Source organism: Vulpes lagopus, chromosome 5, assembly GCF_018345385.1.
Source record: "Vulpes lagopus strain Blue_001 chromosome 5, ASM1834538v1, whole genome shotgun sequence".
Lineage (NCBI taxonomy): Eukaryota > Metazoa > Chordata > Mammalia > Carnivora > Canidae > Vulpes > Vulpes lagopus.
In genome coordinates this window covers 78,582,968-78,727,146 of record NC_054828.1, presented here as the reverse complement: position 1 = coordinate 78,727,146, position 144,179 = coordinate 78,582,968, and the positions used below count along the sequence as shown (strand labels likewise).

Below are 144,179 nucleotides of genomic sequence, written 5' to 3'. Positions count from 1 at the left end.
TGAATAAGTTTTGGTATAAAATATGTGATGAACCAAAAATAATTTTATATAGTTCAAATATTTATAATGCCTAAATCTGATTTCCTAATTTTTGAGCCAATCCTAATTAGACCCCTGCTAGCTTGACTGGATCTTATCAGGAAATTAGCTAGTAATATATAAAGCTCATTTGTGAGGATAAGCCTTAGAGGAGAAAGTTCAGAAAAGACACAGCCCCACTGAAGGAGGCCTGAAAACAGAGAGGGGGAACATGATACAAGTCTGTGGCCTGGACATAGACCAGGGTCTTTGCTGGTTGGTGTAATATACATCCTATATGGATTATGCCCTGACTCAACCCTACTTCCCTAATTCTCTTGGGATGGACATTTGGGGACCCTGCAGCTCATTCACTTCTAGGAGGAGCCATTAGTATAAATCTGCTATGAGCCCAGTTCATCTGGAGGGAAAGAATGCCCAAACTTTGAAAGCATTCTGCCCTCGCACTGTGGGAAAAGAAATGAGAGTAACAAGGAGTGTGTAAGTTCCTTCTCTTAGATCAATACCACTCAACAAATAAGTATGTTACCTCCCATTTTAGAGCATGTGGCCTAAAGAACGTTTAATTCATTTGAAACTTGTTGAGTAGGCCAAAGGATATCTGGCTAAGCTAGTCCAGTTGTTCTTTTGAAACCCCATATTAAGGAGTTTGGACTTTATCCTTAGGGCATGGGGCAGGGAACACTGAATGATTTTAAGAAGGGAATTGACATAATCCTATATGAGCTTTAGAAAAATCAACTCTGGTTGCTATGTGAAGACTTAGAATTGTAGTGTTCAAGGCTATGATAGTTGTCTGAAAACAGTCATATCATTTTTAATAGATTTTGCTCCCCTTGTAAATGATCATATTGATAAACCAAGAACTAAAATTTGTTAAAGAGTAACCTGCATGAAACTTTTTAAAAATATCAGGCAAGCTAATGGTCTATGGTAGAAGATTGTCCATTTTTAAGAAGTATAATAGATTATACCTTTGTTTCATAGAGTCAGATTCAAACCTGTGGAGTTAATTAAGCTAATTGGCAAGAAACAAAGCCCACCAATTACTACAAATTTTGAGTAGCATTAGTGGAAAAATATGTTCTGATTATTTAATACTTTAAGCAAGTAACCTATATAAAGAAATGTTAGTGGGTTAAGGCAATGACCCAAGAACTTCAGAGCTAAGAAAAAGAGCCTCTTGGGCAGAGAACTGTATCTACATTTCTTGACTTCTTTCAACCAGAACCATGTCTCAGATCAGGACTCTAAATATATTCTCACTACTGGTTACAAAATCAGGCCTGTAATCTCTTGCAAGTGTTTGTCACACCCAGGTATTCTGGCGACAATAAGTTTATAATAAGATTTATATTTGACCAGTTCTCGGGTCACAGAGGAGGAGTGCTCTCCCCTGATCTCTACACATCAGCTCATCCAAGTAGACTTCTGGCTTTCCTTTCAGCTTCCTAATGTTCTGGTCAAATCAGGACCTGGGAGATTAATACACACTTGCTTAAGAATGAAACAGGCAAGACTGGACCCAGTTTATCAACAGATCTTTTGTAAGAGGAAAAAGATGACTCTTCTGAGGAGAGAGTGAAAATCAAATGACTAAGCAGTGGGTGTAGAGTGCAGACTGGGGGGTCCAGGGTGGGGGGATGGATTGGGTGGGTGATGGGTATTGAGGAGGGCACTTGTGATGAGCACTTGGTGTTGTGTGTAGGTGATGAGTCACTGAATTCTACTCCTGAAACTAGTATTACCCTGTATGTTGACTAGCTGAAATTTAAATACAAACTTGAAACAAACAAATAAAAATGATTAAGCAGTGGGGAAGACCATGGTATACACTAAAAATATTGGAAAATATTATAAAGATAGTATATGTGTAGCAAACTTTTAGGCCTTAAGGAAACTGCTTTTCCAGTGACACCCAAGCCAGCTGCTGTGGTGGAGAGAGCAACCTCATTACATTCTTTGTATGCCAACCCCTCTTGGGTTGAGGTCTTGGTCCCAATTAAGTCAGTTCTGAGCTTTTCAAAGGTTTCTAAATCAAGTCCTTCAGAAACTTGCAGTAAAATTTTGTTCTTCTTGCTCTTGTCTCAAAGTGATGGTAGCTTAGGCATTTCCAGACCTTCCTGTTCAGCTGAGTCCTCTAGAGGAGACTTGTACAATTCGTCCTTTTGTTTCCTTCTATTTGCAAAAAGTTCTTGCTTCCTCCAGGACATCTGTGTCTCCTCCCTACTTGAGGAGAAAACTCTTGCCCTCCACCCACACTCAGGGCTGCAAGGGATAGGTTCACAGCAGGACAACTGGTTTAGTCATGCAATTCAAAATTACTAGGTACTCAAATTAAACTTAGACCAGTGAAATACAAAATGTGCTCTTGTGTTTGGCATTATATAAACTTGTATTCTCATAGAATTTTGATACTTGTAGAGTGCCATAAGCCACAAGGAAGTGAAGAACTAAAATCCAAGACCAACTTGGCCTGTCTGAGGTGATCATGTGACACTAATAAAGCCCACCAGTCCAGCAGGTTTCTGCAGAGATGAGCTCATACATGGTCTCACCTAGTGGCATGCATGCAAATGCTGTTCACACTGATGCTGAACTTGGCATATATTTATTTCAAAACCGAAAGCCCTCAAATAGACTATCCACATGGCAAGCCTGTGATTTCCGATCCTGGAGTATGGAGATGGCTTCTTTTCAAATATTTATGAGAACATAAATTTTCAGTTTGCTTTCCCAAGTGAATCATAACAATTCTTGATGGGAGAATTTATCCAAAGAAATGAAAATATCACAAGTCACCATTAATTAAAAGGAAATGTACTGAGACATATATCACTTTGACTAGAAAGAAAGAACATTCCAAGTCTGAAATATAACAGCCTGCCAACTCTCATTGGAAAAGGGGATTAATTTGAGCCAGAAAGGCCCTATCCGAGAAGTATCTAGCAGTTCTGAGCTTTGTCAGACTTCAAAGAAATTGGTGAGGAACAGCAAGATTTAAGATGATAATGTTCTCAGAAAGGTTTCCTGAGACTAGCCCTATCATGAAGACAGTGAGACTCATCTCCACAAGAGAATTCAAGAATATGGAGGATTGACAGACCCCTGAGACTTAGCAAACGGGCACAGTAAGGAAGCACTAAGAGATCAACACAATATTTGGGTCAATTCGTATCAAGGAATGTTGGATGATATGTGCTATATTCTGTCAACAAACAGCAGGCTAAACTAAGGACTGAGGCAAACATATGCTAACTCAAATCCTCTCCAGAAGTTGGAAGCAACTGAAGTATTCATAGACTGATGAATGGATAAGCAAAATGTGCTATATATGTACAATGGAATATTATTCAGCCTTAAAAAGGAAGGAAATTCTGACACACGTTATAAGATGAAGCTTGAGGACATGGTGCTGAGTGAAATAAGCCAATCAAAAAATGACAGTCTATGATTTCACTTATATGAGGTATCTGGAGTAGTCAAACTCATAGAAGCCAAAAGTAGAATAGTGGTTACCAGGGGTTATGAGGTAACAGAATGTTACAATAAATGTATCCCAACAAAATTTATCTGTTGAAATCCTAACCCCCAATGTGATGGTATTAAGAGGTAGGGGCTTTGGGAGGTGATTAGGTCATGAGAGTGGAGCCCCCATGAATGGGATTAGTGTCCTTAAAAAAGAGACCTCAGATCTTTCTCCCCTCCCACTATGTGAAGATACAATGACAATATAGCTATCTATAAATCAGAAAGCAGGCTCTCATCAAGCACTGAATCCATTGGCTTGGACTTCCGAGCCTTCCAAGACTGTGAAAAATAAGTTTTTTGTTTAATCCAACGTACCCAGTCTATGGTATTTTTGTATGGCAAGCTTGAATGGATTAAGACATGGCAGCTATTCTTTGATGGGTACAGAGTTTCAGTTTTGGAAGATGAAAAGAGTTGTGGAGATTGGTTGCATAACAATGTGAATATACATAATACTACCAATGGTATACGTGAAAATGGTTAAAATGGTAAATTTGTGTTATGTGTATTTTACCACAATTAAAACATTTTAAGACATATATATATATGTATATATATATATATATATATGACATACAAAGTTCATATATTATGTAGGTGAAGTTTATTGTATATCAGTCATACCTCAATAAAACTGTCTTTAAAAAACAAAGAATAAAACAAAACAAAACAAAAAAAAAAACAAAAACAAAGAATAAGGGGCATCTGAGTGGCTCAGTCGGTTGTGTCTGCCTTCAGCTCAGGTCATGATCTCAGGGTCCTGGGATCAAGCCCTACATTGGACTCCCTGCTCAGAGGCAAGTCTGCTTTTCCCTCTTCCTTTCCCTCTGTGATCTCTCTCACTCTCGCTCTCTCTCAAATATATAAATCTTAAAAAAAAAAAAAAAAGAAAAAGAAAAATAATAACTCCAGATGAGGTTGGCAGGCAAGAGCCCATTTTGTCTGCATGGTCAGAGAAGACTGTAGTCCACATGGGGTACCTATACTAGATGTGTGGAACTGGACTAAGGAAGTTAACTCTGTCAAGTATTTAATACCAATATTCTGCTAAATACATGATAACATAAAGAGATGTCATAAGGGATTTCCTACATGATAGACATACTGTTTCTTATCTCTGTTGAGGAATATTCATCCAATTTCCCCTTGGTATTCAGGATCAGTCATCCCAACCCACACTGTTTGTTGATTCAACGTCATGAGAAGCCCAAAGTGGACAGGTGGCAGTCTTAATTTTCAGTTCAATGGAATCATGATTGTGTCTACTGGTGGAAGCATTCTTCCTTCTGGAACTAAGAACTCTGGGCCAGCAGAGCAGAAAGCTGCAGGAACAGAAGAAAGATATTTTGGTATTATTAGGAATAAGAGTGAGTGGTGCCACCTTCATTTCCACCCCTCGATTCCTGGAGCCATGAATCCTGGCTCTCTGAGAAACAGCACCAAATATTGAGTGCTTAGTTTATATAGCCTACTGGAGAACCTTGCCCCAGCCCTGCAAGGTATTGCCACCATGCTGGTACCATAACTAAGTCTTCAAACGTCCATTCCACTGTTCTATCAAGGGAGTTGTTTTATGGTAGTGAGGAACATGGGAAGACCAGTAAATTCCATGAACATGGACCCATTACTGTACTTCCTTCATTATGAAGTGAGTTCCTTGATCAGAAACAACACTGTACGAAATACCATGACAGTGGATAAGACATTCTGCAAGTTCATGGATGATACGTTTTGCAGAAGCATTGTGTATAGAGAAGACAAACCTGTATCCAGAATAAATGTATATTTCAAGAAAGACAAAACACTACAGCTTCCAGGTTAGCAGCAATCCAATGTAATCAGTCTACCACCAGGTAATTGGCTGATCATCCAGGAAGAATGCCATTCTGAGGGCTTGGTGTTGGTTTCTGCTGTTTGTGGATTAGGAAGGGGTGACCATAGCCAGATTGACCTTGGTGAGTGGATACCCATGTTGCTGGCCCAGGTAAATGTTCATCTCTGCCACTATAGTCATTTTGTTCATAAGCACACTAGGGAATAACAAGAGGTAGAAGGGGAAAGAGGCTGACTGCTATCCACAAAATATTGTTCTATACACTTACTAAAATCCTCCTCTGGGGGCACCTAAGTGGCTCAGTCGGTTAGGCGTCTGCCTTCAGCTCAGGCCATGGCCACAGGTTCCCGGGATTGAGCCTCAGATCAGGCTCCCTGCTCAGCAGGGAGTCCGCTTCTCTCTGTCTCCCTCTGCTCCTCTAACTGCTTATTCTTTCTCTTGCTCCCTCTCTGTCTCTCTCTCTCAAATAAAATCTAAAAAAAAAAAAAAAATCCTCCTCTGCTGAGGCTATCTTTTGGTAAGCATTCACATGGAATACAAATATCTTCACGTTTTTTGCTCATTCAGAGAGATCTATTCACATACCTCTTCCCCAATTATGTTGCCAAATTTCCATTATGTAACTTCTAAGACCCTGAACACCAGCCAAACCATTTTCTACAGCTCATGAATCAGTATATATTTGCATGTCTTATCATTTCTCTTTCTGAGCAAAGTAAATAACCAAGTACATTGCTTGATGTTCTGCCCACTGGGAAGATTTCCCTTCACCGTTGTACTTAAGGGATGTCCCAGAGAGGGGCATCTACAGCTGTAGTTCTACAGCTGTTCACTTTTGGGTGGTGCCTGTACATGGTGCAGAAGTATCTGCAAACCAGGCTTAAGTCTTCTCTTACTCTGTGAGCTGATTGTGGGGAACTTCTCATGAAGCAATATGTACAGGCTGGGAGGGAAAAGGTAGGGTAGCAGTAGTAGGTAAAATGTGCATTTGAGCCACTTCTTCATGTACTTCTTTATGCTTTCAGGATCTGATCAGGACTGATCATGTATATATCACTTCCATTTGATGATGGCTTATTGTGCATGCCTAACTTTATGGCTTGGTGAGTTAGATAACAATCAGTTCATGATGGGTAGCTCAGGTCACATAGTAACTTGGCGGCCCATGGTTAAGTGTTCAATCTCTACTAAGGCCCTGTAGCAGGCCAAGAGCTGATTCTCAGAAGAAAAGTAATTATTCATCGAGGATCTTACAGCCTTTCTCCAAAATCCCAAAGGGATTATAAGGGCCTACCAAAGGTTCCAAACAGCATTCCTATCTGCCACTGACATTTCAAGTACCATTGGATTTGTTGGAGCGTATGGCCCAACTGGCTGAGCAGCTTACACAGCAGCCTGAACCAGTTGTAAAGCATTTTCTGGTTCTGGACCCCATTCAAAACTAGAAGCTTTTCAGGTTACATGATAAGTGGCCTGAAGTAATACACTCAAATGAATAATATGTTGCCCTCAAAAGAAGCCCACTAGTATTGTGCCTCTTTCTTGGTTGTAGGAGAGGCCATATATAGCAACTTACCCTTTACTTTAGAAGGGATATTTCAACATGACACATATCACTGGACCCCTAAAAATTTCACTGAGGTAGAAGGCCCCTAAATTCTAGTAAGATTTATTTTCCACACTCTGACACACAAATGTCTTACCAATTAATCTGAAGTTACTACTTCTCACTCACTAGGTCTAATCAGCATTATGTCATGTGATGACATGGGAAAGCAGCTGTTTCTTTGAGATAATAATTTTATTTCCATTTAATGTATACCCAGAAGTGGGATTGCTGGATCATATGACAGTTCTATTTTTAATTTTTTAAGGAATCTTCATGTTGTTTTCCGTAATGGCTATGTGAATTTACATTCCCAACAGTGTACAAGGTTTCCCTTTTCTCTACATCCTTGCCAGAGTTTGTTATCTCTTGACATTTTTTTTCTCTGTAAACTGTAGTCTTTATGAAAATGTATATTTAATTAACTTATAGAAATACTATATTATTTATAACATTAATAATAATAACAATAATAAATGTTCCCATTCAAGATGCTGAGCTTGGTTGATTTATATACATTACTCTTGTACAATAATCTTTCTTTTTTAAAAATATTTTATTTATTTATTTGAGAGAGAGAGAAAGAACGAGTCGTGGGGAGGGGCAGAGGGAGGGAGGAAGAAGCAGACTCCCTACTGAGCCTGATGAAGGGCTTAATCTCAGAACCTGGAGATCATAACTTGAGCCAAAGGCAGGTGCTTAACTGGCAAAGACACTCATCTCTTGACTTTTTTAATAATGGCCATCCCAGGGATCCCTGGGTGGTGCAGTGGTTTAGCACCTGCCTTTGGCCCAGGGCGCGATCCTGGAGACCCGAGATCGAATCCCACGTCAGGCTCCCGGTGCATGGAGCCTGCTTCTCCCTCTGCCTGTGTCTCTGCCTCTCTCTCTCTCTCTGACTATCATAAATAAATAAAAAAATTAAAAAAAAAAATAGTCATCCTAACGAATATGAGCTGGCATTTCATTGTGGTTTTGATTTGCATTTCCCTGATGATTAATGGTGTTGGCCATTTGTATGTTTTCTTTGGACAAAATGTCTGTTCAGGTCCTTTGCCTATTTTGTAATTTGGTTAATCAGATTTTTGCTATTGACTTGGAAGTGTTCCTTATATATTTTGGATATTAACTCTTTAAACATACATTTGGAGTTATATGTGTATATATATATATATATATATATATATATATATATATATCCACAGAGTGGATACATGGTTTGCTAATATTATCTTGCATTCTGCAGGTTGCTTTTCATTCTTTTTTGGGTGTTTGCCGTACAGAAACTTTCTAGTTTGACTTAGTCCCGCTTGTTTATTTTTGTTTTTCTTTCTTGTGCTTTTGGTGTTGGTTCTAAAAAATCATCATCAAGACCAACATCATGGAGTGTCTTCCATGGGGCTTTTCCAAAACTTTAGGAGTTTCACAGTATCAGTTCTTCCATTTAAGTCATTAATTCCTTTTGAGTTGATTTTTAAGTATGGTGTAAGAGATAAAGCAAATATATAAAAGAACCAGTGATGAAATATTTTTAAGATTTATTTATTTATTTTAGATAAAGTGGGAGAGAGGTAGAGAAAGAGGGAGAAATTCAAGCAGACTCCATGCTGAGTGTGGAGCCTGTCATGGGGCTCAATGTCATGACCCTGAAATCATTCCTGAGCTGAAACCAAGAGTCAGATGCTTAACCAAATTTGGTACCCAAGCACCCTGAAACATTGATGAAATTTAAAGATGATATTGATAAATCTGTCATCAAAGTAGATTTTAACACATTTCTCTCAAATTTTATAAATAATACATGCCAAAAGAACATAGTAGTATAGATGATTTGAATATAATTAATGAACTTGATCTAATATATAGACCATATGTAAACTTGGCTTCTTAAGGCCAGAAAATCACCTTCTTCTCAACATTCACAGAAACATTCGTGTTAAGTTGCAATAAATTTAAAATTGGTACATAAAAACTACATTCTCTGACAAGGGTACAATTAGGAGTTAATAAAAAGAGTCAAGAGCAAAAAGATGAAAAATTCTTATATATTTGAAAATTTAAAAACACTTCTTAATAATTAGTCAAATAACAAATCATACTGGATATTAAATTGCTTAGCTCTGAATAATAATAATAATAATAATATAATAAATATCAAAACTTGTGGCATGCATTTAAAGTGGAATTTGGAGGATAATTTATACCTTTAAAGGTTTATCTTGGAAAGGATGAAGCCTAAAATGTAATAAGATTAGGAGTTTTGAGAAAGGACAACAGAATAAATACAAAGAAAGGAAAGGGAAAATGAAGATAAGAGTAAAAATCAATGAAATAGGAAACAAAGATATACCAGAGAGTGTCAGAAAGCCAAAAGTTAAATATTTGAAAAGGCCAATAAAATTACTAAACCTGTGTCAACACTGATAAGGAAGAAAAAAGAAATGTACGATTAAACAATATTACATTAAATTAATGTAATATTAATTCCACATATTAATATTAGATTAATATGGCAGTGATTAAAAGGAAATATTATAATCAAACTTATGCCAGTAAATTTGAAATGTAGATAAAATTGACAAATTCCTAGTCAAAAATCTGACTCTAGAAGAAACAGAAAGTCTTAATAGTCCTATCCTTATAACATAATTGAAGTAGTATTTAAAACTCTTCAAAAAATAACACAGCATAGCTTACCGATGTACATGTGAATTCTACCAAATTTTTAAGGGACAGGTACAGATCATTCCAATCTTATCAAAGCTCCTCTATAAAGTAGAAGAAAAAGAAAAATCAATCCCCACGTCAGCCAATAAATCTTATGAGGCCAGAATATTCACAATGCCAACACTAGTCAAGGATGGTAAAAGAAGTAAAATAACAGGAAGAAAAGTACTCATGAATTTATGCATAAAAATCTTAAATAAAATATTAGCAAACTAAATTCATCAATTAAAAAAAAGAATATAGGCGAATGACTATAAAGTGGCATGAAAGAATTTGTAGGGTGACAGAAATGATCTTACATATTGACTATAGTAGTGGTTACATGATTGCATGTATTTGTTAAAATTCATGGAACCATATCCTCCAAAAGGCGAATTTTATTGAATATAAATTATACCTTAACCTTTTTCTAAAAAAATGACATTTTATACAATTCCAAACTTATTTCATGATAGAAAATCTTAGTAAATCACATTAATAAAGGAAAAATTCTTTTTTTAAAAGATTTTATTTATTATTTATTCATGAGAGACAGAAAGAGAGAGACAGAGACAGAGACACAGGCAGAGGGAGAAGCAGGCTCCATGCAGGGAGCCTGATGCGGGACTCATTTTCAGGACTCCAGGACCACGCCCTGGGCTGAAGGCAGGTGCTAAACCACTGAGCCACCCAGGCATCCCCGAGGAAACATTCTTACTCTGATAAAGACTACCACAAACTTACATAAAAAATCACATCATTCTTACAAAGGAATGTTAGAAGCATTACCTTCAAAATTAGAAAGATGTCCACCATTATGACTTCTATTCAACATTGCACTGGAAATTTCAGCCAGCATGATAAGACGACAAAAGTACTGAGAAACATAAAAATTGGGGGGGGGGGGGGAGAAACAAAATAGATTTCTCCAGATAATATATTTGTCTACACTGAACATCCCAAACAATAGAATTAGATAACAGAAGTTAGCTACACAGCTGGCTAAGTGAGCAAGCTAAAAGATAAACATATTTTTTATGCCAACAAGAAACAAAACAATTTTAAAAAGGAAAGCATTTGTAGTAACAATAAAAAGGAGATACTTAAGAATGAATCTAGGGACGCCTGGGTGGCTTGGCCGTTGAGCATCTGCCTTTGGCCCTGGGTGTGATCCTGGAGTCCCGGGATTGAGTCCCACATCAGGCCCCCTAAATGGAGCCTGCTTCTCCCTCTGCCTATGTCTCTGCCTCTCTGTGTGTGTCTCTCATGAATACATAAATAAAATATTTTAAAAATAATGAATGAATCTAACAAAAGATTTTTTTCTAGAAATTTAGAAATTTTTATTTGGAAAAAGGAGACTTAAGTAAATGGAGAGCTTTTTTTGTCCATGAATAGAAAGATACAATATCATAAATATATCAAGTATCTCTAAATTGATTGATTCCAGGCAGTTTCAATCACACTTGCAACTGGTTTGGAATTCAACAAGGTTAGGGATGAGAAAGAAGAGTATGTTGGGATTCTTGCCATACTACTTACCAAGACTTATTATAAAGTTACAGGAATAGACAAATAGATAAATTTATTACTATTACTAAAAAGAGAAATAAGCTTACATGTATATGGAACTTTGACATATGATATAGGTGGCATGACAAACCAGGGGGGGAGAAAGGACTATTCAACAAATGGTACTCGGAAAGTTGATTATTCATATAAAAAAAGTTAAATTGGATCCTTAACCCACTCCTCACATAAAATCAATTCTAGATGTATGAAACAAAATTTCAAAGGCAAAGCTTTTAAAATGTAAAATAAAGTTTAGAGATCATCTTTCTGATCTTGGGGTAAGAAAGACAATCTTAAGCAAGATGAAACATACTAACTAAAAATTTTCTCTTCAACAAAAAACAACATAATAAATACAGTAAAAACAAACCACACACTGTGGGAGTGGAGAATGATATAAATATTTTGAAAAATCATTTGACTCTTATTAGCTGAACATTTTTTTATCCTGTGGTCTAGCAATCCCATCCTTGCTTTTGTACTTAGGAGACAAGTGTAAGAATATTCAGAGCGGCACTACTTATAACAGCAAAAACCTGACAACCACCTGTATGTCATGTTTTAGTTATCCTTTGCTGTGTAACAAACAACCTCAAAGTTTAGTGGCTTAAAATGACAACAATATGAGCCTGCAATTTTAGCAGAGCTTAGAGGGGATAGCTAGTCTCTCTCCACCAAGAGTCAGCCTACTCTGGGGAAGACGGGCAGAAATTGTGTGAAGGAGCACTCACTCACATATCTGGTGGTTGATGCTGGCTGTCTGCTGACATTATATTTACTGCTGCTCCATTACAACTAGAGAGACTTTTCCAGGGAGAAGTTTACTGCCTTGTCACATAGTGGTTGGGTTCCAAATAGGGGAGAGGGAGGTAGGGAGTGAAGGAGATAAAAAGAGAGGGGAAAGGAAGAAAGAGAAATGGGAAAGGTGAAAGGGTGAAAGAAGAGAAGAAGAGAGGGAGAGAGAAGTGGGAAAATTACATAATAAACAAATTTTAACCTAGCTTCAGAAATCATACAGCATCACTTTTCCTGCATTTGTCAAAGGCAAGTTACTAATGTCAGCCCCTGTGCAAAAAGGAATAATTACCTTTTGATAGGAGTGTTTAAAATTCTGCAGACATGTTTTTAAAACTACTACAAAAGGATAGATAAATAAAATATTATAACAATTAAATATTATATATGACAGTGGATATGAATGAAGAGCTACATGCCACAATGTGGATGATTTTTTTTTTTTAAGTAGCCTCCACACTGTGCTTGAACAATGTAGGGCTTGAACTCATGACTCTGAGATCAAGACCTGAGCTGAGATCAAGAGTTGGATGCTTAACCAACTGAGCCACCCAGGTGTCCACTGGTTCATTTTTATAACTAATTGCCTCATTGGTGGGTAAGGGGTTGTTTGAAGGATGGAGTTTGAAGTGAGCCCCTTCTGATTTAAAGGAATTGACACAACATTAAGAGTGGGTGAAGTTCTGGGGCCACGTGGCAGGCAGCCACAATATCAGTGAAAGAGGTGGAATTCCAGCCATAGTACCTAGCCAAGACTCACAGGGACTGAAACTAGAGTGTGATTCTGAGGGCCTTCATATTCCAGGAGTTTGCACACCCTTTCTCAAGTTCAGGGCCTATTAGCCCTCTTGGTGTGCCATTTCTATTTCTGTCCACTTACCTTCTGCTCCCTCCATAGAATGCCATTCTCCATTGCTTCTGTGTCCTTCCTTATAACTGGAGGAACTCTTGCTGCTATTCTATGATTTCTCTGGGCTTAAGATCCTATGGCTCATTGCCAGATCTCTTTTTAGTTCTCCATTAAAATGAGGATGAATTCTTTAAATATAATTTGAGTGAGGAAAAAGCAGTCCCAGAAGATTTCATTATTTGTGTAAGATTATTTTCAGAAAGCTCAAAGTCAAATAAAAATAAATAATATATTGCCTAAACACATATTTATATTAATGATAAAACTATTTTTTAATTCAGAATAGTCCTTTATCTAAGTGGGGAGAAGAAGGAGGCAAGAGGATGAAATGGGAAGAGTAAATAGGAAGTCTTAAGATACTGGAAAGTTCTGGATTTTATACTGGTTTGTGGGTTTCCAGGTGCTCATTATATTACACATTATTGTATGTATTATATAATTATGGTTTATATAATCACATATTTTATATGTTTGTAGTTTACATATTTGTGATACTCTTTTGAATGTGGCAAGTATTATATTAAGCACAACGGGGAGGAAGCATTTAAAAAATGAAGAAAGAAACAAAAGGCTGAGATGGGCTAGATAGAGCAAGTATATAGCCAACTTATATGAGCTAAATTTCCAGGTCAGATGAGTTCTGTCCCAGAATGTTAAAGAAATTTGCAGATGTGGTTGTTAAAATTCTTTAGGAAATCGTGAATGGGAGACATGATAGTAAAGTGAAGTTGGTTAAATAAATATCCTGATTTTTTTAGAAGCTAGGAAAGGTAGATTTAAAAAAAAATAATGCAGTCAACTTAATATTGATTCCTGTCACAAAGTTCTAACAGAGGATATGTTAGCATTTAGAAAAGAATCATGTGCCTACCAGGAGCTTCATGGTTACTGGCAAGTGTAATTTCCTTTCATTATTGGGTGATTGGACTTGTATCATGATTAGGTAGACATATACATAGTGTAACATGATCTTAGCAAGACTTTTGATAAAATAACTCCTCTGTTCTTGCTGACAAGGTAGTGAGCTATGGATTAAAAGTAATAGAAATGTATGGATTTGTTGCTGATTGAGCAATCCAAAGGCTCAATATCAGCCGAAGGTTCAGTATCAGCCTGAATGGAGGTATGAGTGAGCTCTGTCTCTGGCCACTTTACCGTTCTTGAGCGGACTCTAAATGTGCAGGGAAAGCTAACACGTTGAGTGCCAGAACTAAGATTGCGAGAGATGTGGACAAGACAGACTAGACATAGATGAAAAACAAAGCTCTCAGTTTAGTTTGAAAATGTACTTGGAAAAACATGTTGGGAGGAAGAGCTGAATTAACAGCCACTTGTCTGAAAAAGGGATGGTGAAAGGGAGAGACTAGAAGAAGAAATATGTGTTCCAAGCTCAACAAGGGAAATGTCCTGTTAGGGTTGCTAGAAGAACTGTAAGATCCACACTCTATTTTGCAAATGGTCAGAATGCATCTGGAGCTTGGGCCCAATTATGCACTCCTACTTTTTGAGGGACATTGACTAACTAGAGAGGATCTTGTGGAGGGCAGGTTAGCTGTGAATGAGTCACACCAAAGAGAGTTAAGGATTTTAGAATTTTTTGATTAGAGAGGAAAAGGCTTCCTCAGGGATGGCTATTTTAAAATATTTAACCTACTATGATGTGGGGGATGGATTAGACTTATTTAGGCTCCAGAGGATCTAACTTGGTTTGGTAAAAGAAACCTTTAGGAAGGGAGATTTTTCTTTCAGAAAACGAAAGAGATAACTCTCTAACACAACCATCCAAAGACTGAATATCTGTCTCTTACAGAAATAAGCTCCCATTACTAGAAGTGATCAACCAGTTTGGGTGTTTTAGGGAGAGTTCCATCACTGGGTGGAAGATTTTGCTAGATGACCATCAAGATCATTACCAGAGGTTAAAGTTCAGGGATTCTATACCTGCTCCTTAACAAAAACTCTCAACTCTGCTACTGAAAGGATATTAGGAAAACACCATTTAGCTATCAGTTGGCTCCAGGAATTGATCTTAAAAGTATAGCTGCTTCTGAGTATAGGAAGCTTTCAGCAATTAGCATATAACCTTAACCTATTTTTTTCAATCAAAGACTGGCAATAGATTGGACTCAAAAATCTGGAGGGAAAGAGAAAGAAATAAAAAAATATATTACTTTTATTAACAAAACATGATTATCGTAACAGTAAAGGAATTTTTATGGCAGGAAAAGAAATCACCCTTGCCCTGTTGTCTTAAAACTTTGACATTTCCTGCATTTGTCCTTTTACATGCTTTTTTTTTTTAATGTTATACTTTTTTTTAACTTTTTTATACTTTTTAGGGGTAGTTAGAAATATTTTGATGGGAGTAGGTTGGGGAAATAGATTTAGAGGCAAGAGTTAGCAGCCTGGCTCAGAGCAGAAGAGCTTTAAAAGCCTAGAAGTGAATGAAGGAGTGGGGGGGTGAAGGAGGAAAGGAACTGGATGGTTAAGGAGCAGAATAGTGCAAAGTACCTGCTTTTGGGTGATTCTCTACCTGCTGGGCCCTGCCCCAATCAGATGGAATGGCTGGTCTCTCCTTAGGCAAAACCCACATTCCCCTGCCCACTCCCACTGCCTCTAGTATCCTTGTACCCTCTCTGCTGTTCTGCCTCCTAGGCCTCTTCCTGCAGGGAAGCCCAGCCAAGTGAGCCTCCTTTTATTGCAGTGTGACCAGACACACTCCCAGTTCCAGATGTTGCTGGCATCAGTTGAACAAACCTCATGAAAACCATAAAGCCAAGCACAAACCCCAGATTAACTGTTTTAGATGTTTTCTTTTTCTGAGAACTGGGACAGGGGTCTCAATCTTCTTTATGCCTCTCTTAAGTTAAAGCTATATGGAGGCAAATAAAAGTTACAATTTTCAACCAGTTGCTAATCATGACTGTGTAAGAATAGCATAGGACCCAGTAGAGCCTAGTGAACATTACTAAGAGTTGCAAACATGGTATGGGGTTGGGGGTGGTATCTGGTTTCAGTTCCATACTATGGGGTGATGGTCTAATTTGGCTTAGAGGTTATGGAGAGTCTAGAAAGGGGACAAAAAAGGAATTTTGAGACTTGTTTCCTTACCTTAAGATAATAAAACTCATCAGAAAAATATAGAAAACTATTCCTCAAATGATGGAAGGGTCAATCCCTGCCAGGGTAAGGTGGATACACAGCCTATGTCAAGAGCATTAGAAGGAGGAAGGAATCTTGCCATGGTGATACAACACCAGGAATCTGCTTTCCCAGAGTCTTGTCTGAGTTCCCATGGTGGGGAAGCTGTCACCTGTAATGCTAAGCTTCTTGTAGAACCTGGAGCCTTGTGCACTACATCTGCAGGGCAGTCCCCATAAGTACGTGGGGTATATCTGCAGGCTCCATAAGTCAAGGAAGATAGAAATATTCTTTTTTTTTTTTCAAATTTTTAACTTTCTCCTATGCCTATGGGTCAGTGTATGTTTCTCTTCTTGCCTAGAACTCCATCTTCCTAGATCCCTTTGCCAGGCTCCTACGTATCCTTTAAAACCTTGGTGTTACTCCTCTGGAAAGTCTTCTTGAACCATCACTCCCAAGTTCCTACAGCACCTGGTGCTCTATGACTGTTACACAGCTTTGTCTTTCTCCCATTTAGCTCCCAGTCTTCTCTGAAGTCAGGATGGTGTCTTATCTATTCTGTTCACACAGAAATGCTCAGTACTGTTCTCTGAATGAACAAATAAAGGAATGGCATCCTGGGATTCTGAGGAGCTTCAGCAGAGTACCAGAGAGGTCCTAACGATGGACTGTCAGCAGAACAAAGCAGTGAGGCTTCTCCCAGGGATCCCAAAATCAACAGTTCCCATCAAGGTCAAGGATGGGGAAGTGAGTGTGGGTTCAGGGGTGTCTTGGTGAGCCTGATGCTATTAGAACCAAATATGCAGAGTGTGTAGAAGTTCTGAGGCAACTTCCAGAGCAATGATGATGAAGGCCTGTTTTAAGTTATGGTGTGGCCTCAACACAGCAATTGGGAGAGGCCCCCTGAGACATCTGAATATTACAGTGTCTCAGAGATGTTTCCAGAGCAGGACCAATAGGAGCCCCACTCGATCTATGTTCTGTTGCCAGATACATAACAGTATCATGACAACCCTGGGGACAGTCATGATGGTGGGGGGCCTGGACATGAAAAAGCAATGGGTGGGATCTGGCGCTATTGTGAGTCGGTCAAGTTGTCATGCATGATGTAAAACACATAATTCTTGCCAGAGTAAGCCCCATATATAGAAGAATACTAGTAGTAATAAAATCATTATTAATATTATCAAGCCAAAAATTAAAATGACCCCAACACTAAACAGCCAATTATCTGTGGGTGGAGGGGGTGATTTCATGGGTCAAGTAGTTTCATCATGAGGAGAAAGGAATAGAAGGCAAGTGGAAGATCAGAACCGACTAGGCTTGGTCATCAAAGAGCTGTGGGATCTTGGAGTTTGCCAGTCAATATGTCTCGCTTGGACAAAAGTTGCACAAAATTGTATTAATGGAGAACTGTTCAGCTTCCATTGCTACTTCTTTTGTTCTTGTCCCTGTGGCACTAAAAGGCTCTCACTGAGAGGAGTGGTGAAGAAAGTGAAAGGCTTTGTCATAGGGAGCTGTTGCCCTGCTTGTCAGCAGAGGAGAGTCCCACCTCCACTCCCTCTCCTAAGCAGGAGTACCCTGGTCACCATGGGGGTGAATATGCTGCTCCACAGGGGCAAGGGGATTGTTCCTCCTTTTGTTACCAACTTACTGTTGTATAGGACTCACTAATGTCTTTCAAAGGCTCAGCAACTTCTGAAGAAAAGACCCAGAAACCACTTCTACCTAGCAGAAACAACTGAGGAACTTATTCAAACAAGGCTTCAGACTCAGCAGAGAATATTCTGGACCAGAAGCTGACAAATTTTTTCTGTGAATAGCCAGAGAGTGAATATTTTAGGCTCTTTGCAGACCATGACCATGACATTCATTTCCTAACTTCTCACCTTTGCCCTGTTAGCATGAAAGTAGCCATAGACACCATGTGAATATATGAGTGTGGCTGTATTTCAATAAAATTTCACTTATAAAATGGTGGGCTGGATTTGACCTGGGGGCCATGGTTTGCTGACCGCGGAGTTAGATCAACAAAAAGTTGTCATTACCAAAATGGTTCTTCCACATTGCAGTAGGTTACTGCTGTGTTCTGTGTTCCTCTGGGGAATGAAGCTTAAGGATGGATATGATCTGGAGGGCAGAAGGTCAATAGCAGGTCATTAGCCCTGCCCTGGCTGCTGTTCTCAAGGCCATTCTGCTGAATAGAGCAGAAGAAAGACTGCTCAAGGGCATGAGGGACAGGGAGAGAAGAAAAGTTAGAATGTATGGTGAGAAAGGGGACTCTGGGTGGGACAAAAAAGGGGATCATGGATGGAGAAGCTGGGGATGGAGAAGAGTAAAATAGGTGGAAGGATGGGTATATCTGTTTTAGCCAACTCCCTTTCCCTGGGTCTGGGGCTAGAAAACACTTGCTCTGGGTCACAGATGACTTCTTCCAGCTTCTCCTGGACAAAGCCTCCAGCACCTCTGGCTGGGCCCTCAGGTAGTCTGAGGTCTTGGTGGGGAAACACCTGTTAGTCATTCTTTCTACCATCTCAGATCTTGGACACCTCTCACTTCACAAAACTCACTACAACAGATTTCAACTAAACTCAAATAGATGATGTGTTTAGAAGTGCTGTAGGGCAGATCCCCTTTGTTTTAGGCCTGCTCCTGCTCTCCATTGTCAGAGAGCTAATCTTTAAAAGTATGGAGTCCCCAGGATTGCTGTCTTCCCTGTAGGGTGGGAGGACATAATCAGTGATTTCTTCTTTCTTGGGCTTCTGCTTCTCAGAATACTGAGGATTCTGCACTATTTGCTGTTGACGGCTCCCATATGGTCAGATCATGGAATGATGTCAGCTCAGTAACAACGAGCAAGTCCTTCCAAGGATGCTTGCATCATGCAGAGTCTACACTGTGCCTACATGTGAAGTTGGGGTGGAGTGAGGCAGGGGGCATGAGGCTCCATATTTAGACATTCTGAGCAAATACTGCACTGGAAGGAAACATCCTGGTGGCTGAGTGGCCTTCCAGGAGCCTTCTCTTCCCTCTCCTAGTCAAGGTTTTTACATAAAAGGAGAGACTGGCAGAGTGCTTAAGAAGGTGCACCTGGGTGGCTCCGTGGTTGAGCGTCTGCCTTTGGGTCAGGTTGTGATCCTGGTGTCCTGCTTCTCCTTATGCCTATGTCTCAGCCTCTGTCTCTCTGTTTTTCATGAATAAATACATAAAATCTTTTTTTTTTTTTTTAAAGAAGGTGGGCTTTAGAGTCTGATGACCTGCGCCCTAAATTCCTGCCCTGACACATTCTGGCTGTCAGTGACTTCAGGCAAATCATTTTACCCCTCTGAGGGGGGATTTCCCTCATCTTTAAAATAAGCATGCTATATTTAACTTAGAGAGATGACATGAGGATTAATTGAAATAAGCAGTATGAAGGCTTAGGCTACTGAGAGTTTCTTTTTCTTCTTTTCTTTCCTATTGTTACATGGACAGGAGTCAAAGGATGTAGCGAAAGTACCATAAAAACCCCGGACCTCCCGCTCTGAGCCTATTCTAGCTGCCTGAATTCTCTTCTGAAGATTCCTTCAGAAGAAATGCACATCTGTCTGAAGATAAAACAGTTATTTATATATTATATAAAACACTGTCAGTCATTTATATCTCAGGGAGAGTTAGTATGCTTCTCGACATGCATTTTTCTTCACTTTAACAGAATGCTTTTGCATACATTATATGTTCAGAACTCATATAGTCCTGGAAAAGTAAGGCTAGGAAGGGATTGTTCTCTTCATTTCACAAAGGGAAAAATGAGTCACAGAATCTAAGTCATTCTGAGCAAGCCTGGACAGAAACCAAATGCTTATTGCTAAAGCAATGTTTCTCAAAGTGTGTCCAAGGATGCCCCTGGTCCAGAAGCATTGTGGGTTTGCTGAAAAAGCACCTTCCTAGGTCCATCCATGTGTATTATTTAGATTCACAAGAGGCAGGCCTGGGAATCTGTATTCTTTACACCTTCCTCATGTAATTATGATACATGTTACAGCTTTGAAATAATTGCTCTTAAGACTACACCAGTGGTTCGCAATCCCAGCTAACCATCTAGATAAACTGTGGGGGATTTACTTAACAAAACATACTCAAGCCATACCCACTCAAGTACTGGCCCCATACTCCAGAATTCTGACTCAGTAGGTTCAGGGTGGATCTCTGGCATCCACAGGGATTCTTATTCCCAGCTGCAGTTGAAAGTTTGCTGCAATTAAAATGACCTGCACAGACTGCACCCCAAGCCATTAAGTCAGAATATCTGGAAATAGGACCATTCATTTGTCAAATGTCTCTCCCAGGTGTTCCTGATAAGCAGTCACAGCTAAGAACCAGTGGTTTAGGCTATGGGTCAGCAACTTTTTCTGTAAGGGTCCAGGTAATAAGTATTGTTGGCTTTGTGGGCCATATGGTCTCTGTTACAACTACAGACAGTCCTTGACTTATAGTGGTTCAACTTACAATTGATATACATTCAGTAGAGACCATACTTCAAATTTTTAATTTTGATCTTTTCTGAAGCTAGTGGCATATGGTACAATATTCTGTCATGATCCTCGGCAGTCACAGTTCCTAGTCAGCCATGTGATCATGAGGGTAAATAACTGATTACTGACAGCCATTCTATCCCACATAGTCATTCTCTTTTCACTTTCAGTAGTCAATAAATTACATGAGCCATTCAATATTTTAATATAAAATAGGCTTTGTGTTAGATGATTTTCCCCAACTGTAGGCTAATGTAAAACATTCTGAGCACATTTAAAGTGGGCTAACTAAGCTATGATGCTCAGTTAGGTATATGAGACATATTTTTGACTTTTGATATTTATAACTTATGATGGGTTTATGGGAACCTAACCCTATCACATAAGTCAAGGAAGATCTATACTTAGTACTACCATGGTAGCATAAGAACAGCCATAGACAATATGTGAATGAATGAGTGTGCTTATGTTTCAATACATTTTTATTTATAAAATTAGGTAGTGGGCTAGATTGGGCCCATCTGCTATAATTTTCTGGTTTGGATCAATGCCTCCCAAACTATCTGTGGTACAGGATGATTTTTTAAAATTTCCAATCTGTGGTAGATTGAATCTTTTGTAAAACACAATAAAAGTGAATTACTACAAAAATGAAATAAAGGTAAAATATAAGCCCACTGATTATGCAATTAGATGTCATGGCAATGTCAAATTACTGTCAAAGCTTCTAAATAATTACACTCAATTTCTTTACCTATCTTGCAAGGAATTTGTAAAACACATCTCAGATTAGGTCTGTCCAAAGATTACATCCTGAGCCACACTGCTAAAATCAAAATAACCTTCCCATTAGGGAAAAGCAAGCTTTATTTGTTAAAAAGTTAGAGAGAGGTGTATTGCCTGCTGTAAGTAGATTATTGCTGATGGACTCCCAAGTAAAAGCACTTTGAGGGGCTTTGAAATCAGACAGGAAATCAAACCTTGCATTGCCACTTTTAGTCAAGTTGGGACAATCATTGACTATTGGGAGCCCTGGTGACCTCAACTATGAATGAAGAGTATCACCAACTTCCCAGGACTTTTGAGGAAATTCAAATCATATATAAGTTCCTACCTCAGTACCTAGCATTCAATAAAGGACAGCGATTATTCCTGAAAGCAGACAGGGCCATGGGGAGAATGCCAACTTTGCAGCCAGGCAGATCTCAGAGTGCGAATTCTGACTCCACCACTTATGTGACGTTGAGCCATTTAACCTCGGTGAATCTCGGTTACCTATAAAATAGAGACATTAATACCTACCCACCTTTCAGGTTAAAGTAGGAATTAGAGATCATCGAGATATGTAAAATGATGGCACAAAAGTAGTCTTCAAAAAGTGCTAGGTACTATATTTTCCTCATATAATTTCTTTATTGAGCTATATTCAAATGAACATTTAATTCACCTTTTTGTAGGCAATTCAGCAATTTCTGGTATATTCACAATGTTGTGCAACCATCACCACCATTCAATTTCTGGTCCTTTAACCCATGCAAGTCTGGCCTTGAGATTAGCCTCTGCCCTCTCACCAGCTACTGAAGGCTTGGTGAAGCCTGACAAAGGAGCAACTGCACCATTAACACTCAGCAAGATTTCTTAATGGTCTCTTTCCAAAGTCTCACACCCCACAGCTGCTGCTCCAATCTGTTCTCTCTCCTCCTTACCCTCTCTCTTTTTTGAGCTTCAGACTCTTCTCCATTAGCTCTGTGTCCTTTCTCCCACTTCCTCAGTTTCTTCACTTTGCTATTACCAATCATTACTTTGCTGCGTCAGGGACAGTTAGCTGTCTTTCTGAGATCTGCATCCCCTCTCAGGATGAGGGAGACTCAAAGAGGGCTCTTCAACTGGAGCTACATTTCCTAACTCCCTGGCATGTGGGTAGAGCTATGTGGACTAGGTAGACTGATTTTCATTCCTGGGAGGTGGGCAGAATGATGTGTGTCATTTCCAGGCCAAAGTGACTAAGAACTCAGTATTTCTCCTCTTCATTCTCTCTCCTTGTCTGCCAGCTAAGGCAGGAAGGACTCCAAGACCCAAGGGGATATAGCTAATCCTCAAGGAAGGAACATGGATCCATGAACCATCACATAGGAGGCTATCTATGGAATCCCTGATGGGACTGATGGGAGCAAGAAATAAAACTACCCTAGTGATGCTATGGAGAATTGGAGGGTTTGCTTATTACAAAAGCTAGTTTTGCCTTGACTAGTATACCTGGCCAGCTCAAAGACAATAAAATCTTTTTAAACCTCAGAACCCCCTAAAGTAAAAAAGGTTCTACATACTATCCTTTGTATAGATTTTTTTCTGTCATATTACTATGACTCTTATTACATACCCAATTCTAGTCAAGACTGGGACTTGCAAGGATGATATTAAGATGTCTCCGTTGGCAAAGAAAGATACTGAGTTCCTGTTCCAGACTTGGGGAGTGCTTCTGGGGCAACTGCTGAGGGTCCCCCAGTTCATCTCCTACCCACTGCCCTAGGATTAGATGCTCTAGCTCAGCAATCTCACTCAGGTGGTCAGTGGTAGCAGGGCTTTCATAAATCTTCAAAAATACATTTATTCCTTTATGCATTTCCTTGTTTACCTATCAGACATTTCCTGAGACCTTACCTTGTAACCAGTTCTGTGGTAGGTGCCATGGGGGCACCTACATATAGGGGCATGGAGAAAATAGAGAGGCCATTATCCTTGTCTTTAAAAAGGAGAACACAGAGGCAGAGAGATAAGAGCAACAGCTTATGACTAAGTCTGCGTCAAAGCAGTGGCAGCAACCCTCTGACAGTGTGCCAGGGAGGCCTGGGGGTTTGGTGGGACCTAGAGAGCTGGAGGCCCCTGGACACTCTGGGGCCTGTGGTCAAAAAAGACAAAGCCTTTGGCAGAGGCTGCACCATCTCCAAGCTAGGGTGGAGCCTATTGGCATCGCGTTAAAGCACAATGAGAAGATGCCAGAGTTCAGTTGGCTGCTCCAAAGCACTAGGGAATGGATTCTGGCTAACTCCAAACAGAGACGACACCTCTCTCTCTCTCTGAAGTTGGCTGGCACAGTCCCAGAGAACAGCAGAAAGCCTCCCTTGGAGACAGGCACTCAGGCTGAATTTTGGTTGTCAGGTCTGGCTCTTTCCCTTTCCTCTTCTCTGGTCCCTAAGCCAACAGTACAAGTGAAACATCCATCACCTGACCAGACTTGCTCTGCCAGAGAAACCTCCATGGTGTCACCCACGGGGAAGTTGGTGCACCTTTCTCTGGTGTTAGAGAATGGACCTGTTGTGTGTGTGTGTGTGTGTGTGTGTGTGTGTTATGGGCTGTGGGGAGGTCCTCTACCAATGAGCAGGGATCCTTTGGCACTGGGGCTACATTTTCAGACCACTACTACCTCTTCTCTTTCTCCCCTGAAAAGAAAATCAAGAGGGCCATATTTCTTATAGCCCAGGGATTAGACAAAACCAGTTTGAAACTGACCTGAGATCTAGTACTGGGGTAACTCTGAGACCAAGATGACCAAGGGTTTGGATCAAAGCTCACAACCACACAGGGAAAACACCTAGTGTTTCTTCCCTACAAAAAGGTGATAGAATGGGAAGATGAGAATGGTTCAAGTGTCTCCTTTAGTCTGTCCCAATGACCAGGGATTGCAGAGCATGACACCTATTTGTGCTACAGGACTGAGATCTCTCCACAGGGAACCAGCCCAAGGGTCAGTGAGCAGATGTCTGTCATCAAAGCTTCTCAAACTCCTTCCCATCATGCCCAGTTTTAGACAGAGAGCACAGCCCCAGAATTATTGTGTCCTGTGACAACATATTGCTTCTCCAGCAGCCATCCCTTCTGTGTGAGATGTTTCCTTGAATGATGTTTCATTGAATGATGCTGAGAGAGACTTGCCCAGGATTTCCATACTAAGTCACTAAGACCCAGAGGTTGGCCCCTTAGGTTTGCTGGTTTGAGAAATGAGTTATATCAATTCCTCATAGGTAAGCAAGCTATTGAGAACTGAGTCCCCAAATAAGAGTCTGAATGACAAATCTGATATAGGCTTATCAATGAGGGGATAAGGTAGGCTCACTGGTGCCCAGTCTTTCTCAGAGAGTTCCTGAGGATAATACTACTTAGGATGTTGAAACACAAAGTAGATATTTTTAATGTGGACATAAGTAGAGAAAAGCTTCAAGTGATATCCTTTGCCCCAAAGGGATATTTAATCATTCTAGAGTACCTGGATGAACTGTCTTACTTGTACTCTGGAGATGTTTCTGTATGAACAGAGCTGGTTCTCAGAATCAGAAGGATCCCAGTCTAGCATGGGGCATGAGAAGCACCAACCGATTTTATGTAAATTCACACAGACCACCTCCATCTATGATGCCTAACTTGCCTCAGACATAATATGGCACAATTGAACAAATAACTTTATAAGCTAGTGCTTCCCAACTTCTTTGTATGGCATACTGGGTGAACTGATAGAGGGACTTGTCATGCCGAGTCCCGTTCTGCCACTGTAAGGTTACAAGAAAGTAAAAGCCCCCATACATCTGCAAGTCTTTGTTCCCTAGCACACATGTTGCAAAGCTCTGGCACATACCATGATCCTCTTCACTAGAGTTGGGAGTATTTAGTAAAGATAGTAAGTTCTCTAGTCTCATCAACAACACACCTTCTTTTAGGATCTGATTCTTTTAACATTGAGTCTCAGGTGTTTTGGTTTTATTTTCTGCCAGCAAATCCTTCTGATCCTGACATCCACTCTCCAAATCTTGAATATCTTCCATTTTCTCCAGATCCTCTCTTCAGGGCTGATGCACCCAGCTCCCAGCTGCTGATAGCTCATAGCTTACTAGTCAGTGACCTTGGCAGAGAGCTGCCTGGCCCAAGATTGAGTCCCCTCCCAGGGCGTCTCACAGCCAGGCTGGCTCATGTAGTGCTATAAAGGTCAGGCTGCCTTGCTTCCATTAGAAGTAATTCTGAAAGCTCACCTAGCTCCAGAATTGGAGTTTGTCTAAGGATTGTCTAAAGCCACAGTGACAGCCATAGTAAGGATCAGTTTTTCCCTCTGACCAATCCTTTTGGTGTATCTATGGAAGTACACCCAGTAAACTTCTGCATGCAATTCTCGGCACTAAATCTGCTTCCTGGAAACCCCACTTCGGCCATACTCAAAGATTTCTTTAGCATTTTATATACTTAGTGTCATATACGTTTTACTGTACAAAATGGCCAGATTTATATAAAATGCAGAGTAAACGTTAAAAGTTACTTGAAAATATGAGGACTGGTGAGCAACTAGAACTTCTAAGAAAGGACAACAATTCAAAAGAAAATTGAGTTTCCCTATGGGAAAGGAGGGATAATCCAAAAGAGACCAAAAGGCTATCTGTTCTCTACATCTTCTAGGACAAGTTACCTTCTCTCTCTGGCCCTCATTTCATTCATCCATCATGTGATCACCACCTGATTGCTTCACTCAGACTTCCTAGGTTCTACATTTCTGTTTCTTTAAGGCAATGATTCTCAAACTTGAGTATACGCCAAAACCTCTTAAAAGACTTGTGAAAACAGATTGTTGTGCTCCACCCACAGAGTTTCTCATTTGGTAGGTCAGAGGTGGAGTCTGAGAAACTGCATTTTTCACAAGTCCCAGGTGATGTAGATGCTAATGCTATTGGTCTGGGTTCTACACTTTGAGAACTACAGCTCTAATGGCATCTAAGGCTGCCTCTTCTCTCAGATAGAAAAGGGACCATTCACAAATTATAATGTAGTGGCATTATTACTCAGGTGACTTTAAAGAGTTAATTCAGCTTCTTTATTTCTTAGTGAGAAATTCTCTGTTTCGGGAAGAGCATTCCTGGTCTAGTTGAGGCCTAACTATCTAAAGCTAAATCTTATGTGAAAAAGAAGTCACTTTTTCCAGAGGAGACTGCAAAGATCATAAACCAAATAGATTTGGATTTATGGCAAGCTCCTCAAAGCAGAAGGGAAGGAGGAAAGAAACTGTCTTTTGGAGAGAGTTTTTCTTGAAGAATCTTGCCACCTGAATGTGGTTTGGGATGCTAACAGGGTTAGATGCTAAACCTCACTTATGCACAAGATCTCAGATTCCAGCTCCCTGGGATTCTGGGGAAAGTGCTATAACCTTCTGAGGCATGCTCAATGCCAGCAAGAATCATCTGCCTAGGGCTGCACTGCTGGAAGCACTCTCCCTTCTTTGGCCTGAGGCCTCGCCACCCAGTCTGTTTTTACTGGACATCTTGGAGGTCTGAGAGCCCAGGCGTCAGGGCACTTCCTTCTTAAAAATGTAGTGTCTGGGATGAACCCTGGCCTGCCAGTTCCCATGCACGCCTCCAGGCCATGACATAGCTTTGCTGGCTGGAAGAAGGCAGGCTTTGCCTGTTCTCACCAAGTATTTGGTTGGACAATGCCTTGGAAATGTTCTCTGGAAGCACTTGGGCACTGCATGGATTAGGAACATCTTCAAATAAATCTTCCCCTTTTTTTTTACACCCCAAGTTAGTTTACCCATCTCTATAGCATGAGAGGATCTCAGGAGTTTGAGGGGCCTTGAGAAACCACCTAGACCGGCTCTTTCTCTTTAATAATCATAAAATCCTAGTCAAAATAATGAAGATAACATTTGACAGTCTGCCAAAGTTTACAAAGTGCTTCCATGTATATTACACTTTCCCCTCACAACCCACACTGAATCTGTTAAAGAAAGGTCTGTTAGCTCTTCCCCTAAAGTATGCCCCATGGATCTGTCCATTCTGTCCATCTTTTCTGCTGCCACTCTAGCCACTTTCATCTTTTCAACATCAGCCTCCAGACAGGTTTGTTCTTTTGTACCTTTATTCCCTCACCATCCATTTTCCACACGCCAAACAGAATGATTTTTTAAATAAATATATTTTGGTGGTGATTGTAAAACACTGTGAATATACTAAATGCCACTAACATGTTCATTTTAGAATGGTTAATTTTATGTACATTGTGAGTTCACCTAAGATGTGTGTGTATGTATGTATGTGTGTATGTGTGTATGTGTGTATAAATCACAATATAAACCACTGTACTTAGTCAAAACCTAAAACCTTTACCATGTGAATACTAGGCCTACCTGATATGACCTCACAACCTTACCTACCTCATCTCCTACCACTCTTTATTTCACTGTTCTGTTCCCAGGCACACAGATTTGCCCTCTGCACAAGCATACTGAGCTCATTCCTAAGAACCTTTGCACTCCCCTATCTATAATGTTCCACTCAGATTCACCCAAGCCAAAGGAGCCCCATCCAATCTCTTTCAACACCCTGTTTTGCATTTTATTCATATCACTACCTGATATTTCCTTGTCTTGTCCCTCAAGAATATCTGTTCCCTGTATCCTTCAAAAGTGTAACACCAGGCCCTAGAACGCCTGATCCATAGTAGTTATATTAGTCAGGGTTCTCCAGAGAAACCAACCAATAGGAAACAGAGAGACAGTGACAGAGAGAGATTTATGAGATTAGCTCACATGATTATGGAGGGAGGGCCTCCAAATCTGCAGTGTGGGTTGGCAGGCTGGCGACCCAGGATAACCAATGGTGCAGATCAAGTGTGAAGGCAGTCTGCTAGAGTATTCCCTCCTCCTGGGGGGGGGGGGGCTGACCTTTTTGTTCTATGCAGGCCTTCAACTGAATGAGAGCCACCACATCGTGGAGGGTAATCTGCTTACTCAAAAACTCACCAATTTAAATGTAATCTCACCTAAAACACCCTCCAAGCTAACACATAAAATTAACCATCACAGTAGGTATTGTATAGGTGTTAATTGGATTTCTAGTTTGATCCTTGGAAATCCTGTGATGGAGGGATGACTAGCCCTGCTTCACAGGTGTCCCTGGAGCAAGGAAGTCAATGGATTCATTTAAGAATGCAGAGCTGGAAAGTGGCAAAGGCCAAGACAAGTCCCTCTTCCACCACAGAGTCCAGAGCTCACTTTAACACTCTACATTGTACTTGTATACACATTGACTCATGTGTTATGCAAGTAGAATTGCATCCGGACGGTGCAATTCAACTCTTCTCAATTAGTTCTTTCTTACATTTACAAAAATTTCCCTGAGAGGACCAGAGCCTGAGAAGAGTCTGAGGGATGACTGCAGTGCTTTTCCCTAGGACGTTTTTGTGTCTTTGTTTTTTGTGTCTTTTGCTTCCCACTCTCTTTGCTTCAACCAAGTCAATCAACAACACATGCAGGGGGAAACCTACCTACATTTTTACTCTACCCCACTCCCAGCTAAAGTAGCTACCATTTATCAGATACCTGCTGTATGTCAGGCAACCTTAAAGAGTAGGTATTAACTCCATTCTGCAGCTGATAAAATGGAGGGTTGGAGCATAAGTAACTTGCCTAGGTCACAACTTGTAAAAAACAAGACAGATTCAAATCTAGTCTGACTCCAAAATTATAGTCTTCTCACTATACCACAGGGCCTCTTAAAAGAAGTCAAATCTGTGACTCATTCCACCACCTCAGTCCCTCCCTCCGCTTCTTTCCCTTCCTCTGCCAAACTGAAGCAGTGTGGTGGAGTGCACAGATCATAGTCCAGGAGAGAGAAGCCCTGGGCCCTTCCAGGCTATCTGAATAAGCCGTTTGGGTATCTCTCTTATTCAATAGTTTATTCATGTATGAAAGGGGAAAGAAAGTACCATCATTTAGATGAAAAGAGATGATGTCTGTGATGGTCTCTGAGGACTAGAGAGTGATACATGTGTTAGTTGATATTGTTTAAATCTACATACGTGACTTCCTTCCAGATCTGAAGTAAAAACTTGCAGGACTCCTTTTCTAATTGATACAGATCCATTGAATCAACCACTTGATATGTATGCCTTGAGCATTAGCAAGCAATTATGTATTTGCTATGTCAAGTGAATAGTTCACAAAGGCATGGATTGGATCTTCTATTTCCTTTTTATCCAACTGTCTTTCCCGATGCAGAGATCTTCATTTAACAGAAGCTAAAGAAATCCAAATTGAGTAACTGGCTCAAGTATGAGAATTTGTAGGAAAAGTCAAGAAGTCATTTTGCTTAGGGCAAATAAGACCTTTGATGAAGGCAAGTCTGATGAATCCGGAAGTGCGATTTGCTATGTATCCTAAGTTGTGGTGAGAGATCGTTCCCTAAAGGATTAGTGAGGAATAATGGGACCAGAGATAGGGACAAAGTCCCAAGACCCCAATGCTTATCCATTTTGAAAGGGTGAGTATTGGTTCCTTCTGTCTTAGGGTTGGCATGGCACAGTGTAAACATTTCTAAACTAGGAGTCAAAAATCTGGGCTGCAGATTCACAAGTCATGTAATACCCTTAAGTCAGCTTTAAAATTTGTAACATGATAGTGCTGAACTGTATTATTCTAAGGTTATTATTTCCAGCTCAGAAATGTTATGATATCATAGACAAGAAGCTAACTTTCTTAACACATAAAGACCTCCTATAAATCAACTAAAACAAAACAAAACAAAAAACAGTAGCCCAACAGAGATGGTGAAGGACATAAGCAGATAGTCCACAGAAAAGAAAAAGTAGGCAGCTTTTAAACAAAAAGAGCTGTGCAAGTTAAAACTACAAAGAAAGTCAATGTTTTCAACTATCAGATCAGAAATAGAGTTCCATATTGCACTGTGTTACTGAGTATGGGAAAGAGAGCACTTTCAAAAAAGCAGGGGAAGTATATGCTGGAATATCCCCTAGGGAGGACACTTTGGTGATTACTATTAAAATTAGAATCTTGAATACTCTTTGATGTGGCAATTCTACCCCTAGGAATTTATCTAGGCAAGCTTACACACATAAGCAACAATGTAAAAGGGCATTCACTGTGGCAACTTGGCAGTATCAGTGGATTTAAAAAAACCTAAATGTCCATCTATATACTGTTATTTAAATAAATTATGATACACTACATTTCCATACAGTGCAACAATAGCAATCTTTAAAAAGAATGAGGCATCTCTCCATATACTGACATGAACAGACCTACAAGATACATTGTTTAATAAGAGAGGGGGACAACAAAAAGAATATGTTATATAATATACATATTCCTTTTTACTTATACTTTAAAACTTACAATAAAAGCTCTAAAAAATGGTATAAAGAACATCTTTGTACCCTTCACACAGATTCACTTATCACTAACCTTTTACTGCATTTGGTTTGTCACTTGAACATATATACAATTTTGATGTCTCTGGAACCTATCAGAAGAAATTTGTCACAATGGCTGCCTCTGGGAAGGGAACTGAATGAGTTCGAGGGAGGAATGAGCAGAGGAGGAAGGCTTACTTTCTATTCTCTGCCTTCTTGAACTTTTGAATATTTTATTATATATAAAAAAGATAAATGAAAAGTTATAGGGGTGTCTCTGTGAAAATTGTGAGGTCTGTACTTTAAAGATCTCTATTCCAATTAAAGAAGTCAGAAATCTGGGGGCCCCTGGGTAGCGCAGTCAGTTAAGCATATGAGTTTTGGTTTTGGCTCAGGTCATGATCTCAGTGCAGAGTCTGCTTGAGATTCACTCTTCTTCTCCCTCTGTCCTTCCTGCTTGTGCTCTTAAAACAAATAAATCTAAAAAAAAAAAGTCTGAAATATGAAAGAGTAAAAGGGTAAAAGTGAAAGTCAAAAGATCACCAAGAGTAATCAAATAGGGATAAGGGACTGTTTTTCTTAATAGAAATCTTCCAGCTGGTAAACAAAGAAAGAATGATAAAATTAATTTACAATCATTTGCGACCTCTATTCTGTCAGTGGTCAACAGCTGCTTATTCGAAAAAAAAAATCATTTATGTTTATGTGCCTCCTGATGGATGTATGCACCACTGCCTGGAAGGATTCCTGCCAAGGTGATCCTACATTGCATGGCCTTCTAGACCTATTTATCAGTTAAAAGGACATACTGGGGTCAGAGGAACATGTTAAATGACATTGCCTGTCCCTAGGCAATAGTTGCAAATGCAGAAAGATATTTAACTCAAGAATATACAAAACTAGGAATAAGAAAGTGGAATTAATTATAAATATAGAAGATGTTTTAAGTGGTAAAATGTAATATTTTATGCTAACAATGTGAAAACTTTAGTGAAATAGATGATTTTCTGGAAAATATTAGATGACCAAAATTAGAAGAATTAGAAGAAAAGCTGACTATTAAGTCTAAAAAAGGTTTTTGGGCTCAGGTAGCATGCCAGTCCTGGGTCTTCTGCCCTCCAATCTACTACATGCCCTTCCCCTGCTAGGCATTATCTTTCAGAGGATGTCCCCTGCAGGTTCTTCTTCCCAGATTCCTTATCTGCATTCTGGTAGATTCAGGTAATGAGAGATAATTGGAAGGCACACAGGAGGCTGGAGGAAGGGAGAGGAGAGAAGCCAGGATCTGTCCTATCCTACTTTGCCCCTCATGGAATCTCCTCCACTTGTTACCTCTTTTCTGGAACTCAAGCTCCAGCTAGTTACACCAACCTGATTCCAGCTTCCAATTCATGATTTTAGCCTTTGGACTCTAGTAACACCTCTTCCTACCTTTGTTCCCTCCAGATTAGGAGTGACAGTTATTTCTACTATTGCTAATTTTACTTGGTTGGCTTTTGGGTTCATTCTATCTTGATTTCTCTCTTTTTAAATACTGTGAGTGGTTTCTGTTTTCTTGATTGGACACTGACTGATACAGATGGCTTTACAGATTTAAGTATTTTAAACACATGAAACAAATACTTCCAAGGTACATATTTTTCAGAGCATAGAAAAAGGACCCTCTGGTCTTATTTTATGAGGTTAGCATAGTCTTGATACAGAGCTTGTACATACAGCAGAATAAATCTATAAACAAGGTATAAGAAAAGGTTTTCATATGGCTACCTAATTTGTGACAAATGAAAATTCAGCACAGGAAAGGATGCTCTTTTTAATAAATAGTGTTGGGTCAACTGAAATCCACTGGAATAAAAGTGTTCATTGATCATTTATTTCACACTCTGTTTCACAGTATACCAAAAAAAATTTTTTTTAACACATAGGCCTATGTATGATTATTAAAGCGATAAGGTCGTAGAAAAGAAATACAAGAGATATCTCTGTAACTTTAGGGAGGCAAACATTTTTAAAACAAGATATAAAAAGCACTAAACAAGAGAAAAACTTAATAAATTGGATTTTTCATTAAAATTATGAAATATTCATCAAAAGACAACATTCAGAGAGTGAAAAGGCAAGTGACACACTGGAAGACAACCTCTTCTCCCCCATCATGATAAGAACCTCATCCAGAATATATAAAAAAACTACAAATCAAAATAAAAAAACTAAGAATCCCACAGGAAAATGGGAAAACACTTGAAATAGGCTTTTAACAAAAGAGGATATTCAAATGACAATATGCATATGAAAAGGTGCTCAATGTCATTTGATCAGGAAAATGCAAATGAACCATAATGCAATACCACACTACCACCAAAATTAAAAGGACTGTTTAAGACCAAGTATGATAGAAAACTAGAATTCTCATACATTACTGATGGAGTATAAATTGGTTAAACCACTTTGGAAAACTGTTCAGTAGGTTTTTAATTTTTTAACTTTGAGGTATAATTCATGTACAATACACTGCATATTTTTAATGTGTATAATTTGATAAATTTGACATACGTATGTACCCATGAAGTAATTACCATAGTCAAGAACATAAACACATCCACCATCCCCAGAAGTTTCCTCAAGCCTTTTGGAGTCCATCCCTTCTCTCTATTCTTCACCACTTCATCTGCAGGCAACCACTAATCTGCTTTCTATCACTATATATTAGTTTGTCTTTTCTAGGATTTTATATTCATGGAATCATACAGTATGTATTTTGTATTTAGCTTCTTTTACTCAAGTAATTATTTATAATTCATCCATGTTTATGTGTCTATTAATACTTTTTTATTGCTGAGTAGTATTCCATTGTATGGCTGTAGTTCCATTTGTTGACCTATTCACCTGTAGATGAACATCTGTGTCATTTCCAATTCTTTGTTATTACAAATAAAGCTGCTATCAATAGTAATGTACAAGTCTTTGTGTGGATGTATGCCTTATTTTCTCTTGGATAAATACTTGGATGGAATGGCTGAGTCAAAGGTAGCTATATACGTAACTTTTAAATGAATGAGCAGTAGTTTTTAATAGAGCTAAATGCACGTATGCCCTGTGACCCATCAAGTCCATCCTGGCTATGTTCTCAAGATAAATGAATGTGTATGTCCACCCAAAAATATGTATAATCATGTTCATAGTGCTCTATTCATAATAGCCAGAAAATGGATACATGTCTAACTGTCCCTGAATGTAGCCAGAAATCCTCCACCAATGTGGCGCTCCTGAGTTGCTTCGAGTCAGTAGCAGGTATTTGTTGTTTAGAAAACCTTATTGTTATCATCACTCTATTACATATACCCTCAATACTCCTGCCTTTCACTCTTGCCTGTTCTTGTCTATCACATCCGAAAACTCCTAAATTCAGATCTCCTCCTTCTTCCTGCCAGCACCTGAGGAGCTGAATGTGACCAAAGAAAAGCACACCCCCTTGTGACTGGTGTCCCAGTTCTTCTCAATTAGAAACAGTTCAGAGCACCTAGGGGGTATTTGGAAATGCGACAGGGACCATTTCTTGATCATCACAATCATTGAGGGATGTAAGTGCCAGGGATACAAAATGCTCAAGCGACAGGCCTGCTCAAAAGGCCAATAACATCTCCACTGGAAAACACTGCTTGACCATAAACCTCAAGTAGTTAGTGCTGCCCATAATCATGTTGTAATTCTGTCATTGATTCCTTTTCCCACTCCCCTAGACGACTTTTATCTCTTCTCACTTCACACCTCCAATACCTTTTCCTTCCTCCTCATTTTCAGCTGAAAACCCTTTTATTCAAAAGAAAAACCTGGAAAGCTCAGAAAAAAAAATTTCCACTTTCTCTTGATATCTACCAATATACCTACAACCTACCCATGTACTCAGTGTCCCCTACTGTCTGATGGGTCTATTTTTTTGAGTCCTGGACTGGATCCCATCCCCTCTCACATACTCAACAATTTCCCTCCTGCAATTATTGTGTCATCAATGTTCCCCTCTCTGCTCTATTATTCCCATCAACATATAAACAATTCATATAGTTTCACAATGCCAAAATATTCTCCCTTGACATCATGTACCCCTTCACGTTTTAGAAGGTGATAATTTACAGGGAATCAGGTCACCTGATGAGATTCCCATCTCACCAGTGACCTTGGGTGGCTGGCTTCTGTACATCTCTCTGTTTCATCTATAAAACGAAAAAGTGATACTAGTTAACTCTAAGGTTCCTTCCCTGATTAACATTTGATGTCTATGACATATCACCTCACGACATACATACCTGGGAAGGCACAGAGCTAGGCTGTTTAAGAAAGGTGTTGCGCAGGGAGTGAAGGGATGGCTAAGCCACACACTCCACCTGAAGAAATGGGACGTGGGACAAGAACACAAGTAACTCATCTACAAGGAAAGTTAACAAGAGCCTTAAAATAGGGATCAAGTTCAGTGTGTGGGAGATCAATGAGCTTTGGGAAATTGGTGGAGGTTTCCTGGAAGGTAAGAGGTTCATGACAGGTCTTAAAGGATACTCAGAGGAAGAGCATAAATTCAGAAATGGAGAAACTCTGGTAGGGTTTAGCCCAATTTCTTTGGAGGTAAAGTAGTGGGGAAAAGAGGAAGCTGTAAAAATGGCCTGGGGCCTTATCATTGGAATCTTGAGGTCTGAATGAAAAGCTAGTTCCTTTACATGCAGCATGGAAACTAATGCTGAAAAAAACTAAAGATGATGGAAATCAATATGTTTTGCAGCCCAGCTTGAGTCCTATACCCAACATGACATTGTGCAATTAATTCCAGTCTCTAATAGAGTGAATGGGACTAAAATAAAAAGAGAATCATCTGACTAATTTGGTCAAAGCACATCTAGAAATTGTCCAAAGAGAATAAGTAAGTAACCCCAAAGTACTGTTGTACCATATATATATATTTTTCTAACTATAACTGTACATTTAACTCTGGAACCTAGTCTTTCCATATCAAGAACATTCTATTCCAAGTTACCATTGGAGAATGCCTGTTTCTTATGTCATATTGGGACATGCAGTTATTTGGGTGGTTGCCAAGACAAGTCCTGTCAGAGGAAGGACAAATGGTAAGCGATCAAAGTACTCAGTTCTAAGATCAAATATACCTCCTCATTTAATTGTTAGCACACTCTTGGTTACTCTGTATAAGGCTCAACATTAAACACTTCAGCAGTGTTCAATAGCCTCCACCACTGGTACCAGCTGCGGGGTTCATAAAGCTGTATGGGGAGTCTCAGAGTCTGAATTCCAATTCACCAATTCACAGGTATCCTTAGGAAAGTAACTGCCTACCACTATGGGCAAATTGGAGGCCTGGCTACTTTAATACCAGGTTCAAATCCCAGCCTTGCCACTTAATTATCTTTGTGCCTCAATTTCCTCACCTGCAGAATGGGGAAAATAAGAGTTCTAGCCTTACAGGATTGTTGGGAGAACCAAATGTGTTCATATTTTTAGAATAATGCCTGGCATGTGGTAAAGGATTACAAACACAGGCTATTGTTATTTACCTCAACACACTATTTCAGCCTCTCTCTGAGGTTACATCATTGCTTACTGAGGATTTTAAATGCAAAAGTCAGGAACATAGTTTCAGTAAACTCAAAGGACTGTGAAGCAGAATTTAGGATGCTCAGAAACGTGACCTTATACCTCCACTTCTTCTCCTAGACTCACTGGTGTGATCAGAGACTCCTGGGAAGAAAGAGAGAAGTTCTGTCAGAATTCTTTCTTTGATGGGGTCATAGTCCTCTGATATAGCACATTCTTCAGGAAAACTCCTCCCTCCATCCACCACTTTATCCACTTCCATCTGCCTCCTTCAATTTCTTGGTGGTTCCTTTTCTTTTTTCCCTTTGGCTGATTTATTGATACCAACTTTTCATTTTTTTCTTACCTAGCCCATTTTTCAAGTGTGCTTATGTGTATAAGGACAACAGGGCAAATGTGCCAAAGGTCAAAGCCTGATAATTGGGTAAGAATATTAGTTTCTCTGGTAAGAGGTTGAGAAATGAGTGCAGAGCCTCTAGGCTCACCCGTGGGAGAAAGTGCTTTGGGAACCATGTAGTGGGCTGGACTTAGGAGATCTCTGTTAGCCAGATTTCCTGTGCAAAACATGGAGAACATGCATTTTATATTCCGGTGTGCCTTCCTCACACCTGATGCTAAGAGAGTTAAAAATCCAACTCAGAAGTGCCAATAGGAATGTTTTTAGACATGCTGCAAAATTCAGTTGAGCCCAACATACTCTCAAATATGATTCTCTCTGGAAAAGCTGCAAATTCAAATAAGTTCATCTTCCTCAAATGTTCACTTGCAACTGTCATACCACATGTCCTAAATATTTATTTGAAAACCATAAAGTGTTAAAACTGTAAGACAGGAAAGTACAGTATGGTGTTTGTCCATAGGTCATCCAGAATAAAGGTCAGGACTAACAACTCTCTGCTGGAATGTGTTTGTTTTCAACACTTTACAGCAAAGTGAGATTCTTCAAATAAGACCATAATAATTTGGTATGGAGATGGCCAAACCTCCTGGCCTTTATCGCCGAACACAATGTCCTAGTCTACTCTAACTCATTCCGTGACATATCTGCTTAAGGAATCTTGACATTTTCGTCACTTCTTTTCTCTATCTCCAGGTTGGTTGCCAATTCTTGCTAACACTGCAACAGGATGTAATCATTGACCAAAACTCACAGGACTTTGTGAACTGCTTCTGTTGCACTGTGTTCTTTTCAGGAATTTGCCTTGGCAAAGTCCTTGCATTTATTATATTACATTTGGGTGAGCAGAAGCCTTTCTTAAAACTTGTAATGCTGGCAAAGTCTTACAATATCCAGACTCAGGGGGGAGTTGATCTTGATTTACAAAGGATGTGATGATGATATTACTTCTAGTTGGATGTAGTTCATGATTTACCTTCACAGCTATATTTTGAGGTGATACAGTATAAGACAAGCATAAGGTCTAGGGGTGCCTTGTTGGCTCAGTTGGTCAAGCCCCCAACTTGTGGTTTCATTTCAGGTCTTGATCTCAGGGTTGGGAGATGGAAGCCTGCATTGGGCTCCACAGTCAGTGTGGAGTTAGCTTGAGATTCTTTCCCTCTTCTTCTCCCTCCCCATTTGCCCCTGCCCTCACTCTCATGTGTGTACATGTACCCTATCTCTCAAATTAAAAAAAAAATTTAAAAAAAGATAAGCATAAAGATGAGATAAAGGCCAGATAGGTAAGAAAACTGAGAAGCTGAGGTTCAAATCCAGGCCTTCTACTCCTAGAGCCTGGGTTCTTTCTGCAACACTCTACCAAGTTAAGTGGTATGAACAAGGAAAAGAAGAAGGAAAAGAATCTTCAACACTTAAAACATCGCACAATATCAGGCCTTTCTAAATTGGGACAGGCACTCTCTCATTTGCCAAAGAAATCCATCTTTTTTATCTTTTTGCAAATAACTCATTTGATACCAAAAGTCATTGAGCTCTTTAGATATGTAAACAAGGCAAGACTGATTTTCTTGCCTCCTCTACTTCCTACCTTCTCCACTTCCTAGCTGTAATGCATATCTCTATAGAGACATGCCTAATTGCTTTTCATGATAGTACAGTATAAAGTAAAAAATGAGAACAAAAAATATAGAAATAGGTGTGAAACAGTTAACTACTGCCCCTACCCCAGCAGTAAGTAGGCTATTTTTAAAATATAGTCAATGAGTACATATTTATAATGTCATGTCCAGAAGTAACTATAAAAGGCAGGGCTTCCAATTAATGTGAGAATCCAGGATGGCACTTAGCCCAATTAGTCAGTGAAAAAAAAAAAAAAAACATATTTGGTGCAAGTATTGTGGTCAGGACTGTGAATACTATGGTGTTCAAAACAAATATTGCAAGTATGACCTCTTCGAGTGTATGGTCTAGATGGGAAGTTTTTGTCTTTCAACAAAACCCACCTGGAGGGTTAATAAAACTACTCTGGTTAATGTAGAAATGCAAAGAAAATATTATGTAGCAGGCAGCATCCAAAGCCCTATTTGGAGAATTGGCTAACATTGGTCAATCTGATTACTGTAAGGATTTCCCAAGTAGCAAACAGGTAGAGAAATGGCCGCAGCAATAGAAATATAGCTGATGAAGATTCTACATTGATTCTACATTTCTTTAGAAGGTTCTACATTTTAAAGCTTGACCTTAGAGTAACTGCTCACAGTGACAAATAACCCCTGAAATTAGTTGCTGTATAAGAAGGAGGTCATCAGTCCCTAGTGGACTGGAGGGGTCTCACACCATCCTGGGTCACACAAGAGGATGAATGATACAGACCGGCATGATGAGAAAGGATCTAGATGAGAAAAGGGCTCATAAATCATGTATTAGCCTCTTGAAGATGTTCTGCTGGAAGAGGGGTTAGCAGGGAATGAGTCATCACAAATTTAAGTGAGGAGTTGGTGGCTCCCTTTCTGAGGATGGGCACGTGGTCCCAAAACAAGTTCAAAGGGCAGATGTTAGTATGCAAAGAAAGACTGCAGAGTGAGACACGAGATGTTTTGGACAAGGAAGATTCTTAGAATCATATGGAAAATAGTAAAGTGCATAGCAAAAGAGTTTAGAATCACAGTCTAGCCCTGATTAAGTCAAAAGTCTATATATTTATCACCATGCAGTAAGTGGATCATTGATTCTATGTGCTTCCAGATATTCAAATATCAGATACAGGGCAGCCATGATGAGTTACGCAAATACAAAACACAGCAGCTGTTACTATGAGATTCCAGCCCTTTTCTCTGCTCAGCCCAGGAGGGCGCCATGGTCATTCTCATTACAGTGATGCGAGCAGCTGCAGCTGTAATCAGTTAGTATCCCAAACATGACCTTTTTGCGACACTTGGACTAGGCTTTTTCCAGACCTCTCTTATGAGTGGGAAAGGACCTATTAACTTGCTTTCTATCAAGATTCTCCCAGGATCCTGGACTGACTGAAGAGGAGCTGATTACATTTTAGTGCAGATAGGAGAATGGACAGAACAGGTGGGAAAGAACTGATAAAACAGACATTGCTGGGGATCCCTGGGTGGCTCAGGGGTTTAGCGCCTGCCTTGGGCCCAGGGTGTGATTCTGGAGTCCCCAGATCGAGTCCTACATCGGGCTCCCTGCATGGAGCCTGCTTCTCCCTCTGCCTATGTCTCTGCCTCTCTCTGTATCTCTTATGAATAAATAAATAAAATCTTAAAAAGACAAAAACAAAAACAGACATTGCCTAGTCCCTTCCGGTTAAGAATTTTGTCCATCCCCTGTTGTGATAGAATTGGTCATTAACATCAGACTCACAGTTGTTCTGTGTGTTTGCAAAAACATTTTAAAATATCATGCCCCTACCAGGCTATAAGATACATGAAGTTAAGGACTCATGTGCAAGGCTGTATTCCCATGGCCCAGTGCATGGTAGCTGCTCAATAAGTATTTTCTGAGGAAGCAATAAATTTGTATCTATTAACCTTAGTAAGACAAACACAGTAGTGCATGTTTAATTGCTCACAACTGCAATTGATTCTTATTCATACTATTTGTGGTAGTTGTGTTCTATTAAGTTGCTGGGAAAACTAATTCCAAGGAGAAATACAACATGAGGTTCCTTTGAACCTCTAGACAAAGCATTTTCATCAACCAACCCATAACTTTGTTTTCTGTACATTCCTGTTTAAGGATCTCTTATGGTTGACACACTAAGAACTGAACTCATGGCCAATAGCACTGTACAGCTCATGCCTGAATGAATCTTATCTGGCCCACTTATTTCTTCTGCAAGAAACATCACAGCCTTTTTTACATTTAGGAATACTAGATACCACTTTAGTGCTACACCGGGAGCCATTTTAAACAGAGGAATCAACAAAGGACAAAAATGCAAAATAACATGGCACTGAATGAATCAAAAACAGGAAACTTATTTACAGCATGAGAGCTGAAACGAGAGGGCAGAGCGCCACCTTGTTCCATCTCAATTATCTTGCTGTCATTAAGAAAACACAGAACCTCTTTGGTGTGATGGAGAAGAGAGTAATGGACCCAAGAGCCAGTTTACAGTTCGCACCTGGGTGCCTCGCAGTTCCCCCAAGTATGTGGGGCCTATTGAAGAACTACTTTCATCTGGGGCTGATTACATAAAGATAGGAGACATTAAGAAGTGTGGCACTAAATAATCACCAAATTATAAAATGCAAGGTTTAGCAGGTACTCCTTGAACACTGAAAAAGACAAATTTGGAACAAATGGAAGATTGTATCTCACAAAGTAAAAATAAAAAACAACAGATGTCACCGGCTTGGAATAGCTTCAGAAGTTCAGAGACATTCACAGGTAGATATCAAGGAAAGGCAGGAAGTGTTATGGGATTCTTAATGCACTGCACTCAATTTTTTTGGACTCTGCAGAAGTGATGTGAAATGCGTGTGTCTCTTGTCCGTCTCTTACCCTGATGGGGGCATGCTGACAATGGTGCCCAGGTTTGTGTAGGGGAGTTTTACCTGAGCAGCTCTCTGGTTAGTAGTAAGCATCCACAGTGCTCACTCTTTCTTTGTGTGTGTGTGTGTGCGTGCCCAGCTGTCAGGAAACAGGAACAGCTCTGGTTAGTTAGGCTCTCAGGCTCGTTTTATGGGTGACTGTGTCTCTACCATCCCAGGAAACTGCACAAAACTCCTGAGTAAGATTACCTCATCAGCCTTCCCACAGGCTTCCATGTCTCGTGGGCTTAGTGTAAGATTAGTTTCTGACTCTGGGTCTCCTATTTGGTCATTAATGAGGCAATTTGGGACCTGAAAAACAATCCTCGATTATATTCAACCTTCCTGGAAAGAGCAAATTAATGTTGTGAAGCAAGGCTAACCAAAGGAAAGATCATTTGGCTGTCCATAAAAAAGTATCATACACAGATTCTCTTAACTCCGATGTCTTTCCTGCTCCTAGGACTCATCAAGTAGTTCCCAAATCCTGACTGATCATGTGGTTCTCCTGCTTCAGACCTTACTTCTTTGACACCATAAGCATAAACACGCTTTATTTGTCTTTTAGCAATTATGAAGTCTACTGGATGTCAGGGACTGTTCAAGGAGAGAGAATGAATACTGTAATGAACGAAACAGAAAGGTTCATACCCCTGGTTGTTCATATGTTCATATATAAGTATGTCAACAATGTGGTATTTTAACTGGTATGGCACTGGCACTGACCAATCAGAAGTATTAGCCATAGTCTTGGAGTAGGGTTCTGGGAGGGTAGGTAGTATTAACCCTTTAGATTGTATGGAGAACCAGGAAAACTGGGGGAAGGGATAAAGTGCATTTGGAAGACTCAGGATAGCAGCTGTTCTCGTATGGAAGTATTTCAGTACTTTTAACAATTGGTGTGGTTTAATATGAGCCTTGGTAGTAAGTGCCATGGGAAAAATTAAATGGTACAACAAGGCCAAAGTGTGAATACAGGGACTTGTACCAGAAACAGGAGAGAATAATCATGTTTTAGAATGGAACTTCTTTGGGGTTGGGATGCAATAAACAGTGCAAAGGGAGTAGCAAGTGAATGCAGTACCTGAATGTTTTTTTAAGCCACCATGAGCAACAGACTTTGTTTTTATAGCATTCTGTGAAAATAAAATACCCTTAATCTTACTGTTTACCTGAAGTGAGTCATGATCTCAAGGTCCTGATGTAAAGAATGAGGGTATGTAAACAACAGATGCTTTATAGGAGGAAATAAAAATTAGTAATGTCTGATTTTAATGTCTAAATATTTAATAACTCTCTCTCATGGTCTTAACAGGAGACCATGGTATAGAATGTACCGTCCTAAGTAAATGACAAGAAGTAGAAACAGCAGAAGGCCTGTCCTGAGTAACATACTAGATTCAGATTTGGTTGGTCTTTAGGCAATAAAGAGTGAATATTTCCTTCCCAACTGTATTTCCGAAGACAAAAAACAGCGTATTAGTCTTAATAGGCTGTGGTTTCTCACTTTTCATGTTGAAGCACTTGGGCTTAATAAAAGTCGTTTTTAAGTAATAATTTTTGAGAAAGTGACTTGTAAGGGGATCAAGAGTTTTAAGAAGTATGTCTGGGGGCTATGGGTGCCTATAGAGAAGAAAACATTTTAGGCCTTGTTTAGGTTCCTTAATATCATGATTTCAGGAAAAAGAAAGAAATAAGACATCTCCAAATCCTGTTTCCATGCTTATGAGAATAATATTATTCAGAGTATGTGAACAGCATCTTCTTTCAATAGTTTGTCAAATACTTAAGGTTTCTTAGTTTGAGATTTATCTGGAGAAATGATCCAGACCTTTACAATGTTTCTCAGAGGTGTCCCTGACCTATGAAAAGATTAAGAACCACTGGCATAATGGAAAAATTCATTCATTCATTCATTCATTCATTCATCCATCCATCCATCCATCCATCCATCCATCCATTCATTCCACAAGCATTTATGCACTATTATATATCAGGTACTAGTCTAGGCCAGGGATATAGCACAGAATGAGTCCAGGTCTCTATTTTCAGAGTCTGTATTCTACTGAGAGGGTTGGAAGGGTTTATGGGAGTCAAACACCTTAGATACTGGTATTGTAAACTGAAGCAGGTTATTTGTCTCTCTGAATCTCCATTTCTTCATCTGTAAAGTAGGAATAAAGAAGGTAAGAACAAAAATGATTCAACTATCCAGCACAAAGGCATAAATTCAACAAATAATTATTATCAAGCTCCCACCACCAGGAGGAAGTAGTTAAGGTCAGAGAGATATCACTACTTCATTTTTATAGATAAAAAAGTTAAGCTTAAAGGGATTACATGGATTGTGTTAGGCAAGGGAGTGCTTAACATAGCTGTGATCTGGGCTAGCTAGTTGATAGGTTGACTGGCTCTTGATTTTCTTCTTCCACATTCCTTTCCTTACTTAGACCTCTGCTGGATTCATCAGCTATAAAGAACCATTGAATTATTTATTTAAAACAGGGGTTGGCAAACTATGGCCCACTGCCTGTTTTTATATGGCCCTCAAGCTAAGTGTAGCTTTTACAGTTTTAATTGGCCAAAAACAAAGAGAAATAGTATTCTGTTATACTTGAAAAATCATTTGAACTTTAAATTCCAGTCTCCATAAATAGTCTTATTGGAATACAGGCATGCCCATTTGCTCAAGTATTGTCTATGACTGCTTTCCTGCTACAGCAGCAGAGCTGAATGGTTGTGACAGAGACCATATGGCCTGAAAAACGTAAAATACTTATGATCTGGCTCTTTACCTAAAAAGTTTGCCAACCTTTGCTTTAAAATGTCATTCTCTCTTGAAAGAAAGACACACCAAATACATTATACATTTTCTGAGTTGGGAATGTGACATAATTTAAAAATTAAAGAGCCAAGTGTATCTGGTAAGTCTGGAAAGTGAGACACTTTGATCACAGCAATTAGAATATTTAAATAAGACAAAAGCTAATATTTATGAGACTTTCAGAGTATGAAGTCATTTGATCTTCACAATAACCCTAAGAGATAAGTGCTCTTTACATATGAGAAAGCTGAAATTCAAAGAGGTTGGGAAACAAACAAACAAACAAAAAAAACAAAGAGGTTGGGAAACACATCCAGGTCACATAGCTAGTAAATGGCTGAGCCTATGCTTCTAAAGCCATATAATGAATAGCCCAATAGTGGAAGTAAGACACTCTATATAGGTAGATTCACCGAATCTTCTCTGCCTTTCCAAAACCTATTCCCTAAAATTACCTTGTGGCTAGTTTCTTTATTTCTCCAAGGTCCTTCTTTTCCTTCTGTAAAATGGGGAAAATACCTAGGTTGCAAGTTTACTGTAAGAATTAGATATTTACAATGCCTGGTATCCTGTAAATGACAGCTGCTGTTATTTCATTTGTGTTGTGCAGGAAATGTTTTTCTAAGATGCGTGTGTAGCAATCTGCTAAGGCAACTCTGGAAGCAGGGGAAGGTGGCAGCTATGAGACAAAAAAGATAGTTAAATACATTCCTTTGTCCCTGGAAGGCCCTGCAATCATCCCAGGCTGCCAGTTGCTTAAATTGGGCAGCTTATTCTCCTGGAGAGGGTTTTTGCACCCATGGTGAAGGAAAGGAGCAATAAATGCTGCTGAGGTTGGGATAAGGGGGTTGGCAATCCATTCTCAATGGTCAGTTCTTTAGAGCTGATGGACAGTGCTCGCTTCCATACAAAGGGTGGGCCCTACGTAAGCATCGACATCGGCATGGGGACAGAAAGCAGCTATCATGCTGGTTAGGAAAGAGGGGAAGCAACACTTGAGAGGTTAAGGGAGAATAAGTGGTTGCAAGTTGTACTCTAGAATTCTCTGTTGCGAGGAAGAAACTGGGAAGACTGAGCCCTAGGAAAGGGCGATGCCACTGCTTTGAACCACAGGTGTTTGCCTGGTCACCAACCCAGGGGTTTCTCTCTCACCCGGGACCAAAGAGCCATTCCTTTCTTAGTGTGGGCCAGGCACTGTGCTGAGTGTTGCGACTATACTTTCTCAGGTCTTTCTCACAACTGTCCTGTGAAGTAGCTATGGCTAGCAACACTTTATAGATATGAAAACAGACTCAGAAGAGCTAGGTGACTCCATACCCAGAACAACACTGCTAGTAAGTAAGCATCAGTCAGGATTTGAATATAGTGTTTTGACATCTATGCCATGGCCCTTTCAATTACTCCTCAGTTGCTACCTATGGCTAGTGACTTATGGGTATTAATTAATTCAACAAGTATTTGTTGAGACACTGTTCTCCCAATAAGTGCAACCTGGAGACATGGCTTAGGGGGAGGACATACTGCAGTCAAGCCCAAACAACACAGGAGGGAGGGTGGAGGAGAGTGGGAATGGAGGATGACTGGTAATGGGTATGGGGCCTCCCTTTAGGGTGTTGAAAATGTTCTACAAGTAGATAGTAGTGATGGTTGTACAACACCAAGCATACTAAGAACTACTGAACTATACACTTTAAATGGGTGAATTTTATATGTCAGTTACTTTTCAAATAAAGCTGCTAAAAAAAAAATAAAGAGAAAATTAAAAGATGAACATACCAAAAAAAATCGATATACTCCACAAAATTAGAACAGAAATAGGCATAGTCATGAGAGCTTTTATATCCAAAAGAATATAATATAGGATGGTATTATATTACAATTTGATTTTGGTACATGTCACAATAAATTAAAAACATAAAAAACCAAGCAAACAAAAAATCCTAGACACAGTGTTTTTACCCTATGCCATTCCACTACTGTGAACTAAAAAAAAAAAGCGGCGGGGGGGGGGGGGTTCTTGCCTTTTTCTCACTTCTTGTGCAATTTCCAAGGGGGTTATATGAGGCTCCAAACTGAATTATCTAGGACAGCATTTTCCATAGCAACAAGATGGATTCAACAAGGAAATGTTAGCACCTCATAGTTCTGGTCTTGCACTAAGTGCACAAAGAAAACAAGTGTGCAGCATGTCTGGGCTTCACTGACAAAATTGTGTTGATTGATAACCTCTGCAGCTAATTCCTGAATTCTGGTCCTCCCCTAGAACTTGGCTGAGCAAGTGCAACTTAGGTAAAAAAAAAATAAATGATAAATAATAAATTAAAAAGAAAACACAAAAACTTCTTGAGAGGCCAGAAGAGGGAACGTCAAAGCCAAGCAGCTGTGTGGACAGTTAAACCAAAGGGCTATAGCTATAGATGGCAGAAGGTCATTCTGAAACTACGTACAACATACATGATCTGGCTATGAGTCCAACCTGCCTTCACCTGCCTGAGCCTCTACCTCCTCCTGTGTTTGAGAACCAATGCCCCACTTTATAAGAAGCTTTAATGCCTACTTTACACCCTATTCATAGATTCATAGATTACACCCTACCTACAATGTTTTTTTAAAAAATCAATGTTATAATTTACAATAAGCATTTCAAAGTGAAAATGTCGTCAGACATTATCTAACCTAGGAGACATAATGGAATAGTCAGATGCTTAGTATACCTCCTTATGAAAAATAAATTTGGATTTTAAAGAGGAAAAAGGCCATTCCACCCAAAGTCATAATAAACTGGTCTTATTTGTATTTAATAAGAGAAGTAGGACTCACAACACAAATCAAGCAACAGACTGCTAAGTGGAGGAAATCAGGTAGAATGAGGATTTATCTGTAATGTGAAGCCAGGACAATTTTCTTATGCTGTGCTACGGGATGAGGCAGTGAGGTATCACACAGGACATACCTTCTATACTAATATCCCACATGTATGGAGAGCCATGCATTCCCTGAACTTAAAGATCTTGCAGATGGGTTAGGGATGCTGGATCAGAAATTCAGTCATTTCCAAAACATAGGTTATTATTAGGCTTCTATAAATATTTTTTAAAACAGACTTTACAAAATTCAGTGATAGCCTCACATTTCATGTACCTCCACTACCTTAATAATGTGTGCAAGTATGTTTTAGTAAGTAGGGAAAGAATTTGAATTTGATACATACTATCTCTGTTAATAAATGAGTTCCTCTTACAACTCTCTCCTGCTATCTTCTCCTAGCACACAGTTAGGAAAAAAAACTGCCAAGAGTAAAAAGCCCAGCCAGAGGTATGCTTGTTCATTTTTCAGAACTCCAAAACTTATTTTAGAAAGCTAAGAAAAGATAGAAGACTTACTTGAAACTATTTTAAAGGACAGAACAATTTTTAAAAATGGGTTTCACAGGTGAAAATTAAGATGTTTGCAGACTATTTCTCAGAACTATCAAGGATTATAATAGTGGTGGGTGGAAAATTCTTTTTTATGCAACAAAACTGCATTGAGATTCAGGAAGATCTCATGTTATCATTAGTTACAGATGATAAATGTGCAAGAGCACAGTAATGTACAAGTTGAGCCTAATGATTCTAATATCCTTTTACTGGACTACAACCTAGCATGGCAGCCTTTAAAAAAATATTTACCTTGTGTCAATTTCCTAGCATATTACACAACTGTTTAAAAAAAAATTAGCCACTGCCCACCTCCAGAGAAGCATCATTAATTTTAGAGTAAGAACTTTTGAGAAAATACAATTTAAAATTAAATAACTTTTTAAATAAGCAACTTATATTCCTGTTTTATATTACTTTTATGAGGATAAGCTCTGAAGTAGGACTTAGATTTGAATCCTGATTCTCTCACTCAATATATAAGACAACATATATAAAGCACTTAGCAAAGTTGAAGGCACATAGTAAGTCCTCAAATGTTAGTTATTATTATTATTTCTAATCAAAGCAATGGTAGCTCCCTTTTATTTTTATTTTTTTATTTTTTTTGGTTTTTTTAATTAATTTTTATTGGTGTTCAATTTACCAACATACAGAAAAACACCCAGTAGCTCCCTTTTATAAACACTTACTATATGCATGCTTTATAAGTATTATTGCATTTATTTCTCTTAATTATTCAATAAGATTATCTGTTTAACACCTGACAACCCTGAGGTTCAGAAAAGGCTGAGAAACCTGCTCAAGGTCAGAACCCCAATGTGTGAAGAACCAAAGCATCAATGCTAGCTAACCATCATTAAAAATTCTTGTGTGTGTGGGAAGGGAGGAGTGAATGTAAGTGAGTGAGTGAGTGTGTGTGTGTGTGTGTGTGTGTGTGTTTGTGTTTTTAGTAGGGGATCCACAGGTATTCTCTGACAATTAGACATTTCTCATGATGATAGAAAACTTAAAAATAATTAATATAATGTTTTGATTATCAATTTATTGACATACCTGCCTTAAAACCAAATATGGCCAGGACGTTTCAGTGCCTAGGTTTGCATTTATGTTCACTTGCACAGTGAAGTCAGGTTCTGCTTTAGCTGTGGGAGGCTTATGGAGAACATGGAGAACAGAGAAAGTATTTCCCTTAATAGGGAAAGGATGCAGTCAAGCTAGATGAAGACCATACATCACTATGTACTAAACAAATGAAAGAGTCTGAACTGAGAAACAGAATGGGAGAACTGAGTCACCACATGGCACACAGCACATGGCAGGTGCATGCTGACCTCAAAAGAACCTGTACTACAGTGTTCCATGCCATAATCACGGTACAAGTGACCGTTTTGTTTTGGTAAAATGTCATCATCCATCATATTTCACTAATTTTTTTTCTAAATTTCGTTAGTTTTGCTTTTATCTATTTATAAATTTCTTTGGGTTTATACTTGTGCAACAGCTATAAGCATAAAGCATTATATGTAGCTTTATGTTTACATATACTTAGTTAACATAATAAAGAATGGAAATAAAAACACAGGAACTAAGAGAGCCTTCCTCAGTCAAAGGGGATGTGCATTATTCAAACTGAGAAACACTGCTCAGTACTGTCCTGCTTGTGTGCGTGGGCATCAGCAGGTCATTTAACCATCTACTTCATAGGATTTTTTCTTAAAATAATTTTATTTATTCATGAGAGACATAGAAGAGAGGCAGAGACATAAGCAGAGGGAGAAACAGACTTCCCATGGGGAGCCTGATGCAGGACTTGATCCCAGGCCCCTGGGATCACAACCTGAGCCAAAGGTAGATGTTCAACCACTGAGCCACCCAGGAGCCTGGATTTGTAGGATTAAATGAGATAATGAATGTGAGTGCCTGGCCCACAGAAGGGATTATGGCAGTTATGTCTCCTTTCCTCAAAATAAGGAAAATACAGAAGCTGAATATAATCTAGGCTCTTTTACTTGTGGTCTTGGGACCAGGAGTATTGAAAATCATCTGAGCTTGTTAGAAACTGAGAATCCCAGGCTCTACACCAGAGCTACTACTATATCAGAATCTGCATTTTAACATACTGCCAGCCAATTTAATATATGTACATTAAAGTTTGAGAAGCACTAGTCTAGATCCCCATAAAGAAGGCTGACAGTAAAATTTACTGCATTTTGTACTACTACTGTAGCTTAGTCTCAGTGATTAGAGAAAAGCTAGGTGTAAATGATAAAACAGAATGTGCCACCTTGGGGTTCGATATAAACATTACTATTTTACTACTGTTTCATCATAAGCTATACTTACACAGAGTGGGATTCTCTTTAAATGGTATCTAACTTCTAACTCAGAAAGACCAAAATACATTTTTAAATGCAATATATACATTCTAAATAAACAAATTTTAAAATCATGTTAATAAAAATTTTAGGTCTCCTGTGCCCAATAGTAAATAAAATCAGTTATGTACGTTAAGCTCATTATTAAATATTTTGGCCCACAAGAACTGGTCTGACAAAGTACTGGCTCAGTTTATGATGACTATGTGCTTATACTAGCAAAACACTGCAAAAAAAAAAAAAAGTGTAACCGTGCATACAAAATGTGTTCATTTTAACTGTTCAATAAAAATATTAGGTCACATTCAGTAGTTATGATTTTGTTAGTGTAATTCACCTAGAGAATATCTGCTTTTCTCCTTGAACTCAGTGGCCCTATACATTTAATGCTTACTTCACTTAAAAAGATTTGATACTGTTCCTGGAAGCAAAGAAAACAAAATTAACAACTAATATCCAAGAAAGCCACTGATATAGAAAATGACCTTAAAAAAAAAAAAAAAAAAAAAAAAAAAAAAAGAAAATGACCTTAATATTATCAGCTTAAGGGCTATTTTGATAGAATCAAAGCTTCAACTATGTTATTTATTGCTCTATGTTCTCTACATATGGGCCATAGAAACCACATTCAAAGAATGTAATGCAAAGTGGATTACCATGTGTCTATACACATATATAATCATGTACATATGTAGGAAGGCACACATGTGTTTGTTTATACATGCATATGTATATATGGTTTGGCCTAATAGGCAATTCTTATAATTTCTGGGTTTCTGATATGACCTAGATCACAGGTAGAGTCCTCCTTTAATCCTTCATGGCTTCTGGCAATCCTGAACCAAAAGTCAATCATATACCATTAGGTATGCTATTAGTGCCAATATAGGTAGAACACTCAAGTGTGTGTTAATTACAATTACCGTAACTTATGAGGACAACAATCTGAAACTCACTGGTCAACTCCAAGTTTAGAGGTGTATATCCTATCTTGTAGTCTTTTGGGTCTTTAATACAATCAATCCACTGTTCTTAGAACCGTACAATCCTTTTCTTTCTACTACCTAAAATTTTAATAATTTCTATTCACATGTTGATCTATATAAACTCTCTAATACATACACAGACAATCGGGAAACACAGAGTGATTTTTAGCTTATACTGAAACTACATTTTATCACTTTCCATTAGGTATTGCAAAGAAATGAAACCATTACCTACAGTTTGGATTCACTGAATGATATTCTCAGCAAATAGAAAACAGGTAGAAATAGGCAAGCCATGTTTTTCTAAACAACTGTTTACACTTGTCCCTCTCTAGAAATGCAAGATATATTAATCCTTCCAGATTTCAGATATTTGATAAAAAAATTTATACCCATTTTCCTATCAAAAATATTCTAAAAATCCTGTTCTTTAGTCTCAAACTAATTGGATCCCTTCGGAAAAATAAACATAATAGAGCACCAGCCAATGAAATAAGATGTGTATTAAAGAAAATCTTGAATTACTTGGTCTCTAAGCCTTAAGAGTCTAATGAAGACAGTTTTTTTCAAGAGGTTATTTTCACTATCAAGAAAATTGGATATAGATGAGTTAAGAAGAATCCAAATAGATGCTGAAGAAATGTACTTGTGTAAGAAAATCCTATTATGCCTTGTATGAATTAATGAATTCACCTAATATTTTGTAACTTGTTTCTTCCTCAATTCAACTAGCATTTGGCATGACCAAAGTTTAATTAAGTACTTGGTAGTGTTTTGAATTAACATCAGATGCTAGTACTCATCTCCACCCAGTCATCCTTTTATCCTCTAATGTGTCTCTGAGAATGGCATGTGTTCTCCAGGCAACCCAACCTTTTGACAAAGGCAGATATATACCGAACGTTACATAATCATTTCACTCTCAAGGTCACTGTATTCCTTTGGTAGGACTTAATCCTTCAAACAACTATATTACATAACACTTTAGACAGTTATAAAAGCATGAACTTGGTCCCATACCAAATTTAGTTTCACTGAGAAGTGCAGCTCTTATCTTTTGTCACATTAAATTATGAAATGTGGTTGGTATATATATATATATATATATAGTTCCATACTACCTTTATACCCTAGGACATCAATTGAACTAGAACCTACTATAATATAGAAGCCTGCTTGTGTTATTAGACATTCATATACTCATATGAATATGGCAAAGGGACGTTCTTTCAAAATTATTGCCTATAAGAAATGGTGCAAATCAATTATCTTCCTTTCAAATGGCAAAGTAGCTTGCAGCCTCTATTATCTATAGAGGAAATGATTCAGGCCAGATGCCAATTTGAGATAGTCCACTTACAAAAAGGAAAAGTTGGCATATTTTTATAACTGCTCTTAGTGCAAAGATACCTCAAATATGATCTAACAATATATAGACTGGAAATGATGAAGCTAATTTTTCAGATTTTTAAAGCTCAAAGCTTAAGGGATATAAAGTAGTGCTGTTTAAGAGGAAGGTTACTAGTAGACATCTGACTGGCTGTCTGGATCTGATGACCTAAGTAACATACAGGAAACCCTTATCAAATAAGCATATACAAGGATAAGTGGCTTTGATTTCTAACACAAAGCAAATGTGCCCATTTCATGCAAAAGATGTGAGTGCTTATCAAAGAAACATAAAGCCCCTTCTTGTTTGCACTGGAAAATAGAGGATGGGGCTAATCCAACTTGAGGGGGATTTCTCTGTCATAAAAGATGTATGTTTCCTTTATCCACTGAAGAATTAATATGGGCACAGAGGAAAAAGATCTTTGGAAGCACTGACCCTGAACACATTAGAACAGAAGAGCTCTACTTTTTCTTCTCTAAACTGCCAATGTACATGACGGAGTGAGAGAGATGGGGGCGGGGATGTAGGAATCAAAAGGAATATGAAGACACCCAGATGGAAATGATACTGGTTTGACCTCAATTCAAGAAGAAATGTTTAAAATGGCTAACAGATGCCTCTTGTTAAAAGTGTAGCACTGGGAGAGGAGTAGGCCAGAAGAAATTCTGGACAAAGCAGGAAGGAGGTCCTCAGGGTTGGGGTTTTTCAGTAACAACTCTTGTCCCAAGACAAGAAAAGTCACTCAAAAGGTGCCAAGGACAAGAGGAGTGCCTGGTAGTACCCTGAAGTACTTTTATTATCATTTTAAAAACCAATTGAGGTGACACCTACACAAACTCCCCTAGCATTCTGCATCCAGAACACCAAAAGCCCTTTCTAAATGCCAGCCTTCTATACCTCTGTGAGGTTGGTATCACAATTCTAATTTTTATTCATGAGTGAGCTAAGGCACAAATAGAGCCTGAGTGGTAACAGCAGTCTGGAATTCTGTGCACTGCAACACACTTCCTCCATTTGGACATAGGTAAATCAAGAGAAACTACGAAGAAATGTCCTGAGAGGGAGGAGCTGTAAAGCCCAACAAAATCACAACTCTGGGGAGATAGCACTCTCTCTAAAGGCTCACTGAAAATTGAGTCTAGGAGATGCTTTTCACTTAAGAGTACTAATGAGTGCAATCCTTTAGAAGAAGGACACCAAATTACCCATGATTATAGGAAAAAGGTGGAAGATACAGTCTTCTTGTTTTCCCCCACTGTTGAGACTAGAATAGTGGCAATCTTAACAAATCATATAATGCAAAATCTTAACCTTAACTGGTGTAGTAAAACGCTAAGACCTGTATTTTCCTAATGATTTTGATGCTTTGATCAGATACGTTCCCACATCCTTAATCCCAGACAATTCTTTTTTATCATAACTAAATTATCTATATCAAACATAATGCCAGGATCTGAAGCAAACAATGCATATGGTCAGCATACATTGGTTCTATATATTTTGAGAAACATTTAAGTACACAAAGGAAGCGTGCAATGTTAAAGAGATGGCATGAACAATATTGGTGGCTTGTCTAATGGAAAATCCAGTGTCCTTTCAGGAAACTGAAGATACTTGAAAGTTGCTCCCCAATTTCTATGAACAACCCTCTAAAAATGAACATTTTCATTTGATACAAATATACAAATTTAAAAGAAGCGTGCAGTTCAGAATGGCCTACCATTTTCAGATTGCTTATGTGCCAGAAAATATACAGTCAATAAAAAAATACCAGAGAGGTGGGGACAAAAGGCTCTCTGGATCTGAACAGCAAGAATGAATTTCACTTCAATAGGTAGCAATTTGTGGAGAAAGTGATGTCCTTGGAAAACAGTAGCACTAAAAGATGGCAGGTCACAAATCTGGTGATGGGGGATAAGATGCATAGTAAGGCCCATTTTCCTGTGGAAGAAAAAAAAGATAAGAACATTAAATAATTTAATTTAAATGGGAATGTGAAAGAAAAGGATTTATAGTCAATGAGATCGTGTATGTACAATGTCTAGCACATGCCTGACCCTGAACAAGGTGCTCAGCCTTCAGAACAGCTCCACTGCAGTCAGCCAGAGCTGGTGTAGAGTAAGCAGAGGTAATCAGGATAATATTTTTAAATAACATTATTACTTGCTGGATATTCTATATGCCTGATACTTTATAACAGCACGTTTCTTTCATTATCCCTTTATATCCTCACATAATGCTATGAGGTAGGTAACATCCTCTTTTTACAGAAGAAACTGATGATCACACAGCTTGCATAACTCACCGAAGTTCACCTCATAGTGACCAGAAGTGCCTGAATTTCAATCCTCATGTATTCAAATTTAATGCCCAGTTTATTTTGTTAGACTGGGTTGTCTCACTGTGTGCCAAATCTTAATATAGAATGATGGGACAAAACAGAAGAGTAAGGGCAAATTTTCTGACTTCATTTGGCTAACTTCATCTTAATAAAAATGAAGACAGTTAACTTTATGGTAGATGGACATCTGATTACATTTATGGGACTTAGGATTCATTTCTCATTTTTAAGGAAAGTATCTGACAAATTGTATTTTAGTAAACCATAAACAGAAATGCTTAGCATTAATGTAGGTAATAGGAATGGAGAATGAGAGATGAAAATAGCAGTGCTTTGGGGCACCTGGGTGGCTCAGTTAGTTAAGGGTCTGCTTCTGGCTCAGGTCATGATTCCAGGGTCCTGGGACTGAGCCCACATTGGGCTCCCTACTTAGTGGGGAGTTTGCTTCTCCCTTTTCCCCTGCCTGTGCTCTCTCTCTCTCAAATAAATAAATAAGATCTTAAGAAAAAAAGAAAAGAAAGAAAATAGCAGTGCTTTGTGGTATATTTACATTATTTGTTATGAAGGGAGCATTCACTCTAACTGGTTTTGAACATGGTAGGTGGTTAAATGTTATTTGAGTAACTAAGGGAATCAAAAACTTTTTTTTTTTTTTTTTTTAGAGACAGGGTGAGCAATGTAGGGGGTAGGGGAGGAAAGGAGGGAGGGACAGAGGGAAGGAGAATCTCAAGCAGACTCCACACTGAGTGTGGAGCCCAACATAGGGTTGGATCTCACAACCTGGAGATCATGACCTGAGCAGAAATCAAGAGTCCCACGCTTAATCAACTGTGCTGGCAGGTGCCCCTAAAAGCTCTGAAATTTTTCAGAGCAGATGCTCTGGAGTAAGATTGATCCTGGGACCATAGCCAGGAAAATAAGAGGAGATCTAGGAAAATTTACTTTCTGATTATAAATCTGACCAGGTATTAAAAAGATTTTTTAAAATTAGGTAGAAACAAATCCCAGGATTGGTTGCATTTCAGGATACTTGAAAAAAAATTAATGAAAACTTTTTTTTTTTTGTACTTCAGAGTTTCCTATCAAGATCTGTTATACTAACCACTCCTATATCCTCACCATGCATGGAAACCAGGCTTAAGAAACATGCCTGAAGAGATAACTCTATTTTGAAGTTCATCTGAAAAGAAATGGTTCACTATCCATCCTTAAGATTTCTCCATTCCATTCTACAACCATATGTTTTTAGGTTTCTACTATCTACATTAAATTGTGATAAAGTAAGAAGGGCGAATCTAATTCTTAATGCTATGAAATAGAGCTTTTTATATTAGTCTCACACTGTGCAAAAGACTGCTGAGCAATCTATTTTCTCTATTTCTGGAAATAGTCCTAGAACTATGAAGAACTTTTGCCAAATTTGTATACTCTCTTCTTTGACTAAATCTTGTATCTGTAAGAATGCTGACCAAGAGCCTTTCTGAAATGGTCTCTGTAACATTTTGATATAGATAGATAAAAATTATCTTCTAATCACCTTCAAAGGTTCCTTGCATTCCTATAAAACTTATGTCACTATTCTAAGTCATCCAAGACCTAGAAAATAGAAGCCCACTGAAACCAGCCAACAATGACACATCATGCCCTGTCTTTTCCACTACATGCAAGGCACAACTGAACATGATAATAAATTAACCAACTCCATACTCAATTCCTTTTCTCTGATTCTATTTTTCATTTCTCCCAGCAAAGGAAAATGTTTCCTTACAAGGTAATATCCAACCACTTACTGGATCTCCACCTCAATGCTCCACGGGGTACCTGAAACCTAGTGTGTCACAAACCACACACCACCAATCTCTTCTCTTCCACTTCCTCCACCCCCTCACCCCAATGTTCTTCCTCCAAAGAACACTGTGGTCGCAATACCATCCATCAAGTTTCCCACAGCAGAAAAAACTTTGGTAGTCATAATAGGCATTCTTCCTCTTTCATCTCCCCTAATGGCTTACTCAGTCACCAAATGCTGTGGATTTTATTTCCTAAAATGTCTACTTCTAAATCACTCTAAGATCTTTGTCATTGCCATGATCACTAACACAGGAAAGCTATTCAATCCTAAGAAAATTAGGCAGAAGTGGTAGAAAAAGGACAATATAAGCAAGGATTGGCTTCAAACCAACAGCAAAAAAATCTCTCATTGAAAAGTTTGTTGGGGTCCTCTATTAGGACAATGCGTTTTCCTAGTTACTGTAGGAAAAGAATGTTAAGTGATACTATCAAGTTTACTAAAACCTGCTAATTGCATTAATATCATCTTATAATAAAAGGATGCTGTGCTCGCAAGCAGTGTCCTATAGAATAGTTAAGCTACTATACTAGATAAGGGGGGACTCCTGGTACTTCTTACCCTGGCATCATATTCAAGGACAAAAGGAGGAAAGTCAATCTGTTCTGGTGATATGGCAGAGAATAGCTGGTGGAGGCTGTCCACATGGTGGATTTTGTCCTTCAGTCCTGAGACAGAAAAGGTGGTAAAAAACCACGTTGATACCTGATTAATAGAAGAGAAAAACAACTTAAGCCAGTGGCCAAAGTTACAAATACAAATATGATTTTGAAGATTTATGCTAGATAGAAACTATAATTCAAAATTGAAAACTATGTCCGAAAAAGCCTTTAATAAGTAATGATTTTTAAAGTGTGGGTTGTAGTTCATCAGTGAATACAGCAGTTTAATGGATTATGAACAGTAGTAAAAACAATAAAAAAGGAAACACAGCAGAGTAACATTGTAAGGCTGAGCAAAGTGTTGCATGAAGCTTTTGTTTCTGTTAGGTGTCTGTCCTATGTGTGTAGTATGTTGTCATGCGATACATGCTTCTTACTGTGGGCAAAACCCCTATACTATTTGGTTGAGTAATTGATTCATTGGTACTCTGAAAATGGTTAACATCTCCAAATTCACAAACTCTTTTTTTCAAGTGAGACTGAAAATAAAGTTTTGCCAATATTTGATACATTACATTTATTTTTCAGTTGACACCTGGCATGTGGTTTCTTTCTTAGTCAGTCAAAGCAAATCTTCTGTGGGTCTGGAGCCACCTTTGCTCATTTCACTTTATAACATGCAATCTATAAAAGCTAGTCAGCAAATCTGTTGGCTTCCGAAAAAGCAAAAAATTCTTAGTAGCAAACAATACTGACATAAACCAGGCAACAGCTAGAACTCACAAATTATTGTTCATCTATCTAAATTGCCAATCTAATTAGTTATGTATACCAATGGCTTACACCACAGTTCTGTAAGGTAGGGACAATATTGTTGGTATCTCCATTTTATTTACAGAAGGAAGCATGTATATAAACATGCACACTGGCATAGTGTACGACAAATGCATGTAACTGTATATTATACACACACAACACTATGGGCATCTGCCACTGATGCCAAACCTATCACATTTACCAGGGGTGTTCCAAGCCTCTCACATATTCCATGCCCCTAAAATGACATATTTCCTTCGTGCCTCCTTATAGAAAAGGCATGAAAGTATAGAGACAACACTGCACTAACTTATCAGTATCCTATCCCAAATCTGCACTTGGTAGAGACTCACTTCCATTATCATTTCTCCCTTACAGCTCTAGATTCTCTCTTCTATTGAGTTTATAACACCTGAAATTTACATTGCATTTTGAACACTGATTTCTATTTCTCAGTATTTCAGTTTCTTATGTCCATTTCCATAATCTCCCTAGGACTTGGCAGACAATCATAGAGTGATAGTCTAAAGTTTTATGCGATACAGACAGAACCATCATTCTCAAAGTATTTGATAAAGAATGAGTAACTAAAGATAGGACTTATTTTACAATGATTTTTATAGCCTGAGTCACTGTTCTATTTTGGCTACACTACCACTGATTGGCACAAGGCCTCAATTATTAACTTTTCCCTCTGCAACGTATCCCCTCCCATTTTACCAAGTTTATTTGGAGAGGGGTGATGGAGAGAAGAGGCACTTGGCCTTGCTACAGCCAGGTAAGTTAACTTATGTAAAATTAAACAGTCACTTACTTACATACCCCAAATCAGTTTTTGACATCAGCTTCTTTAAAGCACAGGCTGTTACATACCTAATTAACAGAAACTTCTGCAAACTAGATTAGTGAAAACTTCCAGATTAGGAGCTCTACAACCAGCCACAGAGGTAGTTAATAACCAGTAAGAGCTATGAAGAGGTCATAGACATCTTATAGATTCCAGAAAGAGCTTAAGAAAATAAAAAAGATTGTAGAGTCTCAACAGAGAAGCATCTGAAGGCTGTGTTAAGAGATTAAGCATTTGTGCAAGGAGTTAAACATCTACTGGTCATCTATGTACTAAGCACTGAGTTGTAGGTCTTACAGGATAACAAGAATAGAGCCATTCCTTTAAAGGGGGTTGGACTGTAGTAGAAGAGCTAGATTATTAGCATAAGACTAACAACCAACTAAGACAAAATGTACTAAATGCAATGAATGGCCCACAGAAATATGTGAACACCTACACATACAAGGAGCTTCTTCTCTCTGGAAAAAGGGAGAAAAATACAGAGCTATGAAGGCCTAAGGAGCAAACTTTTGTGCCTTTGTTCTCCTGCCTCAAAACCCTTTTTCCTTGCTGCTTTTGTGTGCCTGGCAATTGTTCTTCAGAGCTCAGATCAAAATTCACCCCAGTTCAGAGGCCTTCTTTGACCACTCTCCACCCAAAACTGGAAAGGAGCTTCTAAATGTTCCAACAGTTTGTTTACTCATGTTACTGTGTAATTAGCATTCTGTATTATATTATCTATGTATATTCTCTATAGACTTGCAAACTCCCCAATGCGGGAAATGTCTTATTTAATACTATATTCATAGTATGTAATTAATGCCCAACAAAAGAAGGAACTTCATATGCACTGGAAGAATTAACAAGTGGAGGAGTAAGATTTTCTGGGTATATTATTATTACTGGGTATTATTAAATACTGCTTAGGAATGGTTTAATATTTCTTCATTCTCCAATAAAAGTACATTGTACTTCAATCTGCGCCTCAGTTTTTTCATCTATAAAATGAGCAAGTTAGAACTACTTGATCTTTTTTTTTTTTTTTTTTTTTTAATATTAAGATCCACAGTTCTTTTTGTTTTTTTAATTTTTTTATTTATTTATGATGGTCACAGAGAGAGAGAGAGAGGCAGAGACACAGGCGGAGGGAGAAGCAGGCTCCATGCACCGGGAGCCCCACGTGGGATTCGATCCCGGGTCTCCAGGATCGCGCCCTGGGCCAAAGGCAGGCGCCAAACCGCTGCGCCACCCAGGGATCCCAGAACTACTTGATCTTTAAGGTCCCTCTTTATTGTACAGTTCTATGAAAGGACTCCTGAATATGCTACACTATACAAAATGGGGTGGCGGTGGTAAACTCAATGAGAAGGCTGGGTTGGGGAGACTAGTCAGTGACCTCAGGCATACAATCTGTGAAAGAGAAACACATTTCTCCATCCCAATTTCTGCCATTACCTCCTTCACATCCTCCTGGTATTGGCAAGAGAAAATTACTTCAAGCAGACAGATGGCGAAACCCAGTTAGAAATATTCTGTTTAATGCTGACACTCAGCATTGTCTTCACTTTAAAAAAAATTAGTTTTATATAGCTTAACTTTTAATTCTCAGTTATTTGTAGGTCATGAATATACACTTATGTGGATAAACTTGCATTACTTAGTATCTACTATTTTAATGAACTGATGAAAACTTGAAATTTGAAAAAGACTACTGTGATATTTTGTAGGTGTTGGAAATTTTCTCACAAACTATTCACAGGATCACAAAACAATATAAACTAGGAAAAGACTGTTTACACAACTGTGCACTAAAATAATATACTGGAGCCAGAATCAAGAGTGGATTTACATTCTGTTAGTTTGCCTTATATTAGTAAACTTTGAAGAAGAAAAATAATACTGATTTATATGAGCAATTTATTACCATTTTGGGTGGAGTGGCCTGGAAAAGATCTGAGGAGTATCGAAATCAGAACGGTGTGATTCAATTGTTTTACTATCCCTTGATTTCATCTTGTTATTTTATAATTATAAATACCCCATTTAGAGTTTTTGACTTAGTATGAAAGAACAGTGGATTTCATTATACATGGGTCTTATTCTCTCAATCCTCCCTCATTTCCCCCACCCCAAAACATTATGAAGAGGTAGCATAACGCTTTTCACTTTATACCTCTGTTCTTCAGCCTCTGCCCAGCCTGCCACTGACTCCTATCTGAAGCAATTCCAGTATGTGACAGCCAAAGCTAGTGGCTCTAACACTGAAATTTCTGGTAATGTGCTTACATCAATGTTGCAAGGTGGATAAGCTATTTATAGACTCTACTGTGGAGGAGGAATTAAAGTCATATCTTAGCAAACAGTGGCTATGTATTTTTCTAAGTCTGGTACAAAGAAACACTATTCTGATAAATCTGAATTTGTAACAGAAGTAAAGAAAGTTATAAAAATGTCTATTCACTAAAGTTGAAAGAATTTTTACAACCAACACCAGTATAGACACCTCTAAGACAATCATTAATGTTTTCCTTATCACATATCTACCATCACTTATCCATCTGTTGATCCCTCCTACTTTTTTGCTATATTTCTTTTTTTTTTTTTTTTTTTAAGTATTTATTCATGAGAGACAGAGAGAGAGGCAGAGACACAGGTAGAGGGAGAAGCAGGCTCCATGCAGGGAGCCTGATGTAGGACTTGATTACGGGTCCCCAGGATCACGCCCTGGGCTGAAGGCAGCTGCTAAACTGCTGAGCCACCCAGGCCCTTTTTTGTTCTATTTCCAAGTAAATTGCAGCTATCAGTAAGCTGTCCCCAAATACAACATTCGTCTTTCTAACTAGAGTTCAATGTTCATTCAGTTTCTTTGCCATAAAAATTTACATTTGATGAAGCATACAGATTTTTGGTGTACTTTTGCTGTTTAGGCAAATACATTCTATACATACAAAACTCCTACTCAGATATAAAACATTTTCATTACCCCAGAACGCTCCCTCATGCTCCTCTTCTCTTATGGCCCTCTCCAGAGAGGCAAACAATGTTTTGATTTTTTTCTACCATGGATTAGTTTTGTCTGCTCTAGAATTTCATAAAAATGGAATCATACAGCATGATTTTTATGTAAGGGTTCTTTCCCTCAGCTTAATGTTTAAATTTTAAGATTCCTGTGTCTGGTTTTGTATATCAGTAGTGTGTTTTTTTTCATTGCCAAGAAACACTACATCATAAAAATATACTAGATCTTACTTATTCATAATCCTATTGATGGGCACCTGGGCTGTTTCTAGTCTTTGGCTGCTATGACCAAAGCTGCTATGAACATTCTTATAGAATTCTTCTTTGGCACATATGTTTTTATTTCATTTGGGTAAATACTTAGCAGTGACACTGATGGCCCACAGACAAGGTATATATTTAGTTTATAAGAGATTTTCATAACTCTTTTCAAAGTACTTGCACAGTTTCCAATTCCTACTTATGATGTAGGAGAATTCCAGCTGCTTCACGTCACTGGCAACATTGGCATTGCCAGTCTTTTAAATTTTGGCTATTCTGATGGAAGTGTAGTGGTCTCTCACTGCAGTTTTTAAAAAATGTGTCTTTTAATTAAGATGTAATTGATACACAATGCACTGCACATAACTGAAGTATACAATTTGTTAAGTTTTGGTATATCCATACACCCATGAAAATGGTTTCATATCATAATCAAGAAAAAGGACATAGCCATCACTCCCAAAGGTTCTCAGTATCCTCTGTAATTCCTCCCTCCCACCCCTTTTCCCTGTCAGAGGTAATCACTGCTCTACTTCCTATAATTACACATTAGTTTGTATGCCCTGGAATTTTATATGAATGAAACAATGTGTTATACTTGTCTGGCTTCTTTTACTCAGCATAATTATTTTGAGATTCATTTGTGTTGCTGCATGTATTAACAGTTCATTCTTTTTTACTACTGAGTTGTATTCCAAACTATGGTATAAATATACCATAGTTTGGTTATTAATTCTTCCAGTGATGGGTATGCCGTTATTTCCAGTTTTGGACTATAAGCATCTGTGTAGAAGTCTTTGTATGGATATACTTTCATTTGTCTCAGATAAATACTAGGAGTGGAATGGCTGGTCACATGGTAGGTATACCTTTACTTCTATAAATAAACTGCCAAATTGTGTTCCAAGGTTTCTATAACTCGGATCACTGATCCAAATATAAAATGTTATAGCATATGAGAATACTAGCTCTACATTCTCACCAACATTTGATATGGTCAGTCTTTAGCCATTCTAACGGGAGTGCAATTGTATATCATTCAATTTAATTTGCACTTTCCTAATGACTAATTATGTTAAACATCTTTCTATGTGCTTATCTGACAATATATGCTTTCTTTGGGGAAATATTTGCATAAATCTTCTGCCATTTCTAAATTGAGTTGTATCCTTCTTAGTGATTTTTGAGATTTCTTTATTTATTCTAAAGAGAAATCCTTTATCAGATAAATGCTTTATTTACAAAGATTTTCTCTCTGGCTGTGAGTTGTCTTTTTACTTTACTTTCTTAACCATCTTTAAAAAGGCAGACGTTTTTAATTTTGATGAGGTCTAATTTCTTTTACGGATTGTGCTTTGGTGTTGTATCTAAGAAATCTCTGTTTTATTCAAAGTCACAAAGCTTTCTCTCTTATATTTTCTTTTTAGAAGTTTAATAGATTTACATTTTATAAGTTAGGTCTTTAATCAATTTCCAGTTAGTTTCCATGTGATGCAAGACATGGATCAAAGTTCATTTTTTTTTTTTTGCATATGGATATCTAATCGCTCCAGTATCATTTATTGAACAGACTGTTCTGACTTTGCACTCTTCTCAAGTACTAATTATCTATATATACATGCGACTATTTCTAGATTTTCTATTCTGCTCCACTGATCTATATGTCTATCTTTATCCCAATACTTCGCAATATCTTGAGTACTGTAGCTTTAGAATAAGCTTTGAAAGCAGGGAGTGTTGGTCTTCCAACTTTGGTTTTCTTTTAAAATAGTTCTGACTATTTAAATTCTTTGGATTTTTATCGGTCAATTTCTACAAAAAAAGCTTGCTGAAATTTTGGTTGCCATTGAATCAACACATTGAACAAGCACAGAATTTTACAATGTAAAGTCTTCCAGTCCAAAATATGTCTTCCTTTACTTAGGTCTCCTTTAATTTCTCTCATGAATGTCTTGTACAGTGCACAAGTCTTCCACGTCTTTGGTCATATTTATCCTTAAGTATTCAATATATTTTGATGCTAGTATAAATAATATTACTTTTAAAATTTCAATTGGATTGTTTGTTGCTAAAATATACAATTGATTTTTAAATAGTTATTTTAAACCCTGAAATCTTGAAAAAACTTACTCATTAATTCTATTAGTTTTTCTGAGGATACTACAGTTTCCTACATAGATGTTCAGTCATCTGTGAATAAAGACAGTATTATTTACTCCGCTCTATATCTAGAGGCATTTTATATCTTTTTCTTGCCATATTACTTACCCTGGTTAGAACTTCTGGTACAATACTGAATAAAAGTGGGGAGAGCACACATTCTTGTAAAGATATGCTAAAAACCAAGATAATCCTTCTGTTTATCTCCATTAAAGAAAAAAATTTCAGTAGCTACCAGATGAACAAAATATAAATGGATGATGAGATGTGGGGAAATAGTCACGTACTATCTCTAAGTGCTACAGAAAGAAAAAATCAGCTACCCACCGAGTGTAACAAAATAGTGGAAAAGCTGATAATAGACAGTATCTGATAAGACCATGTAATCAGAACTTAACTGAACAGAACAGGAAAAGCCCTTCATTTAACGAACTGTTCCAACACTGTACATTTTTTTTAAAGCCTGGCCAAACAGTATTCTCATAAGCATAATTAGCACTTACTAAGGGACCAAAAGGAAATTTGTAACTTTTAAAAAAATTGCTTAAAATATTTCATGCAAATTTTAAAGATAGTATTTGGATGAGAAATTCAATAATTTTGTAAACAATGAGAAATCGAGAAATCCCAAAGGGAAAACCATTCTTTCAGTGAAGTCTTCATTCATCTCTTAATTATGAAGTGTAATGAAGACTTTTTGCTACTTATCTTACTTAATTCCTCCACAGTGTTTTAAAATAAAGACTGCTTCTACTGTCTTTGATGCTTTTCTTGTCCACTGGCTCCCAGAGCATTAGTCAATCTTGGCTCTTCTGCTGATTTTTAGATTACTTCTCCTTGATCTCCTTCCTTGATCCCAGGGCTCTCTCTTTAGTTGTCCTCTTTGCAACTTAATTCATTAACATATTTAGTGTGAAAGCTCTATTTACTTGATGGGGACTCTCAAATTGATATCCCAATCCATGATCTCCTTTATCTGATGACACTTGGGAGTCATGGATGACATAGTCATTTCTCTCACCCCTACTCATCTAATAAATAACTATATCCTGGGCTTTATGCTGAAATAAATCCTCTTTTTCTCCAAATCCCACTGATATAATCAGGGTTTGGCATTTTTTTGTTTTGATTTGTTTTGCCTAGACCCGAGGTTGGTCAACTTTTGCAAAAGGCCCTAAAGTATAAATTTTAGGCTTCTTACATTACCACTCTAAGAAAATGTCATTAGGCAGGCCTGAAGAAACAGTGCTACACTGGAGGCAGGATGAACTGAAATAGAGGCACTGGGACCAATGGCACAGGCATGGATTGGGATGACAGTAAGCACACAGAACTGATGTAATATGTTTGCCTGGTTCCTGGCTTAGGCACCTGAAGGGCAGTGGTCCCATTTACTAAGATAGGAAACATAAACAGAAGTTTGAGATTGAGTAGGGGAAGAGGACATAAGTAGTCTGTTTTTAAAATGTTGAACTCCAGGTACCTGTAAGACATGTAAGTGAAGGATCTAATCAACAGCTCAATATGCATGTCTAAGCACAGGAATGATGATGGTGATAATGGGAATGTTTACTGAGTTTTTATTATAGGTCAGGTAATGTTTTAAGCATTTTGCACATATTAATTTTATCCTTCCAATAACCCTACAAGGTGGGCACTATTATTATAACCACTTTACAGAAGATGAAATTAATGCAGAGAGCTTCCATAACTTGCCTGAGATGATAAACTGGTAGTTGGTAGAGTTGGGATTAGTAACTCATTCCCTGAGTCTTGGGCCTATTGGCTTCACTGCCTCCCCTGACATGTGTTTGGGAACTGCATATAATTTTGAGGGTTGTTGAAGACACAGGAATGAAAGAAGGTGATGAAAGAATGAAAGAAAAGGATGAGAGCTTGGGAACATTAATACTCAAAGGATGAGCAGAGAGAAGGCACAGCACAGGGGACTGAGAGGTAGCAGCTAGAAGTGGGAGAAAACTCGGCAAAGTAAGTTTCAAGGAAGCCAAGACAAAGTGTTTCAAGGAAGAAGGGACCATCTGTGATCAAGGCTGCAGGGAAAACAGGTAGGATAAAGATGATCAGTGGTTTTGCTGCAAGTAGCTTTAGTTGTCAGAGTGGGATTTGAACCAGAATTTAAGGTATCCAGAAAATGGAAGACAATGAACATAGATTGTAGATCATACTAAAATTTTTAGTTGTTAAGAGGAAGAGAGAGAAGTGAAGGCTTTAGTATGTTTAAAAGTGGGTGATTTAGATCCAGAAAAATGGGAGGAGAAAGATAAAAAATAGTCCTGAGGAGATGGAAATATATTGTGTAGTTATGAGTGGAGACTCTACAATTAAAATGTCTAGATTTAAACCCAGCCTCTGCTACTTAATAGTTGCTTACCTTGGAAAAGTTATTTACACTCTCAAACATCAATTTCTTTGCCTGTAAAATGGGCATAATACTACTATCTCCTTTGTAGATCTAAGACATAAGCAAGATAACCCATGGGAAGAGCTGGAACATACTAAGTGCTTAGAAAACATTAGCTATTATTACTATGAGATCCAGATCACAGCTAGAGGGGCTGCTCTTCATTAAGAAGAGAAACACAATTTTATGACAGAAAAGGAAGCAATGATAGGAACAGATGGCAGGTAAGTCTGGGGGAGAAAACAGACAGCTCTTTACTGATGTTTTAAATTTCTTGGTTAAGAACAAGGCCAGATCAACATCTGGAATGAGGATCTGCTGGTAGGAATGGGCTTGAGGACAGTGGAGAGCCCTGCTGGGACACAGTCCAGTGAAATAACACAGGCCCCTTACCAGTGAAAGCTCCATAAGTCTGCTTAGAAGCCCAAAATCACATGGCTCTAAGACTTCTCCACCTGTGCTCAGCAACCCAGATATGGGAGTGAAGAAAGCAGAGTTATGAAATATCTCATGACCAGGTTTTGATGGCAAGGGTTATTATGAAAGAATAAGAGATCACAGGTTATTTTAGGCATTAACAGCAATGACTGAAATGACAGAACATGAGTTTTAGGCTGGATAGATAAGGAAATAAAGACAAAAAAAAAAAGATATTTTCAGAAGGACTAAAAGAGTATATGTCTTGATTAAGTCAAGATGTAAGACTGGATATTATGGAGAGTAAAGAGCAAGCTAGCTGTATTCTAACTCCCACAAGTCTTGCAGGCTAACACAAGGTAGAAAATTAAGTAATGAGAATGAAAAACATAACAACAGAAGACTAAAATATTATAGGGGTACAATGCAGGAGTACCTACTAGTTGCAGAATTAGTCGGGGAAGGTTCTTTATGGAAAGCAATTGTTTGAAGCAGAGATCCGAAGGGCAAATAGAAGTTAGCCATGAGTGGAGGAAGGAAAGTATATTCTATATCAAGGGTATGAGCAAAGCCCAAAGAACAAAGTGCACAAAGAGGCTTATATGAATTGCCTACAATGACACTGGAGTTAACATGGGACCAAAGTGTTAGGACCACAACTCAGTACCACTTAAGATGAATGGTAAACAAAGAAATCAGCAGTCACAGGGGTGATAGTAAGAATCAAGATCTTGAAACAGAGTTTAATATGGCGGGCATGCAGTGCACTAAAATTCAAGATTCAGCCAAAAAGAAACACACTGTACCTTTGAACGAAATGTTGGATGAACAAAATAAACAGCCTTCAAATTCCTCTTGTATCTGATTTGAAATAAAAACAAGGGTCAGTATGTCATGTTATGGATAATGAACTCTTTGCTAGAATACAGAAATACAGGAAAAAAATTAAAAATAACTCTACTTATTGAATTTTAGGTAAAATGTCAAAAAATGATTCAGAGAACATTTCATTATTTAAAGTACCTGTTTTATATAAGATATTGTTACTCTTAGCCGTGACAGAGCCATCTACAGGTAGAACAAAGTAAAATCATACTTAAGACATTTTTTATATATTGCACTAGAATCTCTGGGATCAGAGATTAACATACTCATAGGTCACTGGGTCAAATGAGATAATATTTATAAACATATTTTGATAAAAGTAACATAACACACCTTACTAACGGAAAGCATTGTTTTTGTTACTTTATATACAAAGATTGGTAATGATCCCAACCCTTTTTCAAGATGTTTAAAAGCAGGGAAAAGCTTACACAGGAATGTACTTAGATGCAAAATGTTAGAGTTAAGAAGGGCCTCCCCATATAAAAACATCTTATCTATTTTTGATAAAAAGCTATGTTATCTGTGAAATCTTTTCACAGAATATGAGCAATGTTTCCTTATTGATTAATGTTAGGAAAGAAAGAAGCTATTTCCCCTCTTCATAATTTGCAAAAATAACTAACTTGACGTCAACAACATCGTAGAGTTTCTTCAGGAAGTCAGAGTCCAGGTGATTGTATTCGCTGGTCAGTGTGTGAAAATATACTAATACATATTCCTTCACAGCAATGTGATCCATTACATGGATAAAATATAAGAGAGCCTAGGAAAAAGAGAAGTAAAAGTAAGATCATCTTGCACAGTGGTCTATTTCATAGAACCAAGAGCAAGGCAAAATCCAGAAGATTAGTCTAATCCATGCCCTTGGCACTGCAGATGGACATCTCTAACTAATTAGTATCAATTCTTTTTAAAAAAAGCTTCAAGAAAATGAACCATGCCAGTGTTTAGTAATTCTCTCTCTCTCTCTCTCTTTTTTTTTTAATTCTCAGAAATGCTACAGTAGGATCCCTTTTGGCCTTGTAAGTGGTGGAGAAGAACATCCAGTCTTAAATAACTCTTCATATATTCTTAAGAGTTCTTCGGTCAATTGCCTGGTTTTCCCTCTCTACGATACCAATATCAATATCATTACAAGTACAATTTGTAGACTTCTGATCTCTCTTGAAGTTTCTGTTTGAACTCAAAGAAAATTTTGGCAGCTGCTACTGGGATACAGACTTATGGCTCTCATGCAACCAAGAATTAGTACACAAATATATTATGAGTGATGCCTCCCTCTCATGGCTCACTTTGAGGACTATTTTTCCTGGCATTTTTTTTTTTTTTTAAATTTTTTTTTTTTTTTTTTTTTCTTGGCATTTTTAATGTTGATCTGAATGAGGAAAATGAGAACAGGTTTAGTCAGTAGATGGTAATGGGCTGGGGCAGTATTTCTAACACTCCGAAAGACTCAAAATTTATGATGATCTGGGTCACATTAGAGAAACAGTAGAGAAATATTCTATTACAAGAAGGATGAAATTTAAGAGAAACATTAAACACAAAGCAGAGATACAATATGGGCAGGGCCAGGGTGACCCAGTAGTATAGCTATAAATGACGACATAGAGGAAGCTAAGAGTTACCAACTGAAAGATTATTATCAAACAGGCAATTTCCCAATTCTCCTTAGGAGAGTCCTTGGCATTAACATGAGTGGACTGAGACGGATTAGCATCCAATGTTATCAGAACTGACAGGGGAGGGCACTAAGAAAACACACTATCTTTCCAGTTTGCTGGTTCGGACCAGGATTATGTTATATGATACATCATGAATATCCAGAACACCAAGCAAGTGCACACCAAAATCAAATGCAGAGATTTATGCTTTTATTGGTATCAATCAAATGATAATGATAAGAATGAATGTCATATTGATTGTTGATAACACAAAACAAATGACTACAAGTAGAAATTTACTAATGGTATCATTTATATCAGTTGAGTTTTTCCTCTGTGTGTGTATTTTTACTATTATTTCTGCTTCTACTGGATTGTTTCTGGTCCTCTTTCTATCCATTCTCTACCCCAGGGCAATTAAAATACTCATTTTCAGTATTAAGTTCCCCATCTTTAACTTCAAATTTTTTCATTATAAGGAGGTATAGCCACATGACAAAAAAAAAAAAAATGTAGAAAACAAATTCTCCCTAAAACCATGAAATCCATTTTGAAATATTTACATTTTGAGTTTTTATCTTTATGCTTAAAACAAGTTAAGGTCAGTGTATAGGCAATAGGCAATTTAATGTATCACTTTTTCTCCTACTGATACTATGTTATAAATATTTCTCTATAGTACTTGCCTTTAAAACCATAATTTTGAAGGGTCATATAACATTCCACTTGTAGGTACATCGTAGTTACATATTGGGAATTTAAGTTACAATTCTGTGCTACAAATGAGCCTGTTGTAACATGCCAACTCCAATGCCTCTATATTGTACCCAAACACCAGGACCAGGAACCTAAAAGCTTAGCCAGAAGCAATTACAACTGTTTTATCTTAAAAATGGATGTGATTTTTACATTTTTAAGTACATAATTTGTTACTATAGTTAGGAATGATTTATTAGTGTTTTTCCTCTCTTACAGTAAGTTTCTAGTAAAACTGATGTTCTAAGATTTACAGATTTATTTTGCAGATTCAATGGTCCCTTGACCAAGTATTCCAACTTGGGCAGTTTCAGGGTCGGTAGTTACTTCCATACTTCAGATTATTTCCTTAGTACAAATTCTCAGGAGTAGAATTCCTGGGTGAACAGATGTGACCACTTTTATCATTTTATTCATCTTTGATGACAATGATTATTATTTAAAAGTTCTGGCTAAGTTTTGAAGATGAAAAAAGGTATCTCATCCTGATTCACTTTTGTTTTTGTTTTTTTTGGATTATTAATCACTTTAATTTTTAAAAAAATTTATTTTTAGATTTTATTTATTTATTCATGAAAGACACACACAGAGAGAGAGGCAGAGACACAGGCAGAGAGAAAAGCAGGACCCACGGAGGGACCCGACGAGGGACTCGATCCCGGGTCCCCAGGATCATGCCCTGGGTCGAAGGCAGCGCTAAACCGCTGAGCCACCCGGGCTGCCCACTAATCATTTTTAAAAGCGGAATTATTTTCTTATTTTTATTTGCCATTAATACCATTTTTTTTTAAAATGAATCAGCTATTTCTGTCCTTTGCCTCCAGATGAAGGAATCATGGATTTATGCTATACTCCATCTCTGACTTCTCTTCAGATAGATACTCAAGAGTTAATTTTTCTTTTTTCAAGAAAAGCAGTATTTGATTGTTAGTACAACTATAATCCAGAGTGATTCCAACCCAAAACTTGCGACTTGCGTCATACCCGAAACAGAGCAGCTGCATTTTTGGAGATCACATTATGGCATTCCAGAATTTTTGTTTCTCCTACAGAATAAAACCAAACCCCTAACCTACTGAAATGATACGTGCCAAAATACAGAGCCAGGGCCGCTCCTCGGCCCAGGTTCACACAATTATGCGCCATCTCATATTCTAAGTCCTGATTCCAAATTCATATCCTACTAACTGTAAAAATCAACATTATGTGTAAAACAGAGCCTTTTTATGGCTTACCTTGTCCATGTCTATTAACGTGACAGGAATGTTTCTTCCAACTACCACCATCACTGTACGACCACAGTTATCAACACCTGTGAACAGGAAATGTGATCAGTACCCAGAGACTTCATTCCAAGATTGGACTCTAATATCATAAAAATATTCTACACAGATATAAAAGACTGAAAATCAGGACTTACTTTTTTAAAAAAATTTCATCTTTAGATTATCTTTCACTGTGGAAAACAATACTTTTTTTTTTTTAAACTTCATGAGATTTTGATGACTTGCCTTACTTTTAAGATAAGGCTTCTTACAGGTTTTAAATAAGGGACAGCCAAAGGTAAGGCTGCAGGGAAAGACCTTTTTATAAATAGTTTCTTGTTTAAGTTCACTACAACTTTTAATAACATTAGTGATCCAGGAAAAACTAATTGGAAATTAACAAGTACTAGCTGAAAAAGAAATCTAATGGAAAAAGAGAACTTTCCATCTAATGGAAATCTGAGAACTTTCTATCATATATTTATATATATTTATATATATTTCTATCATATATTTATATAAGGTATGAATTTTGAATAGCAGGTAGATGGTATTTTTAAAAGTAGAAAAAAATGTTAAAAGGTAAGAAAAAGGACATAAAGAAGAAATAAACTTGGCCAATGTAGAATTGCAAGATGAAAATGTCTAGGTTGAGATATTATTTTTATGATCTTGATAATGAGCAAAACTATCCCCATTAGTATAAAAACAATTTTTTTTTCAGATAAAACATACAAAATCAGAGAAAAAGTTTCTAACAGTGTGTTAGGGAAGGTCCTTAATTAGTAAAAGAAAAAGTTACTCACCTGTTTGGTATAAGGCTTTTAGAGAAGCAATATCAGATAGATCCTCAGATCTTGCTTGACATAACCAGCGATTATAACTATAGAAATAAAGGACATGATTATTATAATAACTCATTGTAAGTTAAATTTACAAACGGAATCTGTTTCTATCTTTCCCAAAAGAATGAGATTTTATTATAATGTGCAAGGACTTAAGGAGGTCATAGTATTATGCAGAATCTCTACTAATGTGTTACTGATAATAAACACAAACGAGAAACTGAGAAACTGAGAAAGGAAGGTGTTCACACTAAATGATTTAAAAAAATCTTTTATAATCAAGTGAAGACTACTCATATAAATAGCAAAGGTACCAATTACTCAAATTAACAGTTTTCAAATACTATTATCTTCCTTTACTAAAAAAACATGCAAACAGAGAAATCCTAAAGCAACAGCAGTTATTTAAAAGAGATGTTCACTCATTCAACAATTTGGTATTAAGAATCGTGCAGTAAACAGAAACGGTCAGTGCCCTCAAGGAGTTTACTCTGCAGAAGAAAAACTGGTAAGCGTTGAACATGTGGGACCACAAAGGAACCAGGTAATTTTATGTAGGAAGTCCAGGCTTATTTAATGATTGGTTAATCAAACCAGGTGCACTGACAGCCCATATAGCAGATCCTAGGGAATGTAGCTCAGCTTTAGCTAAGAGGACGTTAAAATTGGAAGACATTAAAAGTCTCAAAGAGGGGAAACGACCTGTAAAACGTTGAGCTAATCTTAGTTATTAGAGCTGAATTTTGAAGTTGTATTCAGATCTCCAGATTTCTGAAAAGGTCAGTATTTTTTCTATTTCAGACCATTTTCTTAAAATTCAAAGGACAAAAAAAAAAGCTTTCAAGGCACTGAAATGCATGAAAAGCAACTTTGAAGCATCTAGGTCCCACAGGGCAACATCCCATAACATGAGAAAAACTAAACCAGAAGCGGGAGACTTGGTTCTAATCCTATCACTTTCTTTTTTTTTTTTTTAAAGATTATTTATTTATTTATTTATTTGTGATAGACAGAGAGAGAGAGAGAGAGAGAGAGAGAGAGAGAGAGGCAGAAACACAGGCAGAGGAAGAAGCAGGCTTCATGCCGGGAGCCTGACGTGGGACTCCATCCCAGACCTCCAGGATTGCGCCCAGGGCCAAAGGCAGGCGCTAAACCGCTGAGCCACCCAGGGATCCCCCTAATCCTATCACTTTCTGTGCATAAATAAAGCTGTTCCACTCTATGGACCCTTTCCTTATCTGTAAAGTGGTGTTTATGTAGAATACTTTTCAGCTACAAAGTACAATCACAAAGCTAAGGATATTTAATAGGAAGCCTATTATATTTGAATTGTAATCAAGTGATACACTTGCTAGTATCAGAAATTGTTACTGCCTGTGAAAAAAACACTTGGTATCACTTAGTTCCATAGTTTTCCTTTTTAAATTTGACAGCTTAGGGTGCCTGGGTGGCTCAGTCTTTTAAAAGTCTAACTCTTGATTTCAGCTCAGATCATGACCTCAGGGTTGTGAGATCCAGCCCAATGTGCTGGGCATGGAGCCTGCTTAAGATTCTCTCTCTCCCTTGCCCTCTGTCCCTTCCCCACTTCTCTCTCTTTAAAAAAAAAAAAAAAAAAAAAAAGGAAACTTGCCCACCTATGTAAATTGAAAAGTCAAAGGCAAAATAGCTTTAAATTTTGGTTGAAGACACAATTTGCAAGTCAAGAAAAGACCTATCTTTATAGTAGGCTTCCATACTTTTCTATATATAATGTTCCTTTTCTATATATAATGTTTCACATTTTTACACAGTCACTTCTTTGGTTATTCACACTAAATCCCCAATGATACTGTTTTCTGTCTTCTGATTAAGTCATCTTCACAATAAGACTGAACAGACTATCTTAAGTGTCTTATGAGCAACACAAGTCCTAGCACAAATCATGTAACAGGAATTCAGTAAATGTCTATTAATTTCTATATTCCACTCTTGTATTCATTAGCTCATTTTTCAAGGATATATTGTGTACATGCAAGTGCCCGCATCACAGCAGGGACTCAAATCTTTAATGAAATAATAAACATGAGTATTATTCAAGATATTTTGGGAGGCATCTGAGAATGATAAAAAGTCCTTGGATTCAAAGAGTTTGAGGTTGAACATATGAGATGGACACATGTTATAAAGAATGAACTCTGTAGTAAGAACGAAACAAGCAATCCAACAGAGGTCTAAATATTCTATGGATATGCTGAGAGGAGGGCTGGCAGGGGAGGGTGGGGAGAGCAGAGTGAGAGGGTGTGGAGGCAAGGTCCAGACATGTAGAACTAACTGCTCCCCCTTCTTTGCACCATGAAGTATAGTACATAGCTTCACCCACTTATTGCCAGTGTTCATTTATACTGTTAGACTACAAGATAGGGACTCCGTCTTATTTGCCTCTATATGTCCAGGCAATCTCTAGGGTAACTCCTGATGCTGAGTAACAACGTGTTCAATGAACTCTGAAAAAAAAAAATTTCAACTGGAATTTAGGTGCACAAAATAGAATTAACCTTGGTTCAAAATACTCATCACTGGTACACACGTGGTTCTCTTTTAAAAACGTTATCTAGGGAAGCCTGGGTGCTCAGTCAGTTAGCATCTGACTTGATTTCTGCTCAGTTGATCTCAGGATCATGAGATCAAGTCCTGTGTTAGGCTCTGCCCTGAGTGGGGAGTTTGCTTGAGATTCTCTCCCTCCCTCTGCCCCTCTCCCTGCTCTTAGGCACTTGCTGTCTCTCTCTCTCTCAAATAAATAAATCTACAAAATGTTTAAAAAGCTGGTTATCTAATTAGTTATTTTTAGTGAAGTAATAAGCACTCTGAAACCTATTGTCCCCAATAAAAGCTAGCACCCTCACAATAGTCTACATCTAATCATGTGGTCATTCCCCTTCAATTCTAGCCCCCACCCCTATAACCAGTCTCTGGAATCACCCATCCATCATTTTCTTGCTTTCCTTTTTATATCCTTTTGGTTCATCTGATATATTCCAAAAAAACTTTCTGGAAAAAGCTTATAATGCTATGTGTATGTAATCTTTTGGGTCTTACTTGTTGGGACTTACTAGACAGCTAAGATTCATCTATATAATTGGGTGGCGATGTTGTTCATTCACTATGACTATACAATGTATTTGTATCATATGAAAACTATAGTTTTTTTCATCCACTCCCCTACTGGTGAACACTTAGACTGTTCCCAGGTTTTTGCTCCTGTGAACAGTGCTACGATCAACTTATTTTACATTTCCTGGTATAGGAGTGCATGATTTCTCTTGGGTAGATACAAAGGAGTTGAAGTGCTAGGTTACAGGTATATTTAGTTTTAGAAGATAAGACCAGATCCCTTTTCCAAAGTATTGTACCCATTCTACAAGCAATGATTATGAGATCCTGTGAACCCACGTCCTCCTCAACAGCTGGCATTAGCAGATGTCTTAATTCTTGCCAATTGGGTCTCTGGTCACTAATGATGCTGAGATCCTGTTCACGTTTACTGTGTGTGTTTCCCTCTTCTGTGAGATGCTTGTTCATGTTGTTTGTTTTCTACAGGGCTATTTCTTCTTTTCTTGCTTACTTGTAGGAATTCTTTGTCTATTCTTGATAGCAATAATTTCTCAGTTATGTTTACTGTGAATACTCCCATTCTCTAATCTGATTTTCACTTTCTTTAAGATTCATTGCCCCACTTGCCAAAGTTCTCAATTTTAATATAGTCGAAGCTATTTTTTCTTTTATAGCCACTGCTTTTTATATTTTAAGAAACCTGTCCTTTCTCCAAGGTATAAAAGATACTAGCCTACTTCTTCCATGAGTTTTAATTAAAAAAAAAAAATTAAGTCCTTAATCTATCTAAAATTGACCATAGTCCATGGTGTGAACTCTGAAATAGTATCAACTCTAAAATGTTTTTAACTTTAATCTATGATTAACAACTTGATATCCTAGAATAGATTTTGGTTGGCAAAAGCAACATCCATATGAACATGTTCATGGGGAGGTTTATAGCTTGCATGAGATTCTTAAAGGCTTAATGATTTAAAAAAGATTTATTGTCACTGCTGAGACAGTGGTGCTGCTCCAGTTTCTAAGTATTAAGATAAATTCCAGGGCACAACTCAGGACTGCTATCTTCATCTGGTTTCTTCTTTTTTTCTTATTAGAAGTCTCCTCCATTCCACTATGGATCATGTAAATCTGATTTGATTATCTAGTTAATTTTCTTTTCTTTTAAAAAAGTATTTGGGAGGAGGAAATAAAAGCAAAAAATGTTAGTTTTATCTCCTCAGCCAATAGAGAAACAATGCTTTATTTCCCTCATCTATTCAAAAAATATTTTTAAATTTCCATTCTATCTGTTATAAACTGCATCTCATTTTTTGCTGTAGTTTCTGCATTTTATTTCAAAAAGGCTATGCAATCTTTTATCCCAATCCAACAATCAAAACAAAAGATAAAAAAGGAAAACTCAATTCAAAATAGATTCTTATTTTCTTAGAGATTACTCCAAATAAACAGATTTCTATAACTTACTGGGTAAACTACAATAATCACAGGTAAACAGTCACACAAAATATGGCAAAATGGCAGGAAAGGTGGCCACTATAGTGCTCTGAAGGCAGAAATACTGAGTAGACAGTCTCTTAACAGACTGTAAGCAACTAAGGGTGGGTGCTGTCCTCACAAAGCTAACAAAACACAATTTCTTCCAGTTAATCAGTTACCATCCACATGCATAACCTCAGGTTGAATGATGAAGAAAATTTACTCTAAAAACTCTTAAAAGACTAATGACTAACCTATTTGTGTATGACCAATAGCCTGGGTTTTGGAATCAACACAAGCTTTTCCTGGCCTGGGCAACTGCCCCACACTAGATTTAGTTAGGACCGTTGTTATATACTTACTGTATCCTGTAATTTAAAATAAATTATTCATTTAATAATTAGTTTACCATTTCTCTCCTCTGCAAGACCCTAGGCTCCATGAGGGCTGGGGTTGTATCTGTCTTGCATGTCACTTTATTATGTTTTCATCATGACACTTGGTATGTTAGTAAGGGCTCAATAAATACTTAATAATGAATGAGATAAAGTTTTTATTGTGGCAAATGACTTATGCGTTGTAGGCAATTGGGTCTTAAGCTGACCAAGGAACACTAATGAAAAAGTTACTGTAAAATAATTTTAAGAGTTTTAAAAGCTCTATGAAAAAGAATATTGCTTCCTAATTTTTGTAAGTAAGCCAACTTCTTCCTTATGATATACCAAATTAATGTCAGAGTTGGATAGAAGACCTAGAAATATAAAGAATTAGACAACATGCCTAATTTTTTCAGATGAATTACCACACAGAGATAATGGTGTGGCAAGGCAATGCCACAAGAGCAATGATCGGACCCTATATAGCCGATCCACGGGACCTTTAGTTTTGTTACTGATGGAAGAATTGAAAGTTTTCAAAAAGATGTTGCTAGCTAAAGAGCTACTTCTTCAGAGATAAAAATTATCCTTTGCTCAACCTGATCAACTAACATAATTAATAGAAATCAGACTCATTATGTGTAAATAAAGCCTTATTTAGAAAAAGTAAGAGAAACAAATTTTAAAAAGCCACAACCCGCAATCTTAAACATTCAGCACAAGGCAGAGTATGCAAATAGATGACTCATAGCTCAGTTATGTCATAAACTCCTAAACAAGTAGTCATCAGTTCTCAAATTTTCTGGTCTCAGGACCCTTTTATGTTTATCTCAGTTATACCTACCATATTAGAAATAAAAACAGAAATATTAAAGATAATTTGTAAATGTAAAAACAACAAAAAGCTCTATATGAACATCAATAACTTTTTATGACAAAAAATGTGTCTTTAACATTGTTGCAAATCTCTTTAAATTTTGCTGGATTCTCACATCTGTTTCTGCATTTCATCTACTGCAATGCTACATAGTAAGTAACCTCTGGAAAACTCCACCAAACACTCTGAGAATGGGAAGGAAAAGGGTAAATATGTCTGAGTAGGATTATAAAACTAGTTTTGGTCTCATAGGCTCCCCAAAAGGGTCTCTGGTTCCTTGACCACACTTCTGAGCTGCTATTATTCTGAAGTATTCTGCAGCATAGCTATCAGACACAACTTCACCTTTAATCATCACAGGCACTGGACACTTATATGGGAAATCTGAAAACCTTTTGATTTAGATATAACTTATCACTCAAGAGAACTATGTGACAGAGGCACCTAGCCTGTTTCTTAGTTCAGGCTTTGGGAGCTATAGGCTGTGCTCTTCTGTAAGTTGGCCAGCTATGTGTTGACTATATGTACACAAAGTCTGACCATTGTTCAGAACACACCCCTGAAGGCAATGTGGCTCACTCATGAATTTCAAAACAGAGGGGCTACCTTATTTAACCCTGTATATTTCAGTATCTAGAATATTATCTTGTACAGAGTAAATATCCAATGTTTCCTGAACTGAATGGAAACCATCAACTGTGTACAAATATGAATCTCAAGATCAATAAGACCAGTAAGAAGGACAGTGCTTTCCATGCTGCATTCATATTCCTTCCTAGAACCCAAACCTTTGCTGAGGACTCCTTTCCAGAAAGGAGTGAATAGATTTATTCTAATACTGGCTTGAACTAGTTATCCTTAAAGAAAGAGCCAAAGACAAACAAATCTCCAGTCCAAACACAAACTTCAAAATTTCCAGATTATCTGTAGCACTCATGGAGAAATGAAAAAGGTATGAGGGGTATGTGTATGTGTTAGAGAAAGAAGTAAAAGAGAATAGGTTGACTGCTTTGAGAAAAGGGGTAACAGTGAGGTTCTTTGTATATGAATATAAAAAAATCTCTAGTCCTTTGCCAACTTGTCTAATGCTGGTTTGTGAAGTGGGCTGAAGAAGGTAGTAGAGAAGGGAGATGTGCCACAATAGCCACTTCGAAGGCTCTTTCTCAGTGAGTTGTACCTCTGGGTACCCAGTCTAGGGGATCATATACCCCCTGTAAAGTAAAGAAGATAGAACAAATCAGTAATTTGGAGCACAAAATAATCACCTAAGAAACTTCAGAAGGAAGATTTCTGAGCCCTTTCCACAGAGGTGGGAAATTTGGTGTGGGGCATACACATTTTTAGCAAGTAGCCCTGGTGATTCTAATGCCTAGAGACTGTACTCCACTTCAGGAAACTGTATCAGACGATTACCAAAATTCCTTTCAACTATAAGGTACTGGTGAGAGACCATAGACCAGTGGTTCTTAAAGTGTGGTCCATAGTCTGACACTTTTTCAGGGGGTTTGCAAGGTCAAAACTGTTTCTGACAGTTTCACAATCATACTGAAACATCAGTTTTCAGTTTTCAGTTTCCTTTTTCACTGTGTTGACATTTGCACCAAGCAACTGTTAAGTAGATTACTGGTGACTTAGAATGAATCAAGGTGGAGGCACCAGATTGTACTAACAGCCATTGTGTTCTTCATTGCCAAAATTCTCACAGAGGAAAAAAAATAAAGAATAAGAAAAAAAGCCAGTTTAATTTAAGAATGTCTTCGATGAGGAGGTAAAAATTATTAATTAAATCAACCCTTGGGAACACATCTTTTTAATATTAACGTATCATAAAATGGGAAGAACACATAAAGCACTTCTGCATACCAAAGTATGAGGTTGTCTTGAAGAAAGGCACTGTAGGACTTGTAAGCTAAACTTGCTGCTTTTTTTCACGGAACACTGTTCAAATAACTACTGGCAGACAAACTGTGGTTACTCAACATGAGTATTTGGCAGATGTGTCCTCAAAAATGAATAAAGTGATCCTGTCATTTCAAGAAAAATCAATGGTATTTCTTGTCTGTGATAAAACTTGAGCTTTAAAAAATATATATTATTTTGAAAAATTTGTAACCATTATCAGAAGCTTACAGTTCCTAATACTTAAGACTTTTCTGATGAGATCAGTGTCAATATTAACAAACACAATTTTTTTATATTGTATAATGAAATATATCAATATTTAGGAAATCTGAATAATTCAGTGAATCATTATTTTCCAAAAGACAATGCATCATGTTATAAATTCATGCTGTAATTCCTATTATAAAATTCATTCAAAGAGCAGGACTGAACAACACATTTTAATATAACAGAATATAAAAATTCATGGATATGCTTTGAGATTCCATATTACAACTAAACTTCAAGAAATTACCATTTACCAAGTTGTATTATAATATCAAAGAATATCATAAGTTATTTGGAAGGGCTATTAACATACTCTTCCTCTTTCTAATTATATATCTGAATGAGGTTAGATTTTCTTTATATAGTTCACCCAAGACAACTTACTGCAACAATTTGAATGCTGATATAAGAATCCAGCTGTCTTTTATTAAGGCATACATTTAAACCTTTTCAAAAAGGTAAAACCGTGCCATTTCTTCTAATTTTCAAAAAAAAAAAAACCATGATGGTCTATTTTTAAATAAACTAATACATAATTTCTCATACGATAAATACTAACAGGTACAAACCATGTAAACCAAAGCTCTCTGGAGTCCTCAACAATTTTTAAGAGTGCAAAGGTGACCTGAGACCAAATCGTTTAAGAACCACTGCCTTTGACTAAAAAAAGGTAACCAGATCTAGCAGTGCACGAATCACAATGTGAAAAAGTTTCAAAATATATACAGATGCAAAGTCCAGTCATGTGAGGGAGAGGCCCTTCACTGTATTTAAAGAAAAATGTTTGCCAAATGATTCTTACACATGTTAAGTCTAGAAACCACTGAAGCTATCATTTGATTGTGACTGCCTTTGGAAAAACTGTTCATTGGTGCCCCCTCGTGGCAAATTTGCTGTTGTTTCTAAAAATAAAATCAGAATAAAATGAAAACCAGAAACTCACCCACCCAGAAACAACATTCTAATTCTATAAGGGACTCCAGAGGTCATCTAAGTCCACTTCCAGTTTATAGTTGGAAACTTAAAACAATCACACATCATTGCAATATACTGTGACAAATACTATGCTATACTTTGGTTAAGTACAGGATATGAAGAAAAAAAAAAAAAAAAGAGGAAGAGGCATCTATTCCAGACTTCTCTTCTGTCTATTCTGGCTTATCTCCAGGGAGATACCTTTCTAGAGGCAATCACTTTTAAGCTGAAACACAGAGAATGGGCAGGAATTAAAGGATGAGGGTATTCCAGTCAAAAGGGATGGCAAGTAACAAAGCTAAAAGGCAAAATATACCATAATTTGCTCAGTACCGAGGAAAACAGCAGTGACCGATTTTAAGAGCTTGGTAAGTACTAGGTGCTTACAACAATCCTATGAGATGTTAATCTCTCAACCAACACTGTAAGGTAATGCTGATATGAACTGTTTAGAGTTTATAATTTTTCTTTCCTTTAGACGTTTCTGAAAAGCAGCTAGCTTTCCAAGGACTGTTAATCCTTAGAAAAGCTTACCCAAAAGTACATAAGCTGCTTTCCTTTATGCTTTAAAAAGGACTTATTCAGTACTGCTTTAGAAAACACCATAAGATCCCTAGGAATAAACCTAACCAAAGAGGCAAAGGATTTGTACTCCAAAGACTATAGAACACTCATGAAAGAAATTGAGGAAGACACAAAGAAATGAAAAAATGTTCCATGCTCATGGGTTGGAAGAACAAATACTGTTAAAATGTCTACACTACCTTGAGCAATCTATACATTCAATGCTATCCCTACCAAAATACCAACAATTTTTTTTCACAGAGCTGGAACAAATAATCCTAAAATTTGTATGGAACCAGAAGAGAACCTGAATAGCCAAAGGAATGTTGAAAAAGAAAACCAAAGTTCGTAGCATCACAATTCTGGACTTCAAGCTATATTACAAAGCTGTAGTCATCAAGACAGCTTTGGTACTGGTAAAAAAACAGACACATAGATCAATGGAAGAGAACAAAGAACCCAGAAATGGGCCCTCAACTCTATGGTCAACTAATCTTCAACAAAGCAGGAATGAATATCCAATGGAAAAAAGAGAATTTCTTTAATAAATGGTGCTGGGAAAATGGACAGCCACGTGCAGAAGAATGAAACTGGCCCATTTTCTTACACTTACACAAAAATAGACACAAAATGTCTGAAAGACCTAAATGTGAGATAGGAACCCATCAAAATCCCCAGAGAACACAAGCAGCAACCTTTGTGACCTCAGCCACAGCAACTTCTTGTTAGACACATCTCCAAAGGCAAAGGAAACAAAGGCAAAAATGAACTATTATTGGGACTTCATGAAGAACTTTTGCACAGCAAAGGAAACTGTTGACAAAACCAAAAGGCAACTGACAAAACAGGAGATGATATTTGCAAATGTCTTATCAGATAAAGAGCTAGTATCCAAGACCTATAAAAAATTTACCAAACTCAACATCCAAAGAATAAATAATACAATTAAGAACTGGGCACAAGATATGAACAGACATTTTTCCAAAGAAGACATACAGATGGCCAACAGACACATGAAAAAATGTTTCCTATCACTCGGCATCAGAGAAATTCAAATCAAAACCACAATGAGATACCACCTCACACCAGTCAGAATGGCTAAAATTAAAAAGTCAGGAAACAATAATTGTTGGTGATGATGTGGAGAAAGGGGAACTCTCTTGCACTACTGGTGGGAATGCCAGCTTGTACAGCCTCTCCAGAAAGCAGTATGGAGGTTCCTGAAGAAGTTGAAAATAGAGCTACCCTTCAACTCAGCAACTGCACTATCAGGCATCTACCCCAAAGATACAAATGTAGTGATCTGAGGGAGCACCTGCACCCCAGTGTTTATAGCAGGAATGTCCACAAAAGCTAAACTATGGAAAGGGCTGAGATGTCCACTGATGGATGAATGGATAAAGAAGATGTGGTATGTACATATATACAATGGAATATTACTCAGCCATCAGAAAGGATGAAATCTTACCATTTACATCCACATGGATGAACTGGAGGGTATTATGCTGAGCAAAATAGGTCAATCAGAGAAAGATAATTACCATATGATCTCATTCATGTAGAATTTAAAAAACAAGACAGAGGATCATAGAGAAAGGGAGGGAAAAATAAAACAAGATGAAATCAGGGAGACAAACCATAAGAGACTCTTAATCCTAGGGAAAAAAATTGAGGGTCGCTGAAGGGGGTCAGGGGATGGAGTAACTGGGTGATGGACATTAAGGAGGGCACATGATATAATGAGCACTGGGTGTTATATAAGACTGATGAATCACTAACCTCTACCTCCGAAACTAATAATACATTATTTTAATTAATTGAATTTAAATTAAAAAAAATGAAAACACTTGAAAGAAATGGAATGGCTAAAAAAAAGAGAAAAAAAAAAAAAAAGAAATGGAATGGCTTTATAAGGTCCTTGGGATAAATCAGGGAGAAATAAAGTACTTTTAAATTTAACAAAACTGTAGATTATGCTTTAATTACCAATATAGTAAAGTAAAAACTTCATAACTCTGCCTTTCCCTTTTCCTATTTCCCACGTTAGAATGAAATTTCACCCAGAGGCACTACACTTACAGCAGGAAGAGTAGGAGCTCTGAAGTCGGATATGCACCTGAACACTGGCTTCACCACATATTAATGTGACCACTGATAAACTAACTCTGAATTTCTGTATCTACATAATGGGGACAATATTTCCCACTACATTGTCATGAAGAACAGATGAGAATATGTTATATGCAGATCATTTAGTCCATGCAGGCTCCTTGCTGATTTCTCATGTCCCTCTGTGTCTATCAGTCCAAAGGGATTGCCTTACTTTCTTTGATGCTGCTTCTGCAAGGCCGCCTCTGATAACTGTCCCTGAAGGATCAGTCTTCTTTGCTTGTCAATATCTCCTTCCATTCGAGCAAAAGCGTGAGAGCCGATGAAAGAGAGGTCAACTCCCAAGCCTTCAGCCTCCTCTTCTTGGTTGTCTGTAACAAAAATACTATCAACAGAGAGTGTATGATAAAATCTGACAGTAAATGCTACAGACTGTGAATGTTGCAACAGGGATGACTATGACGTCATAAAAAAAACTGGGGTTGAGGGTATTTTTTTGAAACTCAAACTGAAATCAGATTTCGGCATCTGAAGAACTGAAATAATGCAAGAAACCACTTGTCCCTGTGTAACAGAAGTTTTAGGAATTCACAAAATCAAATCATGGGGACTTGAGTGTAACCTTAAGAAGGAAGAACAGAAGGTAATGATAAACAAAAAGATAGAATCGTATGTAGGTTTAAAGAAAAGAGAAATACAAAGAACGAATGTTTAGAGTCATTTATCCAGAACTGTTTTAAGGAGGGCGCACATGATAAACTGACACAAACACTTGAGTCCTTTTGTCAGATAACTCGCAATGGCAGCTTGCTTGCCCAATATTGCAGGATAGGATCCACGTTCACTAAGATATGTTTTAATTCTAATTTAGCATCCTGGTTTTCTACACTGGTCATGCCTATATAATCATCTGACTCATAAGTGTTCTGGTTTTCACTACAAATTAATAAATCAACTTTCTAATGTATCCAGACAATCATTTTGTGTTTGGCTAGAAGTCAGCACTTTGGGAATGGGTCATCTATCTCTTAGTGTGTTCCCCTACTGCCTTACTAGCTTTGTTCAAAAAACTTTTTTTTTTTTTTTTTTTTTTTTTAAAGAAAGAAAAGAAAAATGTCTTGGACCATGGGGAGCTTCCCAAAGCAATGCCACTACTTGAAGCCCAGCCATGTGGGCCATCCAGCTGGGACTTCCTCACATCTACTTCGCTGCTCCTTAATCTGTGACAGGCTAATGGCTGAGAAATCTGCTTTTATGAAAAACAAGAAACAAAAAACAAAAACCCCATAAACAAATCAGGTAAAGCTGATTTTACATCTGTTTGAACAGACTGAACATCCTAATTGAAAATATTTATGAATAATACTAGGACTTCCATCTATGAGGTAATCAAGCACTCTTAGAAAATGGTAGACACAAGGAACCCTTTGGCTAATGGGTTAGCCTAATCTGCTGCCTAGCATTATGATCTCAAATTGGGTTTGCAATTATTACTCCTTGTCATACAAAATGCATTTACACATTTAGGAAAAACTATATTCTACATTGGTGGTCACAATCATGAAAATTTCCAAATAACTCTCGGGATACCCTAAAGTACATGGGTAGCCCTCCAGCAAAACTTCGTTCAGATATTTCCTGATGGTACACCACTTCCAATTCCCTCCACTTGATTTAAGGCTATGTACTGGTGATAAAAAGGAGATGAACAACCTTCTACAGATTTTGATGCCTGTTTAAAAGTGTTCACAGTAGGAATCTCATAGTAATTCCTGAGATGCTGAATTTTCACATTCAGTTCTGAAGCTTCTGAGGCATGTCTCCACACAAGGGAGTTACGACCTTAATCATGTACACATGAAGATCAATATAAGCTGTCATACAGCACAGATTCAGATTCAGAAGGGCTCCCATCCTACCATGTTCTACCATTGCTTCAATCTACATGAGTATATAACCTAAAGAAACAAAACAAATGGTAATGGCATTCCTGTTTTAGTATTTAATGTTAGGTCTCGCTTTTGGAGGATATTGTTAAAGCTGCTGAAAATTTTAGATGATTATGTACTTGATTACTGTCTCAAATAGGGTCCCGCATACAACTATAAACTTCATGAGGGTGTAAAAGTTGTTATATCTACTTCTGGATCTCTACTGTCTAACAGACTTAATGTTTTTTTTTTTGAGTGTGTGTGTGTGTGTGTGTGTGTGTGTGTAAATATATGTATTTTAACTTAAAGAGTAAATTTTAACAAGAATAAGCCTCTAAAAACATCTAAGTTGGTCTTGAACTCAATGTCACACCCATAGAGAGCTCCCCAAAGGTAGAATGAACTTTCTCCTTCTTGGTAGTGTTTTATCAGTCCCTGGTAAAAGAGGGAAATTAAGAAAAGCAGAACTCACCCTCCGGGGCACCAGGTTTTTCACTAATTCTAATCTGTCGCTCAGGTACCACAGGCTCCCCTTCCGCATTTCCGATATCTGCAGGTAGGTATGGCAATGATCGACATTCCTCCTTTAATGACCTTGGGAAGTACAGAGGTAGCAGCTTTTGGTAAGTAGCCTGTGTCAGAAAAGCAAGACATTCTGTAAAAAATAATGAAGCAATGAAGCAGGCATCAGCAGAGCTTTAGTGCTATTCTAGACACTGTGAAGACAGCCTCTGTCAAAAATAAAAACCTTACCGCTTCTAAGCTCAACTAGATGTTGTCTAGGGCCCTCAAGCAGTTTTTATGTTCAGGGTCAGGATATTGTTAGGTAGTCAATAAAGTTAAATGTGACCTCCATCCTGGCAATTTCAGGTCACTGAAACTGCCACTCATGTCATATTGTCATTTACCCCTCCCTTGGAATATCTTATTTTTTATGATTTCATGTTTATCACCTCCCATAGGAAGCATTTCTTAACCCTGTGCAGGGTTGAATTATGTGTTCCTATCCATTCTATACCTTCATTAATGCACTTATCACAATTATCATAACTTATCTGAATTGTCTGCCCTCACCAACAGCCAATGGATTCCTTGAGGACAATGACCCTGACCTGTTCACTGGTGTATTCCCAGAATCTAGTGTGATAAGCCTGGATGCCAGACACTGAATAAAGGATCATTGAATGGATAGGTAAACCAGGTAAAACAAGAAGAGACAGCAGACAAGCAAATATGCCTCATTTTTGCAAATTTTTTTAAAAGATTTTATTTATTTATTCATGAGGGAACAGAGAGAGAGAGAGAGACAGAGAGAGAGAGAGAGAGAAGCAGAGACACAGGCAGAGGGAGAAGCAGGCCCCATTCAGGGAGCCCGATGTGGGACTCGATCCTGGGACTCCAGGATCATGTCCTGAGCTGAAGTCAGGCACTTTAACTGCTCAGCCACCCAGGTGTCCCCATTTTCATAATTTCCAAAGTATTTATATATCATGTATATAGTTATTGATACCATACGTGGATATTTCACACGTGTTAACTCATTCATCACTAAACTCCTGTGATGTAAGTATTATTAATACTCCTATTTTATCAAAGCACAGAGGGGTTAAATAACTTGCCCAAGGCCACAAAACTGCAAAATAATACAAGCTGAACTGGATAGAGCACACTATAACTAAATAAAACTTAATGAAAGTTAAAAAAACAAAAACAAAACTAGTTTTCTAAAATGGCTCTAAGTTAAGCTGAAATACATTAAACCTAACTATACACAACAAAACAAACAAAACATAAACCTCACAACTTAATCAATGCTAGTCACCAGGTGATGCCTCAAGGAGTTTTAAGAACGAATACAGGGAGCACAGCAGAACTCTACGTTGTAAGATTTCACAAAAAGAAAATGGCTCAGCAGTAAAAACATGATCAAAATGCTCCTTTTTGACTTGTTTTTAGACTTTGAGTTCTTTTCAACAAAGGATGGTAAGCCCCACTGCCAAAAACATACACAGATTCCTAGGATATGCTACTGGCAATTCAGTAAATAGATAATGATGAGACAAAGATAAATAAGTAAAAATAAGATTTAAACAATGCAACATCATTAGCAAAATACCTCTTCAAGTTCAGAGACAGCAAATACTACTTTTTCAATGGTCTCCCCATGAATTTCTAGGAATCTCCTGACAGTGCCTAAGGAAAAGAATAGAAAAACTTATTCAATAAATAAGAAATGAGTTGTGTGAAGAAAATTCAAACTCTTCAAAGTTTTATTTTTACCATGGATCACTCTTCATTTCAGTCAGGTCTCTGCTCAATGACACCTTATCAATGAAGCCTGCCCAGATCACCATATTTAAAAATCCTTCTCTGATTTGCTTTCCTCTAGAGCAAATATTATAGAAAAAATTTGTGGAGTTTCTTGCTTATTTTGTATCTTCTCTGCCCTCCCTGCCCCATCTGCTAGAGCAAAAATACCTCAACAGCACAAGAGTTTTATTTTACTTACTACTTTATTGCCAGCATCTAAAATAGTGCCTGGCCATAGGAGATGCTGATTCCAGACAATTCTTCTTTATCCAATTTATTTTTATTCCCTAGGGCCTCCTTCTCTCTGACTATTCATTTACTTACAGTATTCAGTGACCTACTCAGGATTGTATCCCTGTCAAAATCCCATTGACCAAAGGTGAATTATTTTTTTCTTAATTCCTATGTTATTCTGATTCTTCTCTATCAATTTCCTATCAATGAAACCTAATGGCCTTTTCTCAGTCCTTATCTCATCAGAAGATTGTCTAGCTTTAGTTTATATGTCCATTTAAAAATGTTGTCTTCCATGGTTCTGTCCTCCACAATTATTTTCTTGTTTTATATATATATATATATATATATATATATATATATATATATATATATACAGACAGATATAGTCTCTATTTAGCTCACCAATTTGCTGGCTTAGCATCAATGTAAATACTGATATTCTCAAATCTTTATATTCTGTTTTCCAAATAGAAGAGCTGAGTTCCCTCCTGCCTATTGGGTATATCCGCCCAGATAACCCAGAGACCTCAAACTCCACAGGTCTGAAACTGACCTCCATCCTTCTCCCTCAAAATCTGTTCCTTTACCTATATTCTTTATTTTACCAGATAGCAACATCGAATCATTTATCCAAGCTCAAATCTGAAAATTTTAACACTCCTTTCACCTCTTCCTTTATTCTGCATCATGTCCTTTAAAATTCTATTGCTATTTCTAACACCCATTCCTCTTGTAGCTGTTCTCAGGATCTTAATACTCATGAAGCCTTTAGCAATAAGCTCTTTTCTTGTTTCTCTCTTTTCTAGGTCTATATATTCACTGTTGCCTGATTTATCTTCCTTCCCTTGTCACCCTCCTTACTAAATAATTCTGAGGCTCTGCACTGCTTGTAAGTTAGGATCTAAGTCCCCAGCACGGTTTGCCACACTTGGACCCTAACTGGCCATCCCTCCAACCCTATCCTTTAGAGTTCTATTTCCCATTAGTCCTCCCACAGACCTTATGCTTTTGGCAAATTGGCTTCTTTGCTGTACTCAGAACATTCCATTTAACTTCCATGCTATTCTGTCTCTGTTTGCATGGTTACCTTTGACTAGAATACCATTCATTCACCATGACCTTTTATTAGTTAACTCCTAGTCATTTTTCAAGACCCATTCCAAGGCCATCTAGTACACAGAACTCCATGACCCCACCTTGTGCTCCTCCTATAACCTGAAGGACCTCCATTTGTGAATTTCTCATTGCATTTTATAGCTAGACCATGAGCTCTCTGAAGGCCAAGTATATCTAACATTAATATTACCAGAACCTAGCACATTTTAAGAATATAGCAAGCAATCATTCAAAAATAACTAGCAGCTGAATTAACATTTTATGGGTCTAATTATCTACATATTGCCTGCCTTGTTTACTACTGTATCTGGAGAATCTAACTGAGCAGATCCATTTGTTGAAGGACCAAGCTAAGCTATTCATAATTCTCCCTCTGTTAGATGACAAATTTACTTTTCATTTTTTTCTCTATTCTGTTTTAACAATTTTTAAAAAATGAATTTTCAAAAAGGGATTTTCTTTATTTTGACACTACGGTTTGTGGTTTTTTTAGAAGGTTTTATTTAGAGAGAGCAAGCGAGAGAGAGCGTGAGGATGAGTAGGGGGAAGAACAGAGGGAGAGGGACTCAGTGCAGAGCCCACATCAGGGCTGCATTCGACAACCCAGAGATGATGACTTGAGCCAAAATCAAGAGTCAGAAGCTTAAGTGACTGAACCATCCAGGAGCCCTGACACCAAGTTTTAATTAATGTTCACACATAATGGTTTCCCAGCATACAACTGTAGGATTTCCACTGGAGAACAAAATACAATGCCTGATAGTAACCAAACTGAATTCTCTCAATGGAATTCATGAAGAAAGGTAACTCTGCAAAAAGGAGAAAAGAAAGAGTGGTGTCATGGCTATAAGGTTTTAGTACGAACTGCCAATTCAAATGGTTTCTTTCAGAGTTTCATCTGGAAAAACAGCTTCATTTTTTTTTCTCACCACTGTATCCTCTTCTATATAGTACAGGGCCTTGCACACAATCACTCAAAATTTTGCTGAATGAATAAATAACTTAATAAATTTATTTCAATCCAGAGGTTTCTTTAGGCTCCTAATGGAGAACTGAACTGTACATGAACCAATAAAAAAAAAAAAAAAAGACAGTCTTGATACATCTATCAAGAGGATATTACTTAGGTTTTTTTTTTTTTTAAGACTTTATTTATTTATTCATGAGAGACACAGAGACAGAGAGAGAAAGAGAAAGAGAAAGAGAGAGAGGCAGAGACTCAGACAGAGGGAGAAGCAGGCTCCATGCAGGGAGCCAGATGTGGGACTCGATCCCAGGACTTCAGGACCATGCCCTGGGCCAAAGGCAGGCACTAAACTGCTGAACCACCCAAGGGATCCCCTATTACTTAGGTTTCAAATGAAGTAAGTTTTGGTAATAGTGTAATAAGTAGGAAACAAATTATTAAATTTGTTCTTGGCCCATATATGCTGCAAAAGTATATAAGCCACTGATTTCCCAAATGCTCAGAAAGTATGTGAGCAAAGGCCAGAACTGTTTATTTGTGTGCGCATACTTTTTTAATGAGACGGTACAGTTTTGCTATTAGATTTAAGATGTAGTAAGTCAAACAAGTCTTATAAAATTTAAGTTGACTTGTCCATCTTTAAGTTTTCCATTTCCTTTGTGCTAATCAAATTCTTAGAAATTGCTTCATCACAGTCTCTTAGACCCATCTTCATCTGTTCCTATTACAATTATTGCTTAAAGTTGACACCTCTATGGTAGTATATCAAGTCATTTAGCTGGGGCCACAAAGTTGGTGAGACTGGTAGAATAGAGATCAAAAACCAGTCTTCTTGACTCCTTTTTTAGAGCCTTTTCTATAAAATGTTGCTGCCTCTTTAAATTCTAACCTGTATGATTAATAAGAAATAGTGACATAAAAAAAGACTTAGCTCAAGTTATGGGGTGATGAGGTAAGGATGAAGGAATCAGAGAATGTCAAGACCTGCCAAGAGCATTGCCAGAAAGAATTATATAAAGGCAGGAACTTTGTTTTGGTAAGGCACCATTCAGAATACATGCAGAGTAGTGGTAACAGTAGTTTCCCACTGAAGTAGTTCTAACTCAATGTTATGTATATAATTAAATTATCTAGTATAACAGAAAGGTTACTAGACTTGGGAGGCAGGAGTCTGCATAACCATGAGAACATGATAAACTTCTGAGCCTCTTTATTGGTAAAATGAACACCTAAAACACACGGCTACTGAAGAAACAAAATGGAACTTCTTTATCTCCTTTTAAAATATGTATTTCTTAAGCAAGTTCCACATGTAAAGTATTCTTGGCATATGGAAGCACTGGAAATGCAAAGATGAAAAGATTTCTGCTCAAGAAGCTCAGTCTAATATATATAAAGCATAACTACAAAATATATAAATTTACTATAAAATCCTTGAGCAGTAAGATCTTATATCTTAAAAATAGCTAATTATTAAATAAGATTATTTATACCCTCACCCTAAATTCTAGGCTATATAATAATAATCTTGGCATTTGAATATCTTTGTAATTTTTTGATGGATGTAAGACTTTTAACTCCTCCTCTTTAAATTCTAGAGATAGAAAGGGGCTTTAAAGATCATCTGGTGTAGTTTTCCTCCTTAATGAGGAATATCTTCAATAGATGGTCATTTAGTTTTTGCATGAACATTCCTAGTGACAAGAAATTCACTTAAAATACCTTTCCATTAGAGAGAGTACTACCTAAAGTGGGACCAACTGTCCCACTTGTGACATAGTCCCAAGACCTGCCTTCTACCATTCCAAGTCTTATCTACAATCCTTATAAGAATTTATCAACTTCCTGGGGATCCCTGGGTGGCGCAGCGGTTTAGCGCCTGCCTTTGGCCCAGGGCGCGATCCTGGAGACCTGGGATCGAATCCCACATCGGGCTCCCGGTGCATGGAGCCTGCTTCTCCCTCTGCCTGTGTCTCTGCCTCTCTCTCTCTCTCTCTCTCTGTGACTATCATACATAAATAAAAAAATAATAATAAAAATTTAGAAAAGAATTTATCAACTTCCTGAAATTGCTGCAAATTCCCTCTGTATGTATATTCTTCAGAGAAAGGGTCCACAGCTTTCTTCCATCAAATGCTCAATGTAGTTTGTGATGGCTCCCAAAACAGTTCAGAACCACTGTTCTAAACAGGCAGCACAGAATAAGTTCACAATGCGAATCCTTCAAATATTTGAAGATGAGCATCATATATGCTAAAAGCTTAGGAGAAGTACCACTAATGTTTCAAACTGTTTGCTCTCCAGTTTGTCAGTGTCTCATAAGATAGGACACCCAGTACTATATACAAATGTCTAGATGTGGTCTGAACTTGCATATAATACAGTGAGATCATGGGTTCTCTCAAGCTAAACATATTTTTATATCACATATATGACATTCTGTCTCATTATGATCGAGCCCCGTCCTTTTTTAAACTTCAGTGCAAGGATTTATACTCAAATTGCACATTGAAAGCTGCTATTTCAACTGCAAAGTGCTATTTATACATACTATATTATGAAATCTATTTAGACTTCATTGTTACAGCCTGTTAAGATTATTCTGAATACCGGTTCAAATACCCAATGTGTTGGCCATACTTCTTGGCCATTTCCCAATTTAATAGACAAATTTCTGAGCCTTTATTCAAGTTGAGAAAAACATCAACTTGAGCAAGTATTTTGAGCTCAGCAACTTACCAGTACAAAGTTCCCTCCAGGATGCCATGATCTGTTCATCAGGACATCTTCTTTGGCTATAACTACTTAACTAGTGATAAAAAAATTTTGTAAGACTCAATCTATGAACAGCATCCCAATCCTACTTACAAAGTGCTCAATGTATGCACAGCATCTCTGATGTTACTTACGAAGTGCTATGTGTGTTGCATCCTCTAAAGGATAACCTCGTTTTGCAGAATTGATGACACAGAATCCCACAGAAGACATTGATTGCTCTCTGCAATCAAACAGAAAACACAAACCACCAACATTCATAATACATACATATGTAATTAATTTAAAAAATGCAGCAACTTCTTTCCTTAACTCCCCAATAAATCTTGTATAATATACAAGATTGGTTAATCCCAGTTATACTTTTTAATAATTATATCAATATTATAATGATACTATTTGGGGGAAATAGAGCCCAAATAAAGACTGAATAAAGTGGGAACAGGTTAAATTAAGTCACCTGAATCCACTCTTTTTATCCTGCTACGTGTGTGAAGATAATTAATTTTATCTTCAGAGTCTTCTTACATGATTTAAGGCCCTCAAAATTGACTTCCACGGCTTAGTTTCATTCTGAAACCAGAGCCTTTAACAGTGTATGGTATGCTGCATCCAGGAAGTGAATAAACCATACTTGGCCAGCTGAAGCACGTTTCTGTAGCAGCTGTACAGGGAACTCTCAGCAGCTGTGCGATAGCGGCTCTTGTATTTAGGTCCCACTGTGTGAATGATGAACCGGGCAGCTAGATTAAATCCTTTTGTCAATTTTGCTTCACCTGTCCGGCAACCTGGGAACAATGGAACATACTAAGTCATGAAGGTGTTAGGGAAAAAAAAAGTCAACAAAACAAGGCATAAAAGAGAAAAGTAATAAGAACTTTGAGAAATTTCAATTACAGATATGGATTGAACATAAACATTTATCTCTGTTCCCAAAGTGACAATGAAGTAATACAATAGGTACAAAAAACAGACAACAAAGACCTCTGAAACCAAAAATACATTACATGTTAATTAATTGAATTTAAATAAATAATTAATTAAAAATAGGAAAAGCAGAGGCAAAGAGAATGGGGGAGAGGACGTGAAGCACATAGTTATCATCAAAACTGTGGAAGTCAAAAGAAGTGGCCTAGAAATAACTGATTCAGCAAGCAGAGAAACCTAAGTGCTTATAGAAATGGGGTTATGAATACGAAGCCAGCTGGTTGTACTGAAAGGCAGTGCTGGATTCAAGGTAGATTACTTTGATTCAAATCTTGAGTCTACCACTTTCCTGCTGTGCTACCTATGCCTCTCTGTGCCTCAATTTCCTATTTAATGGGAATACTCCTAGTACTTACTTTACAGGTCTAATCTGTGCAAAGTACATACATGCATTACCTATTATTATTATTATTATACAACACTAGAAAGGCTCAAAAAATGGAGGCCTATGTACTTGTAAAAACTATGCTGTAAAGTGGGACTAAAGAGAGGAGGCTGAGCGGAGTTTGCACAAAAACAGTCAAATTTGCAACAACCCTTTCCCCAGCCAGCACAGCAAGGTGATGATTTCTTTACCACCTGCTGTGGTGATAAATGCGGAACTGGTTTCTGGACTCCAGAACCCCAGGAATGGCTAAAGAGAGTGGACTGAGTTAAAGTGTTACGCTCAACAGTGATAGTTCTAGCCCTCTGCTCCTAATTGGCTTTTAAATCACAGACATTCACCCTTATACCCCTGAAAGATTCCTTTCCAGGAAATTAAGAGGCCCAAACCAAAGGACTCACAAATTGTGATAACTACGGGAGATTCCCCAACAAAACAACAGGGCTCCTGTTCATCATCTGCTTCTAGGTTCACCAAGCAATAACTCTTGCCCATGAAAACAAAGCTTCCCTTCACTTCTCAGTTCCCCCCCTCATAAATTCAACTGACACTCAAGGATCACCAAAAAGTGAGCAAAGTCTCTGACCAAAGGGGGTCAAAACAATGTTTAAAAAAGAGAGAATGCAACTCCCAATATCAAAATGACTACTGTCAGAGAGGTAAGAAAAGATATAGTACACCTCTGAAACAGAATCAGAATACTGTAAGAAATATTCAGAGAACAGAAAAAAAAATGCTTATATAGCTTAGTCAAGTGAAAAACATGATAGCAAGAACAAAAAGTTCAATATATGGGTTAAAGCTAAAGTTGAGGAAATCTCTCAGAAAATAAAAAGCTGGAAAGTAAAAGACATGAAAATTGGAGGACTAAACAAGGAGGTGCAAAATCCAAAAGAATTTCTTCAAAGAGAGAACAGAGAATACAGAGGGAGGGAAATTATGAAAGAAAAAAAACAAATTTTCCGAAACTGAAAAGGTAAGTTTCTAGACGAAGGATCCCATGGAATACCCAAACCATACCACGGCACTCACTGTGAAATTGAGAACACCCAAAATAAGATGAGATCATAAAGTTTCCAGAGGAAAAAAAAAAAAAACAGTAACATACAAAGAATCAGGAATAAGAATAGCATCTGACTTTTCGAGAGCATTAATAAAAATTGGAGCAATGCCATCAAAAACCTGGAAAATGATTACCAACTTAGAATTTCATTTCCAACCAAACTCCCAACTAAGTATGAAGGTAGAAGATCTCAGCAATTTTGCCCTCACCCTCATTCTCAGAATCTCCTGATAGATTTACTCAAAAATTAAGGAGTACATCATAGAAGAGGAAGGCATGAGACCTAGAAAATGTAGGGATCCAATCTACTAAGTAGAAAAAAGGATTTCCTAGGATGATAACCATACAGAAGGCATAGAGAACAGTCTAGAGAGGAAAGAGGATGGGCGATTATAGGAGGAAACTTATCAAGAAAAAAAACAGAGCTGAAAGATAAACAGAAGTTTTTAACTTTATTGAGAGGTTTATAGTTATATTTACAAGCCCAGCATTGAATCAATAAGTTAATTAATTAGAAGATTAAGTAATCAAATCATTTTAGGGGAAAATAGCTGTATGAAAAGAATACTAATCAGTTTTGTAATCAGTGGTGAGTAATATTTATTTAGTCACAATGCCAATACTGAAGGTTGATTTAATAAAAATTGCACAGACCAACTTGGGAAGGTGGTAAAGGGGGAAGAAAATGTATTTTATGTATATGTAAAAGAGGGGAGTGGATGAACAAGAGTTTAATCTTTAATTTCCACAATAAGAAGTCAATAGATAGTGAAAAAAAATCAATAGAGTAGTTGTAGCATATTATTTGAAAATAGGTAAATAAAACAAGGAACTTAAAAGTTTGAAAGTATATATGCCCCTGGAAAACAGGAGTCAAGGCAGGGAAGGGAAACGCAGAGAATTGTTGCTTTCCTTTGTACATCTCAACATAAAATTCTTTGACTTTTAAAACTACATATACATTGGTCAATGAAAACCCATGAGCACAAACTGACACTCTAAAGAGAGAAAGGTGGAGAAACCTCATATGACACCATTTGAGGCAGTTATTAAACCAATTCTTTATTTTGAAAAATGGTAATTAAAAGAAGTAAGCATTTACTTTGCCCTCTTACAGAACTCCAGAGTTCTGAGTTTTCGTTAACACTTACTAAAGGAAAGGTAGGACTCCCAAAACCAGAGTATCCTGAACACTTAAAATTCTTTTTGTTTCTGTAGTCTGTCCTCCGAGATCTTTGGAAGGGATTGTGCAACCAAATATACATGTTTGCTTGCTTGCTTTATTTTTCTTACATATATCAGTTCTTTTAAATATTTGTTTTCAATTATAGAAGCAATAAATGTAAATTGTAGAAATTATATGCACAGAAGCTACAAAATAAATGAAAATTTAACATTTCCACCATACAAAGATCACCAAATGTAATCAGATTTTATACATCTTCCAATATGATACATTAAGTACACAATACAACATCACCTATGGAATGCTTAAGCTAAACCTGATTCCATTAGATTCAAACAAGGGATAAAGCACCAAACCAAATGGCACTTCAAGATAATGAGATAAATCTAGAAGGTGGGCATCTTGGAAAATATCTTGGGTAGTTCACTCGATAAGTCAGTTCCCAAAAAGAGATGGATGAAAACAAATTTAAAAGCTACAACAATTAGATGTAATGTGTGACCCATGATTGGATACTGGTTCGAACAAACTAGCCACAGAGGGCATTTCTGGGTCAACTGGAAATTTAAAATGTGGTTTGGGTATTAGATGAAGTCATTTCTGAAGCCAAAAGGTATAATTCATTTGCCAAAGAAAGACTGCAGAACAGTATGTGTACAATTATCTTACTTAAGACAAGGACTGTATACATATAATTATTTTATTCTGGTAACAAAATATTTAAGAATGTATGCATATACCCCCATAAATACATATAGAAAAATCCAGAAGAATATATACTACAATACTAGTACTGGTGATCCTTGTATGGTGGAAATGTTAAATTTTCACTTATTTTTAGCTTCTGTGCATATAATTTCTACAATTTACATTTATTGCTTCTATAATTGAAAACAAATATTTAAAAGAACTGATATATGAAAGAAAAATAAAGCAAGCAAGCAAACATGCATTTGGGCAGTTTGCACAATCTGTTCCAAAGATCTCGGAGGACAGATTACAGAAACAAAAAGAATTTTAAGTGTTCAGGATACTCTGGTTTTGGGAGTCCTACCTTTCCTTTAGTGACTGTTAACCAAAACTCAGAACTCTGTGGAGACTAGATTTATGCTAAGTATTACTGCATTGCTTCCCAATCTTCCATTTGTTCTTTCTAGCTCAGATTTCTTCTAATCCAAAGCCCAAATCCTGATATCATTATGAACAGTTAAAACATAGTCCTGAAAGTATTTTTAATTCCTGTAAAACAGATACAAATTTACTGAGTAAAGTCCAAGTTCACTCCAGTCATAGCTCTGTCCAAGTTTGTCATCTATCCCTGACTACATCCTCTGCCAAGGACCACTGCTGCAATGATAACCTGAATATATCTGAGTATTAAAGATTAGTTAGTACTTTTCAACTTCACTTACTTCTCTCTAAATCCCAAAACCCACAGTAAGAAATATTAAAATTGTCTTAATGCTTACACCAAAGAGTCCTATTCATAAAGAGAACAGAGTACTCCTATCCTAGCAAACCTGTGCATCTAAGTACCAAGTGATAGAACATTTAAGCAGCAAAAATATATAGTGATGGGAGAAGAAAGTATTTTTCTCATTTTGCACATGAGATACTTAAGCTTATTATTTATGCTACTTAAGATTTACTTAAGTACTTAATTACACATATGCTTGCCCAGAAACAAGTAGAGAGGTGAATTATTATTATTAGATGCTATTTCTGACTCTAAAGCTAAACATCGTTATCAATATCACATTCTTTTTTAAGATCTTATTTATTCATGAGACACACACACACACACACACACACACACACAGAGAGAGAGAGAGAGAGAGAGAGAGGCAGAGACATAGGCAGAGGGAGAAGCAGGCTCCATGCAGGGAGCCAGATGTGGGACTCGATTCTGGGACTCCAGGATCACACTCTGGGCTGAAGGCAGGCACTCAACTGCTGAGCCACCTGGGCATCCCATCAATTTCACATTCTTTACCAAACAACCCTACACAGCTTTAGGCTTGTAAAATTCCTAAATTCAAGATTGGATATAAGACTGAGATACAAACATACATACACACAAGCACACTATTTTTTTTTGGAAGTACAATAGGTACAATAGGCCTAATCTATCCATTCTATTTTTAGGAAGCTCCACTTCCTAGAGAATTCTCTCTAAATGAACTGAAAGAAAGTTTTATGTATCTTCCCACCAAGGATCCTAGGAGCACAACAAAATTATCTTTCATTCTCTTCAATATGAAACTTTTTCAAGTATTTGAGAAAAATGATCATGTTTCCCTCAAATCTTCTCTATGCCAGCCCTAGCTCTTGAAACTATAACTTCAAGTAATATGGTTTCCACAGTGTATACCAGGCTAATGATTTTCTTTTAGGTGTAGTGCAGTTTATCATCACTCTTAAAAAGTAGTAACAAAATTAAGATGAATACTGTATATTACAGGTCCTACCACGAGAGAATAAAGGACAGTCATTCTTGACTCTGATGCTGTACTTCTTCCCCTCACCGTCACCAGCTTTATTGAGGCATAATCAACATGTAACACTGCACATTGTCACAAATGGTAAGATTTCCTTTTATGGCTGAATAATACCCATTGTGTGTATGTGTATAAATATATACAGATAGATATATTTGATTTATCTAATCAATAAAAGATAAATCAATAAAGAAAATGTGGTGTATGATCATGGTGTATGATCCTTTTAATGTACTACTGAATTTGGTTTGCTAGTGTTTTGCTGAAAATTTTTGCATCTATGTTCATCAGGAATATAGGACTATAGTTTTCCTGCAGTGTCTTTATCTAGCTTTGGTATCAGGGTAATGTTAGTTTCATAAAATGAGTTCAGAAGTGTTTTTTTCAATTTTTGGGAAGAGTTTGAGGAAAATTGTTATTCTTTTAAATGTGTGATAGAATTCACCGGGAAGCCACCAAGTCTTAGGCTTATCTTTGTTGGGAAGTTTTTGATTACTGATTCAACTTCCTTTTGGTCTGTTTAGATTTTCTGTTTCTTCACGATTTAGTCCTGGCAGTCTGTAGGTTTCTAGGAATTTATCCATTTCTTCTAGGTTACCCAATATGTTGGCTTATAATTGTTCATAGCAGTCTCCCACGATCCTTTGTATTTCTATGGTTCAGTTGTAATAATATCACCTCATTCATTTATAATTTTGAGTGCTTTTTCTTGGTTAGTCTAGCTAGCTAAAGGTCTGTCAATTTTGTTTTTCAAAATGAGCTCCTTTTTCATTGATTTTTTTTCCAAATTCCTTCTAGTTTCTATTTCTTTTATTTCCACTCCAGACTTTATTATTTCTTCCTGTCTGCTAATTTGGGGCTTAGACTATTCTTCATTTTCTAAGTCCTGAGGTTTAAAGTAGGATGTTTGTTTGAGATCTTTCTCTTAATATGTGGGAATTTACTGCTATGGGTTTCTCTCTTAGGACTATTTTTAATATATACCATAAATTTTGGTATGTTGTATTTTCATTTGTTTCGATATACTTTCTGATTTCCCTTTTGATTTTTTCTTGCCCGACTGATTGCTCAGGAATGTATTAATTTCTATGTACTTATGAACTTTTAGGTTTTCCTCCTATTACTGATTTCTAGTTTCACACCATTGTGGTCAAAGACACTTGATATGATTTCAATCTTCTTAAATTTAATAGGGCTTAATACATGGCCCAATATATAATCTATCCTGGAGAATGTTCTGTGCATGCTTGAGAAAAATGTATTTGGTGCTGTTGGATGGAATGTTCTATATATGTCTATTAGGTCCATTTGGTCTATAATATAATTCAGGTCCTCTGTTTGCTTATTAGTTTTGTCTAGATGATCTATTCAGTGTTGAAAGTGGTATTCTGTGGTCCCCAACTATTACTGTATTGCTGTCTGTTCCTCCATTTAGGTCTATTAATATTTCCCTTAAATATTTAGGTGCTTCAGTATTGGGTATGTATATATTTACAACTGTTCCAGCCCTTTGGTGAACTGACCACTTTATCACCATATGGTGACCTTCTCTATCTCCTGTGACCAATTTTGACTGAAAGTCTGTTTTATCTAGCATAAATAGAGCCACTCCTGTTCTCTTTTGGTTTCCATTTGCATAGAATAGCTTTTTACCATCCCTTTACTTTCAGCTTGTGTGTGTCATTAAAGCTAAAGTGAATCTCCTGTAGACACTATATTGTTGGATTTTTTTTTTTTAAATCCATCAACTACTCTGTGTCTTTTGATTGGAGAATTTAGTCCTTTTATGCTTAAAGTAATTATTGCTAGGTAAGGAATTACTATTGCCCTTTTGTTAACTGCTTCCTGGTTTTTTTTTTTTAAATTTCCTTTGTTCTCTTATTGTCTTCCTTTGTGCTTTATTCTTACTGGTATGCTTTAATCCCTTTATATTTTATATATCTATTATAGTTTTTTTCTTGGATACAATGGATACTATGAAGCTTACATAAAACATCTTATAGACATAAGAGTCTATTTTAAGCTGATAACAAGTTACCCTTCTCTATGATGTTATATTTCTAGTGACATAATCTGATACTGTTAGTGTTTTCAGTAGAAATGAGACCAGTTATCACCGCTGAGTCTAGTTAGCCAAAATCCCAGAGAATTTTTAGTTATTCATCTACTACTTAAAGGATGCTTCCACCATTCTTAGTATAGGACAGATGAAGACCAATAAGACATACAATCCCGGTCCTCGTGGAGGGCAAAATTTAATGGAAACACTGTCATCATGTAAACAGTTTATGAAATTACAAATGTGGTAAAAGCCCCAAAGAGAAATACTACAGGCTAGGGGCATATATCATGAGGAGACTGGGCACTAAAGTAAATCAAACAGTGCTTTGAGGAAGAGATATAAGCAAAGACTTAACAATAAGAGTTAAAAACTAAGAGAAAGAGCAAAGTACTTCCAAAATTGAAAAGGAACTAAATGAAAAGGCAATTAAAGAAGATCAGTTTGATTCAAGTATGGTAAGGATGGGAAAGGGGGACATGGAAGAAGCCTGGAGGCAAGCAACTGAAATCTTGCAAGTCCTTGGGGTCCAGTTTAAGGAGTCTGCATTTTCTGTGTAATGGGAGGCCACTAAGTGGTTCAAAGCAGAGAAACAATAAGAAGGGATTTACAATTTAAAAAGCAAATGCTTACTGTATATGGAAGATATATTTAGGTAAAGAAGAATGAATGTAGGTAGATCAGCTGAAAGGGAAGCTAGGGCTATAGTCCACAGGGGAGATGATGGCAGGATAGGCTAGACTAGAGGTTGTGGTGATAAAGAGATTCAAGATCTACTTATGGCTTGATGACAGACTTTATGCGGGGGATAATGAGCAGTGTTAACCCTAAAGTTTTTTGCCTGAAAAATGGAGTAAATGATAAGGACATTTTACTGATAGCAAATAATTTCTTGTATAATAAGGGATATCAAACTGGGCTTCCCTAACCTGAATTTGGATAATTAAGGTGTTAAGCTTATTCCAAGACTTTTGCATTCATCCCTGAAAATGTTTTCATTTTTTGGCTCATACTTCCAGTCAGTTCAGAATATTTAAAAATTTTTTGGTCTAATATCCAAAATCTCCTATTAACTCCTCTCAGCTTCTATCACCTACAAATTTTGGAAGTCACACTTTGTATCACTTATGAAGTTGTTACTGAAGATACAAAAAGGGGACAGGATTAAGTATCCAGCCCTCGGTGCATCACAAATAATCTCTCTTCAGGTTGTCAACAACTCATTAAACAACTGAGGCCTGTAGCTAACACCAGTAATAACATTAAACACTTAGAACGTGCCTAGCACTTAATGTTCATTTTTAAATTTGATTTTCATGATACTGTTTCCATCCCCAAATACTCACTAATCTCTTGTTATGTGTCAGAAACTGAGGTAGGGACTATTATCATGCCCACTTTAGAGAGAAGGAAACTCAGGCCCAGACATGAAGTAATTGGTTTTACATTATACAGGGAAGAGCAGAGTTATAACATGAACTCCTGCTCTGAGACTTTCAAACACATACTGTTAAATACTGAAGTTTCATTTGTATGCTTGTATTAAATTTTATTACTTCCTTTTTTCTTATCTATAAGTCCAGCTCTAAGATGTGAGAATACACACACACATACATACACACAGGCCATAAGGAATTTTTCCAGACCAGCTTCTCTATTACTTTCATCAAAGAAATTCTCAGTATTATCTCTACAACATTTTCTAGTTTCTACATGTTCTTCATAGTATCACATTTTTAGTTTAGTTAAGGGCTTTTTTCTTCCTTCTGCTATCATAGTCAGAGTTTTCAGTTTCTTGATCATATAATATAATTCTTCTCTCTCTAGCCTCTCTTTCATGGGGTCAGCATTATTATGCATTCCTGTTCAAATTCTAATGCCCTTATTAGGTTAGAAACCAGTTTTCATGGTTAAATGATAGAGGTCAAAGAAATCAAGATTTTATACAGCTGAGATTTCTTGTTTACATTTTAAGAAACACCGCTGTATTTCATAAATACTTCTTATAAAATGGGATAATTGAATTTCACAATATTCTATTTGGGTTCAAATAACAGTAACCTGGTTTACTAAGTTGGTAATTTAAGAAAATGAATGCAAATAAAATAAACAAGATTCTGAACTACTAGAACTCTATCTGTCCCCATTTCCAATGAAATATTCTCAGAAGAATGTTTTGGTTAAGAAAAAAGGAGTAGTGCAAAATTAAACAAGAATATATTTTGCTCTTACAATGCATTTTGGATAAGTCAACTTCCAAAGTGCAACATTTGCTTTCCACAAGGTATGTAAAAAAGTTCTCTATCAATATCAAATTATGATAAAATTTTTCAGTTTAGAGAAAGGATAGTTGTTTTGCAAGGCTTATTAGTGCAAGAAAAATATATGGCCAAGAAAGCACTACCAAAGATTTAAGTGGCTACAGTGACTGTCATTTTCACATTCAAGAACATGACAGAGTTTTACTGAGAGTAGTTTCAGTGTTCCATTTCTAACACAATGTGGGATTTTCAAAAACTGTTTTTATGTAGTCTAAACAACAACAAAACAGCTACATCTACTTAGTATTCTCACTAAATGCAAAACATGCTTCTTCAAATACCAAAAATAAAAGCAACAGTATACCTAAGAAATCTCACTCACCCTTAAGTTTCTGGAGATCCTCCTTCAAATCAGGCCCCGCAAGCATGAAGATACTCTCTGACACCGGGTTCTTATCTGTAAGATTTTCATTGCTGGTATTCACAATGGCTGTACAGTTCAGTAATGCCACATCTCCTTTCCTGAGGAAATGATAAACAAAAAACAACCGTGGGGAAGAGAGGCAGATAAGAAAGCTAACTGCTAATTCTTTCAAGACATTCTATCCTCACTCCCTTCATAACGTTGGTTTTGGTAGCTCACAAGCTTAAGCAATAGCAGAAAAGCAATTCTGAACTCAGGGAGACAAATCTTCAATGCAAATGCTACAACCCTGAAACCCACAGAACCCTCATAATATGCCTTTGTTTTTTTCTGTATTTCTCTTTCACTGTAAATGAATGCTTCTATATGCTAAAAGTGGCTGGTTTCAAGAGTATACCACAGCAGCATTATTTATGATAGCTAAAAATGGAATAATCCAAAGGTCCATCAGTTAGTGAACTGATAAACTGATAAATGTGATAGGTATATCCATACAACGGATTATTTGGCCATATAAAGGAATGTAGTACTGATTCATACTACAACATGGATGAACCTTCAAAATGTTATAAGTCACAATTGATTTCATTTACATGAAATGTCCAGCAGATACAAATCTATACACAGAGAAAGTAGATAAGTGGTTGGCTACAGCTGTGAGATGGGGTAAATGAGGAATGATTCTTAATGGGTATAGGACTTTGGGGTGATGAAAATGTTCTAAAATTGACTGTGGTGATGGTTATACAACTTTGTGAATATGTGAAAAACCACTTATTGACTCTGGGAAATGCAAACAAATCTATAGTGAAGAAAGATCAATATTTGCTTGAGAATGTGGAGTTGGGGAGGTAGGAGGCAAGAAGGATTACCAAGGGACACAAAAAAAAAATACTTTTGAGAGTGATAAAAATATTAACTATCTTGATTGTGGTGATCAAAGTGAGATAGCAGGTTCATGGATACATACAAGTCAAAATTCACCCAACTGTAACAATTTAAAAAGGTGGAGTTTATTGTATGCCAATTATACCTCAATAAAACTCTAAGTATAAGCAAAACAATAATTCAACAATGCTAGGCCTTACCGGAAAAAAAAAAAAAAAAGTTTAGAAGAAACGAGAAAAAATTTAGAAGAAATTATTATGAGTACTATTGTAACATTATAACATGATATAATTTAATCAAAGAATTACCAAAGAACCACTTTCCCATTGATATCCTTATTGTAAAGAAAAGGTGATCTAATAGTGTTTTCCTGAAATGTCTCAGCTGCACTATCAGAAGTATTTAATTCATCTTCCCACGAGTCGCCCCAGCTTGATAGTGTATCCACATCCACAAACTGGGAAGGTGCACCCAAGGGATCCATGGAATGGGAACTTCAGCTTCTTTCCCCAAATTCCTCAGCAATTCAATATTCACTGGAGATTTTAGCTTAAAAGAAAAGAAAAAACTGTTTTAATAGAGAAGTACAGATACTACTTTACTTCTTTTAGATAAAAAAAAAAATCTCTACTGTGAAATGCTCTAATAAGACATTGTATGATTAGTTGCTTAAAATATTCCATGAAAACCAATATACAACAAAGAATTGCTATAATTTCTCTAAACCAGGAAGAAAGGGGAATTATTTAAGCACAAACTCTTTTCAGAGAATCACAGCCATTAAAATAATCACATGGCCCACCAGTTCTGCTTTCCAGAAACACAGGTCAATTCAGTCAACATTCACCGAATATTTGCTATTGGGGGAAGGGGGGAGTGTTAGATGCTGCAAGAGATATAAAAATAATATGCACAATTTGAAGAGTTCAGTCAAAAAAAGTAAAAGTTCAGTCAAATTGATAATATGGAGGTAAGATCCTAATGACAACTAAGACAAAATGAGAAGCAGGGAGGTTCCTGCAATCAAGAAGTAAAGAGGTAAGAAAAGTCTGAACTTTATTAATAGAGCAGATGGAGAAGGCAGCATGGATTTGAGAGGCAAAATACCAAGGAAGAATTAACAGAACTGGACAATTTATAAGGTATGGCATGAGACACAAATGTGGTAGGATGTTGGCTGTACAGAAATATAGAAATTAGAAGAGGGTGATAGGAAGACACACAGTATCAAGTATTACAATGAGAAGTAAGGATATTTAATTTGCCAAGAAGTCAGACAGCTGTTCCAGCAAAATGTAGATTCATTCATTCAACAAATCTTTATAAGCATTCATTGTGTATTAGGTACTGTTCTAGGCACTGGAGATATACTGGTGAATAAGACAGCGCAAGTCCACAGCGCAAGTCCACACACTTACTGAGCTTATGCTTCCTGGAGAGATGATAAACGATAACTAAGCAAGCAAACAGGTATCCAACAGAATGGAAGCAGTAATATGATGAGAAGAAAAGGTGGTATCTGAGTAGAGCGCTAAATAAATGGATATGGGCATGGGAAGCCCTGCAGAGTATTTCAGGCAGAGGACATACTAAGAGAAAAGACCCAAAGGGAAGGAAGGAGCTGGAGGGAGCTGTATTCTAGGAAGGGCAAGGAGACTGCTCTGGATAGAACAGAGTAAGCTGGGTAATGAGTAGTAGGTGATGAGGCTGGAGCGAGAGGGAAAGGCTGGATGATGCAGTGTGTAAGCCACGATAAGAAGGTTCAGTCTTACTGTAAATATGGGCGGGAAGTTGTTAGAGGATCTTGATAGAGGGAATGACTTAATATAAATAACCCTTGATCAGATTAGCTGCAGTGAATTCGAGTGGGGATGAGAGTAAAACAAGAGACCAGCAGAAAATGGCTGCAGTGATCTAAGTGAGACAGTGACAAGAGATGGTTGGATTTGGAACGTATTTTGAAAGGTAGAGTCTTAGAGTCAACAAGATGTGCTAAATGAATATGAAGGGTAAAGGAAAATAACAGAATCAAAGGTAACTCTTAGATTTTTTTCCTTGAGTAACTATATAGATGCTAATGCTATTTACAGGGAAGGGGAGGCTGGAGTAGGTTGTGCGGTGGGAGTGACAAGGTCATTTTTCCTCATGTTTTTTACACGTGTAAATTTTGAGATGCCCCTCATTTGGCCAAGTGCTGATGTAATACACACAATTAGCTACATGAGGCTAGAGCTCAGAGGAGAGGTTGGGCTACAGACATAAATTTGGAAGACTCAGACTGTGGGTGGCATTTAAGGCTGTAGGAACTGGACATGATTACCAAAAGACACAATACGAATGGAGAAAAGAGGTCAGAGGACTGAGTCCTAAGGTAAAACGTACAGGCTGGAAAGAGGACAAGTCAAAAAATGAAATAAAGGGGATTGATAAGACAGGAAGAACACCATGAAAGTATGGCAACCTAAAAGCCAAGTGATGGAAGTATTCTGAGGAGGGCTTAAGGATCAGCTAAGATAAATGCTACTGAAATGCTGAGTAACAGGACTAGGAATTGATTAGTGGGTTTTGTAAGGTGGAGGTCTCTGGTAACACTAAGCAGACCGACAATCTGGGAACAAAAGGTAGCATGTGAACCTCTTGATAGGTTTTTCTGTGTGATCCTAATGTTTGTTGTTAGAGGCCAGGAGAACAAACATGCCTTCTCACATCTAATTCCTTGGTGTTTCTTGCTGAGAAATGTGAGAAACTAAGTGCAATGAACCGTGGATCAGGCACGATCTGCTAATTCCTGAACCAGCACCGTGGAGTAGGAAATGTGATAATCTATTTAACAATTTCTGAAAGGTCTTATAGATTACACTATGATAAACCTGTATAAGAGGATTATTCTTATTTGATACAAAATTTGCCTTTGAAATTATTTTGAAATAAAGAAACTAATGTTTAGAAGTTGATGTTTGGGCCAACTGATTGGCCTTTGAAATTGGAGGCAACCACGAGATCTGCTGTATTCAAACCTGAGCTGGACAAGCTGAATAGAGGACAAAGAGAGACTACATGCATTTTCCATGGCTGAACTGCCTGAAGCTCAACAGAATGACACTTTGCAGAAATTCACACTTTAAAAAATTATTCACAGATTTTTGAGGACTAGGACTCATGCGGAAACTTAAGTATAATATAAAAAAATTCCGTTACACATAAAAGTTAATTTTCATTTTGCAAACCCTAGTGTTAACTTTCAGGACAAAATTACTTCTTTAAAATAACTTTTCTTTCTAAGAGCATTACAGAACATTTAAGGAAAAAAAGTTAAGAGAGGAAAAACCAAATTTTTTTGAGTTCCTAACTTTTCCTATGATAGGTAAAATTGTAACATATGTACAAGTTTTAATCTGGCTTCTTTAGCGTTTTTGAGATAAATATTTCCACATGCAACTATACTACTGAAGGAGAGGCAGGGTGGTACTATGTGAAAGCCTGGGCTCTGTTATCAGCAGGCCTGAGTTTAGGTCTAGGACCTAACAGTATGTTATCCTTGACTGTAAGCCAGGGTTTTCCTTATTTCAAAAATAATATACTTCTAGAATTATTGTGAGGACTAAATGATATAATTTGGCACAAGGCAAGGCACAATAAAAGTTGTTACAACTTTCTCAGAGCCAGTGTGAAAGTCACCTGCACCACTGTGGAGATAAAAATTTGTCTCCGTGTGTGGCAGAAACTAAAACACTTGTTGTCAAAGACTCTAATGAGCACCAAGACCAAACACAAATAACTAAATTAAGATACACTTATTTATCTCAATGCCTGCCCTTGTAATGATTTGTTAATTTCTAACACCTAGATCAATCAACATCTATTTTTCCTAATCTTGATACTACTAGGAAAAAAAAAAACAATTAGTAATTATCCTGTCTTCTGCCAAGACAAATTCATGTTTTCGACTAGGCCCTCCATCAACCCTATTAGGAAACTATTTTAATAATTCTTGGGTGACTCTCTATACTATACCATATAGCACCTGTGGTAAACATCCTCCAAGATATCCTTCAATGATACCTGCTTCCTGATATCTATGCCCCTTCTGCCTCCTATTATGAATAGGGCTGACCCATGTAACCAACAAGATACTGCAGAAATGACAGTATACGCCTTCCAAGGATGAGTCATAAAAGATATTGTGCTCTTTCTTTAAGTGCTTGCTCTGGAGGAATTAGCTTGCATGATGCGGGACACTCAAGCAACCCACGAAAAGGCCCCCGTGGGAAGAACTTGAGGGTTCCTGCCAACAACCAGTATCAATGCCCAGGCAGGTGAAGGAATCACCCTGGATCTTCCAGACTTAATTGGGCTTCAAATTACTTCAGCCCAGCTGACATCCTGATTGCAACCTCATGAGAAACCCTCATGAGCCAAAACCACAAAACTAAGCTGCTACTGAATTCATGATCCATACAAATTGCCAGTAATAAATGCTTATTTGCCTACTATATTCATTCCTTTATTCAAGTATTGCTAGTTGTGGAGACTCTAATGGAACAGAAAGACTCACAAAAAGCACACAAATGCATAATCACAGAAATAAATACATAGTATCTGTGAGAAGTATTCTGTAAAGAACAAGGTGGAAGGCTAATTTAGATTTGGAGAAGCAGAGAATGTCTCTTCCAGAAAGTGATGGTTGAGATCAAAAGTAGAAGGGTTTTACAGAGGTAAGGGCACATCTAGGTGCCACACTTTAAAGCCTGCCAAATTGCCTTTTTTTACGCATTTTACTGCACTTCACCAGCTCTCCTCTAAAAAAATGTCATAACTCTCCCTTCACAATATCTGACCTCTCCTTCCCCTTGGTCCTCCTATTCTCAAAAAAATTTCCTACCCCATTTCTTCTTCAGACACCCACAAAACTCCTTGTTCCACCATTCACCTTTATAGGCATAAATCTGTTTTGCAGTTCTATTTCCTTTTCTCTCATTCATTCAACCTACTCCAGTTTTGCTTCCGTCTCTGGTAACGATGCTAAAACTGCTTTTTCAAGGTCTAACAAGGACTAAACAAATGTCAAATCCAGAAACTTTTAGTTGCATTAATTATTGATCATTCTTTCAAATTCTATTACCTTCTTTGATGGTACACTACTGGTGATTCTCCTATATCTTTAATCACATCTTGTCCATATATATAATTTGTTGGACCTTCTTTCCAGATCTTAAAAGTCACTGTGACCCATAAGATATTGGGTACTAAATGAGTAATAAATACAGTTCAGAGCTCTCATAGTTTAATGGCATTATAGAAAGTGTCATGGCATTTGACAAAGGGTAAATTCCTTTTAAGCTCCATCTCTGAGCAGAAATTGATTTTTCTCACCAAAGAGAGATTTAAATCTTCCCTTTTCTCCAACACATCAAAGCCAAGCTAGGCAGGAAAATCTGATCCCTGATGTTTAAGGTATAGTGGTTCTTAACATTCTTAGGGCCACTGACTCCTTTGAGAATCATATAAAAGGTCAAGACCTTTTTACCATCCAAAATGTGAGTACATGATGAGCCCACACAAGCACGGAGTTGCAAATAAATTTGAGAAGGTTCCCAGACTCAGAATGAGAACCTCAGTGATAGGAAGAACACAGAGTGCTCAGGTGAGGGAGGGGGAAAGGGTAGAGTAATCTATAGCTAAAGCCAGAATTTTGGTTAACAGTAAAGAGAAGCAAGACTTTCCACTATCAGTTGATCAGTTCTGTACTTTGAACAGCTTTATAAGCAAACACTAAATCCTAGTATTAAAGGCTCCTGAGGCAAGACATCTATATGTTCAGAATCAAAAAATTCTACATGAGACAAACATAAGATTTCAGAAGGGATCATACCTATTTCCTCAGCCATACTATGTTAAGGGTTACCTTTAGTATCTTCATGAATGAGGACCTAAATACAAAGAGAACACTCTCTATATCGTTTATAATTCAAATGCATTATGAGTATAAACCATTCTCGTTACCCTGCGGCTCGTCTTTTTTCTCAATATTGTCAATGTTTAGGTTAAATGCTCCTTTTTTCTTTTTTTAAACAAATCTTCCAATCTTTTAATGTAAGAAGTCCTCTAAATAATGCTTTATATGAATAACTGGATTGGCTAGAGAGGTTTTTATTGTTTAGGACTAAGTGGAATCAGGCAAAATACCCTGGATCATGTCTCGGCATAACCTGGCTTTTGTCTGGATAAAAAGAAAATGGTATCATTTAAAAGAGAAAAGCAAAAAAAAAAAAAAAAAAAAAAAAAAAAAAAAAAAAAAAAAAAAATAAAAGAGAAAAGCAGGAACTTTAAATCTGTTTGCTTGTTCTTCAATATGCTTACATTGATTAGACAGACCTGGATAAAAGTATGAAGAGAGCTGTCCATGCTTTTGACCATTAATTACCAGCTCTCTTTCACTATGTTTGCATTAATTACAGGCTTGCATTCTTTATGCCTTGTATTCCAATATTTAAAACTTCAGGGCACATTAGATATTTGTGTATAATACCTTCATCCCAACATCAAATCTATTATAATATTTAAATATCATTCTACGCAAAAGGAAATAACTTTTTTTTTTAAAGTTACTTAGGTTGGGGAAACAAACTGAAGCCGTTAGATAGGCCACCAATAAATACAGTATAACAAAAATATTTCTAAGTGGTGTCAATGGCCTATGTCAAATTTAACATGGTCATTCAAAAACATCCAAAGCACAGGCTCCAATGGTGAGTCCATAGTACCATCTTCATATTTAAAAAAGTTTACTGTCTTAATTATAAGTACTAATATATTGAACTATTTGGAACTTAAATTAGAAATTAGGGTTATACTCTTTAATACTGTATGAATTGGGAATTTTATGATGCATATCTTAGCACAAAGTGGCTCTTACACCAACTCTTACTAAAATTATTTTTTTCAATTTGTGATTGCTCCTTCCCATATTTCATAACATTAAAAAAAATTTAGGTAAAATCATGACTCGTTCGAACGTAAAAATGAATTAAACGTTCAAGTCACAAGAGAAGCCTGCAGGTGATACATAAAAGGAATCCCAAAATTGAACACATTAATAGATAAGGAATATTAAAATGAATGTACAAGAAGGTAACTTCCACTGAATCTCTAAGAGGACAGAATCTGCACGTCTGTAGACAAAAATCACTTAGTATTGACATTAGTCATCTATAGTTTGCAGAGGTGTAAAATAATTTTCTTGGAATGGCTTTCTTTTTTTTTTTTTTTTTGAGATTTTATTTTATTTTATTTTTTTAAGATTTTATTTATTTATTTATGATAGTCACAGAGAGAGAGAGAGACAGGCAGAGACAGGCAGAGGGAGAAGCAGGCTCCATGCACCGGGAGCCCGACGTGGGATTCGATCCCGGGTCTCCAGGATCGCGCCCCGGGCCAAAGGCAGGCGCCAAACCGCTGCGCCACCCAGGGATTCCTTGGAATGGCTTTCTAGACAGAATCTAGATTATGCAGTTTTCTACTGAAGCGCACATTTTTTCCCCCCCTTTAATGATATAACGCACATCCCCTACGGGAGATAGTAACCGTACACACCCACCTAAATACTCCCTTCCCCTTGAAACTTACTGAAATGATAGTCTGTTGCCACAATATCCTCCCTTCTCATTCATCCAGCCCACAGTAATCCTGTTTCAAAACACCTACATCTATCTACAGTCTCATCACATCCACTCGCTACTACTGCAATTTTCTTGAATGTGAAAGAATGACTGGCTGCACATGTCTTACGATTGCAAAACACGTCTGAAAACAATCGGGTAATTCTAGGTTGGCTGCAGATATCCCGTTCAACAAGCGAAGGCAGGGGCTTACTTCTTTCGTACTGCTCTACGCTAGCTTTAATTTTCCACAACTACAGACGTCGAAACTCGAGTTTGAACATTTCTGTACAGCCCAAGAAGAGAAGCCCGACAGAGCTGCAAGAGGGAAAAGCTCATGTGTACCTGGTGACAAGAGCACCTCAACCTCAATTACCAGGCAAGGAGGAGTCCGCCGAGGGCAGTTCCCCCTCAAGTGGCCAGGGAGCGGAAACACAAAGCCAGACCAATGTCACTCCAGGGACTGCAGGGATGCGGACGACTCAGCATCCTGGGCTTAGCCCCTACTCAGACCTGACTCGAGCCGCCCTCGGGCTGTGGCACCTCGGGTGCCCGTGCACTGCAACACACACTCGACCCTGGGCTGGAGCCTGCAGGAGTCCCTGCCGCCCTGCCCCGCCTGCATCACGGAGCAGGCCTCCCAGTGGCCGCGGCGCCGCGGTCCCTGGCGCCCGGCTCTGCCTACCCCGTGCCGTCTGGCCGACAGGTCTTCCCCGACAGCGCCGCGGGCCAGAGGAGCCCGATTAGCCGCTGGGGACGAAGAGGCGGGCTCATCCTTCCAGAGGGCGCACGGCACCAACCCTCTCCACCCGCACCCCCAGCCCCGGCCGAGTCCGAGCACCTCCCGCCGCGCCCCCCGCCGCCCCGCCCCGCCCCGCCCCGCCCCGCCTTCCCTCCCGGCCCCGGTCCCGCCTCTCACAGCACCCCGGCGGTCCCATCCGGGCGGCAGCCGGGCCGATTAAGCTCCCCGTAGAAAGCGGCCGAGCGGCATCCCCGAGCACCCTTGGCCAGGAGCGCGGCGGCCTGGCGCGTCAAAATCCCGGGAGGCAGAAGGGACCAGCGAGCTGCAGGAGCACGGAGCCGCCAAACGCTGGCTTCCGCTACCGGCCGGCCGTCACCAACCAGAGCGCGGCCTGACGTCATTTCCTCCTCGGAGGCCAAAGGAATGCCGGGCGGAAGCGGGTCCGGAGCGGAGCCGGAAGGGGTGGGGCCTGTGGGCGGGGCCAGGCGGCCGGGAGCCTCGTGCCGGCGCAGGTGAGTGCCGTGTGCGCCCGGCGGTCGGTCGCCCCTGCTAGAGGCCTCGGCGGCGCCAGCAGCAGATGAGACGCGGGCGTTTGCGGCGGGCTGCTGGGGTGTGAAGGGGACCCCGAGCGACTGCGAACCTACGGTCGCCGGGGGCCACCCGCAGACGCCCGGGGCTGGCGCCTGGCCCCCGCCGTCCCGAGGATGCTGAGGCCGCGCGATCCGTGCGCGGGGCCCTCCTCACTGTGTCCTGACTGAAGGCTCGGGGTAGGGACGTCGGACAGGTCTGTAACTGCCCCCGGCGTCAGGGCATCGTGGAAGCGAGTTGTTGGGGGCTCGGTAGGTGGGAAGTTGGGGTGGTAGGCCGCGGAGGAAGGCTAGGCGGTGACCCTCTCCCCTAGGCGGGGAGATCCGTGCACGTGAAATGCAGAAGACCAGAGCCGAGGTGTTCGAGGAGTTCCAGGTGTTCGAATGTTGAGGCCACGGAAAGGCCTGCGAGAATGGTGTGGCCTCGGAGGAAGTGGGCCTCTGGGGGTAACACCGACTGAATACAATGGGTTGACCTGACAGTGCACGTTATTGTAGGTGAGAGCAACAGTAGGACGAAGGCAAGGTGGCAGGGCAAGGAAGGAGACCAGCTGACCCCACAGGGACCCAGTGGAACAGAAAGCAGTGGAAAGAGCAAAAAGAACCCTACTTCAGAAAACCGATGAGTTAGATGGAAGTTTCTGACAAAAGACGGGGCAGAGGCAAAGAGCAGTTTGGCTTAGTGGTTAAAAGAAGAGGTTCTGGGATTTGACTGGATTGGAACCTGGCTTTGGCGCTTAGAACTAGGTCCGTGACTTTGGGCTAGCTACTTCACATATCTTTGCATAGCTTCCTTGTCTGTAACATGAGGGGTAAGAATAGTACCTACTTTGTAAGGTTATTGTGAAGGATTTTTATATTTGCAATATTCATTTAAAAAATATTTTAGAACATGGGCGTGACGGGGGGGGCGGGGGGGGAAGCTCAGCTCAGGTGGTTTGGATGCGTACTAGAGTTTGAGAACCACGGTGCAAGAATGTGTATATCCCTCATGAGGTTAGGGATTTTGTTTTACTCAGCACCGTACCTTGTGTTTAAAACAGTGCTTGCCTAGTAAGGACACTAGGATTACAGTAATTGTTCACTGTAAGTATTCTCAGACTCAATCTGTCAATCTCGGTGTAAAACTTTGATGGCGGTTGAATGAACAGAAGTGGGTTGTTTAGCTGCTTTGGGGCCATATGTTAGTTATTTGTGAGGTGGGCACAACAAGGTGACCAATTTAAAACTCAAGGAGTGGGGGCACCTGGGTGGTTCAGTGGTTAGAGCGTCCGCCTTAGCCCCAGGTGGTGATCCTGGGGTCCTGGATTCAAGTCCTGCATTGGGTTCCCTGCAGGGAGCCTGCTTCACCCTCTGCCTGTGTCTCTGCCTGTCTCTCTCATGAATAAATAATAAAATCTTTAAAAAAAAAAAATAATAAAATCTTTAAAAAAAAAAGAAAAAGAAAAACTCAAGGAGTGAAGGCTTATGTGTTGAAGTCAACAGCAAATAAAGAATGTAGATGTCCAAGTATTTATGTCAATGCTTTATCCAGAATAAAGGTTAAGAAGCCACACATTACAGGCTTTACTTGCATGATTAAGTAGTTGGTGTTTGCTAGCCTAGCAGAACCAAGGCTCCCAGTGAACTGACTTTTCTTTGTGTGTGTGCACAGCTGCCTCACCTGTGGTATCAGACATGGGGCTCACGAAGCAGTACCTACGCTACGTTGCCAGTGCAGTCTTTGGCCTTATTGGCAGCCAAAAAGGTAATATTGTCTTTGTGACACTTCGTGGTGAAAAAGGACGCTACGTGGCAGTACCAGCCTGTGAACATGTTTTCATCTGGGACTTAAGGAAAGGAGAGAAGGTAAGCCAGATATTAACTAGGTTGTAACTAATATGTAGGTATTTGAGAAATAGAGAGGCAGAACTGGAGCTGGTCTGATTTATCATGCCCAGATTTTTTTAAGTGTGTGCCCCTGAAAGAAAGCTTTCCTCTTTGGATCTAAGTAGCCAAGTATCAGGTTCTGTTGTGTTCTTCTGAACTAAATTCTGAAAACCATGACCAAATAGGAGCTTACCTCCTAGGTATCTATTTGTAGTATTTATGGGTAATTGTTCGTGATCATTATTCCTGAAGTGTTTGTTTTTTTCTATCAGTTCTTTATGTTTCAAGTTCTTCTATTTGGCCCTCACAACCAGTTATAAAATACTAGGCATTTAAAAAGAGTGATACTCAGCTATGATGACTGAACCTTTTCTTTTTTTTTTTTTTCCTTTCTTTTTTACTTCCACAGAGAAGGCCCAAGTTTGTTAAAGTAGGCTTTGATACTTTGGGTCACTGAGTTTCCTAAGCCTACCCTTCTGCCACACCAAATAACAGGCATTTTGATCTTGCCCATTCACTCTGTGACTCCCAAGAGGTTAATACTCTGATACTTGATCCTTGTTGATACTTGTTTGATACTTCTTTTCAACGAAGTAGGCTACATGGTTTTATCCCCCAGATATATCTGGGGGATATTTATCTGGGGGATAAAACCATGCAGGACCCTTGTGTCATACAGGTTGGTTTCTTTTAAGATGAGGTTCAATTAAAGCAAGGATGTGTTTATAACCCTTTATGGAAAATCACTTGGTGTTAACTTAGGATAAGGACCTGATACTTCATCACTTGGGAAATTTTTGTACAAATTATGCTAATGTAGAGCTTTGGAGAAAGTAATTTTACCCTTTCTTAAATGTTTCATTGCCCTGTACAAATAGTAATTCCTATATGAGAGAACTTGAGATGAACTGCAGAATTTCATTATTTTTAATAGTAGTAAGAATGATTTGAAATTATTGATACTCTTAATTTTACTGACATGCTAACTACCTGTACATTGTTTATAATTGTGATTTCAGATCCTCATCCTTCAGGGGCTTAAACAAGAAGTCACTTGCTTGTGTCCCTCCCCAGATGGACTGCACTTAGCTGTTGGTTATGAGGATGGGTCTATCCGAATCTTCAGTCTCCTGAGTGGGGAAGGAACTGTGACCTTCAATGGACACAAAGCAGCCATCACTTCCCTGAAGTATGATCAGCTAGGAGGCAGGCTGGCATCTGGGTCCAAGGTGAGACCTTGAATCAGGTGCCCAGATTTTAAACTAGTAAGGGAGTATAAGGCATGTGTTGGACAGGTTGTTCATAAAAGTGTTAGGTGAAACAATCGGTCTTTTGTGTACAAAACAGTATAGATGGTGGAAATGGAGGGAGGAGGATGAGAATCAATTGGGAGGTTCATTTTGTTTCCTGTCACATTCTCTGATAAAAGCCTATTAAGTATAGGAACAAGATGAGGATACTCCTGATAACTATTGTATAACATCATTGTAGAAGTGCTACTCAAAATAGTACACAAAGGAAAAAAAAAAAACAGATGGGATAAGGAGAGACAAAAGTCATTCTTTACTGTTAAAATTGGTAGCTTTCCTATGTCTCAGAGTCATCAGTTAAACAACTATAAAAGATTCCATTTACAATAGTAAATTGTAGGGATCCCTGGGTGGCGCAGCGGTTTGGCGCCTGCCTTTGGCCCAGGGCGCGTGGAGACCCGGGATCGAATCCCACGTCGGGCTCCTGGTGCATGGAGCCTGCTTCTCCCTCTGCCTGTGTCTCTGCCTCTCTCTCTCTCTCTCTGTGACTATCATAAATAAATAAAAATTTAAAAAAAAATTAAAAAAAAAAAAAAAAAAACAATAGTAAATTGTATTAGGTAACAGAAAAATATTAGGAAACTATACTGAAGAATATAACAGAAAACCTGAACAGAGATACAAACCATATTCTTGAATGGGAAGACAAAGATTCTAGTGTTTTCTACTTAATTTGTATAGTTACAGCAATTTAAATAAGTGTCTCAGAAAGGTTTTGTTGTTGTTAGTTTAAGAATATGACCAAATTATTTAAAAGTATGTATGGAAAACAAATGAATCAAAAACACCAGAAGTTTAGGAAAGAAGAATAATAAAAGAGGACTGCTTTTTTTAATTTTTTTTTTTTCAGAGATTTCTTTTTAGGAGTTTTCAATATTAAGATGCATTATGAAGTCCTAATTTAAAATGTGTTAAACTGGGGCACCTGGGTGTCTCAGTTAAGCATCTACCTTCGGCTCAGATTATGATCCCCGGGTCCTGGGATTGAAGCCTGCCATCAGGCTCCTTGCTCAATAGGGAGTCCGCTTTGCCCTTTCCCTCTGCCTTTCCCCACTGCTGGCTCACTCTCTCTCTCTCTCAAATAAATAATGTAAAAAAAAAAAAAAAAAAAAAGGTGTTAAACTAATCCACTATCAATATAAACTAGGTGGATTATTGCAACCAAATGGGAATCCCAGACTCAAATCCACTTTCATATTAGTGTATTTTATTTTTATTTAGTCATTTATTTGACAGAGAGAGAATGAGCAGGGGGTAGAGGCAGAGGGAGAAACAGGCTCTCCACTGAGCAGGGAGCCTGATTTGGGGCTCTCTCCCAGGACCCTGAGATCATGACCTGAGCCAAAGTCAGCTGCTTAACCGACTGAGCCACCCGGGCACCCCTAAGTAGTGTATTTTAAAAATGACATTTCTGGTGTATATAAAAATGAATTACTTATAAAGCAATACTTAGACAGTTGGCTAAGTATGCAGGGGGATAATCTAAGTTAAAGCTTTATGCCATCTACCAAAATGAGTCACAGATTAAAGACTTTTGTATTGAAGATATTTTAAGCAAACTAGAAGATATGTTAGTAGATATTTATCTGATACCATGGTAGAAAAAGACTTGAAGCATATCAGCAAACAAAGAAATCGTAAAGGAAAAGGTTGATAGATTTAATGTTTACATTTGAAACATTTGTAGATTTAAAAGAAATAGGAAAATTGTTAAGAGTAAGTCCTAAGAGAAAGGCACATGATGTAATGAGCACGGGTTTTATATAAGACGGATGAATCACTGAACTCTACCTCTAAAACTAATGATACATTATCTGTTAATTAATTGAATTTAAATTAAAAACAAACAAGAAAAAAGAAGAGTAAGTCCTAGAAAGAGTTCTCACATTGAGGATTTTTTTTTCCTTTTGTCTTTTTTCTTTTCTTTTTATTTTGTGTGAGAAGATAGATCATACTGTATGTACTCATTACTTATACAGCCATGTATGTCAATTGTTTCCCAATGAAACTGGGAAAAAAGTTAAAGAATATTGAAAAAGAGGAAGTATTTAATATTTTCAATATAAAAAGGATTAATATCATTCATCTCTTAATAAGTTACAAACAAAGATCCAAAGGAAGACGAAAGACACGACTTAGCATTTCAAGAGAGATACCAGTGGCCAGTAATCCCCACAGAGTATGGGTGGAATTTCTCATCAGTATTCAGAAATGTAAATCCAATAAATACTGAGACAGCATTTGTAACTTCTGAAGTTGGCAGCGCTTTTTGAGAAACTAATAATATCCAGAGCTGAGGAGATGGGAAAACTGGCCTTGTCATTCATATCCTTGGTGGATCTATAGAGTGATGCAATTTAAATTGATCGCCTTGTCATGATGAATTGCAAACTTTAAAAACAGAAATACCTTTTAACCTAAGAATTTCCCTTTATAGTATTCTGATCCGAGGTATTCTACAAAGATTCATGTACAAGAATGTTCATTTCCACATATTTATAATAGCAGAAAATTGGAAACTATCTAAATGGCTAAAGTAGGAAAATGTTTAAATGGATTATGGTATATCTTTAGGATTGATTATTATATGATCATTGAAAATGAGAATAATCTGGAAGGACATGGAAAAATAGAAGTATTTTAAAATAATGGAAAAAGGTCGTTATAAAAGGATATGAATAGCATGATCGCATGCTATTTCTGAAAATAATCTAGATGTTGGATTGTAGTAGTATAAAACAACATTATCTACGGTGGTTATATCTGTATGGTAGAATTAAACGGCTGTTTATCTCCTCTAAACTTTTCTGTATGTTTTCTAAATTTTTAATGTAATAAAAATATTACATCCTATTGTTTGTCAAGGCCTGATGTGGTAAAGAAAATTCTTTGTATTATCTGAATCCTTTAGGACACAGATACTATCGTGTGGGATGTGATCAATGAAAGTGGCCTCTACCGTCTTAAGGGGCATAAGGACGCCGTCACACAAGCATTGTTTCTAAGAGAAAAGAATCTGCTAGTTACTAGGTATATAACATTTTCATTTCCAATTCTTTACTTTGTAAATGCATTGCAGAGGGTTTCAATAACAGAATTTGCCTTGATCCTTCCTCATTCATCCAGACTATCCTCAGGCACAGGTTCTAGCTTCTTCCTCTTCAGCCTTCTGCTTTCCTCTCTGCTTCCCTCTTCTCCCCAGTAGTATCATAGAAGCTATCCAGAGTTATTTCTAGCATTTTTTAATTCCTTTTCTGGTTCATCATTATTATCCTCTGGTATTAGCTTTTCCATGTTTCTTAAACTTTAACATGCCTTTTATAGAATGAGCGGTCTGCTTTCTGGATCCCTACAAAGTCAGGAAAGCAGAACAGAATGTGGAGGCGTGGGCAGAGGTGAATACCAAGTATTTGATTTGCCTGCCTTTTGAGAACAGATGTCCTTTATACGTAGGCCTTCTGAACATCTATTAGGGTGAACCATTTCAAATTTCCCTTTATGTAGTCAAACATAATAGGCCAAATATCAGCAATTTCATATGATTCAACCTAATATAATAATTACCCAACCTAAGGAATGGCCACCCAGGAAGGTTTGTGATCCTAAGGTTTGCCAGCATTAACTAGAAGAACTATAGTAATGACTCAGAAGGAGTTATGAAGGAGTACTGAATGCCATGCCATTGATGGGTTAGTTCCCGTGGGATGGCACATTGGTGTGTCTAGGTTTTGAATGAGTCAGCAGTATATGAGGATTTTTGACCATGCTGGTGGGGAGGGGGTTGACCCCGAACCCCCTCATTGTACAGGGGTCAACTGTGTAAAAGAAAGGAAATAATGTGAGGCAGGATTGTATTGGAAAGACTTTATAAGTTGGATTTTTTGGGATTTTTTTTTTCCCCAGTTTGGTCTTCAAGGAGGATTATATTAGATTTCTATGAGTGAAGAAACAAGGGAGAGGAGACATTTGAGGCAGGAGGAATAGAGCTCAGTGTCAGGGAAACTCAGCCAGTTAATGAGAGGTTTTGAAAGTGGTGCTGAAGAGCCTGATTTCGATTTTATAGAGAACCTTGAGCTAGTGAAAGTTTAAAAAAATTGAGATTATCTGATAGTTTATTAGATGTAATGAAGGCACAGGAATGGACAAAGAAACCAGATAAGCTATGAAAATAGTTCAGGCAGCAGAACTTAAATTCAGATTCGCATACAGAAATGAATTGGAAGGCGTCAAGGCCTCACAGAGGAGGCAGTTTCAGGATGTGGAGACCAGCTATACGTGGGAGCCGTTAGCAGAAGAGATGTGAGAGCTTTTTGTAGGACACTGGGGGAGAGTGGGTGCTGTGCTGATGGGCCACAGGTTGGCATCTTTATTCCTTGACACTGAATTCTGGGCTGCTTAAAGGTGAAACTTTGTATTTCCTACCTAATAATGGAAATTAAGACTCTTTTTAAAAAGTGAGGTGGAATAGTAATATTAGACATTGTTGCTAGGTATATCTTTTTAAAGGCAACAAATGTGTCCTTGACCTCCCATTTACTGATTTTCCCTAATAAGATTTTTCTCCTTTTTCTTTTTTTAGTGGGAAAGATACCATGGTGAAATGGTGGGACCTTGACACCCAGCACTGCTTTAAAACAATGGTTGGCCACCGAACTGAGGTACATGTAGGGTCATGGGCCAAAGAATGGCAAGGCAAAAGGAAAAGATGTTTTCCTTCCCCGGGCGTTTCATGGCCCTTTGTTTTCACTACACACGATAATCGTCATGTACTGTCTTGAAAGACAGGTGGTGGAGGAAACACCAGCTGTCGGAGCAGATACAGCTGCAATGGCATTTAGTAAAAAGTGGCCTTGGATAAGTTTCTGATTCATGAATATGAGTTTCATCATTTTTAAATAATGTATCCACCTTTTTGATATGGAGGTTTAATGATACTGTATTAACAGTGCCTGGCCCGGTGACACGTAAACAGCAAGTCGTAGCCATTATAATAGTTCCCCAAATATAGGTATTTTCAATAGAGATCAGGGAATATTTTATATCTTTGCATCCTCCATGCTTTGTTCATACCAGGCTTTCAAAAACATACTGGAGTCAATGACGAGGAAAAGCAAAAGAGATTCCTTGACTGTTGATTCGCAACAGTATTGTTCTTTTCATTGTTCTTAGATATCTGAGGCTGAAAATTATATAATAGACATCAATAGGATACCTTTTGTTTGCAAAGTATGGCTGAAAGCAAAGAAGTACCAGACTTAAAATCATCATTTGAGTGGATTCTAGTTAGGATTTTTGCTGAACAGCCATTATCTAAATTTAAGGGTAGGAAATTACAGAGAAACTTCAAGTTTACTTCATAAGCAACAGTTCTACCACAGGCTATATTTTCTTTCCAAAAGTGAGATTTTTAGTGTATTTTGAAAGGCTTACCTTAACATTAGGTTTTGCAAATGCCAAAGAGATTTCACTAGTGGTAGTATTCTTAGATTTTTGAAATGTCACATCATATATCCTGGAGTCTCTTATAAATCATGTTATTTGAATCTTCTTATACTTTACAGGTGTGGGGGTTGGTCCTGGTGTCAGAAGAAAAGCGACTCATCACTGGGTCTTCTGACAGTGAGCTGAGGGCTTGGGACATAACTTATCTGCAAGAGGTAATTGCTTTTTTTTTTGGCCATGGGCAATGCCATGTTTTAGCCATGTCATAGGCTCATTGAATTTAGAATCAGTTATGATTATTGAGTACTTCGGTAGTGCTAGAAGGAATTTTATCACACTGATGGCTTCCAACTTCTAATCAGAATTTTTCTCTTCATTATTAGTTCAGTTGCCCTCATTTATCTGAGGTTGAAGAAGGATAGTTTTAGGCTTACACCTTCTGGTGCTTAGTTGGTGGAGTTCTCAGAATGGTATTCCTGGACCTTTGGGTGTCCATGGGTGGACTTCAGGATGTCTGTGAGCCTTTCCCCTTAGGCAAAAGTCTATGTAAAATTTGTGTGTGTGTATATAACTTTCTCAGTCCTCACAGATTTTGTGTGGAAAAAAGTATATAGACCCCAGGTTTAGCTGGAGGCAGGTGTGTAGTGTTGTGTTCAGTAGCTATCCTGGTGCATTCTACCATAGTAGGCTAGGCTTTATCTTTTCATTTCTGGATTACCTTTGTAGTTCTCCTTGTCAGACTGGCATCTTTCCCCCAAAATATGGTAGGTAGCTCTTTCACTTAAGAAAGTTTTAAAGTTAATGAAGAGTCCGTCATCATTTTTTCACCTCCGTCTAAATCACAGTTGCTAAACCTTACTCTGTATATTTTGGGAAGTTGTCAGAGACAGTATAGTGGATATTGTTTTGGTTGCAATTCCGTAGTCAGTTTTTAATGTACCCTGGTTAAGTATCCTACTGTTGAAGAGGATTGATCAAAGAGAGCACTAAATGGAAGTTATTCGTGGCTATAAGGACGGGTTTGTAAGTCATTAGGGTTAAAGAGTCACTTCCTGCGACATACTATTTCAGCTTTTATTCTCCCATTTTTATAAAACAGGTGGAAGACTTAGAAGAACCAGAACCCAAGAAAAGTAAAGGGTCTTCCCCAGAAATACAGGATACACACGAGCCTGAGGATGGAATCCCAGAGACAGATGAAACTCCTGAGGATGTAATTCCTTTTTTTACTTTCATTTGAGTTCAGTTGTGGGAAAAGCGAGAACTGGAGATTATTTAATTTAAAAATTTGGCAGTTATCTCCATTTTAGGGAATATCTTTATCACCTGCATCTCTTATAGAATCATATGTTTTCAGAGATTTGTATTTAACCTTGGTCTTCTCCCTTGCTTCTTCCATAGCGTATCCTTACATGCAGAAAAGTTGGCTCCCTCATGCGGGAAGGAAGGGACAGAGTTGTGAACCTTGCGGTCGACAGGACAGGCAGGATTCTAGCTTGCCAGGTGAGTACCAGTTGTAGGAGACAGCTATAGGCATGGGGCTCTTCCTTTCAGAAACTGGTGCTTGTTTTATATTCAGTGTAGAGATTAATTCCCCCCCCCTCCCCTGTCATATTAGCAATTCAATATGTGCTGCTGTATAGACCTGTAATCCCTAGCTTCTATTAGCATAACACAGTAATAGTTACTATAGTTGTTCTTATTGTTAGCAAGCATTAAGTGTGTGCTTTTCTGAGCAGTTTTAAAGCATTACCTGGCTGCCACTTTGGTCTTCAGAGCAATGCTGGGAGTAGGAAATGGTATTCCCACTTCACACATAAGACAGCAGTCCTGGAGACTATAGTACAACCAGTAAGGTTGAAAGAAAAAGAAAAAGGAACATTATTGTTTAGGTCTTACTGAGAAAAAGCTATGTTACAAATTGCCTGTCCTGGCTGGACTCAACACCAACTTTTGCCTTTCTAGGGAACTGACTCTGTGCTAGAAGTGTTCTGCGTCCTTTCCAAAGCCGAAGTTCAGAAGAAAATGGATAAGAAGATGAAGAAAGCTAGAAAGAAAGCAAAGTGTGTTTTGTTTTGTTTTGTTTTGATAATTACTATTATTAAAGTATCTTGGGTGGGCCACACAGTACTGACAGAAAAACCATGGCTTCTTTAAGGAAATAATTACTGTGTTAGTAATCACTGTTCAAAGCTAGAGAAGACATCATGGAGTGCTGATAGGCCATGTTTTAAATTTCTGCTCTCTAGTATGGCTTCATAACTAGTATATGCTGAGTCGTGAGCTCAGAGTCACATAGAATTAGAAAGGCTATACAAATCTTTAAAAATAGTTTCTAAATGATTTAGTTCTCAAGCCAAAAGGTATCTTCAGTGACAGCAGCCCTTACAGAAGGAAGTTGGGTCACATAATGCCCGGCTTGGGGGCTGTGAGGAGAAGAACTATAAAACTGACATTTGGGTGCAGTATCACCTTGGAATAGGTATTATAGTAACCACAGAAATCTGCTGTTCTACAGTGGTCGAAATTTATCAAGATTCAAATAAGTTGTCACCTGACTTGGTAAATCTTTTGAAACCTCTGATTTATTTGACATGGTTGGATTAAGAAGTGCTGCTTAATGGATCCTCTGTAAAGTCTTGAAGATAGAAAAGTTAACTGGTTACATTTCATTGGAATAATTTGAATTACAAAGGCTTACTTGCCCCAGGAAATTTCATGGGGTGTTGCCTTCAGAATCCACTTGTTTAAAAAAAAAAAAAAGAAAAAGAATCCACTTGTTGAAGGTACCCATTAAATGGAATAAAAGTTTATGACACTGGTTCCCAAAGCATTTCTACTCATGCTGCGTTATCTAATTCTCATGGTAATCCTGTGTGATGAAGTGACTCCCAGGATCATGCAGGTTGTGGGTCTTGGAGCCATACCTTGACTCATGTAATAACAAAGCTGCTTCTAGAAAAGTGATAGCATGATTGTCTTTTTTTCCCCCTCTAGATTAAATTCTTCAAAAGGCGAGGAAGAAGACCTTGAAGTTGATGTCAAAATGACTCTGCAAGATGAAATCCAACGGGTGGCTAATATTAAAACTTCTGCCAAAATCAAGTGAGTAAAAGTATAGAATTTGAAGTACCTGAGAGCAATATTATAGAAATAATAAGCTACAAACTTGTATTGGCTTTTTCATGCTATTTGTAAGCAGTCTAGAGGAGATAGTGATCATGGATATCTGTCCTCACCATGGGCCCACTTACTCATCTCATATTTGTTTTATTATAATAACCGTTTCTATTTGTTTAGTCTTCTTTTCTGCTGCCATTAAAAAGAAAAAATCTATGTCCCGTGTTCCAAAACAATTTGAGGTCACTTAATAAAAATTATATACATAAAAGCAAGATACATGTCAGATCCAATATCTGAGCATAGGTCTTTTTTACTTTAATACTCAGCACTTACTGTAAAATTCTTTATACTTGCTCAAACGTCACATAGATTGAGGACACGTTGTGAAGCCTCTCTACTAGAAAAAGTTAACCTTGTGAGTGAAGATGGTGGTAAGAACATTTATGAATTCTTTTCTCATGCAGATCCTTTGACTTGATTCATTCACCTCAAGGAGAATTAAAGGCAGTCTTCCTGTTGCAGAACAACTTGGTGGAATTGTATTCCCTGCACCCATCTGCGCCTGCCCCTCAGCCTGTCAGGACCAGCAGAATCACCATTGGGGGACACCGCAGCGACGTGCGGACACTGTCTTTCAGCTCCGACAATATTGCCGTCCTTTCGGCTGCGGCAGATTCCGTGAAAATATGGAACAGGTTTGTGAAATGGTGCTCTCCATCACTTTATCAAGCCGTCTTTTCTTCCCTGTGAATAAGGTGTTAGTACTCTGGACAGTTAGTTGTTAATCTCTTAAGGCCCTACATTATAATTCTCTCAGCATATATCTTGACTGCAGACCTGTGGAGTTTAGAATAGGAAATGTTGCCTTTTTAAATTTGATGCCAAAAAACTCCCACAAGCTTATTCCACATCTGAAGCTTGTCCCTATACATGGCTAGAGAAAAATGTGCAAACAGACTGCTTACTCCTTAAATTCTAGTAGGCTCTGAGTACTGCCCAGCTTTTTACTTAATCTCCTATATGACCTTACCTTTCTGACCTCTAGGTGTTAGAATACTTTAGGGTAGTCTTTAAACCCTGTCTCTGTCTACACTCACTTTCTGCAGCTTTCTCTATGCTGATGACACATAAATTTCTTTCTCTGGCCTCAGCCTTTCCGTGAACATCAAACCCTTACACCCACGTCTTTGGTTTGTATCAACACCTGGATGTCTAATTGGGCATCTCCATTTTTTATATGTCCCAGACAGTGCCTGTGATCTTATTTCTCCCATGATCTCCCCACGTGTTCCTGCAGACATCCCCATCTTCTTCAAAAGTAATTACTTCCTTCCAGTTGTTCTCCCCCAGATGCTTGTGGCCATTCTCTCATATCCTATGTCCAGGTCACTGGCACATGCTGTGAGCTCCACTTTCAGAACTTAGCCAGCATCCAACTGCATGTCACCCGTGCTGCTACCACCAATTCCCATCTGCCCTTGCCTCTCCCTGGAGTCGGCGTGATAGCTTCCTGACGGATCTCTGCTGTGTGCCCCACCATAGCCCATTCTCCATGCAGCTGCCAGGGTGCCCTTCATAATGGAATTGGTATCACTCCCAGCAATTCCACCTCACTCTGCCTAGAAGCCATAGTACTCACAGACCTCAACTCTTACTCCTCTCCCCTTCTGCCGCACAAGAGCCCATTGGCCTTTTCTCATCTCTTAAACACAGCAAGAACGAGCCCCTGTTGTGGGGGTTGCGCTCCTGGTCTTTGTCTCTGGAACCATCTTCCCCCTCACAGGCTTTCTCCCCATCTTGTCACTGAATGGCAGTCCTGCTCCTTCACTGCCCCTGCCCTCCCACCAAGTTGTGTCTCTGCAGCACTTGCTATCACCTGTCAGATCAGTTTGTGTTTGCCTTGTTCCTGAAGAATGTTAGAGTTTACAAGGTTTAGGGCCATTTCTATTTAACACACTGTTAAACCTCCAGCACCTAAAATAGCATCTGCCATTTGTTAAATGTGGAATGAAATGAGCATTTGATGTAAATCTGTTGAAGGGATGAATCTTTGTAGTCTAATAAAGTGAATTTTACTTGTAGAGATACTTAATAACAGGCTAATTCAACTTGTAATTCTGTGGGCTCAATTACTTTATGGTGGCACCTTGGGCTCTGTTGAGCTCAGCAGATGCTTTTTTTGCCCTGCTTTTACATGATTCCTTAGAATTAGGAATCTAATTCCTTAGAATTAGGAAGTCCCTACAAAAGAAAATAAGTGCCATTTAAGTTTTTCTCTCTTGACTATAATTGTGTCTGAGGGCCCAACTGTGTGGCTATGTGTGTGTTGAATGAACGCACTGAGCTCTAAGATGGAGAAGCAGGTTCTCTTAATATGCAAATTCTTTATTCCTTCTTTCTCACAGGGCCACACTGCAGTGTATCCGCACAATGACCTGCGAATATGCACTGTGCTCATTCTTCGTACCTGGTGATAGGCAGGTGGTCATAGGAACAAAGGTACACTGAGACTTTTTCTTGGAATTTGGAGGCTCTTCTACTCAGTATTCTTAAAGTTGTTTGAGAACTCGGGTCCTTCTTTTGCATATTGGAAATGAATGAGAGCTGGCTAATATGAGACGGTAGTTTATTGCCCTTTTTTTTTTTTTTTTTGAGGGGTTTTTCTTCTTAGTTTTGTTTTCTTTGTTTTTAAAAAATCAAACCTTATGTCAAATTGTGAGGAAGAAAATTACAGTCATGACCTTGAAATAACCATCATTCATGTTTTGGTGCTCGACTTTTCATGAGCACATATGTAATTATGTTTTGAGATGGACTAATGATAAAATATACAAAGTACCTAGTATCATGCTTGACAGGTAGAAGCATTCAATAAAGACAGACTGACCCATCCTCATTCCCAGTTGCTAATCAGATTGGGAGATAAACGTGCAGGAAGAAGCAGACACAGATTTGGATTCAGATTCTCCCCCTTCTAGAATGGGTAATTTGGAGCAGGTCTTGAAATTTCTTCTGGTGTTTCCTTATCCATATAATAGGATGACATGTGCTTCTTCACAATGGCTTTTACACTACATAAACCTAGGTTTGAATTCTAGAATTTCCACTCACAAGGCATGAGAACTTTGGCTTTGCCCCTATACATCTTGGTTTTCTCTTGTAAGATTAGGTAAACAACCTATTTCACACAACGGAAAGCACTTAGCACAGAAACTGTTCATAGTAAATAACTAGTAAATGAGAGCTGGTAGCAGAACTACTGGGTAGTAGGAGTAGTAGCTGTGAAAATAAAAAAGAATATGTCTGTGGAGTACTTAAAAGTATTTTGCAAGGATTTGTCATCGTTATCCCCCTAAACTTGTGTCATATGTGCATGATTGTTTAATTAGTAAACATCAGTATCACAATGGGTATTTTTTTTGCCCAGCTAAACATGTAAAATAAGCCAGGGAGGTTTTAGGATCAGTGTCAGGGAATAAACATTAAACTCTAAGTTTCTCTTCTCATTCATTCTTTCAACAAATGTCCCCCTATTTGTGTGTGTGTGTGTGTGTGTGTGTGTGTGTGTGTGTGGAGAGCATTTTGCAAATATTTTCGAAGTCTACCTGTATGACTTAAGTACAATCCATAGACCCCAGCCCCGTCCCTGTGCGAGGCAGTTAATGTCCATAAGCTCATTTAATGCTCACACCAGCTTAGAGATGGTGTTGCTGTGAACCCCATTTTACAGATAAAACAGGCTCTTGGAGGTGAATTCATGAAAAGTCATAGGGTTGGAAAGAGGCAGCCCTGGGACTCGAGTCTCCCACCTACATTCTTGCCACCCCTATACAAAAGCCCATCAGAGAGCAGGCTTTGCTGTTCTGTTTGTGCCTTGTGGGCACCGTGGGCACGTTATTTTTATTTCTACATATACATATATATACATTTTTTAGTTTTTTAATTTTTTGTTTTTCATATACCAAATTCTAAGCAGACAGTATGGCTCATTGTTTTCTAAGCTTTTGCGGTTTGGGTTTTTGTTTGTTTGTTTGTTTTTTTAAGTCCATTGCCTTCCCTAAATTTCTATTTCTTATTGTCAGCGTATCATAGAGGAGGAAACTAGATGGGGGAAGAGTTGGTTAAGCCAGTTACCGTTTAAATTTGATTAAACTTGAAAGGTTTTTAGGTGTATTTGCTATCGTCTTCTCACTTGTCTCTGACCATGCTATTTCCCTTCTGAAGTGACAATAGTGAAAGTGACAATAGTGCAGGACTGCCAGGTTGCACTGTTCTGCGTCGTTTAGCCACAGAGCAACCTTGCCAGAGTCAACTCCGCACATCAGCGGCATATATTCACATAGGAAGCACAGAGCATTGAATGGGGGATCCATTTGCTAAGCCATTCACCACATGGCTGCTACTTGGCTATGAAATCTTTCCTGAACTATGTAGGCATGAATCTTGGTGGTTGTGGGTATGCTCATTGGAGTAGTGCTCATTTTTTGTCTTCCACAGACAGGAAAGCTGCAGCTTTATGACTTGGCCTCAGGAAATTTGCTGGAGACAATAAACGCACATGATGGAGCTTTATGGTCCTTGTCTCTCTCTCCAGATCAGGTAACTAAATCAGATGTCAGGATCTGGACTTTAGTACTTTCCCATTTCTTACATCAGGTTTTACTCCTGCCTAACAAAGGTTTCTTCAGGGTTTCTTTAAAGAAAGCCCACTTTTTTTTCTAATCTTTAGATTTCCCATATGATGGAATATCATGTGCCTCATAGTACGAATAGCTGTCATTATCAAATGAATTCTCCTTCAGCTGCTCTTGATCATCAGATGTCCAATTGCTTACCCTCGTGAGTTTTCACCAGTGGTTTGTGCTACTTCCTAAGAGGAAATATTCCCTTGAGCCATAAAATGCAGAGGATGGAGTAAACTTTTCTCCTTCTTGGCCATACATCTATGACTTTGAGTCTAGTGTTTATAGCAAATATATCAGCTCTTTCAAGTTAGTAACAGGGTGCTTCCCTTGAAAGGAGTCATCTTGGAGAACTGTGTACTTAACTCCAGTAATGGTGCTATTGCTCAGAACATTTTGAGATATTTTTTGGACAATAATAAGAGATTGTGGGCCATTCATTTGAATCTTCTCAATAGTGGTAAACCTTCATCCATTGAAAGTAGATACTATTTTTGGAAAAAATGGAATCCGGAATTTAGAGTGGGTCATGCCATTTGGGGTCAGAACAGAACAGCATTTAAGATTTAAATAGTAATTACATCTTGCATTTGTAGAGGATTCTCTTTCTGCAAAGTATTTTTACATCCATGTGTCACTTATTGCTATTTTTATAGTGTTTTTATAAACTAGTCTTTGTCATTACAGCAACATTAAAGCAACATTACATAACATTAAACATTTTTTTTTTTTTTTTTTTTTTTTTACTCTTTCTAGAGGAATAGTTCTGACATGACACATGAGGTCCTGTGATACTCTCTTTTTGAGACTTTTGCTGCCTCGGGGGCGAGCTTATAGTCTGTGTCTCGGTCTTGGGTGGGTGGTAGGCTGGCCCTGGTGGGGGTCAGGAAACTTGGGTTTCCCACAGAATTCACTGAGCCTTGCTCTTGTGGTAGAGAATGGTGACGGGCTTGCTGTTGTCACCTACATCCCCACGGGCAGGGAGGATTAGAGATGGGTGGACTGAGGTCCAGAAAGAAGTAGTGCCTCACCCAAGCCCATCAGTGAGTTTGAAGCAGAGTGTTTCTCACAGATCCATACTTTCTGTGTACCAGAAAACCATCGTAAGCTTGTTACTAATCTCAAATGGCAGAATGAACACTTGAAATCTAGTTTTCTGACCCATATTCTATGTACTTTAATACTACAATGTAATGGGAGTAATTTTCTTGATATTGGAAAACACTTTCAAACATATTTAATTTTAAAATATACTTGAAAAAAATAAAATAAAATAAAATATACATTTATATATATAATACATATTTATATTATATATATGTTTACATTTATATATAATATATATTTATATATGTTATTATATATATTTGAATATATATAAAATATATTTGAAAATATATTTCCTGTCCCCCTGGAGCAGGGACATTGAAGGAATAAACTTACACCCTTCTGAGTTGTTACTTTGAATAAACTTAACTTGATGATCCAATCTGTGTATATTTGTCAAACCATTTTATTACTTAATAGCAAATTTATTTGGTGCTTTCTTAGGTGGAAGAAAAAAACCATACAATGTTCGGAGTCTTCCTGGTGGTAAACAAAAGTATAACTAGAAGTAGTAACCATTTGCCCCTGCTAGGAATTTTCAAATAAAGTCTGTGGCAGCAGCCCCAAAAGAGCAATGAAAGGGATTAAGGAGGAACCACATTTTTCTTAATTCTTCTCCCATGCCGTTAAATAAAAATGGTCCTTTGTACAATTTTGATATATAAGTTACCAGAGTTTCTGTAGCAAAATATTTTTTAATTGCAATATCATTGGATTTTCAGCGTGGCTTTGTGACAGGTGGTGCAGATAAATCTGTCAAGTTCTGGGATTTTGAATTGGTAAAAGATGAAAATAGTACCCAGAAGAGGTGAGTAGACGTTTTTTAATTTGTGTCCTTTTTTGGGAATGAGAATGGGGAACCCCTGAATGGGCTTTCGACATGTGTATTTCCCTTGTGTTCCAGGGAGTTCTTGGAATTTTTGTCTGTCTTTGTAGAGTGCTCATTTTTTTTTCTTGATGTTTTCTGTTGTACTAGACTTTCTGTGAAGCAAACCCGAACCTTACAACTAGATGAAGACGTTCTCTGTGTCCGTTACTCTCCCAACCAAAAACTGTTAGCTGTATCTTTGCTGGACTGTACTGTGAAAATTTTCTATGTTGACACTTTAAAGGTACAGTGATTATGCCTGGAAATAGTTTTGTCTGTCTGAGTGACCATTGGGTTGAGGCTGTAAAGTGGCCTTGACTGCCCAGCAGTGTTATGTTTCTGAAGAAGTTTATGTGAATCAAAACATTGTAGGTGCATTAGGAAAACTAGAATTCTTTTAAAGAACCCTTTGGTTCATAAATTTTGTTTAAAGCAAGTTAGATTTCATAAGTTCAGAAAATCTGTAGACACAAAATCCCGTTGCAGCCAATAGTTTAAGAGCATTGCTACATCACCTAGGCAGTGATTCCACGCTTGGCTGTAAATCAGGATCATTTGGGTTGCTTTTAAAAATATAGATTACTGGGCCCTATACCCAGAGTCGGAAGGACTGGAGCAGGTCTGGGAATGTTGTTGGGAAGCAGTTGCCCAGTATTTTCAGCTAAAAGATGCAGAGAATGTCCCTGTGTCCTATTCTGACTGAAGTAGTAGGCTTCTGGGGCATCCCCAGCTCCTCCATAGTGCAATGTTGTTGGCAAGTGTGCGCAGGGTCTATGTGCTAGGCACAGGTACAAGCCGCCTACAGTGGTTTGTCTTCTCTGAAAATATAAATATAAAGCAATCCAGAACAGCATTTAGGATTTTAAAAGTTATATTTTAGATCCACATGTAACAAACAATGCCTGTATCTTATAGACAGACATCATTTATTTATATATATATTTTTTATATTTAGTTTTTTCTCTCACTCTATGGACACAAACTTCCTGTTATATGCATGGACATCTCTTATGTAAGTAAAATTTAAAGTGTCTGAGTAACAAGTTGTCTTTTCTAGAGTACTTTCTTGGTTCTTGGCTTGCTATCTTCATTTTGAATATTTTTTTATCCCGTTGTATATCTGACTTTACCCAAAAAGCCATAAAACAATGTATATTGTAATTGTATCATAATATATGGTACAATTCGTTATAATTATAATGTATATAAAACATATATATTAATTACTTTAAGACTTTCCGAATATTGTAATTGTACTATATGTATAGTACAATTAATTATAATTATAATATGTATATAATACATATATATTAATTACATTAGGGTTTTCAGAATATGTTCACAAATATCTGAATTAATCCTTAGAACTAACTCCCTATTGTGGATTCCCCAGTATCTTGTTGTCTAAAATATATAATTGGAGGGTCGGGGGAGCCTGGGTTACTCCTTTGGTTAAGCATCTGCTTTCAGCTCAGATCATGATCCTGGGACCTGGGATCAAGCCCCAAGTTGGGCTCCCCTGCTCAGTGGGGAGTCTGCTTCTCTCTCTCTGCCTCTCCCCTGCTCATGTGCACACACTCTTTCTCTTGCTCTCTCAAATAAATTAGTAAAATATTTAAAAAATAAAATGCTATCATTGGTAGAGCACCTGAATATACAAAAGATTTTAAAAAGTCTAGAAGGTGATGCTGGTGAGTAAGATAGAACTTGGCTTCATATTTGGACATTTACAATATTTTGCACTATAGCCATAGCAAAATCATATTTTTGCAACGTCTAGTTATGGATAAAAGTGGGAATAATGTATTTAAAGACAGTGCCTAGTCTCTATGAAAGGATTCCATGCTCTCACCGTCTATGATTAGTACATGAACAGCACAAGATATTTCTGATGTTCTTATTATGCTGACAACTATTTGAGTGAGGCATTGACGTAGGATAAGAGAAATAGAGAATGTAGGATAAAAGGCTGGGTTGCAATCATTTTAGTAGGTTCTTTCCCAGACTCTTCTTTCTTCCTCCTCCCCTCTTCCCCTAAATCCTATGACAGATTCAAGATTCTTCGTCCTATTTAAGGAAGTATATAAACAATTACAATATTGTAATTCAGAACATATTCCGACATCAAGGCACACCACCACCCTGTAGCAGTATAAAAACTTTGGAACCAGCAGAGTTCTTGCTTTTACTCAACAAGCTTTTTAAGGAAATCTTAGGTAAAAGCAGAGAAATAGGTGCTCTTGATAGAGGTGAAATTGCATGGTATTTTAATGTTTCTGAGAGAAATGGGCTAAATGTTCTGATTTATCTTGTTTTATCTAACTGTAGAGTTTCTGATAATCAAGTAAAGTCACAGTTTACCTCTTCCTCTGTAGGATGGGGCACTAATAGCAACGGGCTCTGCCGACAGGAATGTGAAAATCTGGGGCTTGGACTTCGGAGACTGCCATAAGTCTCTCTTTGCACATGATGACAGGTAGGTGCAGACCTTTGAGTCACCTGTACATATCATTTCCTTCAAGCATCTATGTCTGTTTAGGCAGTCATAAATTTAAAACTCTAAATAATTAAGCATCCTAGAACTAGCTCTTCACAAATGTGTGCGAGGCTCTTCACTAGCATGACATTTGATGACATGACATGACATGACATTTGATCACTTTTCTCACTTTTCAGTGTGATGTACCTGCAGTTTGTACCCAAGTCCCACCTCTTCTTCACCACTGGCAAGGACCACAAGATTAAGCAGTGGGATGCAGACAAATTTGAACACATACAGACTCTGGAGGTAACCACTTTCCTGCTTTGGTTGCTCAGTACTTGAGAACCACTTTTAAGACTGAATGTTGATCTCCCACTCAATGTAGAGCAGGTATCGGTTAAGGAATAAGGTGTTCCTTCTCAGGGTTTTTTGTTTTTGTGTCTTCTCTCTCTCCAGGGGCACCACCAGGAGATCTGGTGCTTGGCTGTAAGCCCTAGTGGAGACTATGTTGTGTCATCGTCCCATGACAAATCTCTGAGACTTTGGGAAAGAACAAGGGAGCCTCTTATTCTTGAGGAAGAAAGGGAGATGGTAAGGCTTGGTTACAGAACATGCTGTTGGGGAAATGCCTGGGTGGCTCAGTGGTTGAGTGTCTGCCTTTGGCTCATGTTGTGATCCCAAGGTCTGGGATCAAGTCCTACATTGGGCTCCCTGCAGGGAGCCTGCTTCTCTCTCTGCCTGTGTCTCTGCCTCTCTCTGTGTTTCTCATGAATACACAAAATTTAAAAAAAAAAAAAAAAAACATGCTGGTGGGTATCTGAACCTGCTGTCCTAGCCTAAGAATTCTATCTAATGCGGCTACCCCTCAGTCAGGCCTGACTCCAGGAGAGGTTTCCAACACCCTGTCACTGTTTCGGCAACCACGCAGAGACAGAGATACCAACAGGGGACTGCATTTTGAAAGAAGCAGCTCGTCCCTGTCTCATTTCACTTCATATAGAGACCATGATTTTTCTTCCAAATTAATTTTATCTGTCTCTTGACAGCAAAGGGAAGCAGAATATGAGGAGAATGTGGCCAAAGAAGACCAACCAGTAGTAAGTAAATCTTTTGGGACCCCAAGATCGAGCCCTATAATTATCTTATTGGAATTTACTTTAATTTCAAGAATTTCTAATGGAATTAGAATTGGGGCCAGATGCTAAAGTTGTTTCCCATCAGTTGATGTGGGAAACAATCTGTGTAGTCCTATTTGATTTAACTATATATCCTGATTTTGTGGGACAAATGACTGACCAAATTTGTCATTCTGGCGTTTTTTGTTTTGTTTTGTTTTAAGGAGGCTTCAGAGAATCATAGAACAAAAATAAAATTTAAAAATTTTAGAAATTGGACACTTTATACTTTTAGAGAGTAGGATATTCTTATAATGAATATAAAATACTTAATAGTGTCTGGCACCTGAGTACTTTATTAATGGGTAGTTGGTAACACCATGTAACCTTTATCATAACACAGTGATGCCTGTTCTTTTCTGGATGTAAGATTACTTTATTGGTTTTTTATTGCCTGTCAACAGTATTGTCAAGGATCTCTGTTTCTGGCAGGTTCCAGGAGAGACTCAAGGTGACAATTACTTTACTGGAAAGAAAACTATTGAAACGGTCAAAGCAGTAAGTTAATATACATTCTGTATCTAAATCTATAGATACATACATTTTTAAGGAAGATCCCAACTTCTTACCAACCAGGTAGCCCTTTTGTGGCAAAAAGTTGTTGAAATTCATAGATGGAGCTCAGAACCTCTGGTTTTCCCTTGCAACCAAAGACAGCAGTCCTGCCGAATCGGTACATGGTTTCTAGAAGGGAAAGCTTGATCTCCTGGAAGCAGCACCCCTCAGGGGTCCCAGGAGCAGCCCTCCTCCACATGGAGGCATCCATATGGCCTCCCCTAAACCCAAGATGCTTAGTCTCCTCTCTGTACATTAAACAGAAAACAAACACCAGAGACATCATTACCTACTGTTTGACACTCTTGGCATACGTTTATTAAACCAGTTCAAGCTAGGTGGTACTTTTCCAGTCAGGCCTTCCAATTGCAGGGTTCCAGGATGCTGGGGCATGTGGCAATGATTTCTCTCCTTTGTTGCCATCATTGTAGGCTGAGAGGATCATGGAGGCTGTTGAGCTATACCGAGAGGAGACTGCGAAAAGGAAGGAACACAAAGCTATTTGTAAAGCTGCAGGGAAAGAGGTGAGATAGCCCATGGAGCTACACTCTGAGAAACATGTATCCATAGAACTTCTGAGAACACTGTCACTTGGGAGTTACTGACTCAGATTAGGAAATGACATAAATGTAATAGAGTCTTTTCTAATTCCAAGTATTAGAAGGAGTTGAGGGATTGGAAAGAGGGGAGTTGGGTCTGGATAAAAAGTGAGGGAGAAGAAACCTCAGGATGAAGTGCTCACCGGAAGCAGCAGAAACTCCTGGTGTGGTTTCAGATATACTGCAACCATTACAGGCTTCTAGATGAAATATATTGCCCAAACTCATTCATAAGCGCAATGGAAACTAAAAGTCCTGATGACTCTTTTATACTCTTTTATACTCTTTCCATTTGTAGGGTCTCCCTTTTAAAAACCGTACTGTCATTGCCCTGCCTGTGACAAGCACTGTCAGAGCCTTGTTTTTTAATAACTTGATCTAATGATTTCTTGACAGGTTCCTCTTCCCATTAATCCCATCCTGATGGCTTATGGCAATATCTCTGTGAGTAGTGTCTAACGGTTCCCCCTTGGTTACTCAGAGGTACTTTTCAGGGACAAGAGAGTCACAGCAGGAAGTGCAGAGGCATGATCTCAGGCTGAATATATTGGGAAGTACTTTGCCATTAACACCTCTCCTGTCCTCTAGGGTATTGAGCATTTCAAAAGGACCAAGTGTAACTTCTAAGTCTTTCCTGCCCTCTAGGGTATTGAGCATTTCAAAAGTTTTAGTATAACTTCTAAGTCATTCTTTCTGGTCTGACTGGACTGGCATTCTCATATTTTCTAGTGCCTATTTTTGTTCAGTATCCAGAACCCTCTGAAAATTCTGTTCATCTAAGTGAATTTTGAAATTGAGGTTCTTAGAGGAAAAGTTGATGTAAATCAGACAGAGGAGGAGAAAGAGAGAAATGGGACAGTGTATGCTTACATAGCAGTCTCTAGACTTAGTACTTTACTTGCCTGTATCATTCATCAGGGTCATCATGTGAGTCAATGTAGCCTCATTTTACAGATGGGAAATTGGCCTGACTTACAGACAGAAGGTAACAGAGTTGGGAAGTGAACCCACATGTGACAATCTAAGCCTGTGCATGTATTGCCATCTTAGAATGCTGTTTCTCCTGTGAGTGGGATCCTTGGTTTTTAGATGGGAATTAGGGAGCTTCAGTAGAAATCAACCTAGAGTACCACTAAAGTTCTCATGTTTCCTTTATAGCCTTCAGCTTATGTGTTGGAGATTTTTAAAGGAATCAAGTCAAGGTGAGTCCCAAAGTACAATGACTAGAATTTGTCCACTAACATCAGTTATTGAATGGTTGTCTGACCATGAGATAAGCAGAAGTTATAATTGATGTTTATTTTCCTTATAGGTTTAACCATGTCAATGTTTTCGTGGAAAACAGTATATTATGATGTCCTTTTAGAAGCAGAACTAGCAGGCTCCTCCTAATGTGTGAAGGGAGATACTTTTAGAGACAAGTGAAGGGTAGTCCTACTTTATATTGTAGGTAATGAAATCCTGTATCATCAATCACAAGTACCAACTGGTAACCTTTTTTGGTTGTGTTATTTCCTTTGCCTTATTTCTGTGTCCATACACAATTGGAATCTTCTGTATATAATTTTATATTGTGTATTTTTTTCATGGAATATTCCCTGAGCATTTGCTCAAGTTACTAATATTCTTCAAAACTACATTCATGGAATTCTATCAAAACATGGGGCGCCTGGGTGGCTCAGTGGTCTAGCATCTGCCTTTGGCTCTGGTCGTGATCCCAAGGTCCTGGGATCAAGTCCCACACCAGGGTCCCTGTGAAGAGCCTCCTTCTCCCTCTGCCTATGTATCTGCCTCTCTCTGTGTGTCTCTCATGAATAATTAAATATTTTTAAAAAGAAAAAATGAATTCTATCAAAACATTCCATTATATGTATAATTACTATCGGATTTGCTTTTGTTTTTTGCTATTATCAGTACTGCTTCGACGAAAACCTTTACATGGAAATCTTTGTTGTAGCAGAACAATAACTGATGAGTATGAGTTTTTAAAGGTTTTGTTGCTGAATTACTTTTCAGAAAGCTTGTAGTGATGTTGACCAGGCTTAAAAAAATTCTTTGCCAGTTTTAGAGGCAAAAGGTTGTATTGTGTCATTTTAATTTCTTTCTATTATTAATGAAGCAAAAATTTAATATTTGTTGGTCATTTGTGGGTTTTTTTCTGTGAATTTTTACTTTCCTTTTCTTGTACTCCAGTACTTTCTTACTGGTTTTTGTTTTTTGTTTTTTGTTTTTTTAAAGAATTTTTTAAAGAATTCTAAAGATTCATGAGAGACAGAGAGACAGAGGCAGAGACCCAGGCAGAGGGAGAAGCAGGCTCCCTGCAAGGAGTCTGATGTGGGACTCGATCCCAGATCCCGGGATCACGCCCTTAGCCAAAGGCAGCTGCTCAACCGCTGAGCCACCCAAGCATCACTTTCTTACTGGTTTTTAAGAATTTTTTGTCATGTATTTTTGCAATAATGTTTCTCATTTGTGATTTACCTTTGGATTTTATTTGTGAGTTTTAGCTACTGAAAATTTTTTATTTTTATTTTTTGAAAATTATTTTCATAGTAATTCTTAATATCTAAATATGTCCATTTTAATAAGAACAGGCTATCTGAGGATAATGATGAATCTTCCTGGGAGAAACGTACAACAAAATTTAAGTTAATGGAAGTATTGTACATTTCTAGAAGGAAATAGTCTATGTTCTGAAGATTTAAGTTTTTTGTCTTTCTTTTTATTAACTAGTTCATAGGTTTGTAACTCAGTTGAAATCCTCTTGAGATTTGAAATTGGAGTTGATGAAATGATACTAGAACTAGTTCAAGAGAAGTAAAACAAAACAAACTAGAAGAGTAGCAAAAGAGAGCTGTTCTCCCGGATTAAAAAGCTTTTAAAGTCAGCAAAACTAAAATACTATAGGATTGTTGTCAGAATCAATCATTGAAATAGACTTGAAAGCCCTGAAACAGAGTCGCATATGTAAGGACTCGATGTATGGTAAAAGAAGTATCATATAAAGGTGGAATGTTCAACAAAAGACTTTGGAGAAATGAGTTATCTGAGGGGAAAAAAGTCAGATTCTCCTATCATGCCGTGGACCAGAATGCATCAGATAAATGAAAATACTGAATATAAAAAATAAAACAGAAAAGAAGAAACCATTCAGGATATAGATGAACAGTTCATACTATTTAAATAAACATTTCTTGTTCATGTCATGTTTACTGTCTTCTTCAGCGAGCTAGAAGAATCTCTGCTTGTGCTACCTTTTTCGTATGTCCCAGACCTCCTTAAGCTCCTTAATGAATTCATCCAGCTGGGCTCTGATATCGAACTTCTGTGTAGGTGCCTCTTCTTTCTGCTCAGGTAACATCCTTTCCAAAGAACACTGTGTCTACTTGGTCTCACCACTCCAGTGTTACTTGAACTGATGGACAGAATCAATGCTTTGGAGTTAAGAAATCTGTTGTTTCAGACTGAGAGATGGTTACAGGATTTCACTTGTTGTGTGACAAATTATTCCTGATCCTGCAGAATCAGTCTTGTGCTTAAACAATAATAGTGATGACCTACTTCTGAAGTAACAAGATAGAGCATTGCTCAGGGACACTTCCGTAAGCACAGGTCTCCAGGTTGCAGTAGCTCTAGTCCTTGTCTGTTTGCTGAGAGGCCATCACTGAGTGGCCAGTTTGCCTCATTTGTTATCTTTTTAACTGTTGAAGCAAAATGATTTAGTTTAGTCTTCATAACAGCGTCATAAGGAATAGTGCCTTTATTTTTCAGGTCTCTAGAAACAAATGGAAAAGAAAGGGCATACACGGAGGGAAAGAAGAAACAAAATATATTTATGGGATTATTCTTAAATATGAACAATTCCTCTTAGTGTGTAATTGAAAAGAACATATTTACAAGAGTTTAAGAATATACTCTTTTATCTTGCTCTCTGCCCCTCGGTCTCCAGCTGTTATAGCAGAAAACAAAAAGAGATTGAACACTCTAAAATGCTGTTCTGAAGACAAAATACAGATTGATCAGCCAATACCCAATAGTTAAAAAACCGAAAAAAAAAAAAAAACAAACAAACATGTATATTTAACAAATTGATATTTGATCTATTTTCATGATTCTTAATTCTCTGTTCCTTTTATTCCATCAAGATGGTAGCAAAAGAACAGGGATACATACATACATACATACATACATACATACATATATATATGTATATATATTCTGTTGCCAGATTTATAATTTTGGGCAAGTCCTGAGGCCTTAAATTGATAACTCAACAATGTTACTAATAACTTCTTATCACTATAGCATATGTACTATTGAAATCAGGGTTACTGATTCTAAGTGAAATACCATGAGTGCTTCCAGCTTATCAGGGGGTTGTAGATGGGGAGTACTATACAAGTAGCTGTGGCAGGTCACAGGTGAGCTTGAGGGTACTCAGGAGCATGAGTTCATGGACATCATCTTAATACCCAAGGTCAGAGTCTTACTGATCAGAGACTATATCTTTTATTGCAGTGGCTTTACTGGAAATATGAATAAATCTTTGTTGAGTTAGTATTTCTTAAGGTGTTCATTTCTCTCTGAGCCTTCTATGAAATACCATTTTGTAAGTCTGTGGCTGCATGGAGTTGGCTGCAAAAAGAGCCAGCTTTGCACAAGTTATGATTTTTACCATAGTATTGTTAAAATTGACATCAGATAAAATTGATTAGCAGGAAAGAAATATCTTTAGCTATTTTTTGCCAGAAGCATTTCTATACTGCCATATGATAAAATGAATCTTTTTCTGTTTTGTTTTGTTTACTTTGATATTGTCTATATGCTTTTCTAGAAGGGTTAAGCAGAGCCAGAACCACTACCTCTTTTGTCACATGACTGTTTTGCTTTTCTATTAGAATTCACTTCGGGCAGATCACTAGTAACCAAATGCTTGTGCCAGTGATTGAAAAGCTAAAGGAAACAACTATTTCAAAAGTCAGCCAAGTCCGGGTAGGTATACTTGTAGGAGTACAGTAATGAGGGGGGAATCCTGGTGTGTGTGTGTGACTTAGAAGCAGCATAGTGAACTGTGCCTTGTCTTTGGTGATATTGACCAGACATGTATGTGTATTTGAGGTAAGTATTTTCATTGGAGCTGGTAGAAATAGAAGAAAACTAAACCAAACCAGAAAGACCTTAGACAAGGAGGGATGAGTAAGAGTGCCAGAAACATCGGTTCCCCTGACTCACATATGCTGCTGTGTTGAACTGAAGTAAGAGAGAGGTCATTTAATCTTTCTTTTGTCCCTCTCCAGGATGTTATTGGCTTCAACAGGGCAGGTCTTGAATATCTCAAGAGGGAATGCGAGGCAAAAAGTGAAGTTATGTTTTTTGCTGATGCAACCAGCCACTTGGAAGAAAAAAAGAGGAAGAGGAAAAAGAGGGAGAAGCTAATTTTAACATATACTTAGAACTGAAATGTGCCCTTTTTTTTTTTTTCTATTTAAAGGAACTTCTAAACTAAGCAGCAGAATTGGTGCCAACTTGAAAATAAACAAGTAACAGAGCTTGGTGTGTTGCAGAAGATGTCAGGATATATTTCCTAGCTTTGCTTGAGGAAATGCCCAGTGCAGGATTCTGGGCTCCATTTTTTGGACTTAAGGCATAATAGTTTAAAATCTTTCTGTGACCTCAAAGGCTGAGCCCTTCAGGAATTGTTCCCATTCTAGCAGGGAACAATGAATATTTTTACTAGTTGCTTGACTAGAGCTGAAATGAATATTTCAAAAGTTTTTCTTATTTCTGTGATAACAGGAGATTAGTTGATGTGTTACTTTTTGTATTACGTTTTATCTCCTCCAGAGACTATCAGGTGCAGAATTGATTGCCCTCTCCCATTAAATACAGACTCATGGACTTACAGAGCTGAAAAGGACATAAAAATGATCTAAAACAGCCTATACTGGTGGTTATATCTGTATATAAAAATAGCTAATTGCTAAATTGTACTTCTCTAAAGAGCTGTTTCTAATTAAAGTATAGTCAAGCTGAGATGCTTTGTTGGGCTTCTGGGTGATTAATACCATATACATACATACATATATACATACATACATACATACATACATACATACATACATACATAGGATTTGAGGGGATGGGAATATTTTAGGAGGAGAAACGGACACATTCCTTTGGGCCTGGCTTCTCTTGTTGGGACATTTTTAAGTAAGTTAACAACTACAACCTTGATGCAGTTCTGTTCAGATTTCTGTGTCTTTTTTTTTTTTTTTTTTTTTTTAAGATTTATTTAAATTCCAACTAGTTAATGTACAGTGTAATATTAGAATCACGTGTCCATTCAGCAGTTCAACACTTCCATAGGACACCTGGTGCTGATCACAAGCACACTCCTTAATCCTCATCACCTATTTAGACCACCCCCACCCACCCACCTCCCCACTGTGTAACCAAAAGTTTATTCTCTACAGCTGAATCCCTTTGCTTTTTTGTTTCTTAAATTTCACATACAAGTTAAATCATATGGCGTTTGTTTTCTGACTTATTTCACTTACCATAATACTGTCTGGCTCCATCCACATCATTGCAAATGCAAGATTTCATTCTTTTTTATGGCTGAGTAATATTTCTCTCTCTGTGTGTACATAGTATATACATGCACATATATGTTCTATACATATATATGTATATACATATGGTGTATGTGTGTCTATATACACATTCATTCCATTTCTTTGTGTCA

General features: G+C 37.9%; 2 protein-coding genes across 6 annotated transcripts; one reads left to right on the top strand and one right to left on the bottom strand.

Annotated features, from left to right (window-relative positions):
* Positions 1–53,850: 53,850 nt before the first annotated feature.
* On the bottom strand, positions 53,851–114,003 carry GDAP2 (ganglioside induced differentiation associated protein 2). 3 transcript variants are annotated; one of them, XM_041754555.1, is made up of 14 exons: positions 113,813–114,002; positions 105,544–105,784; positions 104,306–104,445; positions 94,119–94,272; positions 93,619–93,707; positions 88,196–88,272; positions 86,552–86,711; positions 84,363–84,519; positions 72,470–72,546; positions 71,634–71,710; positions 68,602–68,741; positions 67,897–67,951; positions 57,127–57,270; positions 53,851–54,316 (listed from the first exon to the last, which is right to left on the bottom strand). In XM_041754555.1, the coding sequence occupies exons 2-14, from the start codon at positions 105,717–105,719 to the stop codon at positions 54,269–54,271; spliced, it is 1,494 nt and encodes a 497-aa protein (XP_041610489.1). In that variant the 5' UTR covers positions 105,720–105,784; positions 113,813–114,002; the 3' UTR covers positions 53,851–54,268. The 3 variants fall into 3 exon arrangements, with proteins under 3 accessions (XP_041610489.1, XP_041610490.1, XP_041610491.1); XM_041754556.1 differs by lacking the exon at positions 113,813–114,002 and adding an exon at positions 113,579–113,743; XM_041754557.1 differs by lacking the exon at positions 57,127–57,270 and having other exon boundaries at positions 113,813–114,003.
* A 106-nt stretch (positions 114,004–114,109) lies between these two features.
* Positions 114,110–143,467, top strand: WDR3 (WD repeat domain 3). Of its 3 annotated transcripts, none has more exons than XM_041754553.1 (27): positions 114,110–114,147; positions 115,877–116,070; positions 117,111–117,320; positions 120,313–120,431; positions 121,981–122,059; positions 122,963–123,058; positions 123,943–124,056; positions 124,245–124,346; positions 124,809–124,906; positions 125,841–125,948; positions 126,431–126,661; positions 128,372–128,465; positions 130,464–130,565; positions 132,478–132,563; positions 132,732–132,867; positions 133,579–133,635; positions 134,999–135,099; positions 135,300–135,411; positions 135,562–135,696; positions 136,152–136,202; positions 136,713–136,778; positions 137,267–137,359; positions 137,831–137,878; positions 138,593–138,636; positions 140,660–140,788; positions 142,333–142,426; positions 142,732–143,467. In XM_041754553.1, exons 2-27 carry the CDS (start codon positions 115,900–115,902, stop codon positions 142,885–142,887), a joined length of 2,832 nt encoding a protein of 943 aa, XP_041610487.1. In that variant the 5' UTR covers positions 114,110–114,147; positions 115,877–115,899; the 3' UTR covers positions 142,888–143,467. The 3 variants fall into 3 exon arrangements, with proteins under 3 accessions (XP_041610487.1, XP_041610486.1, XP_041610485.1); XM_041754552.1 differs by having other exon boundaries at positions 114,129–114,402; XM_041754551.1 differs by having other exon boundaries at positions 114,129–114,419.
* Positions 143,468–144,179: the final 712 nt, after the last annotated feature.

What these genes read in the sequence shown, in the direction of transcription:
- GDAP2 (XM_041754555.1), bottom strand. Translation starts at nt 105,719, where the DNA reads ATGGATCCCTTGGGTGCACCTTCCCAGTTTGTGGATGTGGATACACTA. An exon ending in AACGTGCTTCAGCTGGCCAA is followed by an intron (nt 93,708 to 94,118) that starts GTATGGTTTATT and finishes GTTTGATTGCAG; the next exon opens with AGAGCAATCAATGTCTTCTG. An exon ending in AAAAGCCTTATACCAAACAG is followed by an intron (nt 71,711 to 72,469) that starts GTGAGTAACTTT and finishes TCCTGTTCACAG; the next exon opens with GTGTTGATAACTGTGGTCGT.
- WDR3 (XM_041754553.1), top strand. Translation starts at nt 115,900, where the DNA reads ATGGGGCTCACGAAGCAGTACCTACGCTACGTTGCCAGTGCAGTCTTT. An exon ending in CAGATGAAACTCCTGAGGAT is followed by an intron (nt 124,057 to 124,244) that starts GTAATTCCTTTT and finishes CTTCTTCCATAG; the next exon opens with CGTATCCTTACATGCAGAAA. An exon ending in TGTCTCTCTCTCCAGATCAG is followed by an intron (nt 130,566 to 132,477) that starts GTAACTAAATCA and finishes TTGGATTTTCAG; the next exon opens with CGTGGCTTTGTGACAGGTGG.